The sequence below is a fragment of the Phragmites australis genome, chromosome 7, assembly GCF_958298935.1.
Source record: "Phragmites australis chromosome 7, lpPhrAust1.1, whole genome shotgun sequence".
Taxonomy (NCBI): Eukaryota; Viridiplantae; Streptophyta; class Magnoliopsida; order Poales; family Poaceae; genus Phragmites; species Phragmites australis.
Window position 1 is genome coordinate 37,290,242 of NC_084927.1, and position 128,352 is coordinate 37,418,593.

At 45.4% G+C, this 128,352-nt stretch overlaps 16 protein-coding genes, 1 long non-coding RNA gene and 2 pseudogenes across 24 annotated transcripts; 9 read left to right on the top strand and 10 right to left on the bottom strand.

The window, feature by feature from the left end:
- Positions 1 to 5,101: 5,101 nt before the first annotated feature.
- Positions 5,102 to 19,068, top strand: LOC133925203 (F-box/kelch-repeat protein At5g15710-like). 2 transcript variants are annotated; one of them, XM_062371085.1, is made up of 3 exons: positions 5,102 to 6,630; positions 18,771 to 18,898; positions 19,010 to 19,068. In XM_062371085.1, exon 1 carries the CDS (start codon positions 5,104 to 5,106, stop codon positions 6,349 to 6,351), a length of 1,248 nt encoding a protein of 415 aa, XP_062227069.1. In that variant the 5' UTR covers positions 5,102 to 5,103; the 3' UTR covers positions 6,352 to 6,630; positions 18,771 to 18,898; positions 19,010 to 19,068. The 2 variants fall into 2 exon arrangements, with proteins under 2 accessions (XP_062227069.1, XP_062227070.1); XM_062371086.1 differs by lacking the exons at positions 18,771 to 18,898; positions 19,010 to 19,068 and adding an exon at positions 18,023 to 18,044.
- An 89-nt stretch (positions 19,069 to 19,157) lies between these two features.
- On the bottom strand, positions 19,158 to 21,724 carry LOC133925202 (phosphatidylinositol 4-kinase gamma 7-like). Its single transcript, XM_062371084.1, has 2 exons — positions 21,544 to 21,724; positions 19,158 to 21,366 (listed from the first exon to the last, which is right to left on the bottom strand). The coding sequence occupies exon 2, from the start codon at positions 21,268 to 21,270 to the stop codon at positions 19,423 to 19,425; it is 1,848 nt and encodes a 615-aa protein (XP_062227068.1). The 5' UTR covers positions 21,271 to 21,366; positions 21,544 to 21,724; the 3' UTR covers positions 19,158 to 19,422.
- A 2,028-nt stretch (positions 21,725 to 23,752) lies between these two features.
- LOC133925648 (uncharacterized) lies at positions 23,753 to 30,050 on the top strand. Its single transcript, XM_062371504.1, has 4 exons — positions 23,753 to 23,806; positions 25,846 to 25,969; positions 29,020 to 29,076; positions 29,853 to 30,050. The coding sequence occupies exons 1-4, from the start codon at positions 23,775 to 23,777 to the stop codon at positions 30,048 to 30,050; spliced, it is 411 nt and encodes a 136-aa protein (XP_062227488.1). The 5' UTR covers positions 23,753 to 23,774.
- An 812-nt stretch (positions 30,051 to 30,862) lies between these two features.
- On the bottom strand, positions 30,863 to 33,713 carry LOC133925204 (ubiquinol oxidase 4, chloroplastic/chromoplastic-like). Of its 2 annotated transcripts, none has more exons than XM_062371087.1 (9): positions 33,371 to 33,707; positions 33,111 to 33,291; positions 32,903 to 32,996; positions 32,691 to 32,806; positions 32,339 to 32,447; positions 32,168 to 32,236; positions 31,774 to 31,845; positions 31,634 to 31,681; positions 30,863 to 31,267 (listed from the first exon to the last, which is right to left on the bottom strand). In XM_062371087.1, exons 1-9 carry the CDS (start codon positions 33,502 to 33,504, stop codon positions 31,062 to 31,064), a joined length of 1,029 nt encoding a protein of 342 aa, XP_062227071.1. In that variant the 5' UTR covers positions 33,505 to 33,707; the 3' UTR covers positions 30,863 to 31,061. The 2 variants fall into 2 exon arrangements, with proteins under 2 accessions (XP_062227071.1, XP_062227072.1); XM_062371088.1 differs by lacking the exon at positions 30,863 to 31,267 and adding an exon at positions 31,275 to 31,495 and having other exon boundaries at positions 31,572 to 31,681; positions 33,371 to 33,713.
- Positions 33,714 to 34,631: 918 nt separating this feature from the next.
- LOC133925205 (uncharacterized) lies at positions 34,632 to 37,874 on the bottom strand. The gene is made up of 5 exons (XM_062371089.1): positions 37,435 to 37,874; positions 37,264 to 37,336; positions 36,404 to 36,468; positions 35,674 to 35,783; positions 34,632 to 35,059 (listed from the first exon to the last, which is right to left on the bottom strand). Exons 1-5 carry the CDS (start codon positions 37,546 to 37,548, stop codon positions 34,786 to 34,788), a joined length of 636 nt encoding a protein of 211 aa, XP_062227073.1. The 5' UTR covers positions 37,549 to 37,874; the 3' UTR covers positions 34,632 to 34,785.
- Positions 37,875 to 39,514: 1,640 nt separating this feature from the next.
- LOC133925206 (ethylene-responsive transcription factor 7-like) lies at positions 39,515 to 40,850 on the bottom strand. The gene has a single exon (XM_062371090.1). The coding sequence runs from the start codon at positions 40,515 to 40,517 to the stop codon at positions 39,957 to 39,959; it is 561 nt and encodes a 186-aa protein (XP_062227074.1). The 5' UTR covers positions 40,518 to 40,850; the 3' UTR covers positions 39,515 to 39,956.
- A 2,668-nt stretch (positions 40,851 to 43,518) lies between these two features.
- On the top strand, positions 43,519 to 50,119 carry LOC133925649 (EH domain-containing protein 1-like; annotated as a pseudogene).
- A 393-nt stretch (positions 50,120 to 50,512) lies between these two features.
- Positions 50,513 to 52,063, top strand: LOC133925207 (uncharacterized). The gene has a single exon (XM_062371091.1). It carries the CDS (start codon positions 51,116 to 51,118, stop codon positions 51,740 to 51,742), a length of 627 nt encoding a protein of 208 aa, XP_062227075.1. The 5' UTR covers positions 50,513 to 51,115; the 3' UTR covers positions 51,743 to 52,063.
- An 8,582-nt stretch (positions 52,064 to 60,645) lies between these two features.
- On the bottom strand, positions 60,646 to 62,149 carry LOC133923707 (probable carboxylesterase Os04g0669500; annotated as a pseudogene).
- A 1,051-nt stretch (positions 62,150 to 63,200) lies between these two features.
- Positions 63,201 to 63,883, bottom strand: LOC133925650 (probable carboxylesterase Os04g0669600). The gene is made up of 3 exons (XM_062371506.1): positions 63,785 to 63,883; positions 63,467 to 63,590; positions 63,201 to 63,385 (listed from the first exon to the last, which is right to left on the bottom strand). Exons 1-3 carry the CDS (start codon positions 63,881 to 63,883, stop codon positions 63,201 to 63,203), a joined length of 408 nt encoding a protein of 135 aa, XP_062227490.1.
- Positions 63,884 to 64,986: 1,103 nt separating this feature from the next.
- LOC133925208 (methylthioribose kinase 1-like) lies at positions 64,987 to 67,961 on the bottom strand. Its single transcript, XM_062371092.1, has 6 exons — positions 67,647 to 67,961; positions 67,250 to 67,559; positions 66,982 to 67,156; positions 66,693 to 66,894; positions 65,907 to 66,121; positions 64,987 to 65,456 (listed from the first exon to the last, which is right to left on the bottom strand). The coding sequence occupies exons 1-6, from the start codon at positions 67,839 to 67,841 to the stop codon at positions 65,282 to 65,284; spliced, it is 1,272 nt and encodes a 423-aa protein (XP_062227076.1). The 5' UTR covers positions 67,842 to 67,961; the 3' UTR covers positions 64,987 to 65,281.
- A 1,681-nt stretch (positions 67,962 to 69,642) lies between these two features.
- On the top strand, positions 69,643 to 71,833 carry LOC133925209 (reticulon-like protein B11). Of its 4 annotated transcripts, none has more exons than XR_009910918.1 (6): positions 69,643 to 69,787; positions 69,870 to 70,050; positions 70,639 to 70,780; positions 70,893 to 70,962; positions 71,070 to 71,286; positions 71,544 to 71,833. XR_009910918.1 is itself a non-coding variant. In XM_062371094.1 (6 exons), exons 1-5 carry the CDS (start codon positions 69,739 to 69,741, stop codon positions 71,222 to 71,224), a joined length of 597 nt encoding a protein of 198 aa, XP_062227078.1. In that variant the 5' UTR covers positions 69,643 to 69,738; the 3' UTR covers positions 71,225 to 71,246; positions 71,558 to 71,833. The 4 variants fall into 4 exon arrangements, 2 of the variants coding, with proteins under 2 accessions (XP_062227078.1, XP_062227077.1); XR_009910917.1 differs by having other exon boundaries at positions 71,558 to 71,833; XM_062371094.1 differs by having other exon boundaries at positions 71,070 to 71,246; positions 71,558 to 71,833.
- Positions 71,834 to 73,234: 1,401 nt separating this feature from the next.
- On the top strand, positions 73,235 to 75,543 carry LOC133925211 (uncharacterized protein At4g06744-like). Its single transcript, XM_062371095.1, has one exon. The coding sequence runs from the start codon at positions 73,945 to 73,947 to the stop codon at positions 75,307 to 75,309; it is 1,365 nt and encodes a 454-aa protein (XP_062227079.1). The 5' UTR covers positions 73,235 to 73,944; the 3' UTR covers positions 75,310 to 75,543.
- A 3,524-nt stretch (positions 75,544 to 79,067) lies between these two features.
- On the bottom strand, positions 79,068 to 82,327 carry LOC133925212 (oryzain beta chain-like). Its single transcript, XM_062371096.1, has 5 exons — positions 81,737 to 82,327; positions 80,436 to 80,674; positions 80,213 to 80,353; positions 79,671 to 80,129; positions 79,068 to 79,359 (listed from the first exon to the last, which is right to left on the bottom strand). Exons 1-5 carry the CDS (start codon positions 82,242 to 82,244, stop codon positions 79,294 to 79,296), a joined length of 1,413 nt encoding a protein of 470 aa, XP_062227080.1. The 5' UTR covers positions 82,245 to 82,327; the 3' UTR covers positions 79,068 to 79,293.
- A 10,164-nt stretch (positions 82,328 to 92,491) lies between these two features.
- Positions 92,492 to 100,201, top strand: LOC133925213 (uncharacterized). 2 transcript variants are annotated; one of them, XM_062371098.1, is made up of 13 exons: positions 92,492 to 92,836; positions 93,272 to 93,762; positions 94,133 to 94,210; positions 95,076 to 95,233; positions 96,327 to 96,390; positions 96,506 to 96,573; positions 96,808 to 97,063; positions 97,474 to 97,614; positions 97,745 to 97,851; positions 97,929 to 97,982; positions 98,057 to 98,140; positions 98,833 to 98,996; positions 99,315 to 100,201. In XM_062371098.1, the coding sequence occupies exons 2-13, from the start codon at positions 93,423 to 93,425 to the stop codon at positions 99,457 to 99,459; spliced, it is 1,659 nt and encodes a 552-aa protein (XP_062227082.1). In that variant the 5' UTR covers positions 92,492 to 92,836; positions 93,272 to 93,422; the 3' UTR covers positions 99,460 to 100,201. The 2 variants fall into 2 exon arrangements, with proteins under 2 accessions (XP_062227082.1, XP_062227083.1); XM_062371099.1 differs by having other exon boundaries at positions 93,375 to 93,762.
- Positions 100,202 to 105,273: 5,072 nt separating this feature from the next.
- Positions 105,274 to 106,298, bottom strand: LOC133923708 (uncharacterized). Its single transcript, XR_009910655.1, has 4 exons — positions 106,172 to 106,298; positions 105,959 to 106,065; positions 105,754 to 105,836; positions 105,274 to 105,593 (listed from the first exon to the last, which is right to left on the bottom strand). It is a non-coding gene; the product is annotated as an uncharacterized LOC133923708 (long non-coding RNA).
- A 1,925-nt stretch (positions 106,299 to 108,223) lies between these two features.
- LOC133925214 (probable phytol kinase, chloroplastic) lies at positions 108,224 to 109,942 on the top strand. The gene is made up of 6 exons (XM_062371100.1): positions 108,224 to 108,587; positions 108,877 to 108,944; positions 109,038 to 109,169; positions 109,262 to 109,377; positions 109,480 to 109,594; positions 109,692 to 109,942. Exons 1-6 carry the CDS (start codon positions 108,312 to 108,314, stop codon positions 109,885 to 109,887), a joined length of 903 nt encoding a protein of 300 aa, XP_062227084.1. The 5' UTR covers positions 108,224 to 108,311; the 3' UTR covers positions 109,888 to 109,942.
- Positions 109,943 to 113,015: 3,073 nt separating this feature from the next.
- Positions 113,016 to 115,982, bottom strand: LOC133925651 (probable arabinosyltransferase ARAD1). The gene is made up of 4 exons (XM_062371507.1): positions 115,923 to 115,982; positions 115,465 to 115,824; positions 114,670 to 114,954; positions 113,016 to 113,730 (listed from the first exon to the last, which is right to left on the bottom strand). Exons 1-4 carry the CDS (start codon positions 115,980 to 115,982, stop codon positions 113,179 to 113,181), a joined length of 1,257 nt encoding a protein of 418 aa, XP_062227491.1. The 3' UTR covers positions 113,016 to 113,178.
- Positions 115,983 to 119,207: 3,225 nt separating this feature from the next.
- On the top strand, positions 119,208 to 124,560 carry LOC133925215 (plant UBX domain-containing protein 7-like). Of its 2 annotated transcripts, XM_062371101.1 has the most exons (10): positions 119,208 to 119,472; positions 119,570 to 119,712; positions 119,815 to 119,940; positions 121,704 to 121,866; positions 122,378 to 122,455; positions 122,540 to 122,608; positions 122,804 to 122,947; positions 123,086 to 123,188; positions 123,842 to 124,113; positions 124,186 to 124,560. In XM_062371101.1, the coding sequence occupies exons 1-10, from the start codon at positions 119,368 to 119,370 to the stop codon at positions 124,348 to 124,350; spliced, it is 1,368 nt and encodes a 455-aa protein (XP_062227085.1). In that variant the 5' UTR covers positions 119,208 to 119,367; the 3' UTR covers positions 124,351 to 124,560. The 2 variants fall into 2 exon arrangements, with proteins under 2 accessions (XP_062227085.1, XP_062227086.1); XM_062371102.1 differs by lacking the exon at positions 122,540 to 122,608.
- Positions 124,561 to 128,352: the final 3,792 nt, after the last annotated feature.

Below are 128,352 nucleotides of genomic sequence, written 5' to 3' on the forward strand. Positions count from 1 at the left end.
GGATTGAGATTTGCCTCTACTGAAGTCCTCAAGGGGGTCCTACTTGAAGTCTTGCGCTCCCAACTCCTTCTTCTCTTCCTCGAATGCTCCGGTATCTAAAACACGTCATACAACAAATAAAATAAATACACACAAAAACATAAATGAACTTCAAAAATCATGAAATTGATGAGAAGGGGTAGGGCTTGAATTTAGATGAATATTAGCGAAAGAATAGTTGAAATTAGCACTGGAACAGAGGAGAAATGGGCTTCCAAAATTCAAAGTTCTCTTCATAATTGGGCTGCCCGAAGTTGGGAGCGATGACGATCAACAAGGAAAACATGGAGAGGCGGTCTAGGCAGGATTTTTGGGTGCCGGGAGTGAGCATGGGGTGCAAGAGATGGATCTCCGCGATTTGCTTGGCTAGCAACGCACCATTGGCGGTCGGTGACGGGGACGGAGGCCGGCGACCATGGTGGCTCGGTGGCATCACGAGAGAGAGGGGTAGGGGGTAGGCAGAGGGGCGAGGGAGGTGAAGGGTAGTTGGGTGAAGCTCGTCGCGTGGCCTAATTGGCTGACGATGGTCTCTAGTGATGGATCAACAACGACTGTCATCGGAGGGAAAAACAGCGAGAGGGGGAGAGAGAGAAGGAGGAAGAAGAGCACTGTCTGTGTATAGAATAGGGGGAGTCCCCTATTCCGTGGGCCCAAACCGATCAATTTCAGTTGGCAGAAGATTTTTCCTGGATTGGGGTCCCACCGCGCGACCAGTCTGCGCTCATGTGACGGTATGTGCCTTCGTGACTAGTATCCTTACCACATAAGGAAATCTTGCGACCAGCCTTCACTGGTCGTAGGGCAGGTACTCATCAAACCAATCTATTCTCATTAAATATTTTTCACTCAAGTTTCTTTCCTTCCTTAGGCACTCCACCCAGGCGGATAGGTCTTGATCAGTACATAGGTGCCATGCCCCGCCCGTAGTGTTAAATGCTACAGGACGGGCTCGCATGCGTGTCAAGACGCTTTGCAGGCGCACGTGCGAGACCGGTGAGGGGACAGGGCAGGTCGGCTAAACAGGGTGAGGTGAGCATGGAGATGTCTGACGGATGGGATGAGCTTCTCAATATCATCAGAGTAAAAGGGGTCTACTTGTAAGTTCACCCTTTCTCTTTGGTATATAAAGAGAGGGAGGAGTCGAGAAATATCATTGTAACTGGTTTCGAAACACTGATAACCAAATACACATGATGTAGTGCTATTATCTTCCTGGAGGCCTGAACCTAGATAACCCCTATGTTCTTGAGTTTATAGTATACGCACCTCACAAGCGTTGTTCGGGCTCCCGAAATCATTATCAGGGATTAACCCTTGACAAGCACCTTTGGCTCGGTTTGGCTTTGGTGGAGTGAGACGGGTGTTCAGGCAGGGCCTTTTATAGGCGGAAGGGGGATAGCCATGGCAACGACCGGCAATCATGGCGGATGTTTGGTTGTGGCGTGCGGCTTTGACCATGCGGTTGGGCTGGTGTCAACTTGAACCAGTGGTTGAGGTGTAGGTGAGGTGACATCGTGCATGTGTGCAAGCACAAAGTGAGTGAGAGAAATGCGGAAGGGGAGGCAATGTCGTGGTCGTTGGTGACCTACTGTTGCCCGTACGTGGCTTGGTCCGTGTAGGCATTGTATGATCGTCGCCAGCTCCTATGCGCACAGCGATTAGCCGCGGCGGCTAGCGGAGATAGGGTGGAGGGAGGGGAGACAGGGCGGCGGAGGCGGCACGATGATTTATCGTGCATGTAGCGGTTGTCAGGAACCCAGGCGCGCGGAAGCAGGGGTTAAGCGGGTGGTGAGTCAGAGGGGAAAGAGTGGCAGAAAGGAGAGAGAGGAAAATGTTTTGAAATTTTGTTTGTATTTGTTTATGTCGGAGGATTAACTCCAGTCGCAGGGATCCCGAGAGACCCCTTTTTAGAGATTCGGCCGGGGGGATGATCCTGAGTCTGTTCGTCGGAGAAATAAATGGGAATGAATGCAACGGCCGGTGGTGGTGGTGTGACCTAGTGCAAGAAGAAATAAATACACCAGAATTTAGACAGGTTCGGGTCGCACGGGGGCGTAATACCCTACTCCTGTATGGATACTATAACTGTCCTGAGGAAGTCCCTCAAGGATGTTGCTGATTACAAGAATCTTGATCTATCAAAGAGCATGGGGCTCCTTGTTCTTCAGCCTGTCTCGTGCTGCTCGCCTCTCAGCCGTGTTTCTCTTGTGCTGTGTTCTTCTGAGCTTAAGGATCTATTCCAGATGCATTCAGCTATGTGTTTCGCTCTCTTCTTTCTCTCTTCGGATGCATGCCGCTTCACCTCCTCTTTCCTTTCGTGCCGCCGGCTGCTTTAAGTATCCGCCGGCCGCAACGTGCCCCGAACGGGAGGGGGGCACGAGTTCCGAGATACCATAAATGGAAAGGGCGTCATCATTTCCTCTGGGCGAAGTGACCGAGGGTGGAAAATGCGTCGCACGCCCGGTCATCCGTCACAATAAATGCCCTGATAACGGGCGCCGTGGAGAGGGCCCACCGGGCAGCCGCAGAGCGACCCGGCGTGTCCGCCCTGTCTTGTTCCCCTGCCACAGCAGCGCGGCAGAGGGAACGCCTTGGTCCTTACGACGTTATCCTGAGACAGGCCGGATGGCACGGGACGGGACCCGTGCAATTAATAACCCCACGCCTCTCTGCCAGAACGTGGCAGGAACTGACGCTGAGCGCGGCGGGAGCAGTTGGAGGTGACAGGCCACGCACGCTCTTTAAATGCGGCATCGGGCCTTTGACTGGTTGACACCTCATCAGTGGGCCCCTCGGGGGCCTCCACCAGGGGACTTTCTGGGTCGTCGGGGTACCGAGTGCTCGGGGGTACTGTTCACCTCCCCGAGCACTCTCTCCCGAGAACGCCCTTTCTTGTCCTCGGGGGACCGAGTGCTCGGGGTACTGTTCACCTTCCCGAGCACTCTCTCCCGAGAACGCCCTTTCTTACCCTCGGGGAACCGAGTGCTCGGGGGTACTGTTCACCTCCCCGAGCACTCTCTCCCGGGCACACTTGTACGGATTCTCGGGGAACCGAGTGCTCGGGGGCTGCTGCACGCAGCCCTGAGCACTCTCTCCCGGAACTTCCTTCGGCGAGTCCTCATGATACTTGGGTGCCCAGGGGCCACCGCTGGCGGCTCCGGGCATGTTTCTCCCGGCACTTAGCTCTCCTGGTCGTCGGGGGACTAGGGTGCTCGGGGGCCACCGTACACCTTCCCGAGCACTTTCTTCCCGGTACTTAGATTTCGTGGATCATCGGGGAACTGGGGTATTCGGGGGCCACCGACTGTGGCCCCGAGCGCCTTCTCCCGGGACTTGATCTTTTCTCATCTTGCGGGAGAGACTCCGCGGGATGGCGCCATATGGCGGATGGCTGGCCTGGCCTCGGGATTCGGGAACCCCCGGTTCCTGATACACCGACAGTTTCCTTAAAATAATTTGTTTATTTTAAAATCGTTGAAATTTTGGGAAGTTACACCATCTTTGTTGGTGATGTGCAGCAATAAAAATCTAAAATTAGATAACATACACGACTGTATTTGTTGAAATAGATAATATATCGTCGTATTTATAATTTTAGCATATGTATCCGGCACCTAATTTACCGAAAACTTACTTTCAGTATATCGTACGCTGAAAAAACATGTGCCCGACTATATTCGGTACACGAGGTGCTAAATATGGCATATTCGTCTCCTCATATAGCCTGTACTGGCTGCGAGTATTTGATGTTGTCATTTTATACCGAGAACCTCATATTGGGCCATATTCGGCATCTCATGTGCTGAATACACCTGATTTTCAGCATATGTGATGCCGAATATGAGCTACAGTGCCATATTTGGCACATCGTGTGCCGAATACATTTAATTTTTGGTATATAAGGTGCTGAATATATGCTACCGTGCTATATAGCCTGACCCTCATTTTTTCAGCGTATGGTAATACCGAAAGTCAGTTTTCGGTAAACGAGGTGACAAATACGAATGCTAAAATTGTAAATACGATGATATGTTGGGTCGCATATGTTGTCTAATTTTGAATTTTAACCGCGTAAAATGACAATATCAAAGTGCCCACAACTGGTACAAGCAATATTTGGCACACGAGGTGCCGAATAGGGTACTACAGCCCATATTCCGCACCTTATATACCGAATACACCTAATTTTCGACATATGAGGTGTTAAATATGTATTCGACACCTCATGTGTCGAATATAGTCGGACCTGCATTTTTTCAGCGTATGGTATAACGAAAGCCAGTTTTCGATAAATAAGGTGTCTAATGCAGATGCTCAAATTGTAAATACGATGATATGTTATCTATTTCAATAAATAAAATTACGTATATTGTCTAATTTTAAATTTTAATCGATTTTTATTGTTATAATACATATTTTTATTTGTTGCAGCAATAGTTTCCCTTGTTTCCATATATCTACTTTGTTTGTTGCATCAATAACATATGATTTTTATTTGTGGTGTGATGGGATTCAACAACATTTGATTTTTACTGTGATTTTTCCGTCAGGAAGGCGGGGGACTCTAGTTCTTTGGCACGAGAGCGAGAGTCCAGTCAAGAAAGGGGATTTCGCGTGTGTTGTTACGTGAAATTAATCGGTGACTTTTTCTGTTATAGTATATCACGGTAGAGCCTTTTCTGCTGTGATCAGACGGTGGGGAGAACGTGCGGAACTTTGATGAACGACGGAGGTACGGTTTATGGTTTCTGTTCGCCTGTGAAACAAAATGTCAGGCGGTGCAGCCTAAACCAGCCGAGCGCAACCGGCTAAGCAGCTGCCAGCCGAGCAACCGCACCCGTCCCCTTCCCTGTCCGAACGGCCCAGGAACACCCGAAACCCCGTTTGACCCTACGCCGTCCGACCTCCTCCCCATTCCGCAGCTGAGTCGTGCGCACTGCGCTCCACGCCCCCGCGAGTGGACGCCGACGGAGAGAGAGGAAGACCAAGAATTGAGCAGCAGCTCAGCTCAGGCGCCGCTGTCTCTTCAAAATCCTCCCAGATTTCCCCTCAAATCCGCCCCCGATGGACGCGGCGCCCGCGCGCGCGGCGCGGCCCACGAGCCCGTCGCGGCCGCCCAAGGCGATCCGCAGCACCAAGCCGCGGGGCCTCGACGAGGACACCGCGGCGCCGCCCGCGTTCCCGAAGGGCCTCTCCTCCGCCGCTGCCGGCAGCGGCGCCGCGGCCTCGCTCCTCCTCCACGCGGACGTCCCGATGGACGCCCGCGTCTGGGCGGGGCTCCCCGACGACCTCCTCCTCGAGGTGCTCGCCCGCGTGCCGCCCTTCCTCCTCTTCCGCCTGCGCCCCGTCTCTCGCCGCTGGGACGCCATCCTCCACGACCCCGCCTTCCTCGCCGCGCACGCCGCGGTGCCCTCCCACGGGCCCTGTCTCCTCACCTTCTCAAGGGGCAGCGGCGCCCACTCCCCGCCGCAGTGCAGCGTGTTCAGCCTGCCCCTGCACGCCCGCTACAAGCTCCCCTTCGGGTTCCTCCCCGCCTGGGACCTCTGGCTCGTCGGCTCCTCAGGAGGGCTCGTCTGCTTCTCCGGCTTCGACGGCGCCGGATTCCGCACTGTCGTCTGCAACCCGCTCACGCAGGCCTGGCGGGTGCTCCCGGACATGCATTACAACCAGCAGCGGCAGCTGGTGCTCACGGTCGACAAGAAACGCCGGTCGTTCAAGGTAATCGCCGCTAGTGATGTATATGGGGACAAGACGCTCCCCACTGAAGTGTATGACTCGAAGGAGGATACATGGTCAGTGCACCAAACGATGCCAGCGGCGAACCTGTGCTCGTCGAAGATGGCGTTCTGTGACTCTAGGCTGTACCTGGAGACGCTCTCGCCGCTTGGGCTGATGATGTATAGAGTGGACGCAGGGCATTGGGAGCATATACCTGCCAAGTTCCCACGGTCCCTGTTGGATGGGTATCTGGTGGCTGGAGCTCGCACCAGGTTGTTCTTGGTTGGGCGGATTGGGCTTTACAGCACGCTGCAGAGTATGAGGATCTGGGAGCTGGATCATGGTAGGACTATTTGGGTGGAGATAAGCAGGATGCCACCCAGGTACTTTAGGGCTCTGCTGAGGTTGTCGGCTGAGAGGTTCGAATGCTTTGGGCAGGACAACTTGATCTGTTTCACGTCATGGAACCAGGGCAAAGGTCTTCTGTATGATGTTGATAAGAAGGCTTGGTCGTGGATTGCTGGTTGTTCTAGCCAGTTGTGCAATAGCCAGGTCTGCTTTTACGAGCCAAGATTGGACACATCAATCTATTGAGTATGGCAATATGACCTGCATTGTGAAGAGTTTGAGCTCAAATGTTTCTGGGGTTCAATATCGAGATGCCTGTGTGATGTCCTATTGAATCATGGCTGTCATATTGTCCAGTGCTGAGATGAATAGTGCTTCTTCTTCGAGACACTTCTAGTACTGGACTTGAGCAACCAATCTTCTCAAATCATGCCACTGCAGATTCTTCACTACTCTAGCGATTATGCCATCTTGCAGTTCTGGATTAGAACATACGGAATATCGTGCATTTTGCCACAAATGGAGGTCCGCTTGTTCTATTCCCATTTTGTTAGCAGCGAGTATCTTGTAAATGATTCCATGTCTGAATTGAAAAAGATCATGCAGTTCTTTGTGAATGCAATTTCAATGGGTACTTGGGTAGTGGACTTAATACTAGAGTTCAATTGGATCTGGGATGGTATTCTCCATGCAATTGATACCCATATGGTGTCATTCGAATGACACCATATTATATTTGTTTTCTTTGTTTTGTCCAAAAAGCTCATTTCTCCCCTGTTTTGATACACATTTGTACCATGATTCTTCTCCTAGGTAAAACGAATATCCATAGCTTTTAGCCTCTTAACAGTATTGCTTACCAATATTGACTTTTTATAGTTTATGTTTATGCCATCTTTCTGGTGACATGACATGGTTTAGTTTGGGAATTCAGTTATTTGAGATATGCACAAATGACACAGTATTTTTTGCAGTGTATTATCCTGTTTAGAGAAGCATATTATTCTGTATGGGTTAGTGCATGGTAAATTAGGTTATCCTGAATAGAGGTGTATTAAAGCTAGGTGTTTTGGTTAGTTGTTCACTTGTTTGGGTTAGTGCTGAATGTGCCAAAGTTTGTGTTTGGTTGTCTGAACTATGTTGAGATTTCTGCATTGTTTCCATGAGCAAATTCTAGATGGTGTTGTTAATTAGCTAATAGCTATGCATTTCACCCAACCAATGTACCAAACACACTCACAAGTTCCATGCATCATTCTACGTTAGAACAATGTAATGGAGCAACAAATGAACACCTCAAAGTAAATACTCAACTAATGTCTGATGCATAGAAGCTGTAACTTCCAGGTTCAGTATGATAATCCACTCCCAAGCACAGAGCACAATTCCAATTTATGCAATAGAAAACTGGAGTTGCTTTTGCAGATTTCAGGTGCAGAACAAATACAATGCAACACAATTTCTTATAGAAGAAATGAACAATTATACCAGTGCAGAGTGCCCTTGAGTCCATAAGCACTGTACCACTCAAAACCTAGTAATTTATTCTCTTAAGCTGGTATCTCTTGTGAGGTTGACATGGAAAAAGTATAACAACAACAACAACAACAAAAAGCCTTTGTCCCAAGCAAGTTGGGGTAGGCTAGAGATAAAACCCACAAGATCCAACTAAAAAGGGAAAAAGTATAACAAAAAGATAAAAATAGAAGGCAGTGTCAACTGGGAGATAAAATTGTCTTGGCATGAACTTGATCAATCCTCTGTATTGTTGCTGAGATACTTGGCCATACGTGTTCAGTGAGTGAGATGTTAAACCAAAGGCATCCGGTGATACGAACTGATGTAAATGGTTTGGAGGCTGGATGTTGGGTGTGATTTGCAGTCCTTGCTACATTGCTACACGAGACAGGGTAGTAGTCGAATACTGTAGACTGAGTTTGAACTTCTTATACAAGATACATTATGTTATGGCTGGAGGAGTTTGTGGAGAAGGAGGCAGGTGCTCACGGGAGGAAGAGACTCGGCGTCTCTTCTCCCCGGAGCTGCAGATGGAACCGAGGAAACGAATAGGTAAAAACCAACTTTCTTCTTAATTCAATTTGATGCTGCATCTCCTTTATATAGAGGCGGATGGAGAGTCTAACAAACCAACAACTGAATAATTGAGCTAACTAATTCAATCTTTATCTAACTAATCAAATCCTGATCCTAATCTAAATGACAACCGAATCAACTAATTGAACGGACTGCAATCTTGAGGACGACGACTATGGCATAGCTAGCACTGGAGTCTTGCGACGACGTTCATAGTGGCGCCCCCACATAACATCTCTCCCTCCCTGGAGAAGCGGCTCGTCCTCGAGTTGAAAGGATGGAAAGCGCTGCTGGAACGTGTCGAGGTCCTCCCATGATTGTTACTAATCCCTGCGCATGTGTCTTATTTGTTGGTTTAGATGGACCAGATAGCTTTGATTAGTTCGGTTAGAAGATTTAGTAAGTTTAGATTTTCTATCTATAGTTTTCTTTGTGTGCCGGGCAAGTAAGGCCTGATTTAGTATATACTAGGCTATAAATACTAGCTAATACATACCTGAAAAGCTGCAGCTCCCGCAGCACCAAAATCTTGTTTCTGTTTTCGGTTCCAACAATTGGTAGTCAGAGCTAGGTTCGTAGATCGAATCAAGATGGTAGGAACACCTCCTCCTCCTCCGGCCAAGGGCGTGAACGGCGATGAGACGCCGGTGACGACCCCTCGTCCCTCTCGCTCTCCCACCAGGATGAGGAAAGGGTCGCAATCTCCTTCTCCAAGCAGGCGCAGACGCGGCGGTCGCCGCTCCGTCGTGCAGAGGGTAATCAAGGAGGTTGGCGGCGCCGGAACGTTCCCAATCTTGACCAAGGCGAACTACAGCGACTGGTCTTTGGTGATGAAGGTGAAGCTCCAAGCCCGCGGCTTATGGGAGGCCGTGGAATTCGGTGACTGCGACGACCAGGTGGATCGGATGGCCCTGGAAGCAATTCTGCTCGGGCTCCCGCTGGAGATGCAGGCGCCGATCGCCGTGAAACCAACCGCGCAGGAGGCGTGGGAGGCGATCCGGAAGGTGCGGATCGGAGACGAACGCACGCGCAAATCGAATGCGCAGAACGTGCGGAGGGAGTTCGAGCAGCTCTGCTTCCGCGACGGCGAGGAGGTGGACGACTTCGCTGTCAGGTTGGAGGGGCTCGTGACGAAGCTCGCCGTCCTCGGCGACCCCGAGCCACCAAGCAAGGTAGTGGAGAGGTACCTCCGCGTCGTGCCAAAGAGATTCCGCCAGGTGGCCGTCTCCATTGAGACCCTGCTTGATATCTCTGAGCTCACGGTGGACGACATCACCAGTAGGCTAAAGGCGGCGGAAATTCGTGGCCCCGACGTGCCGGAGGTCGACACCGCCGGCAAGCTGCTCCTCACGGAGGAGCAGTGGCTCGCGCGCTCCAAGGAAAGGCAGGCCGAGGGCTGCTCCAAGTCAAAGCCCAAGAACAGGCGTCGAGGCCCGAAAGGGAAGAAGGGTGGCGACGTGAACGGCGATGCCAGGGACGCGCCGCGTTCGGATCCGGCGCGCGATAAGTGCCGCAACTGCGGCCGCCAGGGCCACTGGGCCAAGGATTGCCGCTCGCCCAAGCGGGAGCAGGCCAACCTGGCGAGGGAGAATGACGACGACGACGAGCCGGCGCTGCACCTTGCGGAGATTCTCGATCTGAATCTTGTCGACGATGCCGCGCCTTTGCACCTCGATGAACCGCGTGCACAGGCGTTCCTCGGTGAGACGGACGATGTTGAGAAGCTGGAGGGGTGGTACCTCGACACGGGCGCGTCGAATCACATGACGGGCCGCCTGGACGCCTTCTCCGACCTCGATCACGCGGTGGTCGGCGATGTGCGCTTCGGCGACGGCTCCGTTGTTGCGATCCGCGGCCGTGATCTTCGCTGGGCGAAACGGGGAGCACAAGGCGTTCACAGGCGTCTACTACATCCCACGCCTGAAGAACTCCATCATCTCCGTCGGGCAGCTTGACGAGGGAGGCTCCAAGGTGGAAATTGAAGATGGCGTCATGCGAATCTGGGATCGGCAGTGCCGCCTCCTGGTCAAGGTTGTGCGCGGGCGCACCCGGCTCTACATCCTGCGACTCGCCATTGTCAAGCCGGTGTGCCTGGCTGCCTGGGCTGGATCGGAAGGAGCCTGGCTCTGGCACGATCGCTACGGGCACCTCAACTTCGATGCTTTGCGGCGACTGATGCGCGACGACATGGTGAGAGGCCTCCCCAAGCTGGACCACGTCGAGCAGCTGTGCGAAACCTGCGTCATCACCAAGCATCGCCGCACCTCCTTCCCCTCCAAAGCTAAGTACCGCGCTAACGTTCCTCTCGAGCTCATCCATGGTGACCTCTGCGGCCCTGTGTCCCCAGCAACTCCAGGCGGCCGGCAGTACTTTCTGCTCCTCGTCGACGACTTCTCACGATTCATGTGGCTCGAGCTCCTCTCTTCCAAGAGTGATGCTGAGGCCGCAATCAAGAAGGTGCAGGCCGGCGCTGAGAACCAGAGCGGCCGCCGCTTTCGCGTTTTACGGACGGACAATGACGGCGAGTTCATATCGAGCGAGTTCGCGCGCTATTGCGCGGAACAGGGAGTTGAACGGCACTTCACCGCGCCGTACACGCCGCAACAGAATGACGTTGTGGAAAGGAGGAATCAGACAGTGCTCGCCACGGCTAGAGCACTGCTGAAGTAGAGGAAGATGCCGGCGCGCTACTGGGGCGAGGCCGTTTCCACGGCCGTCTTCCTCAACCGCGCTCCGACGAAGAGCCTCGCCGGGATGACGCCGTACGAGGCCTGGACCGGTCACAAACCCGCTGTCTCCTTCCTGCGCACGTTCGGCTGCTTGGCTTATGCCAAGGTTGTGAAGCCCGGCGTCTCCAAGCTCGATGACCGCAGTCGAGCAATGGTCTTCATCGGCTATGCTACCGGCACCAAGGCGTACAGGTTGCTGGAACCTGCTACGGGCAAGGTGACGGTGTCCCGCGACGTGATATTCGACGAGTCCGTTGGCTGGGATTGGGAAGGCAAGGGCGAGGCAGCCATGACGGCTCCGTATGATTTCCACGTCGAGCGCGTCGTGCAGCAAGTACTCGAGCCCGCTCCGGTAAACATGAACGGGGGAGCACGATCGTCTTCACCAGCACCTGCTGCGCGCGCTCCTACCCCAGCCCCGGCGACGTCACCGCCAGAGCCTGCTGCAGCGCCGGCGTCCCCTGTTTTCGTCACGCCGCTGCAGAATGATAAGGAGAGGATGGACGCGTGGCACGACAACACTCCCGTGCGCTATCGCACGGTCGACGACGTGCTTGGGGAAACGGGACCAGCTCCAGAGATGGCAGCTCGCGTCTGTGACGCCGAGCTCCACCTCGCCTGCACCGGTGAGCCGTCCACGTTCAAGGAGGCGGAGAAGGACGATGCTTGGCGGGCGGCCATGCGCGAGGAGATGAACGCCGTGGAGGAGAACGGTACTTGGGAGCTCGTCGACTTACCGCGCGGACACCGCCCAATCGGATTGAAGTGGGTGTACAAGCTGAAGCGGAACGAGGCCGGCGACGTCATCAAGCACAAAGCTCGCCTCGTCGCGAAGGGCTACGTCCAGCAGCCGGGGATCGACTATGAGGACGCCTTCGCACCTGTTGCGCGGCTGGAATCAGTGCGGCTGTTGCTCGCGCTGGCTGGGCATAAACACTGGGCCGTGCACCACATGGATGTAAAGTCCGCATTCCTGAACGGAGTGCTCCGCGAGGAGGTGTACGTATCGCAGCCGCCTGGATTCGCCGTCGCCGGGGAGGAAAACAAGGTGCTACGGCTGCGCAAGGCGCTCTACGGACTTCGTCAGGCCCCGCGCGCGTGGAACGCACGGCTCGACAGCACGCTCAAGGAGCTCGGCTTCAAACAGAGTCCGCACGAGGCCGGCATCTACGGCCGCGGCGAGGGTGGCGCACGGACGCTCGTCGGCGTCTACGTAGATGACTTGGTCATCACGGGCGCTTCGGAGAAGGAGGTCCGCCGCTTCAAGCAGGAGATGAAGGCGCAATTCAAGATGAGTGATCTTGGCCTCCTTTCCTTCTACCTTGGAATTGAGGTGCAACAGACCGTCCGCGGTATCACGGCGAGCCAAGGGAGCTACGCGCGGAAGGTCTTGGAGGTGGCGGGGATGGCCAATTGCAATCCGGCGCACACCCCAATGGAGGAGAGGCTCAAATTGAGCCGCAGTAGCGAGGCAGCAGAAGTTGATGCGACTTTGTACCGGCGGATCGTCGGCTGCCTACGCTATTTGGTTCACCCGGCCAGACATTTCGTTCGCGGTTGGGTACGTGAGCAGGTTCTTGCAGCGTCCTACGGAGGAGCACATGGTCGCCATCAAGCGCATCCTCCGCTACATCGCCGGAACCCTAGACTACGGCTGCTTCTACGCGCGCGGTGGCACGGCAAAAGTAAAGCTGCACGGCTACACCAACTCCGACCTCGCCGGCGACATCGACTCGAGCAGGAGTACGTCTGGCGGCATCTTCTTTCTCGGGAGCGGGCCGGTTAGCTGGCACTCCCTGAAGCAGCGCGTGGTTGCTCTGTCTTCGTGCGAGGCAGAGTATGTCACCGCGGCGTCGGCGGCAACTCAGGCTATTTGGTTGGCCCGGCTGCTTAGCGATTTCACTGGAGATCAAGCTGAGACAGTCAGGCTAAACATCGACAACATGTCCGCGCTCGCGCTAATCAAGAACCCTGTCTTCCACGACAAAAGCAAGCACATCAGGATCAAGTATCATTTTGTGCGCGAGGCGTTTGAAGACGGTAGCATCAGTGCCAGTTTCGTCGGGACATCGGACCAGCTCGCTGACATTTTCACAAAGGCACTTGGGCGAGTTAGATTCCAGGAGCTAAGGGCTAGGATTGGAATGGTCCAACTTGATCAATTGCGCAAGGATTAGGGGGAGATTTGTTACTAATCCCTGCGCATGTGTCTTATTTGTTGGTTTAGATGGACCAGATAGCTTTGATTAGTTCGGTTAGAAGATTTAGTAAGTTTAGATTTTCTATCTATAGTTTTCTTTGTGTGCCGGGCAAGTAAGGCCTGATTTAGTATATACTAGGCTATAAATACTAGCTAATACATACCTGAAAAGCTGCAGCTCCCGCAGCACCAAAATCCTGTTTCTGTTTTCGGTTCCAACAATGATGCCCCTAAATCAGGCTGACCTGCCCATTTGATGAGGAGCTGACGCACGTCGCGGTAGAGTCGCGCCTTGAGAGCGTGTTTTGGCACCGGTAGCGTCGTGCCGAAGCGCAGGGGTGGAGGTGCCAGTGGGGACTGTGACGGCGAACCCACAAACTTCTTTAGTAAGCCGACATGGAACACATCATGAATGCGCACTCCCGGCGGCAAGTCCAAGCGGAACGTCACTGGGTTGACTTGGCAGACGATCTTGTAAGGGTCGTAGAAGCGTGGACGGAGCTTCCCAGTGGCGACGGTGACGGAGAGCAGTGCCCGGTGGCGAAGGCGAAGCCACACCTAGTCTCCCACGACAAAGGTGACGTCGTGGTGGTCCCCGTCGTAGGCACGCTTGGTGAGCTGCTGGGCTTGTTCGAGGCGACAGCGAATGTCAGCCAAGAACTCATCCTGTTCCTCCATCGTCTTGGCCACAAGCGCCACCCGAGTGTCGCTGGCTTCATAGGAACAGATGGACGACGGCTTGCGGCCATAAACCACGCGAAACGAGGTGTCGCGCAACGCCGAATGGAAGGAGGTGTTGTAGATGTACTCTGCCCACGGCAGCTAGCGCACCCATTGTCGCGGTTGATCCCCTGTTATACAGCGCAAATACATGGCAATTACTTTGTTCACGGCTTCGGATTGACCATCAGATTGCGGGTGGAACGTTGTGCTCATGTGCAACTTGGACCCCGCCGCGCGGAACAATGCTTGCCAAAAGGCCGACATGAACAGGGGTCTGAGACAATGGATGCCGGAACGCTGTGGAGACGCACAATCTCAACGAAGAATGCGCGGGCGACGGTCTTGGCGGTGTAGGGGTGGCCGAGCGCAATGAAGTGTGCGTATTTTGAGAAGCGGTCCACCACCGTGAGGATCACAGACTTGCCGCTGACCTTGGGAAGGCCCTCAATGAAGTCGATGGAGAAGTCAACCAACACAACGACGGGAACCGGTAGAGGAAGAAGAAGATTCGCGGGGTGGAGATGATCGGTCTTGCTCCGTTGGCACGTGACGTAGGCCCGGATGTAATCTTGCACTCTTGCACCACCGTTCGCTCGCCGAGTGTGTGAAAGTCCCGGCAGAAGCGATGCAGAGTCTTCTGCACACCCTCGTGGTCGTCGTCGTGCGCCGTGGCTAGCACCTGGGGGAGAAGAGGCGATGACGAGGGCACGTACAGACGACACTCGTAAGTGACCAAGCCATCCACCAGTGCCCACGGATCCCCCAGGGTGCCGGCCACCAGCTGATCCCGAAGCGCACGCAGAACCGGGTCGGAGTCGGTCGCCGCCTTGAGGTCCGCCACAATGTCGAAGCTCGGCGCGGATAGAGTGTGAACGATAGCTGTGTCAATGTCGCGCCGGGAGAGCATGTCCGTGACCGTGTTGAGGCGGCCCGCCCTGGACTGCACGATGCAATCGAAGCCCAAAAGCTTGCTTACCCAATGATGCTGTGGGATCGTCACCAGACGCTGATTAAGGAGGAATTTCAAGCTCTGGTGATTCGTCTTGACCACGAACGGACGGCCCCAGAGGCACGGCCTCCAATGGTGGACGGCTTGCATGAAGCCAATCAACTCGCGTTCATAGGCGGCAAGCGACTGGTGGCGAGGCGTGATCGGGCGACTGAAGAACGCGATGGGGCCCGAACCTTGATGCAACACGGCGTCGAATCCAGACCCTAACGTGTCGCACTCAACCGTGAACGGGAGCGCGAAGTCAGGCATGGTGAGGATGGGCGCGTTCGTCAGCGCCTGCTTGAGGTTCTGGAACGCCTCCTCCGCCGATGATGACCACGCGAAGCCGTCTTTTTGCAGCAACTTCGTCAGCGGGGTTGCCACAACGCCGAAGTCGCGGATGAACTTCTATAGTAACCGGTAAGGCCTAGGAAGCCTCGCAACGCACGCGTCGAGCGCGGGTTCAGCCAGTCCACGACTGTCGTGACCTTTGCGTCGTCCATGGCGACTCCCGCCGCTGACACCACATGGCCCAAGTAGGAGACCGAATCGGTGTCGAAGGTACATTTGCTCTGCTTGACGAAGAGATGGTGCATGCGCAGGACGTCCAGGACAACCCGGACATGGCGAAGGTGGTCCGACCACGACGAACTGTAGATCAGAATGTCGTTGAAGAAGACAAGGATGAACCGCTGTAGGAACGAGCGAAGGACGTCGTTCATCAGAGCCTGAAACGTAATTGGCGCGTTGGTGAGGCCGAACGACATGACGACGAATTCATAGAGGTCATCATGGGTGCGAAACGCCGTCTTGCCGATGTCGTCGGGGTGCATGCGCACCTGATGGTAGCCCAACCTGAGATCCAGCTTGGTGAAGAAGGTCATGCCATGCAGTTCGTCGAGGAGCTCATCCACGACGGGGATCGTGAACTTGTCTTTCACCGTTTGGGCATTAAGCACACGGTAATCGACACATAATCGCCAGGATCCATCCGCCTTCTTGATAAGGAGCACTGGCGACAAGAATGCAGACGAGCTGCGGCAGATGAGGCCCTGTGCTTCCATGGCGCGACACTGGCGCTCTATTTCATCCTTCTGGAGGGTCGGATAGCGGTATGGGCGAACAATTATCGGCGCTGAGCAAGGGAGAAAGTGAATACGATGATCACAGGCGCGCGACGGTGGCAGGCCTGACAGCTTGGCAAACACGTCGTCGAATTCGACGAGGAGGGCGTGGAGCAGGTCGCGGCCGTCGCACACTTGCAGTTGAGCGCTTGTTGGTCAAGGAACCCCGTGCCACTGGACGTGGTGATCGACGTGCCAGAACAACATGGATAGGCGACCAAAGTCCCAGAGGATCGGGCCTAAGCTCGCCAGCCACTACGTTCCCAGCACGACGTCGTAGCCACCTAGGGGAAGGACGTAGAGGTCCGCCGTGAAGCTTTCGTTGTTGATGGAGAATGCAACCTGTCGCGGAACACCAGAGCACGACACATGGTCGCCGTTGGCGACAGTGACATGGAGCTCGGTTCGGCGCTGGGTGCGCAGACCCATGTGTGCCGCTGCGCGCTCGAAGACGAAGTTGTTGGTGGAGCTCGAGTCGAGCAGCACATTCAACGTCGCGGCGTTGAGCCGCACCGTCACTTGCATGGTGTCCTCGGTCTTGATGCCCGCCATGGCGTGGAGAGAAATCTTAGGGTTGTCCTCCTCTGTGGCGGTGTCGTCGTTCGGGACGGCATCTTCGTCTAGCTCCAACAAGAACAATTTCTTGCAGGACTAATTGTGGCCGCAAATGTACTTCTCGTCGCAGTTATAACAAAGGTTGAGGCGGCGGCGCTCCTCGATCTCGGATGGTGTGGCTGCCCACCGTGGTGGTGTTGGAGGATGATGGAGCCACGACTGGTGCAGAGCTAGTGTGGGTGCTTGTTGGCGACGCGGTGGTCAGGGTCGTCGATGCAGGGCTGCGGTAGGTGGTGGAGCAGATCCCGCGTGCCGGCGACGCAGCCGCTTGCTTGCGGCGCTCAAACGCATGGGTGAGGCTCATGGCCACCTCCAAAGATTGGGGACCCTGCAGTTGTACATCCAAGCTCATGGGTTTTTGCAGACCCACCGTGAAGAGCTAGACTTGGTAACTCTCGGTGAGAGGACCACCGCGCGCGGGACAAGAGCTCAAGGAAGTGCTCCTAGTAATCTGCCACGGACCCGGTGCGGCGGCACGTGGCGAGCTCACCCAGCAGGTTTGCACGAAGCAGAGAGCTAAAGCGTAAGTTGATGAGCTTGGCGAATTGGGGCTAGGACAACGTGCCTTGGTCACGCTCGACGCACATGTACCATTGTTGTGCGGTGTCGGTGAGGTTGAAGGAGGTGAGTCAGACCTTCTCTTCTTCCATCGTATGCTGGCCGCGGAAGTATTGCTCACATCTGTTGAGGAAGGGTAGCGGATCCCCTTGGCCATTGTACTTTGGGAAGTCGAGCTTGTGCATGCGTGGAGGAGCGCGACTGTCGTTGTGGAAGCCGTCGCGTTGGTGGGGCAAGGCGCCACTGCCGATATCGCCTCGGCCAGCGTCGCGGCCGTGTTCTAGGCGATTGATGGCGAGATGGTGGACATGCTGTTCTTGGTCAAGGTTGCGGAGTTGGCCCTCCATGACCTCGAGACAATCGAGCTTGGCGAGGATGGCTTTCATCGTTGCGAGTGTGTCATCATCTTCGCGGGCGTGTTTGCCAGCCATGGTCGATGGCGCGCGGAGCAGCAATGGAGAGCGACGAGAGGATGGTTGAATCTGATACCAGATGTTATGCCAACTGAATAATTGAGCTAACTAATTCAATCTTCATCTAACTAATCAAATCCTGATGCTAATCTAAATGACAACCAAATCAACTAACTGAACGAACTGCTGAAATGAACTGCAATCTTGAGGACGGCGACTATAGCGCAGCTGGCATTGGAGTCTTGCGACGACGTTCGTAGTGGTGCCCCCACATAACACATTACTTCAGTGGGGTATACCATAAGTTGTGCATTCAGTTCCTGTGTTGTGGTACTGAAATGGAGATGAAAAATATGTTTTAGTAAATGACTAGTTGCATTAGGAAATATAGGCGAAGTTATGTAAATGATTCAAGTATTTGCTGAAATATGAACTCACAACCAATTTGCTCTAAAAGCAACCTTTTACAGGCAGGTAACTGATGCATAAGATTGCGACACTGGTGCCATTGTTCAGATCGTGTCATGTTATCTGCTATTCTGTCATCTGGTAATCACTAATTTTCAGTCCAATTCTGGGAATTTGGTTCTCATATTTCTTTTTGGTAAAAGGTTACAAACTCTGTTGACAAAACTATCTGCAGTTGAGTTTTCTTTTAGAACAGGAGCTTTGGTTTATATTAATGTAGCAGGATTACATTGTTTGAGTAAGCATGAATTGAGCAAAGGTGGAGCATCCTCCAATGCTACAGTGGAGATTTGGAATAGGCATGGAATGCCAAAGAGTACCGAGTTTTTGACAGTAGTGAAGCCGATGACTGGCTTATGGAGTTAACAGGTCAACCATAATGGTTGCACAAATGCAGCAATTCGATTGTTTAAAAAATCAACTTTAGATAAATAGTATTCATGGTCAAAAGTCAATTCATATATCAAAGTCATCCTTTTTTATTGATGGATCTGGGTTATGCTGTGCTCAAAATCTACAGGTTACAGCATTGATGTCGTCCAAAACCTATGTTGGCTATGTTCTCAAAATAGTCAGTGCATATTGTTATGTGTGTGAATCTGTGATGATAGAGTTACTGCCCTCTGCTAAATACTGAATGTTATCTCTCTTGATATTCTGTTTAGTTATTCACCATATATTCATATGATTTGTCTTGCTGCTGATGCACCTGATGACCTGACTAATGACTATTTGTTCTTGCCACAACAGAAGCAGTTGAAACGAATAAAAAAACAGAAGCAGTTGAAGGAATTTTTCCGCCTGGCAGGCAAGGATGGCTTGACATAATACAACTACAGCTAATTTTTGTTTATTCCCTGTTTGTGAAGCTATGTAAGGTAACCGGAGGTGAGAAGAGCTCATGCTATTTGAGTTAAGTACTGTTAAACTATTTTATTACTCCAAAACAGTTTTAACCTTGTCATGTATGGAACATATATGCCTTGAAGAATTTCGGAGACCAGAACCAAGCAAACATGTGCACACCCAAGATATTCAACTAAGGTAAGCATTTACATAAAGTGCAATATTTACACTGCTCACAGCACAAACTACAAAGAATATTCAGCAACAGCTAAGAAATTTCACACTGAAGTATCTAGCATCAACCCAATATACACAGGCTGACAAGCATTTATTATTAAGCATTACCCTTCTTAAACATAGTTAATAAACATGCGTAGCAGTTCTCCACACCCATCACTATCCTTTTGATCCTATCTATCTGATGATCATAACAGTTACATCCCAGATCGTAGCACAAAGTTGAAGGTGTCTCATGATAAATTGATGATATCTTCGCCCCGTACTCACTCTACAAGTAGCAATACATACTTTCTTTTCTGCTGCGCTATTGCCCTACTCAAAATTTGCATGAAGTGCCCAGCCGTTGCTTCATCCTCTGACCTGCAGCTACCCTTGCGCGCTCGTGCAGCGCTTCTTTCAGAAGCTCCTGGAACTTTTTGAGGAAGAGACTCCACTCCTCTGCACTCATGTCTGACAGCCTGACAAAGCCCATACTTGATGGAAGCTGTTCATCCGCACTCCTGTTCATGGCACTTCTTGTAGTATTGCCATTCTGGCCTGTAGTTTTGCTAGGAACACTGGGAGTATTCAATCCAGCATAAAAAACTCTATCACACTCGTATCGATCTTCATGATCGTCATTGCCCTCGTTGACACTTTCCACAAGCTTTGACAGAGGGCTCCTGAAACTAGACCCCTTCATGCCTGAGCCATTGAACCTTGGTGATCGAATTACATCATTGTATTCTCCTAACATGTCCATGGAGAACTGAAAATCAGTGTCCTCTCCTTGTTCAGCTGCGGGAGAGAATGGCTCCCACTCTGCTACTCTCCTCCTGGCCTCCATACAGACAACCTCCAGCTGGCTTGGTTCCTCCTCCATCGCTCGGAACTCCCTGGTCATCATCTCGCCTATCTCTGCCAAGCAAAGCCCGAAAGCTGCAGCCTCCTTAAGGAAGATTGTGCACAGGACCAGGACACGTAGGCAGGCCTCACGTATCATGGGAAGTTCTCTGCGCAGCATCACCACATCCTTCGTTGGATCAAGATTTCTGATGTACTCGAGCTCTTCCTCAGAGAATGGAATCGACGCCTGCGCCCAGTGTATCCACTCAAAATAAGGGTCCTCCAAGTTCTCCGGCAAGCACATGCCATGATCAATTGGGAACAACTCTGTCTGGCAACCGAAGCGGCCTGTGCCACCATTAAACTTCCTCACCAGCACATTACCGGCGTGCCTGTCAGTGTTGAAAATTCTGATATCTAGTATGCCGATCCTATGAACAGCAGCAACAGGGAAGCTCGACGTGCCATGGTCGCTGGCGTCGAAGTCATGGGCGATGAACTGCTGGAACGAAGCAATCTTGCTGTTAACTTGCTGCTTCTGGTCATGAGCTGTTGCCGGATTCCCGCCATTCACCGGACAATTTATATTGAAAACAGTGTGTGTTATCTTCACCAGCGCCGTCGCGGGAACATTGGCAAAATTTTCATGGTCCAACAGGTATGCCGCAACCTCCCTGAACCCTGTCTCTCCTACTCGCACAGATTTCTTCAGTCCCGGCTGTCCAAGCGCTCTACCGACGAACCCCTTCGGGTTGTTTGGAGCAAACGGCTCTTCGTCCGTCGGCTTCACAATGGCAACCCTGTCGCCGACGACATTCCTGAAGTAGTATGAGCCACCAAGGCCACTGTCAATAGGGACCGGATCCACGCCGCTCCTGATGGCATTCACCACGTCGTCCACAAGGCGCTTCACCTGAGCACAGCTGCTCGAGCACCCGAGTATCTCAACCAGGCCACTGCAGTCCTTTTGCTCGAAGTCCTTGGAGACCGGGCAGAGGCACGGGGTGGAGCAGCTCCGGTTGATGATGTTCCGGGTGAGCAGCAGCGGCGAGTCGGGCCGTATGAAGGAGAGGTCGTTCTCCAGGACGCGGTCGCCGAACGTGAGCGAGGTCTCACCAGTGGGCACGTTGAGCGCGAGCTGCAGCCGGCGCTTGACGGTGTGCGCGCTGTCCCCGCGGTCCAGGTCCATGCCGAGCACGCAGCCGGTCTCCGTCTGCACGAACACCCGCCGCCTCCCCACAGGCTGCTTGGCCTCATCCCGCCGCCCCGCGCCGAAGAGGCTCCTCAGGAGCAGCGCCGGCACCTGGGTCTTGATGGCGCTGTCCAGGTTGGGGGACATGGCTTCCTCCTCTTCTTGGTGCGCGCGCCGTGCGGGGTGGACGACGCCGTCAGGGAGAGAGGAAGGCGCGCTCTTGTTGCTATCATCGGATCACGCCTGCAAACCAACAACCTCCCCTAAAAAATCAATCTTTTCACTCAATCCCTCAAACCAAACACCTAAAAATCACAAATTTGCTACGAGCCCATCGTCAATTCAGCCGGCCCAACCTTGAAGAGCAAGGATTCGACTGAAAGATGCAAGGAAAGATGCCAACTAAATTTCAGCTCTCACCATGGGGTGGTACGGTGCCTGTGGAGAAGCAGGTGTGGGGGATAGCCGCAGGGACCGGCCGTGGCGCGGCGATTGACGGCCGGGGCGGGGGCAGGGGCGGGGGCGGCGGGGCGGCAGGCTAACGGCGGAGCAGAGCCCGGTTCCTCCTCATTCCACCTGCCTCTCGCTACCCAAGTCCTGTTCTCTACTGCGGTACTGCCCAACGAATTCCGCTGGGTTTCGGTTGGTTGTCTATCCCATCCAAGAAACAGAAAAAAAAAAGGGATTCTCCTTATTATAAGACCCCCCCCCCCCACCCCTGTGAGATGCGGTATTTGAATGTAGCTTCACCCTGGATGGCTCTAGTTCAGAATCAGCCAATCAGGTGTTTAGCTGGGGGCTGATCTGAAATGAGAAACTTACGAGGGGTTTTCTGCAATAGGTAAATCTGGGGTGCACCGGAGAGGCAATCTGTGCCCGCAACGTGCGCGGCCCGTTGATTTCGGGACGGATGGCTTCGATAAACTGAAGGGTTTTCTTGGACGGTTTCTTCAGGCCGGTGAGAAACTGGGGTCGCATCTTCCACGGCACGGAAAGGTCTAGGAAGTGCTCCCGCCGCCGTCCGATGATGGATAGGGGAGGGGCTGGGCCGTCGAAATCGCGAGGACATAGGTCCTTGTCAACGACGGTGATGTGGATAAGAGCGATTGGCCCACGGCCGGATGACGTGGGCCTGCCATGTGGACCCTGCCCGCGGCCGTCCACATTGCTATGGAGCACTGCTGTTTACGAGACGTTCTGATTGAGAGAGAGAGAGAGGGCGCGCGTACCCGATGCATCAATTATAAATACTATATATATATACATATATATTGTTTTATAGCTATGTATTTATGCGTTACAATAAAAATATAAATACTAAATATGATAGTATCAATTATAAATTTAAGTATAGAGATGCAGATGTTTATGAACAAATATATCGAGTGTGATACTTTAGTTTGATTTCAGATGGGATATGAAAAATAGTAAAATTATTTGCTAATTTTTATTTTAAACCTCTCAAATTTATTTCATTAGTAAAATGGCATGTAAAAGATTTTCATAGCTGGTAACGAGTCAGTGAATCTGGAGGACGATGATAAATAGTAAAATGAGTAAATTATTCAAATTTTAAAGGTTTTTATTAAATGAGAGAAGAGTACAGGGAGAGAGGTGATATGAGAATTAACTTTTATTTTATATAGTAGAGATAATCGTAGACTAAAATCAATTTGGAATCGTATAAAAGATTTTGGGACCCTCCGCTATTGTAATGTATTAATCATGTTAGTCTATTCCAATAGATTTTGATGTGAGGTGTGCAGCGGTGTTTGTGCGTCTTTTGGCAGAAAAAACTTTAGATACTTCAACATACAGAGACGCCTGTATGATCTCGGTCTAAAAGAAAAAGAAAACACTTGGAAGCGTCGGTTTGGAAGAGAAGAATCAGTCCAGAAATTTTTAGTATTTAGTTTATATTTATACTAAATCCTAGAGATTTGGATCTAAAGCTACCATTCCAGACGGGCCTAAGAGTTATCAAGACACAAACAAATTTGGTCTTGACAGGCATGTTTCAACAAACAATCATTAAGACAAGTTATACTGATCAGTACTAATGTTTATATCAATTGATCTTTTTCTTTTTGCTAACAAAGCAAAATGGTATTCTGGCTATTTAGAAAGATTCTTGGCTTTATCGTTGGGGTATTCCTGGTCGCAAAAGCTACCTTGCATCATTTAGAAGTTTTACGTTTAAATTTCTAACTATCGCTATTGTTAAGATAATGGTAACTTATATTATAACGTGAAAATATTTAACTACCGCACAGACACGTAACTAGTAATTATTAAATCCTCATTGGTAGCATCCACTTAATTTTACACCGCCCCTCGGTGGTGGTTCCCACTTTGTTGCCGTTGCAGATTGCCCGGTGTGTCCTCCAATAGCAATGTATTCGGTCACACCCTCCACTATTTTCCAATTCCCTCTAGTATCAGCAGCCTCAAAACCTGTCTGTTGTCAGATTTCAGCATAGTATCTCTGTAATTCCATATGAACTGAACTAAACACGTGATAGTGCATTTTCCTTTGGAATGAACGATATCGTTGCTCAGATGCCACGATCTCCAAAGCAGTAAAAGAATGCTTGTTCTTTCTTGTTTTGATGCTGCCGCCAGGAGGACCAGGAGCGAATCGGGGCCTGTATATGCAGAAGCTGATTCAGGTGGAAGCTGCCAGGTTTCTCTCATTGCCAATCTGAGTGCAGCTGCTTTTGTGCATCTAACAACTGCATGATGCCCATTTTCTTCCTCCATCCCGCAAATTTGACAAGTGTTGTCCGGGGTCAGAGTTCTAGAAATTTTTTTGACAACGTCTGTGCAAATTCTTAAACTAATAGCGTTAAAAAAAAACTTCTAGAAAAAAAAAATCCATTTCACATCTTGAAGTTTTTAGGATGTCTGGATAACCTCTATACTTTTATGCGTCTCACTTTATCCTCTCCCCCCAATAAGTTCATGTCAGTTCACTCCTTCCTTGGCATTTGTCTTTGTTTCATCATCATCTTATAAGTGCCCTGCTTAAAATTAAAATTTGTTCGATAATAGATGACATTATACTCTATCTATGAAATGATTTTGTAGTTTTTATTACTATTTGCATTCATTTTCCTAACTCAAGGGATAAACCGGTATCAGATGCTCCCAACACAAGCAAGTAGTAACGGAAAAATTTCAGTGTAGCACCAGATATGATGTAATATATCATTAAAAAATTAACTTAAAACAAGGCTTGTATAAAAGAAAAGTAAAGGAATCAATATCATTAGCAAGTAAAGTGACTTTTTTTGGTAGTTTAGGCGAAAAATATGACGAATAAACTTTATAGGTTATTCAAACAATTGTAAACTTCATATCAGGATCCGCGAGGGCCCTTAACGGCAGTTAATTGATTCCATTGCCACGGTGGAAGCAATCACAGGGGAGAGTGGACGCCTACTGATGGAGCAGACATCCCATTAGGTGTTTTATACTTCGACCAAACTTATGGAGACGAGCGCTTGAGCAAAGGTTAAAAATAGTTAGAATGTGTCGCGTGTGCATTGGACAGATAATCGCTTAAACGAGCTCCTAATTTCATTTAGACATTTAAGCATCTATACTGTAGTTGTTTTCGTGGTAGTTTGAGGATCTTGTACAACTGCTTAATGATTCTCTCTCTTTAAGCAGTTATGTAAACTTCTTTGCTTAACAAGGCCGGAGGAGAAAGTATGGGAAATTGGCGGTGCGGAGAGAGTTTTTTTTTTTAAATCGTCGGGCATTTTCTTGAAAGTTTTTTTTTTAGCTTTTGACGAGACGTGCATCCCACGCAGCCCTAAGTAGCTTGAACGCGGATGACTCGGGAGGGGAGCTCCTGACTCTCCTGGCTCCCTCCGTCACTGCCAGCCGAGCTAAGACTCCGATGCAGGTGCGGAGAGAGTTGGGGATGTCATTCCATCGCGGATTGAATTTTTTTATTTTATATGGTGAAATTAGAGAGAAATAGTAAAAATATAAGATGATAAATAATATCATAACTTTAAATACTATAGCATAAAATTTAATTCATCCATCTACAATTCAACAGTCCACGTACATTTGAAATCACCTGTCAGATGATCCCCTTCCGTCGCGGTGCAGCGAGGCCGACCAGGAGCGGACCTATTTGAATCGGAGGCCACCGCTGTGCCCCCGAAGCCTCCTCGCTCACCACGCGCTCACAGAGACATCCCGAGAGAGAGAGAGACAGAGAGATCGATGGCGAGCTCGCTGGCCCGCCTGGGAGCGGCGGCGCGGATTCTGCTGCTGGGGAGGTCGGACGCCGCGGCGCTCAGCGCCTCTCGTCGTGCTGCGCTGAATGGTGAGCGGGCTAGCCATTTCGTGGTCCTCCATTCGTCGTTAGAGAGAGGGGGGGGGGGGCGGGATTGGAGGGTCGTGCTTACTCATGGTACTTCGATCGGAACTAGTTGGTTGATGTTGTTGGCGTGGAGAAGTGGTAGCCTCATAGCCTGTGATGTTGCGTGGTTTGATCTCTCACTCTCTGCTGCATTGTCTGGTCATTGGGAAATCATGCGTGCAAAGTGATTTAGATAAGAACTCAAATGAGTAGCATTTTGAGGCTTGAGGACGCCCACGAAACTATTTCGATTTTATTCCGCTTATACCAAAAATGTATTGTTAGGTCTGTGCTTTTATACAGTGGGTCCGGTTATTAATTGCGAATTGAACTTCAACTTGCAGATGCCAAGTTCATTCCGACGTGAAAGTAGCCCCTACATCGGACTTGAAGGATGGGGAGAATTCTTCTAAAAAGTGGAGGATCAAGATACTCTATGATGGTGATTGCCCGCTCTGTATGCGTGAGGTATATATGTTGCACAACAATCCTGGGATTTGTTATATTCGGCCACTGGACAATCACTGTTGTGCTAGAACTCTACGATGCAGCTTAGGAAGAACACAGCTTCGTTTCCCAATGAGGCAATGATTACTTGAACATGTTAAACTAATGGCAATATATAACTAAAAGATGGCATTGCTGATTGTATTATGTAGCTGTACGAGTAATTTACGCTGTGTTACTGTGTTCGCTAGTTGTTTTGTCTTGGCCCAATTACAGAAACAAGATTTGCTGCATTTATTTAATATCCCAGTGGCACCATTCAATTACCTAAAATATTCTAAATGTGATGATATGTCCGTTCCTCTTTTCCTTAGTTTTTTTAATCCTCTTTCCAGTTAGATGATCTTTGATGCCTAATTAACTGCTGAGAGTAGTTATCTATGAGCCTATGATAAATGGAGAAAACAAATTATTGTCCGGATCCTGAACCAACTCATGCAGTAGATAAATTCTTGTTGAATTCATGTGACATTTGTGTTGTAAAAATAATGCCTTCTGCTTTCAGTTCGTATACCTTGGTAGAAATTCTCTGATAAACTTTTCCCATGATGTTTAATTTTTTTCTCTCAGAAATACTCACCAGCTATATACTTTACCTTACATATAAGAACTTCAGTTGAGATATCTGAACCCCATGTCTTCAGGGACAGTCAGTACAGACTACGGAATTCTCCACCATGAACCTTAATATTTCAGGATGCGCTCACCAGATTTAGCCATGCTACGAGCTCAATGTGCAGTACTATCTCATGGAAGTAGCATACTTTGACTTGTATTTGAATTTGAATGGATTTTCTTCACTGATAATGTTGGTTATGGCCGAAACAATAGACACCCATTGTATTGATATCACAGGATGTGATGAACCGTAGTAGATGGCCCTGGACCCAAGCAGCGCGGCCTCGCCGGAAGGCAGCAGCCGCACCACAAGGGCAGGGATAGGAGAAGGGACCGGAAAGATAGATTGATATTCTTCTTGTTGCCAAATCAAAGACTGCTAGCTGCTCTTTATAGAGCTACGCACGGCTCCTAACAAACCTCCACTAATTTATCTCTAATCGATATCTATCTCTAACTGCTTCTCTTATCTAAACAACCCAACTAACTAATAGATATAAGGATGCTTATCAGCACGTGCTACAGGGCACGCGGGTACTGTTCACGCCAACTCCATTGGACCTGCACATGACACAGGAACTAAATTTGCTTGTACTAACTCATGTACAGGTAAACATGCTGAGAGAGAAACGAATCATATGGAGCTATAAAATTTGTTGACATAAGCTCCAAAGATTACTCTCCAGAGGACAATCAGGGCCTTGATTACGAAACTGTGCGTATTACTTCAATTTACAGATTCACTTGTTTGTTTCCTCTGTTCATGCTTTCTCATGAATGAAATTGGTCATGTCATGTTTGGTTTCTTAAAGGCTATGGTATAAGTTACTTTGCAATAGTAGTGGCATAGACATTCAATTTTTGGCATGCACAGAATACTGCAATGAATTTCTCCATGTCCACTGAAAAATGTTCAATTATGACCTTTCTTTTCCTTGCTTAAGCACTTGATTTTGAATCTTTTATGGCTTCCGTTTGGTATTAGGCACTGTTGTTCTGATACTCCAGGTACTTATGTTTGTAAATTCTTGATGGTGCTTAGCTCGTTAGTATTCATGCTTCTATGCTCTCTCAGAAAGTGAAAAGCAAATTGTAAAGCATGTCAAGGGTCTGATTTATAACCACCTACTACTCACTGCTAATATATACTACTTGGTTCCTACAATTCAGTTTTTGAGAGAGCATTTTTTTTTAACACGGGGAAACCCCATTTCCAATACCAGGTAACGGAACCATAGAACCGTTTAGCGTCTTACATCCAACACCGAAAGGATAGAATGAGAAAAGGCAGTTTAGACATACTACGATTACAAATGTGAGCAAGCAAAGCAAAATGAGTCTAGTAAGAGTATCTGGTAACGAGCTGGAACTTCTCAAAACGTTAAAAAAATCTGGAAGCAGACAAGTAAGCAATTCTTCAGTGAGCCTCCTACTCCTCCGAAGGTCGCTGCTCATCCTCCTCAGTCTGATCTTCAGAGATTGACACCTGATTGCTTGGGAGAGATCTTGAACAGGAGGTCTGTGGTTGGGCAGCAATAACACTCGTCACAGTGTTCAGCAGGCCTTGTGCCCCTTGCATCAGCTCCTCTTTACTCATGCCCTTCAGGAGATCTGCCCAGATTTTTAAGAAAGAACAAGCATGAAAGATTATCTCACTAGGATGACGAATGAACGTCTTCTCAAAACATGCTTTATTATGAGTTTTCCAGTATGCCCAACATATTGCAGCTAAGCCTATCACATGAAACATTTTCCCCTGAGGGAGGAAAGATTTAATCCAACCGTAGTACTGAAGATTGGAGCTAGGAATTGAGTCAGCTCAACGAAAAGAGCCACAAAACCCCAAACTGCTTTAGCTACAGGGCAAAGGAATAAAAGATGAGTACAAGACTCTTGTTGAGTACATAAGTAATAGGTACCATCACCAGCCCAATTGCGCCTTATCATATTGTCCTTAGTTAGAAGAGCTTTTTTGTTCTAGCAACCAAAGAAACACCTTGATTTTCAAAGGAATCTTTGCTTTCCAGAGATGCTCAAAAGAGATGCTAGGAGAGCCTCTCACTAACCATCTATGCATTGATCTGACAGTAAAAGTCACACTCTTCTCAAAGGCCCAAGTAATCACATCTTCAGAATCACTCAGTTGAACTGGTGTTATCAAATCCTTAATAAAGTTCCACTGGGACTGCAGTTCACTAGTCAACCATCTTTTAAACGGCAAATTTGTTAGTAATTTGGGAGAGCATAGGAGCACTAGTCGTTAGTAATTTTTTACTGGAATCAGACTACATGTTAGCATTATGTTTTGTGGCCAAATAGGCAATTACATCAGGAACTAAAGCATCGTGTGCATTTGTTTATCTTTTCTAAATAAATTTATTTTCTGCTTTCAGACCATGGGGAGGATACATGCCATTCTATCAGATGGAACTGTCATCACAGATGTTGAGGTATGACACTCACATCATGTCCTATTGAAATTTTCCAGAATTGTCCTTTTCAAAAGGCAGAGGCTACTGTCTTTCTGCCAGATAAACTGTTGGATGTAAAAACAGACTAGTTTGAACATATTTTGCAGCTAACGAAAGGCATAGTTAGACATAGAATTAATGAATGATTAGATGATTCACTACCACAAACCTGTAATACATTTTTTTCTCCTGTGGTCACTTAAATAATCTGCGGTGCATAAATGCATGCTTCGGTTCTGGTGGGGATGCGGTTCTACAAGGTTCAAAAATCAAGATTGTTCTCTTTTGATCCTACGCAAGCTCAAATACTAATGTTTTCTTGATGGCGTCCAAGACACTATTACACGCAGAGCTTATAGTCATTAGACTGTTATATTAATTGTGTTAACTTTCTTATGGCTTGTTGAACTTTAAAACTCTGGAATAATTAAGGCTGTGTGCATCTCACGATGCAGAGGCCAGGAGACATCTTTCATCATCTAAATAATAATAATTGTCTTAACCATAGTGAATCATATACTAAAGAACTTGTTGTTGAAGCTCCTTATCGTCAACAAAAAGTTTGACCCTAGCTACGAAAGAATCATTCCAAACTGTAGTGCCAACCTAACAAAGTATGAGTGTAATACCAAGACAAATGAGATGCTTTTATGGGCCTATGCAGAATTTACTTATGTTTAGTCTATGCATAAGGTATGTTTAGTGTTAATATTTGTGGTTTTCCTGAAAGGTAGTAACTGTTGTTATAATTGCAGGCATTTAGAAGACTGTATGAGGAAGTAGGACTTGGATGGGTGTATGCTGTTACTAAGTCTGAACCTGTAAGTCCACACTTACAAAGAGCAAAACATAGGATCAGCTTGTTTCATACATTACAGAGGGTTACCATTCAGCTGCATGTGTTTTTTTATCTTCTTACGACATTTTTACTTCTTTTATTCATCTTCTTCTGATACTCTGCAGGTGGCTACCATAGCAAATGCAGTATATGGTGTATGGGCCAAATACCGTATGCAAATTACAGGTTAACCACTAAGAACCTTGCACATGGTTGACTCTTGACACTATTGTTCCATTTGTTGTGGTAGTCGGATTAAGACCATTTTAATGAAACTTACCCATAAATGAAGTATTGATAGTTTTGCATTAGAGTGAACAAATTTGATCTTTTTTTTCCTACCATCGAGGTCGACCTCCACTGGAAGAGACTATGGCAACCAAAAACGGTAAGTTGGCTGAAACTTTCTGCATAAATCATACTGTTTGCGAGTGAATGAACATATCAGTAGCTTCCGTTTACTGACTGCTTTGTCCTTCCGCAGGGCGAATGTAAAGACGACAGAGTATGCAAGATGTGAGCATGAAAATGTTAGTCTACTCTGCTGCACACCTCACCTCTACATATGCTTAGATAGGCACATACTAGTCTTAACGTTAAAATTATCGCAGTGACATGGAAAAAAATTCGGTGAATAGCTGATATAACGGTTTGTGAAGTAAATAATTTTATCATCTGTACACTGCTTCGGTGGGAAAGACATTTTATGGTGACCGTCTCCATGAATTGTTCTCATTTTTATCTTGAGCTATGGTAAGGGATGGCGCCGTGCCTTCTGATCATGGTAGTCGTCTATATTGTGTTCGTGAGTTCACAAAGCAACGAGATTTCAATGGATCATAAATCACATTCAGCTTTCGCGCTGATCTCCTACATGTTCTCGGAAACCACACACACATTTAGAACACAGCAGGAAAATCCGCAATGTTTCAAAGCCTGAATTGGCATCTCTTCACAAATAAGATATTCGATTGTGTTACATCTACAGCGACTTATGTAATATATGACCCGGACTAAAAAAAGTACAGGCACGACTATTCCTAATTTTAAGGGAAAAAAAAGGAAAACAAACAGAATATCATCAAAATTTTATATTCTATCATGCCTGAACACAAAGATACAGATCTCAGTCTTTACTTTTAAGAGACTTTTTGACACAATCCACGATACCTTCACAATCATTTTCGGGTATTACACATTCCGTATCAGTTTCTAAGCAGTTCTGCATGGAGTGAGGAGAACGAAGATTTCCATGTGTTTGACAGGCTTTCATTGTCTTGCAGTGCTCTGCCTCATCATCTCGTATGTTGACAAACACATCATATAAGTTATCTGCAGTAGAACATGGGAAACAATGTAACACTTCCATACAACAATGTTATGGCAGAAAAATAGAAGGGTGAATTCAATTTCTTGTTCACGTCAGCATAACAGTTCAACCCAGAAAGCAAGAAGCCAATAAACAAGGAATCAAAACGATGATTTGATTTATCCTATATTTCATTAGGCAGATCAGTGAAACTAATTTCACAAACTATAGCTAACTTGTTTAGTCCCAACCTTCTGAAAAAATATTTCGTTAGGCAGATCAGTGAAACTAATTTCACAAACTATAGCTAACTTGTTTAGTCCCAACCTTCTGAAAAAATAACGTAGAAGAAGGCATACAGCTGAAGAAAGAGAGAATGGCAAGTTTACCGATTTTAGGCCTCCTAGAACATGGGACTCTCGCTGTCTGAAACTCATCTGAGAGGGGAAAAAGGCCATGTAAGCAATAAGCATAGATATTAATGATTAATATATAGCATTAGGAAATACAGGCCAATGAAAGGGCTTACCAAACATGTAAAGATCCTCATTCAGGTAATAGTTTATAGCTGCCTCAGGAGCTGGTAGTCTTTTCAACTCCTCTGTTAAAAAAGAAACAAATAGCTTACATCATCAAATCGGAAGTGTAGTAAGAATGATTCAGCACCCCATCTAATTACCAGGTGGATTTCAAAACTATGTAAGACATAAGAATGATTGAATAAGAGAAATTAATGGCTTGAAATGATTTAAGCCTTCCGGACGATTGGTATGAATGAGAGATTCAAAAACAGGTTGAAGAATGAAGGCATAAAATTAAACGATTTAACCCTCACTGCCTCACATTGATAAAAACACTAAATCATGATAAAATGCTGCGGAACCAGAAGATTATATAAAAAACGAACATTGAGGCTGTCTTACCCTCATGGAGCTTGAGAAACTTGTCATAAGTTGAGTATGCATGCCTCTCCACACATTCAGAAAAGTGATCTGCATATAAGATTAGCAAGTGCAAGCATTATCATCATGAATGAAAAGCATGGTAATAGAAAACAAGCATTTACTTCATAATTGGCAAGTGAGCGTACTTACAAGCCATTCTTGGGCTCAGCATGTACATTGCAACAGTCATGAAGTAGTAAAAAAATGCCATAAACCGTGCAAGAAAACGATCAAGCCATAAAGAGTTGCCACCCAATTCCTGATATGAGTCAAGAGGCGAAAGGAAGTAAGCAATATGCAATATGATAATCAGGTCAGGAGCTGAATGAGAAGTAGATTGAATTAATTTAGAGAATCGACCTGATAATTTATAAAGAAAACAGAATATGCAAAGTTGCAAACTAACATTACGAAAGCAAGGCACAGTAGCACTTTCACATGACACTGAAAGGAAGGTCTTACACACATGAATTTACTATGGTGAGGAAATATGGAGACATACTTCCATGATTAAGAGGTGATGAAACTCGTTCCAGCTTTCAGCAAAGTGAACCTTTATGTAATCAGCTCTTCTCCACCAGCCAAATGTCTCATACATATGAAGCACCGATATAAATGCTGTTCAATAACCAAGCAGACCTTAAAACAAGCACCAAAATGATGTGCCAGAAACCAGCACTGCAAAATTTATAGGGACCTTCAGGCTGCCCTCACCGAAATACGGCACCCTAGCAATTGTCTCCAATACGAAAAATCTGGCATAATTGCGGTCACGGTAGAAACCATCAAGTATCATTATCACCGACTCCTGCAGAAAGAACATGTAAAACCATCGAGATATGGATACAACAACCAGACAACGGCAGCAAGATTTTGAGTAAATTTGAGCTCTATGCTGAAAATTTGGTGTTATTTGTATTACCGTGAGGAAAATGTTCACGGACTGCTCGAGCTTCACCACCCAGCTCTCGTCCGTGGGAACCATCGTGTCGTCCGCTCCGTCCAGAGGCGTCGTCTTCTTCACGGGGAAGGACTCCTCGACGGCCACCTCCGTCTGCTGCTTCTCTCGCTGCGTTTTCACCGCCTCCGTGCGAAACCTCCTCCTGCGCAAGCCGAACGAATACTGGTGTGAAGAGGGGAACTCGGGGGTGCGAGCATACGGACTAGGGTTGGCTAGCGTACCATGTGGCGACGGGGCCGAGGCGCGGGGCGCGGGCGCGGTGGGCGAGGAGAGGGAGGAAGCCGGGAGGGGGCCGCGGCGGCGACCGCGCGGTGGTGGGCTTGGCGTGAAGGGGGGAGGTGGAGGCCACCGCCATGGTGAGGGTGCGATTTCGTGGGGCTCTGGCTCTGCGGCTTCGGGGGAGTGGAAATGGGCAGCGAGCGGCGGAGCGCGGGAGGGAAGGAAGGGTTGGCGAGGGGAACGATGGTATATTCGCGGTGCCGGCCGCTGTGTTCCCGTGCTTGTCGCGGCTTTTCCGGAGTGGGAAGCCCACGGAGCACGAATTAGCGACGTGCGAACGAGCCCAGGCCTCGTTGGTGACGTGCCATGTGGCTGTTGGTGGGGGTGTTTTTGGCGCCGTCCCATGCGGATTTTCTCTTAGACCATTTTTAATAGATTTTCTTCGTAACTTAGAATTTTTTTTGAAAGGATTTTCATTACTTTTATCGCTACAACAATTTTTTTTTTATATTTTTCTTCATAAAAAGATTCTCAAATCACTCCCACTAGAACGGTATTATTTCTATTTTTACTTTACGAATTATTTTGAAAAGAAATCGTTGAAGATGGGGAAAATAAAATGAATGATAATAGAAAAGTAAATCAAAATGAAATGAAAGAAAAATGGTTAGAGATGATCTTAATAGGTATAGTAGAGTAATCTTGTGTGTATTGTATTAAAAAGAATGGATGTCACTGTGGTTTCGTTATCAAGCCGAGCCTCCCAGTTGAAGGGCGACATGCCAATGAGCGGCATGCGTATATATTTGTAAAATTTTAAATCGGACACATATATTTATAATTTTTAAATTTAAAAAATATAAAAAAAATATGTTGCTAGGTGGGCGGCAGCCCCCCCGGCTCGGCACGGCAGAGCCCACGAGACGGAAAACAAGAGGATTGATGGTTGTGGGCTCCGGGGGGCAACGAGATCTGTGGGATGCCAGCGCGAAGCACGTGAGGCACGAGCGGCATGACCAATCACTGCCACAGGCCTGCGGCAAAGCTAGACCCTTCAGATGAAATGTGCCAAGTTGTCAACGCGCGATAATATATTAGGGCTTGTATTACCTTAAACATAGCAATCTGATGCGCAGATTAAAAAAGGTTAAGAGAAAAATCTGCTGCACTGTTTCGATCATAACTTAGCTCCACGAGACTGTCTCAGTTCTGAAAATAACCTGGCAGAAAGGAAGTATAATCTGAACTGACAAATGGTAAATCAGTACTAGACAGGTTCCCCGTCTAAAATCACTCGGTTAAAACTTTCCATGTCACGGCTGCATCCGCATAATGCATTATGACCTTAATGCTACAAAATGATCCACCAGTCATATGGTCTGTTCTAAAGCGCATAGACCATGTTCACTTCTATTAGTCATGATGTACATCCTGCTGCCTGAGCATTACTGCTAACATTCGCAGAAGCCCCGCTACTTGAGGGGGCATCGGTGCTATGACCCAACAATAGATGCGCGTCCGCACTCTTGGTCTTGGACGCTAATCTGCTGTTTCTGAGTCTGTTTTTGAGTTTATTGAAGGGCCGCCAATGCCATCTATTGTGCGACTTTATTTGACCCATCAGCTTTTGTTGCTCTCTTCGGAAGGCCCTTCGAGCGTACCAAGCTCCACCTCGCCACCCTAGCGCATACCTGACCATTCCACAAGATAACACATTAATTTAGGTTTATGCAAACGAACAGATAGCGTGTGCACGATTTGTTACTTGCGTAACATTGTCATCAGATGGTAGGATCCAAGACTTTACATAAACAAAATGAATTTGCCTGCCTTGCAAGATGCTATAGCAAAAATTGAAGTTGCAGTCAGCAGTACATGTGGAAACAGGTCCTAAACCGAGAGCATTTGGGTGCAACACTGATTCATAAGTAAAAGGAGCTGAAGCATGGCATATGCAATTTAACGTCAGAGCAGTGAATTTCAAGTTTGGGCTATATACATTCCAACATCACAGCTAAAATATGACCTTTAAGTACAACCTGGTGCAGTCAAGTGATGCTATAAATGGAAATGGTCGGCAGAGAGTATAAAAACAAGTTATAATAATTAATACTATGCCACACTCTTTGGTGGGAAAAAGGGTTCAAAACTCAAAAGGTAGTGTTAGTTATAGAAAACAGTAACTATAGAGACCAATGTGTCAAGCTCCATTTCCGTGTGCCAAGTACTGAACATATTGATACAATCCAACTGGATAATAGTGAAATAAAAGAGTAAATTTTATATATTAACAGCACAAACATACCCAACAACCGTTGTTGTCAATGCAGTGGCTATACAGGCTGGAGTGCTAACATTGCTGGTAGTGACAATCTTTTTTATCTCTTCATGTTTGACTTTGTGATTATCCTTCAACTGTTTACAGAACCAAAAAAAAAGTAAGGTGCACATCAGTAAAATTAAGCAACTAACGGTACTCAAAACATTGCCGGCAGTCAACCAGCAATGAAAAATGAAAAGGAAAAAAGAAAGCAGATGATGTAATTACTGCCACAGAACCAAGGCAAAAGGTCAATTAGCGGGTAACATAGTACAAGATAAAAATATAAGCATCATTTTCTTTGTTGGGGGGCGGAAGTGCATGGTCTATGGGCTCGCCAGCAAGATCAGAGTGCACAAAAATTAAAACTACAGATCCAGTGTCACAAAGTCACCATGGCTCATTTCAGTAACTAAAAAAAGGCCACAACACATAATAGATACAGATGCAATGAGCAGAAAGAAAGCATCTTAACCTTATCATCAACAAAACAGCAAGTATGTTACAATGGAATAACAACTGGGCACATATGCGCATGGTTTTAATATAGTATGGCCTGAATTTAATGCATACTACGAAACAATCTGAAACTTGATATCGGTGCTACAAATGAAAGTTGCACTAAGAAAAGCACATGAACAGGAGAGAAAAATGCAGTGGTGCATTCAAAGAATAACCAAAAAAGTTTTAACTGTGTTCCTTCTAAATTCCTTACAGATTCTTCAATTGACTGAAGCCTCCTGTCAATCCTTGATTGCTGTACATGACGAAGTGAATAACCTGCAAGGAGTAACTCACATTATTTATCAGAATATTGTGAATCCTTCCAACGAAGATACTCCAAGAAACTTAAGCAACTATGAAACATATACGCCAAAGGGCATACGCTACAATGACAGAAAAAAATTGGCCATTGATAAGCAATTAATTGATTACCATGTGATAACCAGAGGATGGAAGGCGACATTCGGCGAGCTTACAGGATTGCAAAAGGATCTTCAGAAAAGAATTTGCTCTCGTTGTTCATCGAGCAAACCCAACAGTCTCTCTAGCAGCTCAAACATGGCTACACAATTTTTTATACCTTTTTTCCATTCTTATTCTTTTTTTTTTTGTAAATACTCTGTTTTGCTAAAAAACGTGGAAGGCAATTTTAAATCTCAATCAAGAAGAGTTATTTCGTACAAATTAAACTGAGGATTTGGCAACAAATCCAACAGACCAACACCAAAGGTGCATAACCTACAGTCACCAGAAATATGGGGGAAAACGGAGTCCAACTCCAACCACACCGCGGAAACCATTGCTCTACTGCAGCTTTGGTTCTAATTGAGACGTTCGCCAATCCCTATCAAAGTGAGGTCTTATGCTAAACAAAGATTTAGCAGCATATCAGCTGCGCGATTTCAGAACTCGCTCCCTCAACTACATCCTACCGCGATTGAGAAACCCAGCCTAATCAATCAAACTGAACCTCCACGCACTTAATTTCACACATCGCCCACCAACCAATGAGCAATACTGAAACCTAAAACGACAGCCGAACTGCGAGGGCAGGGACTAGAAGGGGCGTACCGGCCCATGCCGTGAGGATGGAGGCGACGGAGGTGCCGACGGTGAACACGACGCGGTGGCTCTCGAACACTTGCTGCGGCCATCGGACGACCGACCACACGCGTCAGTGAATCAATCACAGGAGAGACGGAGGCAATAGGGAGGGACGGGTGGAGGGGGTTAGGTCATCACCTTGGTGGAGAAGAAGGTGTCGCGGACGGCGGCCCAGGAGTTGGACGCCCGCCTCCGGATGTTGGGGAGCGCGAGCAGCGCGCGACCCGCGCCGCCTAGCTGCCGCACCACCATCTCCTACTCCCACGATCTCGGCGCTACTCGCCTTTTCGGGGGGGATTTGGGAAGCGAGCGGCCGAGTCGGCTTAACCGTTTGGCTCCTCTTCCTCCTTCCCACGGCGACAGTGCGACCAGCTTGCGCAGTACGAAACGAACGGGCGCCGCGCCGGTGATGAGGGTCGAAACGAACGCGGGGGCGGAGTTGCCTTTCCCAGGGGATCATTTTTTTTTTCCACACTCCCGAGTGAGTGATTAACCATTTACCTTTTTAGCCCATAGCAGTTACTCATAGGAGCCCATGTCATTAACAGGGGGACATTGCCACTTATAAAAGTATCAAAAAAAAATGATCCCTTCTCTAAGAAGTTAGAAAAGTGAAAATTCCACTAGTCATACTTACATTTGTACTGAGATTCGTATTTAAAAATAGATAAAAATAAATAAATAAAATAGGTGAAAAATTAATAGATAGATACGTAAGATGAATAAATAAGATAACATTTGTATCCACGTCTCATACAAAATTATTTGTCTCGTACAAAATTACTTTTTCCGAGACGGAGCCTCAGAAATGGTATCCATCTAGCGGTCCCGTACTACTGTTACTGCTAGCTTAAAAGAGAGAGAATTTGACAGCTCTCGTTGTTTAAAAAGGAAAAAGAATTTATATTTGCCAAGCTCGTGATGTATGATAAAAAAAATGCGTCATTCGTGTCATGAATATTCGCGAATGTCTCTGAATATGCATGTGTAACCGATCCGAGCACACAGCTTACGAATTTGGAATAAATAGACTTACTTGCTCAAGGGACTGACGCAGAAATCGCCCAAACTCAATCGGTTAGAGGTACAAGTAACAACACGTTTATACACACACCATTGTTGTTCTGCAGATTTTCAAATTCATTCGTAGTCTCGTAGACGTCCATGGTACTCGCTTAAGTCTAACTAGAGTTCCTCTTTGAAACGCATGGTGTTTGCAGCAAAATTCACCTTAATACTACTACTCCTAATCAATCGAAATCCTAAACATGGCCTAAACGATGATGGAGCATCCGCCCGGTTATGTTGAAGCGCTGAATATTCGGTTCAGTACACGAAACAAGCAAGCATGGCGCGAGAAGGACACGAAACACGTGGCTTCTACCCTTCACATGGCAATCAGCAAAATGCCCCAAAAGTTGTAGCAAGAAGATTCATGCTAGATGCTGTTGGTTGGCAAATACAAACAAACTTAAATGATATTAGAAGATGTTAGGAATGGTAATAATATAACAGAATATAAACTTTGTTTGGTTCATATCGGTAATGCAAACATAAACGGCATTCAAACCCTAAGAATCACTGGAACACACACCTCAAGAAGAAACTGCTCATGGTGGTAGTGGTGGTGAGCCGCCGCTGCCGTCGTTAGCCCTGCGTGAGGCTCTCTTTGTGGATGTCGCCAGCTCGACAAGGAGAACCATGAGCTAGCTGACAAGCCGGCGAGCCTCTCCCCTCTCCGCCCTGTGTCAATCCAGTAGCGCCCTCACCTGCGCCGATCTGGACGGCCTCGATGCCGCCAACAGCCAGCTCCAGTGGCAACGGCTCCGACCCATCATCCCCGCCGCGAGGGGCTATAGTGGTGAGCCCTCTTCCCTTTTCTCGCACAAATCCTGACGGTGGCCACTGCACCCTTATCGGTCCACGTCGTCGTGCCCTTTGCATACTCGTCGATCCATGCTACCATAGCTCCATTGATCCATTCTGCATCCTAGCTCTAGCGGCGGGAGCTCGTGGGATCTTCATCCATCAGCGGCAGCATGGAGACCGGATTCAGAGGAGGAAGGGGGTGGGGGGACCGGATCTGGAGAAAGAGAGAAGGCAGCGGCAACTTTGAAGGGCAAATTGGGCAAGTAGGAGGTGGTAGGGACGGGTGGCTGTCAAGGAGGTGGCGGTGATAAACGTGTACGAGCGGAGAAGGTTGGTATGAAGACGATAATGCTCGCGTGGAAACGGTATCAAATTTCTTTAGTGCTCTACCCGATTACGAGGAATTGATTACAGAGATGACTGAAACAAACAGGAAAAAATGGGACATGCTACCCACTGTAATCAAATCGCGTGACAATAGCCCCAACCAAACACTACCCTGGTTCGAGAGCTTCAGATGCTCTATGGTGTACATACAGAATGGCAGGAAGATCGCAGCCGATGCAAGTACAAGATGCCAGAAAAAAGAAAACTTTCGTGGATCTGACCTGAAGCTGCACGCACGGCTTTGCGCAAATCATCCATCCCATCTATTGTCATTCTTATCGCGTACAGAATAGTGAGTGGTACAGGCTCTCTTGAGCACAAGAAGTCAAGCATCTGGTCAAGAACAGAAGACCAAAGTAAAATCGCCTTCTCCTTTTGCTGTTGATGATCGTGGATCCGATCATTCAGAGCCGTAGGTCCGTGCACGGTTGGTGCTCCCCGTCCAGCGGCGGCGGGAGGTTGAGGTCGAACGGGGCGCGCGACCGGACCGTGGAGGCGTCGTCGCCGTCATCCACGACGGAGGCCGATGAGGCGCAGTCGCTGTGGCAGTCTGCGACGGGTGCCGCCGGCCGCGGGGGGCGCGGCACCGCCCGCCTGCGGGGCACTGCCGTCGTCCGTGCCGCCGCCCTGGGCCCGCGGGGGGCACTAGATGACTCGACGGTGGAGCTGCTGCTGCACGTGGGGGCGGCCGGAGCCAGAGCCGGAGACGGCGCCGTTGCGACGAGGCCGCTGAGGTGGGAAGTGAGCGTGAGGGTGGAGATGGGGAAGTTGGTCCTGGCGAGCGGCCCGCGCAGGTTCCGCGCGGCGACGTCGTACGCGCGCGCCGCGGCCTCGGCGGAGTCGTAGGTGCCGAGCCAGACGCGCGCGCGCTTCGCCGGGTCGCGGATCTCCGCCGCGAACCGGCCCCACGGCCGCTTCCGTACTCCCCTGTACCGCGGGGCCGCCACGGCCGCCGTGCCGCACATCGTGTCTTAATCCTATCTCTCACGGACCGACCGCCACGCGCTCGCTTAGCAAAACTCCTCGACGCGCTGCTGTTTTTAGCTGGAACGCGCAGAGGATAAGCTATGACGCGCGGGATTCGGCAACGGGGGAGAGAGAGAGAGGGCGGTGTGTGGCCGTGGAGGGAGAAGATGTGGAGGTGGGTGGTAGAAGAAGGCGTGGCGTGGTGGGAGGAGACGCGGATAGCATGCTTTGCGCAGCCGCTTCCCACCTCCCCGACGGCGTCCTCGTCTTGCCATTACTTTTCTTTTCCGATTTGATTTTCTCTTGGGTCGCCGAGTTCACTTTGTTCTCCCGCTTTCAGTTGCGGGGCATCAACAACACGTTTCGCTTTGGTTTTGCCTTGCTCGGTCTCATCTACTGGCGTCGCTGTTCTGTCCACTACGTGGAACAGACTCCGGCCGCACGTAGTGTAGCTAAGCAAAGATTGCTCTAAAGATTTGGCCGCATTTAAACTCGCCTGGTACATTCTGGTGAGATGGGATTCGAATCCCATCGTCCGTGGCGCAATCCAGACGGGTGGAATCAAATCAGCAGCCTAAAATTAGGGATGGCAATAGATCGGATCGGATGTGGGTGAAAATCTTCGGATGTGGGTGAAAATCTGATCCGAGCCTTGAACCGGACTACCTTATCTACGTCTGCAAGAGTGACGTGTAAAATATTATGTCTGTGCATATGCCCGCTAGGTACTGAGATACCCACAATCATTTTCTAAAGAAATGAACACAATTTGAGCTAATAGAGAGATAATACCTTGAAATTCATTAGTTTTATACATAGAAGCTACATGTTCTTTCTCGTAGTCATTCATGTACAGAACCTCAATCAAGTGTGCCATCGTAAGCTTACTCTCAACAATTTGGTAAGCAAAAGGACAATATGAAACAATATTGATGGTTCTGAATGGTGAGTTATTTTAAGTTTATAGTCCGATAAAATGGAGGCAAAATCATAATACAACCTTAGATCAGATAAACATTAGAATTAGAACTTCCTCTATAAAAAATTAGGCAGTTATACAAGTAAAAAAAATAAAGAGAAAAATTAGGTTTTTTCATACCTACTTTGGGCAGATTTGGGGACACACATTGCTAGCCTTAGACCTACTCTTAATTCGTAATGCCCTGTGTGGGTTTAGAAAGCCGTTTTGAATTCATCACTAGGGCTGAGGTGTATTTGATGATAGCCAGCTCTCAGATCTAACTTGGAGAACCAACAAGCACCGGATAGCTCATCTAGAAACTCATCAATAATGGGAATTGGGTATTTAGGAGTAACTGACAGAGTGTTCAGATGGCGGTAATCAACACAAAACCGTCATATGCCGTCTTTTTTCTTGACTAAGAGGACCGAAGAGGAGAATTCACTAAAACTTGGTTGAATAGTGCCTTGTTGAAGAAAATTATGTACCTTTTGCTCAATTTCATTCTACATTGTCGGATGACTACAAGCTAAGCACCTGGCAGGAGAGGGCTCTTGTGATCACAAGGGCGACTAGGTGGTAAGCCTTCTGGCTCTGCAAAGATGTTAGGAAATTGATCCAATATTGACTAAATAGCTGCTGGTAAGAGTGACTGAGATGTGGTGGAAGACTCTGTTGTGACTGCCAACAGTTGTATTGTTGAGCAGTGTGTGTTCAGGTAGCAGGCCTTGTAACTACACCCAACTGCCTTTGTAAGGAATAGACATCGTTTTGGTGCCCCAATGGATCTTCATAGGACTGAAAATATTGAGTCAATCCATTCCTATGATAGCTCTGTAACAGTGCAGAGGAATAATCTTGAAAGGGGTGTGAAATTCAGTTCCCCGAACAAACCATAATGGCTGCTGAATTTCTTCAGTGCAGTAGAGAATACCACCATTGGCCGCTTGAACTAGCAAGGGATGTTGCACTGCTGTGACTCCTTGTAGGTGTTGTGCAATGGTTGTGCTCAGAAACGTGTGGGAACTCCTCGAGTCAATCAACATCAGTATTTCAATGCCCTAAATGACTCCATATAACTTCATTGTGCGCGGGGTTTCTTTGTCAGACAAAGCAGCACAAGATAGAGAGAAGAGTTCACTGTCGCTCGAATGAACTTGCTCATCTTCCCATTGCTCTAAGTGGAATAATTCCCAGAGTTCCTGGACTGCGTGGAGTTGAACCGATGGGTTGTAGCGGTGATCACGACTCCATTTTTCTGCACATCTGTGATAGAGACCTCGAGCACGCCTGTAGGCGCGAAGAGCGATCATTTTGCCTTCCTCTTGACTACGTGATACATCGATTATTTGACATCCACAGATTCAGAGATTGCAGGCTTGGTGGCTGGGGGTGGAGGGAGTGGTAGCGCTCCATGTGGTACTGCTCGAGGGATCGCAGACCCATCGGACTTGCGGAATTCGCAATGGCGTCCTAGATCACTAACTTCTTCCTGCAATGAGGCCAAGACACAAGCAGTATCCAGATCGGGGGGTCGTTGAACCAAGACGATCGACTTAATATCATCACGCAAACCATCAATGAATCGGGTGGTGTAATATAGTGGATCTGATTTGGAATCATAGGCGGCTAATTGGTCAACGAGTTCAGTGAATTGATCGATATAATATAGTGGATCTGATCGTGGTGGACGCGATGCCCGATTGGACCGATGGCAATGTCGCCGACAGGTGGGCATGCGGCCGCCATCTCGAGACTCGCCCAGATGCCAGGGTTGGTGTAGGTGGTGTTGGGGACCGTTTGCTCTATGTGCTTGCGCAGAACGCCAACCTCCGTGCACATGCCTTCCATGGGCGCTCGATCTGCGGTTTTCACTCTTGGATCTCGCTGGTGAGGTTGTTGAGCGCCTTGGCCTTCTCCTCCAGCATGGATTCGACTCCATCAATGCGTTTCGCTACAGAGTCAAAGCGATCGCCGAGGTTTTCATCTCGGTGAGCAGAGCTACCATCTGCTTGCTGAGCAGCTTGGTTTGAGGGTCCATGGCGTTGAGCTGCTTTTGGAAGCGGGTGAAATGGGGGTGTGGTTCTGGATGTGCAAGGATAAATGCCTCTGATACCAGATTTGTTAGCAGCAGGAGATGTGGAGAAGAAGAAGAAGCAAGGTAGAGGAGGAGGAAGTGTTCTGGGTTTAGGAAGTAAGTTCACAGCATGCTTGCCTTGGTCTGTTACATCTTGGTTTCCTCAGATAGCAATCCTCCAGTATATAACCATCACACGAAAAATGGACCAGCCCAAACATCATGTTGTCACCCACTCCGGCCCGGACACATGCGTGTTCACTTGCGTCACTCGCTTGGAACGCCTGAGCGTGTGCTTTCGGCGCGCTTAGCCTCCTGGTCTTGCCATGCCTCCTCATGACACACTTTGACATATAGACGTATAGTTCATGGGAGTGCGAAGGACTCGGCGTCTGCAACACAGATCTGTAAAAGGGCGAGCTTCGATCAAAGAAAAAAAGAAACAGGGGCCGACAGAGCGGAGTGGAGTACATGGCATGGGTGGATGTTCAAGTTTATGCTTAGAAATAGAAAATGTTGTGTCCCGTGCTTACTTTTGTAATTCTGGGCTTAATTGAAAAAGATCAGGGCAACAATGAACCAAACACTGTCTACCCCTTCCATCCACTCGGTTATGAATCCAAAGGTTAAACCAAACAATGTCCAAGAAATCAGGTTTGCCTAACTAGCAGTGACGAACGCAGAGCAGCCGGACAAAATGGCTCCTCCACCTCTTTCTCCCCCTAAAAGAATGATAGGAGGCTCCGGAGAGCCTTTATGGTCCGCACGCAGGGGGCTCTAGCTGCGTGACGGCCTGCGCACGCGGGTGAAGAATTATTTTGTTTATATATTTTTTAACTAGTATGCTGCACGTGCTTTAAACGATAGGCGTGGGAGCGTACCGGACCCATATTAGAGGGTGTGTGAAGCTGCAAGAGCGCGTGTGACTTAGAGCAAAGCATGTGGGAGGCTGTGTGACCCACACGGGAGGACGCGGGAGAGGAGGAAATCGAGTATTTATCGAGTGGTATGAGGTGTATAATTTCTGTGAAATTTAAGATTAGTTTGCAGGATGTGAAAGTAGAACGCGACAAGGAAGCACTACGTATTTTTTCAGTAGACGAGATATTGATCTCACCTACTAAACGGACGAGATTTTGCGCCAGTAGGCCTACCAAAATATATCGTCCATCAGGCGAGTACTTTTCATATGCACTGTTCATCTAACCATGTCTCATGTGTACTTTTGTGTGTTTTCATATTTTTTATTTAAATCTCGATTTTATCTGAGTACATGAGTGGTCTAAATTTTTTAAATATTTTTATGAGCCAACAAGAGCTAATTAGCAATTCATTTTAATTGGTTTGATAAAAAAAACCTAAGCTAATATTTAATTAAAATTCTCTAAAGCAACCTATTTTTATAGTTTATAGAAATTTTAAATGCCTTGAATAAATTCCAAAAATCATGAAAAATTCACTAATATTCTTATCGTACGATGTACTAATTTATAAAATATTTTTAACCTTCGGTTGTTTGTGAAAAAGTGAATTACTTTGTAATACTCTATTTATTTGTATTTTTATATTCTTTTTTTAATTCAATTTGAATTCAAACATATTCGAGATACGCAATCAACTTTTTCATACATGTGTGTATTATTAAAAATATATATAAAAAAATTCAGCGGGTGAAATCCGATGGTTGGGCCGCTCAGTTCGGGCCTAATGCGTCGAATTCTTTTGGGCTAGCCTCGGCCGGCCCTTCCAGAAACTCGACCTGATGTGTGTGATGCGCGCCACTTGCCAACGCATGGCGCGGTCGATGGGCAACGCCGCGCGGGGAAGACGCTCCCCCGTGCAACTAGAATTAGCTACTAATAAAATTACCTGAAGAAAAAAAATTGGCTCATTGTTTTCTTTTCCTTCAGATTTGGAGAGCTTACAGCCCCCACAATGGAAGGTCTGGATAAAAAACCAGTATGTCTACGTTAATCTTTTAGTTTCACTTGCATCAAACTGCAGAGATAGCACACATACTTATTTATTTCTTTGTCTTTTTTTCTTCTTTGCGATCCTGGAAAAAAAAGAGCTCTGCGAGCAAGGGCAACTCTGCTATTGTCGGTACGTGTTGTTACCTCACTACCTAATGGAAGAGCAATTTAACATTGTCTGTAGATTGTTTCTGACTGGTATTCTTGCCAATTATGCAGCATGTCATCCAGCAGAATTACTTATATCAGCCAGCTGGTTTAATTCCAAGTCAGGAAAGAAGGTACATCAATAACTATATGCATATTACAAATTTGAGTTTTAATGTTCAAAGTTTTGACATTTTTTTGGAATAAGTAAATATGTTACTTTTACAGATTCCTTTAAAGTCGGTTACTTCCGTCATCGATGGGCTGAAGAAATCATACATCGAGAAGTTGAGGCCTTTGGAAAAAAACTTATCAGTTCCATGACTTCCGTTCTCCTTTGCTGGTAATTGTAACACCTTTGATTTATCTTTGGCATTGTTTTATAGCCAAGCTATATCTGTCATAAAGTATTCCGTCATGTTCTTTAGGTTTCAGAACCACAGATATCATCTCTGGCCAAAAATTTAACAGCTCCCAAATCAAATATATGCATAACTATATAATGTCTGGTAAACAAAATACTGGCAGAAAATGATACCAGATATTACCCAAACTCTCTCTTGGTATGTGCGATGTCAAAGGAGGGACTGCACAACTATGTATTTTCTCTCATGTTATTAAAACAACTAATTGCAAATGATGCTTGCGTTATCCATTTCTATCTTTGGTAAGACTATTCCGTAATTGAGTTGCTAAAATAAAAGATGGTATTTATTTTGTTCCTCCCAATTTACACTCTTGACTTAGTATTGAGGTTTCTACATCATATTTTTAAAGATATCTTATTTGTAGACTAGCAGTGATTTTGATGCAAAGCCAATGGTCATGCTGTTGGGTCAATACTCCACGGGGAAAACCACATTCATAAAGCATTTACTAAAGACAAGTTACCCAGGTGAGTAAGATGGATTGTTGTTCCTTCCCTTTCCTCCCCCCCCCCCCCCCCAAATATTTCACTGTTCATTTAACATGTCTCAAAGGAATCCATCTCGGTGAGAATGCGCTCTAGCATGGACGCCAAGTCGGCGGTCGTTGGCGCCTGAGGTTGATCCTCGGGTCCAGCCATGGAACTTGTAGCAGACGGAGGTGGGGATGGTGTCGGAAGTGGGTCGGCAACATGCAGCAGGGTAAGGTCTGTCTCTGATACCAAATTGATTTGGCGTGGCCGATCCGAGAATTCTAGGGGTGAGACAAGGACAGTGTAGGCTAGAGGGTGTGAATGGAGAGTACAGAGAATGGGTAGTGGCGACTTGCCGGCTCTCATCGTCGGGCGGTGGTACTTCCGCAGCCACTGCAAGAGACTCTGTCTTAACCAATTTAGGAGGAGTTTATTCTTGCTTCCTTCATCCTAATGACAATCTATTGCCTTTATAGATCAAGCTTCTTACGTGATAAGGAAATAGTTAACAAATCTTTAACTAAAAGGAAACCAACTAATATATTTCCTAACAAATGATATCTCCTCCTGGTTCCTTCCTTTGCTACCGATCCTAGCCACTTTGATCCGCCGACGGTTGCTGCCTACGTTGCATGTAGGTCTGACCGACAAAGGCGTCGACAACACAAGGGGGCAGAAACATAGTAGCAAAGTTGACTGAAAGGTTTTGGCTGTAGCTAAGCAATTGGTAGTTTTCTCTTGCAAAAATATTTTCAGCTCATGAGACATGAGTGTATGGAGTACTATTGTGGTCACTGGGGAAAGTCCTGAACACACCAGAAGTTATACGTGTCTACATAGGCCCATTTTATTTTAGCTTATTACTGGCTTCTGCTTCTTAGAAGCTAAAAACTAAAACAAACAGGCTGGCTTATCGTTGACTTTTGAAAAGCTAGTTTCTGATGAAATAAACTAAAAGTTGATAAGCTGCCTGATATTGACTTTTCTATTTTTTGGTGTGTTAAAAATCTAAAAATTTCTTATAAAAACCAACAACCAAAAGCCACAAGCATTTTTAAGCAAATGCCAATTTTTAGGAAAAGCCTATAAATTTTAGTTGTGTCAAATAGTGCCTTAGGGTATGGGCATCCTCGCTCGAGACCATACATATGGCAATTTATGGATCAGGTATTACTAATACTGCACCGTTGTCATTGAAAAATACTACTAAACTAATGAACTCTTGTAGTGAACATGGTCCTCTTAGCATATGTATATGATTTTGGTGATTAATGATAATATAGTCAATGTGACTAATATATTTATCAAGTATATGCTTTAATATGTCTCATAGATGCAATACATAAAGAAGCTACTGCAACTGGGATAAATATTGATTGAATTGGAGTAGCCCTAGGAAAAATGACCTCGTCGGATGGTCTAGTGTTCAATATAGTGCACACACCGGAGTATTCTTAGCTCAGAAGGAGCTTTTCAGAAACAACACATCGTATGATCCAATGTTAGAGTGGTATGAACATTAGAGTGTTTTACAGAAGAAGGGTAGTTTTCAGAAGAAGAAAGATGAACTCACCAGATAGTCCGGTGCTCTGAAAGTTATACACATCGGAGTATTTTTCAGCTCAAATGAGAAAATGAAGATCACACCAGATGGTCTGGTGTCCAGCAATATGTTCTCACCGAAGCATTTTCCAGGAAAAATATTTTGGTGCTCAAAGAGGATACACACACCGGAGCATTTCTCTAGAAGAATATGAAGATTTACACGTCGGATGGTCCGATGTTCTTAAGATCTACACACTGGATAATGAACAGTATAAAAGAAGTGGCTTGGTCGGCTCAAGTATACACACCAGATAGTCCAGTGATGGGGTTTAAGGTTACACCGAAATTCTAGTGTTCATAATGGTTGTGAGTGGGTTTTCAATGGCTAGTTTTCTACTATTGTACACACCGGATGGTTCGGTGTTTGTACCGACGTTAACACTGGATCATCTGATATTCCCTATTTTTGTAACCATTAGGGCAATGGCTAGTGTGCGGGTTTGAGACTATAAATACTCCCCACTCGACCATTTGAGTGCGCTGGAGTTTAGAGAAGCTCATAGACACTTGAAAAAATATGCAAACCACCAAAGTGCTAAAAGTGATCATCCAAGATAATTAAGCATATGATTAAATTGTGATTAGTGCTGATAGGCATAGAAAGAGTTGTTGCGAGGTGTTATTGCATAAAGAAAGGATTAAGAAGTGATCCTAACTTATACCAAGTGGTACGTCAATATTTTGAAGTCTTGGTGACTCGCCGGCACCCTGGACTTTGGTGGCTCAAGTTTGTTGACCCTTCGACTTAGTGTGGAGTGGCGACAAGACTCTTGTACGGAGACGCAGAGACTATTGCCTTGATGGCTCAAGCTCTGAAGTGAAGACAGCGACAAGTGATCACAAGAGAAGCTTGTGGTGAGGTCTTACTTTGGTGGCGTGTGACTCAACCTACTTGAGGCTTTGGTGGCTCAAGGACCGTGACCGGGTGCTGTCCGATAGCTATAGCCTACGTGACTTCTCCAATGTAAACTAGGATGGTGTTTATTCCATTGATACCATAGAATAAAAGTCACCTGTGCTAATTTGCTCTCTCTATCCTGTGCTTCTCTAATATTCCTGTATTTACTTCTTGTAATCTATCATTTACATGTTTACATTCTTAGAGTAGTTTGCTACGTTTGTCTATAAATTACAAATCTTTTTAAATGATAGAATATACACACTAAGTAAATTTAGAGCACGTTTAAATACAAATTAATATAAATTTATTTTATAAAAATTTATAGCCAATTAATTTTAAATATACTAATTCCATCCTCTTAAAACGTCACGTATGGTTTCAACTCCTCTAGCTCATTCAACAACAAGCCGATCAATGAGACAGCAGCTGGCCCACTGGGTATGGAGCTGTTTCAGAAAGAACAAGATGACTTGCTCTCCGACCTGAATGACATCCCTAAGAAGGATTATGACCGTCGGGTGAGACACATCCCCATATTCAGTAGAATATTCTCCATTTTAATCTCAGTATTGCTAAACCATATCATAATCTTTGGATCTTTGGAATCTTAGATCAATGAATTTGTGAAGCGTGCAAGGTCTGCCAAAGTTCATGCGCATATAATCAGCTACCTGAAGAATGAAATGTCTGCACTGATGGGCAAGGCCAAGGCTCAGCAGAAGCTGCTCGACACTCTCGACGAACAGTTCGCCAAGGTTACTGTACATTGCTTGTTACAAAGATGCACAGTCATCTGTACTGCCTCTGAAGCTGAACTGGCGGTTCTTTTCTTGGCGTACCATGCAGGTTCAGAAGGAACTGCGCTTGCCGGCAGGGGACTTCCCCAGCGTGGAGGAGTTCAGGGAGATCCTAAGCGCTTACAACTTCGATAAGTTGGAGAAGCTGAGGCCTAAGAACTAAGATGGTGCAAGGCGTCGATGGCATGCTGGCCTATGACATTCCAGAACTCCCGAAGAAGTTCAGGAACCCCTACGACTGAACGATGGATCCTCCGAGTCTGAGGCGTCAAGGCTGCAATGGTTGGACTTGGCGACAGTTCGGCCAGTAACGCGAGATGGCTGATCAGGGAAGGCTGCACGTTGCGATTTGAGAATGTGCACCCTTCTCTCTCTGGCCGTTCCAAACTGCGATGATCTGGGAAGGTTGAAGCCTTTTGAACGTGGGGTTGATCGGGCTTGGGCCTCCAAGATCTCACTCCTATCTACATTGGGCTCGGCCCAGCATCTCTTCTTCGTCTCCGGCATCTCTTCTTCAACCATCGTTAGTTTTCGCCGCCTGCCAAGCTCTCATTGCCATCGTCCGACGTGGCACCCAAATCGGCTCTTCACGACTACGGCCGCTGGTGAACCCTAATGCTGAACCTCGCCGCCGGAAGAGGACACTAGCTCAGAAGAGGCCTATTGCTCGAAACCGACGTCCTCTCCTTGAAAAAGAAGAGAACCACGAGGTCCACTCCGTGCATACGGTACACCACAGCCGTGCCGCTGTCTGTCCTCCTCACCTGAGAGGACGACTCCGCTTCCGTCCGTCGCCGTTGCGACCACGCAGGCCAACACCCACCCACACATTCCGCAGTTGGACCGCAGGGCGGCAAAGCGGAGAGCGTCTCAGATACACATGAGATTCCCATCCCGTCATCCCCTTCCCTTCTCTCCCAGCACAAGCATAGAGGGCCAGAGGCTAGTAGTTGTTCCCACCCAAAGCCCAACTCCACACCGCGACGCCTCCCCTTCTTTTCTCCCCGTCGCTTCTCATCCCCCTCCCTTGTTGTCAAGCCCCGACGGAGACGCTGCCATCCCGCAGCTGCTCCAAACAGCAACGTCTTAGCCGACGAGAGCCCTCGCCACCCACCCAGCATCCCAGCAAGGCCCCCTCCCGTCGCCTCCCCTTGGCTTTTCGTCGAGCAGTTGGTGGGCACCCAACCCAGCTGGGAGATTCTAAGGCGGGAGTGAGTGAGCCGGCGGCGGTGGGAGAGATGAAGAAGCTGTACCAGGGGAAGGGCCGGAGGGTGCACCCGGCGCCGGTGGATGCTGCTGTGGCGGCGGCTGTGGCGCTGCCGGCTGCCGTGCTGGCCCTGGCGTCTGCGCTGACCGCGGAAGAGCAGGAGGTGCTGGCCTACATGCTGTCCGGCGCCGCCGCGGCCCGCCGCCGCGGGCTCCACCCGCCGGAGATGGGCTGCGGGTGCTTCGGCTGCTACAAGAGCTTCTGGGCGCGCTGGGACGCGTCCCCCAACCGCTACCTCATCCACCGCATCATCGACGCCGTCGAGGAGAGCGGAGGAGGAGGTGGCCCTCCGCGCCGCCCTTCCCGCCGCCGGCGCCGCGGCCGCCGCAGCAGCGACGCCGCCGATGAGGATGCCGCGGACACCGGGGAGGCGGACGCCAGCGTGGAGCACCTCCCAGGATGCGACGGTGAGTACGAGGGCGACGGAGACGAGGAGGAGGAGGAAGAGGGGGACAGCAGCATGGACGGCGACGAGGACGACGAGTCGATGACCGGCGACAGCGACTGCAACAACGGCAGCTGCGGCAACGCCGAGAAGAGCACCGTGGGGAGGCTGGTGCGCTTCATCGGGGAGAAGGTGTGGGGCGCCTGGAACTGATCGAGCTCACCACCCTGAGCCGGTGCTCCAGCTCACTTGTTCTTGTAGATTAAGGTAAGCAAGGAGACCACCAAGAAGGTCATGTCAAGGTCAGTACCAGAAGTAGCTGTTTTGATCAAGAGCACCTCTGCTCTATGCCCTTTTCCTCTTCTTTCTTTTCGTTAATTTCTTGCACTCTGGTGAGCTTGTGAGGCTTGGAGGGGAAAATCCGCATTATCTGATTCAATTTCAGTCCTTCGCTTCATCCTCCTCTGTACCATATTTTTGCTCCTTTGGTTCAACAATGAACTTCTTGCAAGAGAACATGATCCTTTCCCTTTCTGTTTGTGTCTACTGTTTCGGCATCGACTCTTAGCAGCTGCGATTGTTGTTTTGTACTCATGATCCATGTGTGTCGATTGATTCCTCCTACCACGAGGAGGAAGATGTTTGTTTAGCTTTGCATATAGCTTGGTATGTCTGCAATTGGTGGTGGTATCAAGTTATGCTTGCCCCGTTGTCCATTTCTCCTCTACTAAGGAAAGGGAAGCATTGTGCAAAGCTCTGGTTTTTTCCAAGTTCGTTAAACTTGTTGCCTGCACTAGTGGGGTTCATCTCCCTGAATAATGGAAGGAAAAATTAGGTAGCATCTCTTGACCTAGTCAGCTTGTGCAGCTCTCTTCTCCCCGACCAACAAACTTTCTGTTTTAAAAACATGATATTCATTGCGGGGGGGGGGGGGGGGGGGGTAAAAGACCAGCCATTTTGATCAAGATGTGTTTCTTCATGGTGAAGAAGAACAGCATGTTCCATGCTGTGAGTTTCTTCTTCACAAGAGAAGTTTTTTTCAAGTCATTTTCCCCTTCCCTTTTGAACAGTAGTGTCTTTCGTTGGAGAGCCTTTTGTATCAATCGATTGTTCTATTGGACGTCGCAGCGCAAACAGAAGGGACCATTGAAGCTTTCCTCTTGCAGTGCATTGGCACTCCTGTTTTTTAGTAGTCAAGTGAAAGAACTGCCATGCTTGCAAAGTGAAAGTTAGCCGTAACCATACCAGTTTTCACTCTACTTGGCCAGGACGTGTACTCCACAAACTCGCACTATCCTTTCGCAAATTTGATACGGGATTTTGCTCTCTGAAGTCTTTTTCTCCCTCCCACTGATCAATATTTACAGAAGTGCAGAACGAGTAGCAAACTGCAATTGCATAGCACTGTAGGAGTAGTACCTAGTACTGTAGTACGTAAGCAGCTGCACCTCCATTGGCCAGAATTGAATCGATGTCACTGTAGCAGAGCTCAAGAAGAGCAAAGTCACTGCAGTTGTTAGGCTTGGAAAGCGAAACTTGATCTCTCAAGGAGTCAAGGACAAGAAGCAGGTCGCTTGATGACACACAATTTATGGGCACATCCAATGCTCTGCACTGGCCTCTGCCTTCCCTGCTCCACTCCAGCTCCAGTGCAGGGAAAGGACGACGAGTACTGCAAAGGCGATAAGGAACGCAGCGCAGCGCTTGAATTCTGCTGCTGCCTGGTGATACCTATTTCTTTTGATTTGGCGGCAGCGCTGCAAAGGCGATAAAGAACGAGGTGCCGCTCGCTTTATGACGCCTGCAATGCGACGCAAATCGATCCAGGCATCGGTACCGCTCTCCATTATTGATCGCTCGCTCATTTGCTGCAGCTCCAATTGTTGTTGTTTACTGCGAATTGATTTGGTCTCAGATCTCATTCGGTTTCGAGGATATTTGAGGTCTCCCGTCAACTCGATTACTTCCTTGAAAAAAAAACTCGATTACTATTTCGATGGGCAGTCCGTTTGCAAGAGTGTGGACCCTATGGGCCCCGGGAGTGATTCGAGCAGTCGCTCTCGCTGTGCCGTGGCCCCAGCAGGTTCATGGAGTGTACATGCATGGTGGCCTATCTCATCTAGTACCTGCCAATGCCCATGCCCATGCCCATGCCCAGTCAGCAGCAACAGCGACACTACTGAGTACAAACGCAGTGAAAAAGCCGCCGAACCGGTCGAGAGAGACAAGAAACGCATCGTAGAGTACAGAGAGACTCACTGTAAAATCTGCCATTTACTCGCAGTTAAGTACTCCTGTAGTACAAGTAGTAAAAATTCAAAATAGATAACATATCAAATTAATTTAAAAAATAAATAATATAATGTTGTATTTACAAATATAGTACGTGTATTTCATATCTCATTTATCAAAAATAAGTTTTGATATACCGTGTACCGGAAAAGGACGGGTCCAGATGTATTCGGTAACTCATGTGTTGAATATGGCACTGTACACTGTATTAGACACATAAGGTGTTAAATACGGTGCATAATGTCATATTCGGCACCTCATTCATCAAATATAGCTGAACCTCCCTTTGTCGGTGCTTTCGGCATCAGTCTCGTTAGTGTGCTGCTGCCTCGCGTGATGTTGTCCCCACGTGCTATTGCTGTCTTACGATTTCATTGCTTTTAGCTGATGCTATAAAATGAGAGCGCCATCAGTTGAGGGAGCAAACAACAACACAAGAAGAGAGCATCAAAGTAAGGAGAAGAGCAACAACACGAGAGAAGAGGAGGAGCAGCGGCGCGAGAAGACGAACAACAACGTAAGAAGAGGAGGACCGACAGGTGGAGCAACACGAGGAGCAGCAGCACGAGTTGAACACTTCGAGAGTACTCCCTTCGGTTATAGTAAGTACTTATATTACGCATTTCATTAATACTTAAATTAATAGTAGTAATTAGAGTAAGTAGATCATTTAATCTATTCAATTACATTTATTTAATTATATTAAGTTAATAAATTAGAGCACTTATATTATTTGCTTACTTTGATTACATGAATTTGATTAGTCAATGTATTTAGAATATTTACTTAGTTTAATAACATAAATTTAATTAATCAGTGTAATTAGATTATTTTCTTAGTATAATTATATGAATGTCATTAAAAATTATAATTCGCATAATTTTATCAGAGTTATTAGAGTTACATGATTAATCAGATTAATTAGTTTAATTCAACTGATTTGATTAGTTAGCTTAATCGCATAGGTTAAGTAAAGCAAAATGATTAATCGAATTATTTAAATAGGGTACTGTGAATTTATTTAATAGTTGTTAAATAATTATGACACGCAACTGTAAATATTAATTGTGATTTTTAATAGTTATTCAGTAAATATTTATTTAATCAAAAATTTATTTAATGTTTATGTAATAGTTATTTAGTAAATATTTATTATTACTTTTAATGTTTATCAAATATTTAATCACAATAGTTGTATATTAATACTTAGTTAATGTTTATGAAATATTTTAATTTAAGGTTAAACGTTAATTATTTCATTTGAATTTAATATTGATGATTTAATTAGAATGGTTAATTAATTAAATATTTAGCATCGTTAAGTAATACACTATTTAATTTATATTATTAATTTACTTATTATTTATCGATGGACGTAATTAGTTGCGTATCATATATATACCTAAGTAATTATTTTATTAAATGTGTATTTATTTAGCAGATACGGTATGACTATCCATATTTATTATGAAGAACGTCCTATTATTTTACACGAGAAGCTTGTAATAATTCAGAACTGCATACATATAGATAGTACGGTTGAGCTATCTATTGACCTAGATGGCCGGAAATCACACGTTATGAGTCTTTTGCGTGTGAACCATCAGTCCCATATTGTTATTCTAGAGGATGCACAGCTACAGCTTGTTCTAAATAGCTCGGTTATTGTCCATACATTGTCCAAGATGAGAAGGAACAACATATCAGGAGCGAGAAGGATCCTAACTACAACTAAGACTTTGAAAAAAATATCAGAGAAGGCAAGTTCTATCTCTTTGATCATATTGAGCATATGTTTTTAAATAATCTACATGATCAACTAAAAACTAAACTTATTATCGTATATACTATGTATTTATGCTTTTCAACTGTTTATACTAATTAATCCAATCAAACAATTGTCATGCTTAGGATTGAACATGTCTCCCCAAAGACGTCACTTTCAAAATACGTCTCTTCGGAGATATTGCTTGATCGTTATCAATGTTAAACTCATATCATGCGAATTCGGTGATGGTGGTTAGATCTTTGATATCATGTGGGATATGGCGGGTGGTGTGTAAAAATAGGTGAAAATTGTTTTGGCGAGGGCAGATAGAGTAGTACTCTGGTCGAGAATGCTCTTGTGGGCTTAAGTTACTTTTGTGATATTCATTGCCAAAAAATGCCTATCCTGATCACTTAAGGACCGAGTCATTTCGTCGTCATGCTTAAGCCACCTTAGTGCAACTATGTGTCATGCTTAAGTTGACTTTTCTTTGAATGGACTAGGTTGAGCATCATACTAGGAGGTAAGGGAGCAGCGAGGGGGTCAAATGACCGTCTGTCCCTCTGTTTGAATGTTTCGGGAATCGACCAACAACTTAAAAAGAAGGTTGGCATTCAGTACAAGGCCTTTGGTACTTGAAGTATCTCGTAGAAAAGCTCAGCAAGAAAGGTGATTGAAGTGTCTTAGTATGATTCACTTCTCCGCTTGCAACTATTGGAGGTTGAGCATATTAAGTGGGTACAGTGTACAACCTCTATGGGGTGTAAATCTATTTGAATAGCCATGTTCACGGTCAGAGACATGTGAAGGCAGAACATTTTTGACTAGGCTCTGGGTGCATGTGTCTTGATGAGTGAGTGTGTGAATAAAATGTCCGTATGATGAGGTTGCTAGCTCAATTCGTCAAGAGTTGTGTGATACTAGAGGTATATTAGATGTGATTCTAGGGACTACGGAGCGAGGTGTAGCCTCTCCTAGGATCGAAAAACCTCCAGATATGACTTGTTACATGGTTTTGAATTACTTCAAACTGTTTTAAAGCTATTGGTAGAGAATACAACTGAATGACTGTATAAAACTGTTTTACACTTAAAAATAAACCATAAAGCTTTATCCATGAAATACACATTATACATCTATCAACCATTTGAAGTAGTTTAGAGCTTGCTAAGTACCTTTCTCACTCACTCTTGTTATCATTCGGATGAGGAAGCCACTGCCGACTACATCAAGGATGGAGGAGTGGATGAAGAGTAGAGTTAGAAGTCGCGTCCGCATCCTTGTTGCCTGTGTATTGGGTAGTTAGTTTCTGTTGTGCTTTTGTTGGTCATTAGGCCAAGTTTGTAATATAGTGTATGGTTTATAAACCTTTTGTACTCTGAACATTAATATCTTATGTATGAAGTTTGACTATGATATCATAATTGTTATACTATGTATATTAGCTACTTGATCCAGTGACCGATACATGAGGTATATGAGATCCTGGAAAGTTAGGGTCTTACACCTACAACAATCGCTATAGCACTTAATGCCTCCTTACATGTTGTGCGTGAAGGTGATGATGATACCTTCGAGAAGAACAACCTGATCCAAGCCGTGTCCAAATTGTATGCAAAACTCTTCAGTTCTGCGTTAACCGTTCCACTCCAACATGTAACCACCGACGAACTTAATGCCATCTTACACGAGCGACGTCAAAGGTATCTCAGGGTGTGCGAACTAGCCAATCATCCTTCTGTGTTATGTTTATTTAGGAGGCAAAGAAGGATAATGATGTTGCCCGACCAATATGTATCTCACATTCAGGTTTGTCATTTTCTATTTTTGTCACCCTACTTATCTTTTTTCATTGATTTGAATTCTCCTCTTTTGTGCTAGGCATTCTCGAAAGACGCAGAACTCATCACCAAATACATCTCAAACTTTTTGGTGATGTATATGCTCTTCAGTGGGGGTGTGATGCCTAGTTTGCGTAGAAGACGATGAAGACCAGAGAATCTAAGGGGTATGTGGGCACCCTCTACTATTCAACCAGAAAATGACGAGGATGATGATTTCATATCACAAATGCCTTGATGTTCCAGCAGCAATATAGGAGAAGGTTCAATGAACATTGCAAGAGGACGTGCTCCTACCGTGATAGCTCAAGATGAAGGCGACGACAACAATTTCATACCACAATGACCCCTCCCTCCGAGACCTCCATCTCCTGAGGACACTAATGAAAATGAAAATGACGATGGATTTACTAGTACCATCTTTACAACTTCTCATCACCACCTCAGAGACGATAATCATCTAACCCTGATAGCATTGGCTAGCACAGCTGTCATTCTTTCGCTAATTTGCATCACTCCATGCTTCAGCAACAGGGATAAGGTCACGGGCCTCAGCAACAATAATTGATTCGTACATGTTCACATCTGCCAATTTATTGCCTGCGGACGATAAGAGTTTGTAAGCGGTTGTCGAACGCATCTCTGCTTGGATCATTTGGTAGATGATCTTTAAATAGTTGCATGGACCTTCTCCATCTACCACACATATGATTTTTAGGAAGAATACTACACCTCGTGAGACATGTTCATATTTATGTCCTAACTCAGACTTTAGACACGAAGTGACCATGCAACAGAGTTTTAAGCATAAAATGATAACATCTCTATCCTGAAATGACAACACAGCTCTTTCTCTCTCTGTCGGTGGATGCAACAGGATTCCCTGAGACCCACTCTAACATCGCAATAACTCTCCCTCGAACGTACATTGTCTTTGAGCAACACAAACTTAACTCGCATGCAACTCGCTAGCTGCAGGTGATAGGTATGTAAACCTCGCATGCAACCGGATTGATTGTGGAACCCTTGTATCTCACGCGACAGAGACGATAAGAGACAACACGTGGCAAAAGCGACAACGCCACAGGGCACAGCTGTATTCAACATATGAGGTACCGAATACGTCCTATGCACCGTATTCGCCATCTCATGTAACAAATACAGTGGGTTTTTGGCACCTCATGTGCTAAAAATGATGCGCAGTGTCATATTCGGCACATGAGGTGCGAAAACACCTGGACCTCCTATTTTTCGGTACATGATGTACTGAAAATCTGTATTCGGTGAATGAGACACCAAATATATATGCTATAGTAAATACAACACCATGTTATTTTTTTAAATATGGTTTGATATATTGTTTATTTTTAAATTTTTGCCTAGTACTAGCGGTATAATCCTATGTAAGAAAATACGTAGTATATTACTTTTGCGAATATACGTAGTATAGTACCTGTGGTCGTACTCAAGTAAACCTCCAACCAAACCGTCAATGTTCGAACAGAAGATTCTCCATCTTGTTGGATTAGAATACGAGAGCATTTCGCACACAAGGATGGATGATGCGCCGTCTAGGCCTTGCAGCCCTTTTAGTCTCAGTCTTGACTAACGTTGATTTGTCTAGCACGCTTCCCACTATGTGAATGTGCTAGTGTGGGCGAGTTTAAGAGAGGCGCTAAGGTTTGAAGTTTTAGGATTTACTTCTAATTTGGATTAGAAGTAAGATAGGGTGATAGTCCGATTGACGTATAGATTATGATATGGTGGTATAGAAAGGTGATGTTGTCAGTATTGTCACCACGGGTGACCAGAGAGTGGTGGATGGGGTTGGTGATAGGGACGATAAAAATGATGCGATTAGCGTGGTGTGAATGGTGAGTATGGATTTAACGGTAAGAACACCGTTAGAGACAGGAGGAGATGGATGACATGGAGAAACGACGTTTGTTAACGCAATGGCGAAGATAGTGTGTTAGGTTAAAAAAGAAGAAACAATCTAGCGCATTCGATTTTGATCTAACTGCTGAGCTGCATCGACTCATCACAGTCGCATGAGATTTAGCATCTCCCTTCGTCTAGAGATAGATTGAGAAGGTAGAGCAGTGAATGGTAAAAAAAATGGAAATAAAAAAACCGTAGACGTGGCGATGGACGACGTGGCGGCAAGCACGAGGAGCGGGAGTTGGGGTCTTTGGCTTTTGTTCGCGTCGGTATCCACGAAAGGCTGGGAGAATGCGTCGCGTTTTCTGCTGCCACTTCTCGTTTGTTTTCCGTGCTGGGGCGTTGGCGTCTCCCAAGCTTCATCATCCTTTCCCTCCGCCCCTAGAACCGAGCAGAGCTTTCTTTCCTGCCTTGAACCGCACAGAGTTTTCTAGGGCAGCGCCCAGCCCAGCGCAACGCAGGCAGTAGCACAAATATCGTCAGCTAGCTGGTGGAACCGGTGGCCTAATTTGCCCGACAGATTGTGGTCAGCAGCAGCACTACTGCTAACCTGAATCTCGAGGGACAGGCGATGGTGCTTGTGGAATCTCTAGCATCCCCGTTTAGAATGAACGAATGAATCCTGCACTGTTAACCTGATCTGCTCGACTCGTGTGAATTTCACGTGAATCTCGTAGAAATTTTATAAGAAACGGTTCGAACATGTGGTTTAGCTTTTCACAACATTTGCATCTGTTTGTAAGCCGGTGGCACCCGCATGAGAGGTTCAAACTGGACCTTGCATTCTCGCGCGTACAAGGGACGAAAAGTTCAGCATGATAAACCTATGGAAGTCGTTTTTTTCTGGAAAGTGCAGAAGGAAACACACACGAAATCAGGTCGCGACAACTCGATCAAGAACAGCCGAGTCCAAGTGTCCAGCAACCATGAGTCACTTGCTCGTGCCCCTTGAAAATGGTCAGTGCTCAGCACCAGGAAATGGTCACCTGGACTTTCGTGGTTACCGGTAAAGACAGTTTAGTTGACCAGGCGCTTTAGGCTTATAGAATCTGTGGAAAGTGAAATATCTTCTGGCCGAGAGAAACATAGCCGTATGTCACATCAGAACTTGGAAGCTGGAACCAAGAAACGAAGTACATGCAGAGCAAACTAGAGCTGCGGTCCTTGTATGTGGAATGCCAGGCATAGCAAAAGTATCTTCAGAACATCCATGTCCGGCAAAAAAAAAAAAAAAAAAAAAAACCGAATCCAAGTATCTTGCTTGCTTATGTGTTCTAGGTGATGTTAACACAGTGTATGACACTATACTCTGGAAACATACGGAAGTGGCCCAAATATGGGAGGCCATGACAGATGGTATTGAACTATTGTAGACAGAGTCAATTAGAGGTATAGCGTATTTATTTCACTTCTTTAACGCCAGGTGCAGTTGGGCATACCTAAACAAATTCCAGGACCAGTAGCTGAGTAGTCCATCATATGTCCTTCGACGCATTGATCTATATAAGAAGTCTCATATAATAAGTTCCATGGGGCCAAGTCAGAAAAAATCAAATACAACTTAAACATGACGGCATCCGCCAAGTTGCTATACTGGGGAAGTGATCACGGCCTAGACTAAAAATGTTAACTGTCCTTCTCTTGAGAGGCCCTTAGACGACTCTTGATCCATGAGACCGTGACTCAAGAGAATGCAGCTCTTCATTGAAAATCGAGTGACCAAGATCTGGATATGCCTGTAAAATGCAAATGATAACTTGATAAGTTGGATGCTCAAAGCTCACATAGACATTGATGATTCTCTGAAGCGGGAGATATAAGGACCATGTAGAAATCTACCTTAAATTCACAGCTAACATATGCAATTTGCAAAAATGGTGGACCAGCTTGACCAGCTTCAAATAATACAATTCTGTCAGCCATTCCATGCAACCAAAGAATTTGTGTCTGAAAAGATAAGAGAATGCGAGTATATTAGTCAAATGAACTAATCAAAATTTTAAGAATTCAAATTTATTTTCAAGCTTATCTTTCTATAGGCTACAACAAAGAGTTCATCTAACTTTCTTCAAAGTTGGATGAATGCAAGGTAAGTGCTTCCCTCGATGGCTCAATACTTGGTGTGATAGTTGAAGACAGACACCGTATCATTCACAGGTTTATGAATGTTATGATTTATGACGGAACATATTAAGATTCAAATTTCTGAAGACATCCTTCGAGGATATATGCTATCATCATTATTGTAAAAATGAGCATAAAACATGAGCTGTTGACATATAAAATTAGGCGTGTAATCTAATTGCCATTGTACAACGTTCAATCTTTTTTTTACGGGACAGTAGGAAAGGACCCTACTGAATATCGAACCACGACGGCATCACAGCACCATCTGCAAGAGGAAAAAAAATGCTCTTGGGATTAGCTGGTTTTAATTCGATGCAGTTGCGGTGGAGATAGAGACGAGGTGGGATGGATGCTCACGGTTGCAGGAGACGGGAGAGCGGGGGCGAAGGGGAACGCCCACTTGGTGAGGCGGAACTCCGGGGCGGAGAGGAAGGTGCGGATGGGCTCGTTGGCCGAGCCGGAGTCGCCGAGGCCGTGCAGCCACAGCACGAAGGTCCGGTTGCGGCCCACCATGTGGGAGGATGGGGCGAGCTGGGCAGGGAGGCCGGACGGCGTCGCGCGGCGGCGGAGGGAGGCGACGAGGAGGGAGGCTGCGGCGATGGCCGCGGCGAGGGTGAAGACCAGGCTACTCATGGGTCATGGGCCGACCCGGGCCGAAACGCGTTGTTTTTATTTTTTAAATAAAAAATTGCAAATACATATGCCATTAAGGGGCGTTTGGTAGAGCTCTGATTCTGTGGTGAAAGTGATTATATGGTGTAAGTAGTGTGAAAGTGATTCTATGTTAGAAGTGATTTTATTTGTAAAATCGTTTAGTATGCTAGTGGTGGAAGTGATTAATGAGATAATATTATGTTAAAATCGAGGAGAATCAGCTGGAAATCAGGTGTAAGCTAGATTTTTCAGTTCCCACTTCGCAATATAAATCGTGAATAATTTTTGCGCAGAATACGCTCCCAGGCAGAGCGTTTGACAGCGCGGGAGCTGATTTCCGCATGAAATCACTCCACAGAGCGCTACCAAACGGGGCCTAAATGGCCGACCTTCCAACGAGCGACAGGTTTAAAAATAAAGATTACATTTCAATGTTCTCAAAATTCAAACTCTATCGAATATTTTGAATTTTGAGAGCATTGAAATGATTTTTTAAAAAAATATGTCACCCCTCTAATAAGTGATTTATTATTTTTCAAAACGAATGCATATCTTTGCAAAATTTTATTAAAAAATTAAAATGTTCTTGCTGAGCTTGCTTGGTTAGGGGGCGCTGGCTGGTAGTTGGTACTGTACCAGATTTTCCCACTGTCGTCCTGGCTTTTGTAGTTCGCATAGAATTGTCACTGTTAGTTTAAGTATCAAACCAAGAGAATCCCGTTACAACTCATGAGGCATTCGATTCCTTCCTTTGGCATCTTATAAAAAATCGTTCGTGTGGCGATACAAATTGAAATTCAGAACTGATGTGACACCTAAAAATAGTAGCCATGAATCGGACTATAAACTAAGGAATATTCATCACAAGCAACTGCTGCTACTGGAGCCCTCGTCGTGGGATGACGATGAAGGCCTTGCGGTTTCAGCTACTCCAGAGGTCCCTAGACGATGCGTGATCCATTGATGAAAATACTGGAGCTCTTCATCTACCTTGAATTCGCAGGTCATGCCAAGCTCTTCTAAAAATGTACACCCAGCATGCCCCGCTTCAAATAGGAGAAGAAGATGCAGTTCTGAAATATTCAGCATAAGGATAGCTGTTGGGTATTACCTTTCTAGCTTCAGACAACACCTTTTCAGCGAATGATTTACTCAGCTGAACTGAACCGCTGAAGACGAGACAACCACCTAAAATTTTTGGGTAGAGTAGAACACTTGCTATGGCTAGGGCACCTGTGAACATAAACAAAAAAAATGTATTAGTACTATCTTTTGACCTCGAACGATGAATGCAGATTATGCTCAGAGATTTACCTCCTTGGCTCATCCCACAAACAAATATGTCCGAGGCACTCGTTCCGGCAGCTACTTCTTTGTCTAACAACTCATGCACATGCTCAACAGCTCTAAGGACTTCTTTCTCATCTCTGGCAGTTTTCTAAGAAAACATTGGATTTATGAAATGAATAATTAAATCCGCCGTGTTAGTAATAGCAAAAGAAAGCCATTAGCTGGACAGAATGTTGATAGAAAATGTGGTTCTTTGTCTGTTTTTCATTTTAAAGCATAGCCTATGAAACGACAGAGTGTAACAGCAATCCACTGTGTTCAGTATATCCAAGCTCCAGGCACTGCCGCGGAGAAGTGGTCGGCGATGAACTCGTTGGCGCGGCCGTAGTCGCCGAGGCCGTGCAGCCACACCGCGAACCTCGCGGCGCCGGGCTCCTCCATCTGAAGTTGGGAGCCGACGCCCCGTCTCGGCGAGGCCACTGTTGGACCCGGTGCGATACGAGGACGCGGCGGTCAAGGCGCGGGAAAGCGCTGCTCGCGACCCGGGTTAGATCCGCGCCGTGAGCGAAGGGTTAAAACACCCATGCCGACGGTCTGGTTCCATCTTCTGAGGCTTATGAGTCTACATCCTCTCATCCTACAGGAAGATATGGAATTGGTAGATCGGTGGCTTCTTACGCGTAAGCGATTTTTAAAGACGTAGTTTTGATTTTCTTTTTATTCTGGTATGCTGGTGTCTTTAGAAGGAGAGGAATCACCGAGTGTTCAATTAATCTGCAGTTTTGGCGGCAGATTTGAGCGGGGTGATTTTGGAGGAAGCTCGGTGTTAGATGATGGTCGGCAACAAGAGACTGCTAGACGTCCTTCAGCCACCTTAGTGCTTCTAGAGTTACGGTTAATCCTTATATGCTTGTTGTCTCGACGTTTTAATCTGTAGATCTGATTTATTTGTATCATATAAACCCCTAAAACCCCCTAATAACGTGATTCACCGCTCCAATTCACTTTAGGTGCGTTGGTGCCGTCGTTTGTACATTTCTCTCTTCTTCTTAATGAAAAAACGTGTCCAGACGTGTTTAAAAAACACCCATTCGGAAGAAGAAAAAAAACACGAGGTGAGGAGAAGAAGGCCGTCGAGAAAAGGCGAGGTGACGAGAAAAAGCGAGATCAGCAAGGGAGCTAACTACTTCACTCGGTCTACTCTTCTCCCATGTAACAACGCCATCGATCGTCTGATCGCCTCCATTGATATTTGATCGCCATGTTCTACTGAATTTCCGTGGCGCGTGTTGACCAACGACAATGAGTTGACTTTGACGAGATAACTGGAATGCAGTTTCATGTCCTCGTCGCATCTGATACCTCGCCTGTGAAAGTACTGAAGCTGTTCTACAATAGCATCAGCTAGTGACATGAAGTTCTGAGCAACAGACAGATGTATCCTCCACACTTGCCACATGAACATCAACTGGTCTTATTACCAAGATCTAGATGGTGAAAAAAAAGGGAATGCGTCTCTTCGACAGAAAACGGTCACAAGGTACTTCCCAAAAACTATCAGATCAAATTTATTGTATATATCTTTTGAGATAAACGTGGAGATATCTCGTACATTTCATTATTCAGCTCTTTGTCATGCTGGAAAATCTTACCCTATTGTACACAGCTAAAACTAAAAGCGGACCAGACACCGAGGTTTTTCATCATAATCGCAATACTGAAAGCACAAACAAACGGTGCTTTAGAACAAACAATTCATCAATACTCAAGTGTGCATAGTGCAACATGGTCACTGACGAAAATATGAATCCTAAAACGCCAAATAGATGTCTGGTCTTCTCAGTCCTGACCGAACGATTGAATATGCACAATGACTTGCTCGATGTTCTCAAATTGGCGTCTTCCCTTCAGGATCGTCTTTGCACAATTGAGGGCCCCACGCTCACACTGTGCTCTCTTGCTAGCATCCTGAATTGACTCAAGATCCTCGACATGAGCGATTCCAACTATTCTCCTACATACGGAAGATCCAGGTTTAGGAAACAATTCAAGTGGGAAGCATGCATTAGACAAAATAATATGCGTAGAATTTGTGATTGATGTTAAAATATGACTTATAGTTTTTTTGAGCAAACATTTTGTAAGTCCTATATATTTTCTTTCACTGCACAGCATTTCTGAACTGCCCGAATTCTAACCATTGTTTTACTTCTCAGCTGCACTCACCAAAGCTATCTTCAAAAACTTTTGTTTTATGATGAACCGTTGTTAAAAAGAGATGCTACATCAATGCTGAAATCCAGTCTTTTTATTAGCTGACCTTAGTATGGTTTTGAGTCATTTCTGTTTAAAAAGGTAGCTTTGATATATCATTGTAGTCCACAAGTAAATAAGAGACAGTGAATTAATTCAGAAATCTTCTCTTTCAAGAAAAATCTTATTTAGAAATTTATTTTGTAGTTACCTGATCATTTTGGCTGCACCAAATCCAAGGCTATCATGAAATAGATTTGTCATGTATTTCTTCTGAGCAAGGCTTAACAGTTCTGGGTTGTTGTATATATTGGGCAGGTATGCCTCCCCATTCCCTTCTTTGTGTTTATTCCATAGTTCAACAAACTTCTTATGGAACAAATTCCATGACTCTTCAATTGTCTTCAAGATCCATTTCTTATAAGCCTGCAAAAAATAGGAAACACTTAGTTCATGCCTGGAACATCATGAAAGTAGCTTTTGAATGTTACATATTGCACATGCATTGTGCTCTATAATAAACTGACACTTCTGCCATTGCCATTAAGTAATACTGACAGTGCCATAAAAGTTTATTCAATGGATGGCATATTTTGGAGGTGGTAAACTTTTTGTCTGTCAAGCACCCTCCTCTTTATGCTAAACATGACAGCTTGATTATCCCGTGGTATCGAAAAATCAATTATTTATTCTCATACAAGACGTAAGCATCATATTCCAAACATCTATGCTACCGAACATCTGAATAAAAAGTAGGCCGGAAGAGGTGGCTGTCATTACCTTAGTAGCGTTGAAAGTTGAAACAAGCTAAACCACACAAATAACCCAACTATGTTTGACACCAATAAAGCACCAAAGAAAATTTTGATGGATCAGGTACCCAAAAAAGGCGTTAAAAAACTGAAATGGCCTATGTGGTATGAGAACATCACATACCGATACTACTATTGGAGTTATAGAGGGTGCAAAAGTAACAAGCTAACAGATTCATACGTACTATACGATCATTTGCTTGATCAGCATGTCCATCCTGTGCAAAGTATGCCAAAATCAGGTTTCCTAGGAAGGCTCCAATGTCAAAACCCATTGGCCCGTAGAACCCAAACTCCGGATCAATGACTTGAGTCGAATCTATGGTCACCATGATAGAACCAGTGTGGAGATCTCCATGAATCAGAGCCTGAGCTCTCTCGATAAACCTGCAGTTTGAATCAAATAAGTCACATTTCCCAATGTAAAGAATCAAAACAGACATAACATTGCTTTGTATTTACTGAGCTAATTACATTGACTTCAGTTCAGCTACTTCCAACTTCAGTGCATCATCCTCTCGAACCGCCTCAGCATCTTTGTCAAGATGAGGCGAGGTCCACCGATTAAATTTGGAAACCCTGTATGGGTCCGAGAACACAACTTGCTCAGTGAGCCTACACATCTCCACATTAGCACTGTATAGAGCAACTGCAATTCACAGCGCATCCCATGCCATCAGGTTGATTTTATTTTCCCCCTTTTTACAGGCATAACCATGCAAGTGAACGTTCAGCAACTCACCTCCTCTTTTATGATCCGTGGTGGAGTTATAGATCATAGAAGTGAAGAAGAGCGTCTTGGCCATGTAATCGGACATGTGCTCGGCAAGCAGCGGATACTCGACGCCGGCGATGAGGCCCTTGCGGAGGATGATGTGCGGTGGCTCGATGTAGTGCATCCCGATGAGCGACATGGCGCGGTCGAAGTGGTAGACCTCCGGGACGTGGTCCGGGCACAGACGGCCGAGCTCCCGCAGCGCCGAGGCCTCGAAGTAGGCGCGCTCCCTCGTCATCGGCCACGAGTCCCCCACGCAGCGCACGTACGGGAGCGCCTGCGTTCCATTTTGCCCGCGCCGACGCCATCAGGTGAAGATTAGGACAACCGTTGTGGTGACGTTGAGCTGAGGTGACTGCAAGACCTGCTTGACGACGATGGCGCCGGCGTCGGAGAGCACGATGTAGACGAAGTTGAGGTTGCCGTCGCCGACCTCCTTGATGGTGATGGAGTCGAGGCTGCCGCCGAGGCGGGAGGCGAGGGCGGGCATGGCCCTGATGTAGGCAACCAGGGACTCCTCGTCGAGCGGGCGGAAGCCCCGGTCCGCCTCCGCGGACATGGCTGACTGTTGCGGACGCCGGCCGAGAGAAGGAGAGGGGGCAGGAGGAGAGTGGACAGGGGCGGGGAGATTTGAGCGGCGGGGTGAGGGAATCTGCGGACGGTTCTTTGAACCTGGACGTGTTTGGGACCCTGATTCTCGCCTGTATTCGAACAGTCCAACTGAATGTAACTTTAAACTACTATTTGACTTAGCTTTTGTACTGCTACCGGATCAAGATTATCTGTAAGCGAAAATGATTCGTAAAAACAATAAACTTGTTAGTGCATGTTTGTTTTAATTTTATATTGTAAGAATATAGTTTAATTTGTAAAATTTGTATAACCTCATTTCCATCAGATTTTGTATTGTGTGATTTTATAGTATAATTTGTCTTATAAATTATGAGAATCAGTTTTTATATTATATCTATTTATTTTTTATTTGTATTTTTTAAGACTATAATCTATAATCAAAATAGAAAACAAATAAGATTTTAGTCCAATAAATTATAGCGCAGTTGGTCAGGGCTGTCGGTGGGCACCCTATTCGTCCGTGTTTGAGCTTTACTCATTGGGGTCTTTTTTCAAATAGTTCTGGTGTCTCTTCTGTGCATGTGTCACAAGAGTTAGCGCAACATATCTATTGCTAGTCTCTCATAGTATATGCATATAGTTTGTAGATCTACTGTGTTGTAGGGATGTAAGCTGGTGTAACTGGATGAGAATGGTGTAAGTTTATACATGAACAGCACATTTGGTACGCCATTTCGTGAACAGCACGGAAGCATTTCGTACCCAAAATCGGCACGAACCAGGTTGCTTCTGGAAAGAAAGCAGCATGAAACCAAGGTGACACTGGCAAGAAAATATGCCAACAGAGCTAGAAAATATGAAAACAAGTAGATGGTTAATAATGTGAACAATGAGACTAGCCTCGCTATACAAATGTCTTAAATGGAGTAAGGAACAATCTGATTTGCATCCTCAGTGTGCCAAGAGAGAGCATGCGCACCTGCGTGTGGTGTAGGTGAGCACGTGTCTAGATGTTATCAGTAGCGGATCTTCTAGGAGGCTTAAGCTTTTATCTCGGGACGTACATCTTAGGTCCTTGAAAGAGGAAGAAAATGAAAGAAAATAAGAAAAAAGAGAAGATAGATGGAAAAGAATAAGAGAGCTCTGAATCCGTCACTACGTGTTGTATTGGGGTTAAAGAAATGAGAGCAGCCGCTTTCTGTTATTTAATCGTGAGGAATTTGATTAGACCTTGAATTAAAATATTTTTATTTTTAAGCACGATTGTGCAAGTCGGAGAGCCGGAGTACAATTTCAAGTCTTTTGAGGTCATGTCTGCTTTACCCATACTCCTGGCCCGCATGTCAACGATTAAGAGGCTGTTTAGTTATTTTTTTAAGGAAGGTTAGTTACAATTTAGTCACATCTAAAAAATTTAACTTATGTTTGCTTCAAGATCAAAATTTGACCGTGCTACGATAAATTTGGCCGCTAAATTTTTTTAAGCAAAGATAGACAAGATTTTGAAGTCTAAAATGCTCACTGATTTTTGACCCGTCGAAATTTTAGTTTAGTCTCAAATCAAATATTATGGCTAAATTTTTTATAGTAAAAATAGATAAGATTTTAATGTCTAAAATGCCCACGGATTTTTAACCGGCTAAAATTTTAGTTTGATATTAAATCAAATACTATTTGATATAATTAAATTTTAGTATGACTTTAGTTTTACTACAATCAAATTTTGGCCAAACGGCAGATCTCATCTCGTCTCGTGTGCTCCTCCCACAGTATTCTTCCCTTTTCTTTTTTTTTATAAGAACTTCCCCATTTCAAAACAGCCAAACCCAAAAGATTCCCCTCCCCGTCCACGCCTCGCCGAACCCTAAACCCCGGCGATCCCCATGGCCACCCACCCCCGATCTCCCCACGACCTCCTCGGCGGTGGCGCAGGTACGCGCGCGCACTCCTCTCCCTCCCTCAGTGTGGCCTTATCGACTCCCAATTCGGTCGATCTCTGACTGTACCCGCGCAGTCGCCGACGTGCTGCTGTGGCGGCGGAGGAACGCCTCGGCGGCGGCCGTGGTGGGTGCCACGGTGGTGTGGTTTGTCTTCGAGCGCGCGGGCTACAGCTTCCCGTCCGTCCTGGCCAACGCACTGCTCCTCCTCGTCGCCATCCTCTTCTTATGGGCCAAGTCCGCATCGCTGCTCAACAGGCGAGTTAATCAGCTACTCTGATTTAGCTGATGGTTTGTTCGAACTAGAGTTCTTAGATTACTGCATGGTTTGTTCGAACTAGAGTTCTTAGATTACTGCATGGTTTGTTCGAACTAGAGTTCTTAGATTACGATTGGTACATTCTTAGTTCACTAGTTGATCTCCGGTAGATGTTGATCTGTAGGACTTTGGGATTGCTGGAGTTAGTCCTTAAGATCTGGTAAAGAGTAATAAAGGCTTGATCTATCTGCTAATTAGGCAAGGGATCCTCTTCTTTACCCTTTTTTTTGTGAAAAGGGGCAGGAGCTCTGCCATTCATTAATAGGAGGAAAAGTGCTTTACAATAAAACGGCCGGTTGTTTAAAAGTTTAAACCATATGATCAGATACTTGTATTGCCCATAATTGCTGTTTACTTCATTTATGCAACACACTGGTTGTATGGCCAAAATGCAAAATAAGTAGTTCAATTTAGATTTATGTGACTTTATGTGTTGTGCTGTGATTGACAATGTACTTCCATCGTAACTAAGTTGCTTGTGGTGTCCATTCGAAGATGATATATTAACAAGTGGTGCTTTTTTTCAGGCCTCTTCCACCTCTTCCTAATCTGGAGGTTTCAGATGTGGTTGTCGAGAAAGCTGCAGATCACGCTCTTGTATGGATCAACATGGTGTTGGTTGTTGGCCATGATATTGCCATCAAGAGAGATAGGAAAGTTTTTATACAGGTCTCTCTCTCGCCCGTGTGATCCCCAATTTTGACACACAGACACTCTCTACTGCACCTGACTTTGTATGCACCCTCTTTTGTTATGTCCCCTGTTCTTCTCGGTGCAAAAGGGGATATTGATTTTGTGGGTGGTTTCATACATTGGAATGCTCTTCAACTTCCTTACGCTCATTTACATTGGTGAGTTGTTAATTATGGCTTCATGTACGTTTGCAATGTCTGGATATACTGCTCTCTTATGATAGCTCATGTGCACACTAAGCTTGTGTTCTTTTGGCTTCCTCCAGGGGTAATGCTTTCTCTGTTGGTTCCACCACTGTATGAGAAGTACCAAGATCAGGTTGATGAAAAGTTTGGTGCAGCATACAGTGTACTATCAAGGCACTTAGATACCATCATTAGCAAGACTGGGCAATCAACCAAGCAAAAGAAGACCGAGTAAAAGAAATATTTTTCTGTATTTGGTAAGTCTCAACGGGACATGGAATATGTTACTTCTTCATGGTATACCGTAAATCCAATCCAATAGCTTCTTGTCTAGTGTGTTATATATCTGGTCAACATGATAGTTTTGGGTGATCTTGAGTTTAATCAGGTTTTTTATGTGTATATATTCCTTAAACTATCATATTAGGATGTAGTAATTGGTTATAATCTGATTTGTGAGGATAGGATTGAGTTGTTGTGCTTGGAATTTACAGACATTCTGAAATATCATTGCTATTTTCCTGATGATTGCTGCTTTTGTTGTTCATGAGTAGTTTTGTCTTATCAGGAACATCTCCGGTTGTCCAGAGCAGTTGGCCATGGGTCTTTCATCCTTGACTCTCCATACTTGTGTGAACCTCCACTAAAATTAGTTTTCAATATGCAAGATTAAAAATACCATGTTTGACTTCTGATATGATGTTTTGATGCATGCTGTTCAGTCTGAGAAATGGAATTATCTGTGTATTTTTTTCCTAAGAACCTGAAACACGCAGAGGTTTACAATAGGTACTTATCTTATTGGCGATGGCATATGTCAATGTGAGATATTGCAGCTTGCACATACGAATGTTTCAGATACTTGTGCACTTAGTCGTATGATCTTGCTGTCACTGGATTTATTTTGTGCTGTCTCCGAGGAACTTTGGAGAGCTTGTTTGATGCCAAACTGCTGACAGCCCTTTTTTGAAATAACAAATAAAATGTATTTTATATACTAGTCAATTTCATCATATGAATGATGGGGTATTCTGTCTATGGTTCTGATTTTGCTCTGTATCTACTAAGCAGTAAGCACGTGCATAATTTTACTTCGAGATATTTGTATTCTACTGGAATAGAATGTTGAGAATGGTGTCATATTAACAGACCAATTTCTCAAAAATCCGCCTGTACCACAGGGCAGAGCACAGAAGAGAGGACAATGTGCTCTCAAGGCTCCATGGGATTCTGGAACTCAGATAAGGTGCTGTGTACTGTGGAAACATATCATGCACAATTGGGGAATTCTATTTTCTTGGAAACGTCACATGCATGTTTGGGGAATTTCTATGCAATGTGATACGCATGTCCCCGTGGTCTGAAGTTAACATCTTATGAACAGCTTATGAATGTCCATTATATAAGTCCCGAGCCTCAGCTGTAAGCCACTCGATTGAAACTTTTTCACTCGGACATACAAGTTTCTGTAGAGGGCAATCGTAGGTATCGATGGCCTAGCCATGTACACCAGTTGGCAATATTTATTTGCAAGCATTATGATATCCATGCATAAAACCTTGATGCTACCTGTTTTGTCAGCTAAATTTTAGGGCCACTGGGTCCAGTAGACATAATGTAACAAAGATTCTGGGGTACCTTGATGCTACCTTGATGCATAAAACCTTGTTTGCAATTTTGAATGCACTGGTCCTCTGAACTAACAAATATCTTTGGACTTAAAATCAGAAGAGCTTATTTCTTATGTGGTTTATCGGATAAAGTTTGTTTCTTATGCGGATTATCGGATAAAGTTTGCAATGTGGAACAGTAACTTTCTTTTGCCAAAGGTGTCGATGGGATAAGCATCAATCAAACAAAGTACACGTACCAGAAATCCTTCTTTTAATACTGCACACTCGTCTGTGTCGAACAGTTTAATCATTCTTTCAGAAACACATAGAAAAAGTAAGCTTCCTAAAGCTAAGGCGGACTGGCTTCTCTACTCTACAGTACGCATATTTTTGCTTTAATGTGAGATCATATCTTCATTTTGCCAAAGGTGTCTGGTAAATGTCAATCAGGCAAAGAGGACGCACTCCAGGATCCGTCTTTAGTCGGTGCACACTCACAGTTCGATGATCCGAGGCTGAACCAATCAACAGAGTGGCATCTCAGAATTATCCCAGTAGACGCATGGATGCTAGAATCGTAGAACTATGAAGAAAAAGCTTCCCAGGATCGAGTTGTTTGTGCACTGCCGCCTGATACGTCTTCCAGTAGACGGCCGGGAGTGCTCGTCGTCCCTGGATCACATCGAGTCCATGGCTGTCGTCGAAGGCTCGAAGCACGAATACTATACACTTTCTGTCAGCGACCCCAACTGTGTAGAGCGAGCGGGGCACAACAAACAAATCATCATGTACCTGCCCTTCTGTCGAGCGAAACATGCACCCACAACGCTGTTTCGGTCGCCATTCCATTGTCTTCCCCGCTGGCCCATGAACTCATCAGCGCTACCGAAAACCCTGACCGAAATAGCACGAGCAGCTCGCTAGCCATTGCGCCCAAACGCCCAGCGGTGGTGCACTCTGCACTGCACGCCGCAGCTGCTGCTTCTCCTTCGTCTTCTACCTACCGCCGATGGAGACTAACTAACTGTCAACCCCACTACACTGTGCTCGTGCTCTGCGTACTGCGTGCCATCTCATCACTTCCCTTCCCGCCCCAACAACTTCTCCAATTCCCACCTCTTTTGGCTGCTAAAGCATCTCCGCTTGTGTCGGTGTGTCGTTGCTGCTTCCGTCTCCATGGAATGGAAGCATGGACCCCTCTCATCGTCGTCTCCTCCTTATATAAAAGCATCTCGATCCCCACCATAGCCGCCACCCTTCTCTGCTATAATCCCATTGCTCCAAGACAGGGAGAAACGCCTTTGCAAGTGTGGCCACCTGGTGCTACGGCAACGTGCAGAAAATGGCGGGTGCAGCGCCGGCCCCGGTTGTAAACCATGCAGTGGTAGTTGTGCTTGTGCTCGCCGCGGTGCACGGGGTTCTCTGCGGCTCGAACCACGCCGAGTTGGCCAGGGCCCCGCGCGGCGGCAATGCGCCGTCGTGGCCGCGGCCCGGCGTGAACGGCACGGACGCCGGTGGTCCGGCCCCGGCGCCGTCGGGCGCGCTGGCAGGGTGCGGGTGCGCGCCGGCGCCGGCGCCGTGGAAGTTCTTGAATCAGAAGCTGGCGGCGCTGTACCCGGTGATCCAGGCGTTCAAGCGGACCATCACGTGCGACCCACTCGGAGTGACGGCGACGTGGGTGGGCACCAAGCTCTGCGACAGCTTCAGAGGCGGCGGCATGTACAAGGGCTTCTACTGCGACTACCCGCCGGATGCGCCGACGACGCTCACTGTCGCGTCGATCGACTTCAACGGCTTCGGCCTGTGCGCACCGACGCTGGCCGGGTTCATCGACAAGTTCCCGGACCTCGCCCTGTTCCACGCCAACTCCAACAACTTCTCCGGCGACGTCCCGGACCTCACCGGCCTTCCCTACTTCTACGAGCTCGACCTCTCCAACAACAACTTCTCCAGCGCGTTCCCAGACACCGTCGTGCCCCTCGGCAACCTCCTCTTCCTCGACCTCCGCTTCAACCGCTTTGTCGGCACGGTCCCGCCCCCGGTGTTCGGCCTCACCGTGGAGGCGCTGTTCCTGAACAACAACGGCTTCTCCGGCCGCATCCCGGACAGCTTCGGCAGCACGACGGCCGAGTACCTCGTCGTGGCCAACAACCAGTTCACCGGGCCGATCCCGCGTTCCATCTACAACACCTCGGCGACGCTGTCGGAGGTGCTGTTCCTCAACAACAAGCTCTGCGGGTGCCTCCCCTACGAGATCGGGCTGGTGGAGGGGCTGGTGGTGTTCGACGCCGGCGGGAACGAGATCACAGGGCCTATCCCACTGTCGTTCGGGTGCCTGGGCAGAGTGGAGGAGCTCAACCTGGCTGGGAACCAGCTGTACGGGAACGTCCCCGACGTGGTGTGCCTGCTCGCCAAGACCGGGAAGCTGCAGAACCTGTCGCTGTCGGACAACTTCTTCCATTCCGTGGGGCCCCACTGCATGGAGCTCGTGAGGAGCCGGGTGCTGGACGTGCGCCGCAACTGCATCCCCGGGTTCCCCGACCAGCGGCCCGCGCTGGAGTGCTCGTGGTTCTACGCCGACCCGACAAAGCACTGCCCCTTCGTGCCGCACATCCCCTGCGACCTGCCCGGGTACAGGCCACCTGCCACGACCGCCGCTGCGCTGCCGGCCGCGCATGGCGGCCATCCCCAAGAGGGTGGCAACTGAATCGCTGGAATTTGTCCGCATTTCGCCGTTCAAATCGCATGATTGTGTTGTGTCCAACGTTGTAACATTGGGGTTAAATAACTGTCTACTAAAGCACCAAGAATTAGTGTCCTCAGTTTGTGACCGACCGCCATGTATTGCTGATATGATCTCATCAATATCAAAATAAAAAGATTCTCGTACGCATGGCTGAGTCCGTAGTTGCTATTAGAGTAGTATCGATAGAGATTGTACTCAAGAATGAGATTGAGAATAGAATGAATTTGTTGTATCATTTCATTGATCTATTGTGATTATAGAGATTTAGTCTAATAACCGAGCGAATCCAATTCTTATTCGTCTGGATCGATGGGGATTTCATCAACACCCAATGGGGTCAGCTGCTCTTCAACTCTACTTGAGCTCTATAGTTCGGACCACCTCCAACCATGTCCCCTTGTTGGTGACGGCCACCTCCACTGCCCATGTCTCTCACGTCTTCAGGGTATGAGTGTATCCGGTCTACGAGTGAAGACTACAAGGAATTGGTGCACCAAGTCTGGGGTGCAGAGGTCAACCAAATCTTAGGTGCCCCCAACACCTCTCCAAAAAGCTCAAATGGGTCTGAGATGGATCCAAAAAGTGGGCAAGATGTCGTAAACGCCCTGGTGGCATCGTCTGCGCTTGCAAACAAGTAATCAACTTTCTAGACGTGGTGGAAGAATTGCGGTCCCTCAACCAGGCTAAATCGCTTCTTAGGGATATGGTCAAGGAACAATTGTCGACACATAACAAGAATCTCTCCATCTACTGGCGCCAACGCTATCACCTCAAGCTTTGCAAGTTTGGCGATGATAATACAGGCTTTTTCCACGCCAGTGCCTTGGCCCGACTGCGGAAAACCATATCAAAGTTATCCATGACCCGGGTGTGTCGGTCTACAGCCATGTCAGGAAGGAAAAGATCCTAGGTGACTTTTACTCTTCGCTTCTGGGGACCTCATCGCAAACCCACTGGGACTTCGGTCTCTTCAAGCTTTACCCAGAAATTAGCTCCCTCGCCCATCTTCATGCCCCTTTCTCATCTCCTAGGCCTTGTGGCATATGCGGGTGGACAACAACCTCGGCCTGGATGGCTTCAAGGCACCCGTTCTAGGCACCCATTCGATGAATTCCAAGCAAGGACCAATCTAGAAAGCGTCAATCAGTCTTACGTGGTTCTCCTACTGAAGAAAAATGATGTGACCACTGCCGATGGATTCCATCCTATCTCGTTGTAGAACTTCACCCCAAAGCTTCTGAGTAAGGCTCTCACAACTCGCCTTCAATCAACAATCACGTCCCTCCTGCCTGACTCCGAGACTGGATTTATCAAGGGACACAATATCGCTGAGAGCTTCATCCTTGCTACGGAGCTTGTCCAATGCTGTAAGAAATGAAAGGTACCCACAATAGCCCTCAAGCTGGACTTCAGAAAGGCCTTTGACTCTATCGAATGGTCCAAAATTGATCCGATTCTCAAAACTCGTGGCTTTAGCGACCAATGGTGCTGGTGGGTCTGTCACATGTTGGAAACATGTCGAACTGTCGTCCTCTTTAATGGTGTACCTGGGAGGTGGATCCAATGTAAACAGGGGGCTACTACAGCGCAACCCCCTTTCTCCATACCTCTTCCTCATTGTCATTAATGTGTTGCAGTGACTGATCACAACAAATGGCTCCATTCGGCACCCTCTCTTGCCCGAACATCCTTGCCCCATCATCCAATATGCGGATGACACTTTGATCCTGCTTCCAGCTGACCTTAAGCAAATGCAAACCCTAAAGACGATTCTGACCCGCTTCAGTGCAATCACTGGACTGCAGATAAACTACCAAAAGAGTACCTTTGCTACAATGCACGTACCAGAAGATGAGAATGCGGGACTCGCTGCTCTTCTTGAATGCATTGTATCGAGCTCCCCGCAAACCTACATGGGATTACCTTTCTCTAAGAAGAAATTGCCTGCTATGGCCCTTGACTACCTGGCTATCAAGGTATAACATCATATCCCTGCATAGCACACGCAATTTCTAACGTCTGGGGGGTTGACCTCGACAGAAGTTGTCCTCTCAACCCTTCCTACCGATGCTATGGCTGTCTTCGAGCTCGCTAAATCAATTGTGGAGAAGATCGATCAACCGTGTTGGGCTATGTTCTGGAAGGGAGCGAGTGAATGCAACGGTGGTGATTGCCAGGTGGCTTGGGCCATAGCTTACTGCCCAAAAGAAAACGGTGGCCTGTGCCTCAAGGATTTACACTCTCGGGACCTTAGTTTGCTACTCAAGTTCCTATATAAGCTCTGCACCAGGGAGGACATGCCCTGGAATCAGTGGGTCAACCAACACTACAAGCATTTCCAAATCAGGTCATGTGCGTCGCCGACATACATGTCTAGCTGGAACACCCTTGCGCACCTCATGCCTCTCTACATGGCAATCACTTCTGCGGAGGTGGGGGACAACAAAACCACCTTCTTCTAGTATGATGACTGCACTGCTAAAGACATCCTGGTAGTTGAGGCACTAGCAGGTGACACTCTCAACCTAGAACTCCAGCCATGCCTCACGACTCTGCCAAGGCGGACCTCAAAATGCAAAATGGTAATTTGGTCACCCTGTCTCTAGGAGACAACCCTGACGTCTGATGGATGAGAGGTGCAAGAGCGTCAATTTTCAAGACAGCGCTAACCTACAAGATGATATGACCCCCCCCCCCCCTCGGCGGACAAGACACGCGCCTCCAGGAGTATAATTGGAACAACTTCTTCTCCAAGAAGGTCCAAATCTTTTTCTGGATTCTCTGACATGGTAATACCCGAACCAGGGCTTTCCTCTACTCGGTTGGCACCGTCACGAGTCCTTATTGCCCCTATTGCCCCTCTGCCTCAGAAACAATTGGCCACCTCTTAGTTTCCTACCCTAGGATTACCGAACTGTGAAGTCACGTGATACCTGGTGCTGGGCCTGTAAGCTCACTGGACGCCCTCTGCCCGTGGTGTACTTTGCTTTCAATCAATGGTACGTGCCTCTCTGTGACATGGTCATCCTCTTGCTGCTCTAGATCACTCGAAAATGATGAAATCACATGATTTTAGATGGGATCAACATGAACCTCATGAACACCTTGCAGCTGCTTCGAGACCATCTCCATCTTTGGGTCGTTCGGACCCCTTCTTCGGTCAACACAGAGACCACGTAGGATTGGTGTACTAATTTGATAGATGTAATTACTTGAGGAAGCATCCCAACCCCCTCTTTCTCTTACTCTTCCTGTCCTTGCTGTAACTCCGCCCACCAAAAATTGACTTCTCCATTTTTGCAATGAGAAAAATTCAGTGAATAACCCCACTATTATTTTCCTCAACATATAGAAGATGAACAGATGCGTATCCGTTGGGTAGACATCCTTCCCCAACCGACAAGCATAACCGTGGTTGGTGATTATTGATCACATTTTGGTTTACGGTTGCAAAGCGTTCGAGGCTTCGTTCCCTTGTGGGCTTTGTATGGGCTGGGGTTGAGACTGGGCCAGGCATATATATATTGATGGGAGCAGGGAACGCATGGCTATTTTGTTGCACTATAGAACACAATTCAACGCTGAAATCAACCAATCATGCACGCATAAACTTTAGTTAGCGGCTTGCCCGATCCAATCGAATGAGTCAGGAACTTCCCTGTTACCTAATCCACTTCCATCCGATCAAATCCCTCACCAGCCAAATAAAATTCCCCAGCTGAAGTAAATAGAGAACTTGGATTATAAAACACTCCATTCATGACGAAAATCCTTGAGAACATAATCGGGGTACAAATAATAACTAGTTATTTACAGAGGATTCATTAGAGATAAATAGTACTAGAACGTATACGCCATGTCTTGATCAAATTTTGAACAAGATCTAGAAGCACGGAATCAGAAAAGGTCCGGGCAGTCCCATGCCTCTCTAGACCGATACTGACGTCATGCGGAGTTCAGCTTAGCGAGGGTGCGCTTCAGGGCCTTAACGCTCAGTGGGCTGTTTTTGCTCTGCTCAATTCAAACAAAGGAGATAGTTATGTCAGTCCTGCTATGGTCACTCGTATGGGCACAAGAAACACGCCAAGCTATGTCAATCCTGCTATGGTCAATCGTATAGGCACAAGGAACACACCAGCGCCTAAGGTCTACCTCTTTCAGTAACGTGTACTGAAAGGGATTCTTCGGTTAGCTCATGCATGTTGCGTAGCAGTGTGATACTATCTAACTTGCATAAGCTAATGAAGAAAAGAACAAGCTAAACAAGGTTGTAGATATCACAGTGTTGCAGTGAATAAAATCAAGAAAAGCGAAGAGATTACCGCTGAGCAAGTTCCAGCCCTGGTGTTGCAGATAGGGTAGTCTGGCGGGCAGCAGCTGGCATGATCCTTGCAGCAGGTGGCGCCTTCTACCGGGCAGCAACCCCAGACCAAGCAGACATTCCTGAAGCCAAACGCACAGCAGCAGGTGCTGCCTGCTGAGCAGGAAAAGTTCTCGTCACAGACATTGTCGGGGGTGGTGGGGGGAGGCGGTGTCGGAGGGGTTGGAGATGGCTTGGGAGGGTTCGCGCCGTTCTTGGTGGGGTAGGATGCCATCATGGCAATCCCGCACTTCCCAGTGGTGCTGTTGATGTTGCGCTCCATGCGGACGTACCCAGCCTCACCCCACTTCGGACCCCATGAGTTGCGAACAATCCAGTAGTCCTTGCCGTTCTCAGTTCCATAGCCGACCGCGACGACACCATGGTCAAGGTTTGTGGTGCACCTTCCACTGAAGACACCCTGTAATAAGAAGGATAAGTCAAGACCCACAACCTATTTATTGGATAATATGATAGGCTCCTTGCTGCAGCAAGTTTGTTTACCGATTTGTAGAGTTGAAACTCGCGGCCACCAGCCTCAATGGCAACACTGATGGGCTGGTGAGCAACCGCCTTCTGCAATGATTTCTCATCATTTTGAGGAACGTCCTCAAAGCCATCAATGCTTACAACCTTTGCATTTTCCTGCAGCGATCAATGTACAATCTGAACATGAGTAACTAATATCGTATGGAAGAGTCCCATATGAAGGAATACGGAGATGTACCCTGTTGATGTCGCATCTGCCATCCACGGCTTTGTAAGGGTAGTCATCTTCAGTGTCAACGCCTCCGTTCTTTATGATGAAGTCAAAGGCGGCATCCATAAGCCCACCATTGCAACCACTGTTCCCTCCGTTGGTCGAGCACTCCACGAGCTCCTGCTCGGACAATTCGATCATCTCGCCAGTGACAAGCTGGTTAATGCTTTCTACTGTGCTGACTGCAGAGAAAGCCCAGCAACTACCTGCAAACCACCATTCAATAAACAACTATTCACAAACATTGGAAATTATCTCTTCTCAAGACTGCATGAGTTACAATTGTAAAAACTTATATACATGTACTGGTAGCAAAAAGTGAAAAGAGTGTCACACGCTCAATGGAATCCGAATCACATCATTTTTTGTCAGGATAATATGAATAAGCAGTGATTTGCAGTTAAATTGTTTGTTTGTGGAGTTTGCATTTCTTTCCTCATGAGACAATTTCAACAGCAAATATAGTTGGTTGCTTTTGCCTCTTGCAATAGCCTATTCATACAAAGTTTTGATAGGCTAACTATGGTACCAGACTACCAGAAACCCCAAAATAGTTGTGATGCAACATCTGGTAAACGTATCCCTCCAAAGAATCTGGCTAACGTCTTAGCTGGTTGATGGTTCAAGTCATGAAGGACACATGTTCTCAGAATCTGACGGGTAGATGGACCAATAGGATCTTGAATTGAAGGACCACAACAAAAGACACCGCAAAAGCGGCGCCAGAAAAACAGTTTGGAAGCGACCTAAACTACAGAACTTAAAAAAAGGAAACCACGACACGCAGGGAAAGTCCAATGAAAGGAGGGGATAATTCCGTTCAAAGTCCATACCGCACGACTCACGATCTTTGCTTCCACCAGAAGCAAGCCCCTTGTGTACAATAATAATACATCTAAAACCATGCAAAAAAAGCGAGCTGGCTTAATCTTCTTCCAAAATCCTAATCATCATGTTCCAAACTATTATTATGCTGATCAAAATCATATATGTCCACTCAGAGAAATCCAGCTTTACGAGTTTTTCAGGCTTACTTCTTGACGTGATAGAAAAATCCATCTTTTTCAACAAAAATAATTGTGCTTAGAAAATAATTTAACTTTGCAAGGATAAAAGGCCAACACCAAGTACAATACTTGCCAGATTTGTATGGATCCTAAACAGATCTAATGCGGAATTGGCGTGTATAGATCCGAGGTTAGCGTTAAAGAAGTAAGGAATCGCGTAGAATCGATCGGCAAAAGTAAGGAAGATGTGAAATTTCTCACCGCATTGTCCCTGGTTCTTGACGGGAGCAACGGCCCCCTTCTCCCTCCAGTCGACGGCCTCGGGCAGCTCCTCCACGCCGTTGTGGCGGTACCTCACCCCGGCGGCGCGGTTCCTCGGGACGGGCTTGGCGCCGAGGTACGCCGCGCGGAACTCCTCGTTGGTCAGATCGGCGAAGCTGTTCATGCCGAGGCGGAAGCCGTGCTCGCCGGCGCGGGCGTTGTGCGCGTCGACGAACCTGAGGTTGTCCCAGAACACCCGGAACCGGCGGTCGTACTCGCCGAGCGCGTTGTAGGCGCGGCCGTGCTCCGCCAGCCAGAGCTCGTACATCGCGCGCGCCTCGGACTCCGTCCGCTCCAGCCCCCGCGCGCCGTGCTCCTCGTTGTAGGAGATGATGGACATGTCGGGCGCCGCGGAGGCCGCGCTGGCGAGGAGGAGGACGAGGAGGAAGGCCGCCGCGGAGGCGGCGAGTCCCCTGCCGTGAGCCATGGTGGCGGCGGTGGGGGACATGCCGAGACAGGCGTCTCTATCTAACCTCTTCGCTTTTATTTTTCTTCTCTTTTTGATTTGAGTGCTGCTGCTTTCGGTGCGGGTCTGGGTTGGACGAGGGGTCGATTATATTTATAGGCACGGGCCGGAGAGTTCCGGTCGGTTTGGCTTATCGGTTAGGGACTATAAGTAAGGTAGGATTGGTTTCTTAGCGAGGCGCATGTTTGGTTTGCTGCCAAACATTCCCATCCCACGTGTTTCACAGGACTAGGGATAGATGTGCAGGAACTATTTTAATTTAATTTATTTAATTAATTAAGTTGTATTAGTGTGGATTTATGGACATGTATGGATGCTCTAAAACTATACCTAGATAAGATATAGTTTTTTAATTTATATATAGTTCAATGTCTCTCGTGTCATAAACTCAATTTCTAACCAAATTTTGTTATAGTTGTGGTGCCCAAATTATTCATCACATTTTACCTAGGTTAGATATAGCAAACTTAATTAGCTGTAAACCAAATAAACCCTTGGTTTTGATTTTTTTTTCTTTGTTTTTTCAAACGGGTATTTTTACTTAGCGAGGATGCCCTCTCCGGATGGAACTAATCTGCACGAGGATTGATCGGATAAGAACTCTAATCATCTTCTATTCTATTGTAGTCCTGTATGACACCCTATCATAACGAACACGTGCCGTTCGATAAACAATGGACACACGAGGTCCATCAACTGTATCAGATATTTTGATGCGGATTAACCGGCACTGAATTTGATCCTGGCAAAGGGTGGGTGTTGTATCCTGCTTTCGTAGGACAATGGTGGCTTTGCCCTTTTCGAGTTGCGATCGATTAAAACTGCTAGAGTACTCAGAACAGAAAACAATAACTATTACGAGAAAAAGGCTTGCTTGTTATATACATAATAATACGCAGAAAGCGCTGGCTCAGCGGTATTCTAACTTTTCTTTTCGAGCAACAGCAGCGTCCTAGCTAACTCATCGCCGATCGTATTGAGTGTGGACCAATATATAGCTGATCTAAGGTGCATAATTCACAATCACACCTTGTAAGCATCACCGTTCATCATGAGATAGAAATAAACATTCCGGTCTTTACATAGTGAGATACACACATCCATCCATCGGTCCTCACAACGTTTCAGCACATAGCTAGCTGCGTAACTGGAAGTTTTTTTTTTCTGAAAAAAAATGCATCGCTATTATTCACCCATGGCTGTCTCTGACAGGTAGCGCCAACATCTTGACCGACGAGCGGACATTGGCATGTCGCCATACGTGCCGAGAGAGGCGTCAACGATCGACCGCTGCCGCTCTAGGTAACAATCAGCTCGGTTCGGTTCGTTCCGTGCCGGCATGCATGCCGCTACGGCGTGGCGTCGTCGTGTCACGACTTGGGCGCCCCTAATCAAAGTCGTTTCCTTATTTATCTTCAGTAGATATTTTAAAATTTCATCCGTCTATAATACTATTATAGCATCTTTTATTTTTTTTCATATTCAATAGCTACTCTATTTTCTACCTTCTACTACTCTTCTCCTCCCTTCGAACCCACTGTCAGCTCTGCAAACAGTACATCTACAGTAATTCAACAAATTTAGAGTCAAGGTTCCCTCTCCGCAGTGCTGTAGCACTGAATAGTTGGTCTAATGAAAATGGGAAAAATGCACAAACCCCCCCATAAGTCACTCCATTTTTGAGATTCACCCTCATAAGCCTTTTTGTTGCAAAAACCCCCCCAACAGTAATTTAGATTTGCAAAAGCCCCCCCAGCAATTGTTTAATGCAGAAAATAGGTTTTCTTTAATATAAAAAATATGTAAATTCTTTAATAATTTAGATAAAGGTTTTAAAAATGATTCCTTTGGTGAAATAAATAAAATGAAATATTTTTAATTCTATTAATCTTATATATATGTTTTTCAATGATAAAATAAATGTTTTAATTATGTCCCTTAGAGGAATAAGGATATAATTTTATTTATTATTTGTGTTCATAAATAACGACAAATCAATGGAGACTGATGCTAAATCTTGCCGAACTCTTTGCATCTACGGAAGAGAGGCCGAGCGCTGGAATGCGGACAAGTGCCATGCCAATGGGTAGGCCAGCCGGACAAATTAGAGAAGATTCTCTTTATACCATTGTAACTTATACGTTTGCCTTATGTGTTATCTAAAATTAAAAACATAGAAAACCTAGAAAAATTAAAAATTCCCTTTATTTTCTAATTATTTACCATTTTTCCATAATTAAAAATATAGAAAACCTATTAAAACATTATTCTAGATTTTCTAATTTTTTCTCATAATTAAAACATTTATTTTATCATTGAAAAACACATATATAAGATTGATAGAATTAAAAACATTTCATTTTATTTATTTCACCAAAGGAATCATTTTTAAAACCTTTATCTAAATTATTAACGAATTTACATATTTTTTATATTAAAAAAACCTATTTTCTGGATTAAACAATTGCTGGGGGGGGTTTTGCAAATCTAAATTACTGTTGGGGGGGGGGTTTGCAACAAAATTGCTTATGAGGGTGAATCTAAAAAATGGAGTGACTTATGGGGGGGTTTGTGCATTTTTCCCAATGAAAATTTACAATGCTACAGCACTTTTGGATAGTATAGCAGTGGATAAGGAATCTGCTGAAGATGCCCTTACCCGGGAAGAAAAAAGGGAGCCAGAGCATCACCACGCGACTGGTCCGGTCCGACTCGATCGGTTGGGAGATCACCGATCGCGGCGGCTGACGCCCGCGAGAGACCCCGAGCGAAGCTCGCCGCGGCGCGGCGCACGCCCATGTCCTCGGCGAATGAACGTGCGGTGGTGGAGACAAGCAGACCAACTTGGCGGCGGCGGCGAGCCCGCCCGCCCGATCTCATCGGGAACCGGAGCCTGTGCGCGAACATGGACGGGAACATGCATGCATGGGCGCGAGCGGAACCGTGGAACATGCGGCAGTAACTCACGGAGGAATAAACAAAACGCACGAGAGATCACATGCGAAGCTTTCCCCGGTACCCTCCTCGATGGGCGAAGGGCGGGCGGTGTAGTGACGTTTCGTTTGGGACTTTAAATCTGTTTGGTTCGTCTAATCATGTCTAAAGTTAATTAAATATATTTTTTATAAAAAATATGACTAATAAATTTTTAGCTATAAGTATAATAAAATTAGTTAAAAAATTAAATATATGATGTGTGAATCATGATGAAAAAATAAGGTGATAACTATTATGATAATTAAATAGTTATTTAAAATTTATGACAACTAATTTTAGACGTGATAAGAACTGAAGCCTAGGCCGAACACCCACTGCCGTGCCACGCCAGCGCCGCACATGCGCCCCCATCTTCTTGGGAGCGGCGTTGCCGTTCCCCACCTCGGGAGGGTAGGGGCAACCACCGCCGGCCTAAGCCATCGGCGGTTCGGGAGTTCCCATCCAATCCCACGGCGTGTCGTCTCTGATTTCGCTTCCGGCCGGGCACTGTGCGGCTCCGGCACACGCGTTTGTTGCGTGCACCCATCACCCTACCATCAAGTACCTTACCGGCTAATGCTCCGGCATGCCATTTCCGTGTATTGCCGACCAAATCATTACTGCCATGCCATCCATACGATAGCAGTTGGGAATACCTTTCTGATGAGAGCAGGTGAGGTCCGAGTGTCCGACTACTCCACTAGGCAATGCTTTGCTCCCGTCCTGTTACCGGTGGGCGAGAGCCGAGAGCCAGTCCATACGTGCATGCTCTAGCAAAAGGAACATCCAATAGCGTCGGGACGCTTCACGGGTCCACTGCGGCGGTGCTAGCTAGAAGCCAACGCGCCGATTCACGGCCATTCAAGTAGATACTATATAAATTCTATAAGATCAAATCCTATAGAAGATCTTTTTTTATATATAATGATACGTGTTTTTTCAGTTTAGTTGTTGATTATAAGATATGTGATTAGATCAGAGTCTCGTAGAGATTTTTTTTAGAAAATTTTTATAAAATTTGCTTCCGTACGAATCAGAATTTAGTCACGTCCCAAGCTGAACTTTTTGCTATGCACTGTGGGCTGAGCTACATAGCAAAATATCATCCCGGGCTGAGCTTTTCCTACCATATCCCTTAGCGAATTTTCTAAGCCCCGGGCTCAAGCCCATTTTGCCATGGGCTTGAGTCCGCCCCTACCTACGATGACCAAGATTCGGGAATTGAAATATCAAATATTGATGTCGATTATTCGTCGTGGCGGAACAAGAATTAAATAAGGGGGCGTTGATCTAGTTCAGATTTACAGTTCACAATGAAAAAAATCACCTGCGTGCGCTGCTGGCCTGCCGCTCGCCTGGCCGGCGCCGGCCACTGCTGCACACGGGCACTAGTTGGCATCTGCCTGCACCTGCTGTCAGCCCATCGTCGCTGCAGAAAGCTCGCCCTTCGAGCTCCCGTCGCCGCCCACGCACGCGTTGTTAGGGCTAGTCATCCCCGTGCGTCTTCGTGAGATCGTGAGAGGAGCGCAATAGACGTGATCGTCAAACTACGAGATTGTTTGGTAAAACTCTTTTATCTAAATTTTTAAGAGGCACCGAGTCTTTGGCGGAAAGTAATTTTCTACGATAAATTATAGGATGAAAGTAATTTTGTGAGAAAAAAAAATTAGAAAAAACTTATTTTTTCAGTTCCTAGCATCTAGTTTATTTCGAATAATTACTCCTACAAAATCATACTGAAAGTTAAAAACTATAAACTATTATTTAACAGAGCTCTCACTAATTTTACTTTAAAAATTAATATTAAAAACTCTGCAAAATAAACACTAAGTGATATGCTTTCCCTGACAAGAAATGTTTCAGCCCTTTAAGCAACACCGTCGTAGCTTCATATTCTGGATTTAATTGCCTCTCTCAAGTCACATGCGGTGAAGCTAACTAACATGCCCATGCCAGTTTGAAACTGTCTAGGATTAATTTATAATAATATTTTCTAGACATACCAAACGACGAGCATGTAATCAACATTTTCGATGAATGTGTATCATGAAGGAAACTCAAGAATTAAAAAAATTATTCAAGTTCGAACCTCCTATAAGATAACAGCTCAATGTTCTGTATATTTTTTTATGGTTTGGAACAACTTGTTACGGAAAAATAAGTCATCTCTTTTATATAGTAAGAAGAGAGGGATATATACAAACAGATTGTATCAAATCCTAAGATCGGTCTAATACTAACGAAGTCACCTACTCCTAGCCTATAATAATGAAGGGTAGATAGATTCGTCCTACTTTGATCGACTGGTACACCTTGTCTTGTCATCGCGCGCCACATGCTCACATGTAAGGTTGTCCCATCACTACTTATCACACGCTCGTTTGCAAGTCCACCCCGTAGCATTTAAAAGCTATATTGTATAATCTGTAGAAATTTAGTAAAAGACATATTGCTATATTATTATAATCTAAGAGCTAGATTATATAATACAGCTTTTATAATCTAGCATGTTTATTTCAATTTATATATTATAATCATAATCTACAATTTACAAGCTAAAACAAACGTTCCCTTAATACCAGCAAATAGCACTTAAAACATTGTAGAAAAACATGCAGCTCCATTGTTTTTGTTACTCAATTGTTACTATCTGCTAATCGTCCACTGTGTTTACAAACTACTCTATCCGGTAATTAGTTCAGTGTTTAAACGGGTGTCCATACAATTAATATATGAGGTGTGATTCCTTCTTGTCCCCTTCATTCATACAAGCAGGTCTTTGATTCAAAAATAATCTGCACGTATAATTACAAAAGAGCCAATAACAATACAGCAGCCAGGCATCATGCAAGGGCATGACATTAGTGTTTTTTATTCTTTCACCAAGAAGGCAAGTACTCATTGCGCAAAACGAACGATGAAACTGAAGCTCACTTGCAACATAGAAATAGGGACAAGTCCAATTCACCACATGAACTTGTTGTAGAGTCTGAATCCCCCTTTCAACTTGAATATCAGGAATTTTACACCCTCATCTTTTAATACCGGTCAAAACACCATGTAGCACATTCAGGGCGGTTTTCTTCTAACATGGCGCTGACGTGGAAGGTTTTGGCACGTGGAGTGGGGACGTGGCACACATGCAACAGCACACTTTCTTATATTAAAAAAACAGCACACTTTAGCCAGGTTCACGCCCTTCTGCTTGGGCTCGTACTGGTTGTGGATGATTGGTAAAATTAATTATACGAATATTTGTATAAAGTAATTATGCTTGCTAATCTTAATATGTGTATAAAAAATAGAGATGCGATTTTTTATATAGATTTATATCTCCATTAAGATAATAACTTCACATCTTATTTTACCTTAATTAATTAAAAAAAACAATTATAATTAGAGCTTGTCTGGATCTAGTCTTAAAGCTCTGGTTGAGTTCTGTTGTGTTCTATGGACGTATTTGAAAGAGCTCTATCTTCTAGAATTTTAGAACTAGCCATTCCTAACTTAGAAAATCTTAGAGCTAGGGCTATAGACAGATTAAGAGTTTTTTTAAAACATCTTGCTCTTATTTTGTACTAAAAATAAATATTTAAACTATTCTATTTTATTGTACAAACTCTAAATCCTATATAAATCTCAAAAATCTACTAAATAGGGTAAAGTCATGAAACCCTTGTCGAATGAATTCGTTGTAGTATGACTCTGTTGTAGATCTCGACGAGTGTTCTCTGGTCCTACTTGACTGGGCTTGCTCGATATTGTTTATCTGGCTTCTTACTAGGAATTTGATCTGGCTTCTCGTAGAGTCCCACCTTGACATATGCCTCCTCTCCTTATATAGCTGGGTCAGAGGAGTCTTATCATATCCCCAAAACTTCGAAGGTAACTGTCGGAGGGTGAACTCCTGTCGCAGGGATCCCGAGAGACCCTTTTTTAGAGATTCGGCCGGGGGGATGATCCTGGAAAAGCTTGTTTGGGAAATAAGCGGGAACGGAAACAAATGCGATGGCTGGCGAGAGATGATTGCCCTAATACGAGGAAAAGATGGGTGCACCGGGGTTTAGACAGGTTCGGGCCGTACAGAGGCGTAACACCCTACTCCTGTGTGAGCGCTATATTTATCCTTGAAGGGAATTCTTCAAGGATGTATCTGGTTCTAAGGGGAGAGCCGTTTACAAAGAGCTTGAGGCTCTCGTGTTCTAGCTTGGCTTGAGCTGGTTCGAGCGTCTGCGTCCTCTTCTTCACACACTTTCGGTTCCTTCGGTCTTGTTCGTCGGGGGGTCCTCTCTTACGTGTTCTCCATCCTTTCTTTTTATAGGCGCGCCGCCCTCAACATATCCTGAATGGGAAAGAGGGGATGCGAATGCCAAGGTGCCACGGAGAAAGGCGCGATCATTTCGTCTTGGCGAAGTGACAGGGGCGGTGGAGAAATGCGGCGCGCATCCGACCACCCGCCACTGTGGAAGCCCTCGGGCGCCATAAAGGGGGCCCACCGGGCAGCCTCAGAGGTGCCCGGTGCGCCCACCCTGTCTTGTTCTTCTGCCAGGGCAGGGTGGCAGGCGGAGCGCTTCGATTCTGGCAACGTTATCCCGAGGCACCTGAATAAAGCGGGACGGGACCCGTGCATTTAATGGACCCACGCCCCCCTGCCAGTGCATGGCAGGGTCTGACACTGGGGCGTGGGCAGCTGAGAATGTCAGGATATCAGGATGTCAGACCGCGCGTGCCTATTAAATGCGGCATTGGGCCTTTGACTGGATGACACCCTGACGACGGGACCCTTCGGGTCGTCGAATGATCTTGCGCGAACCTTCGGGGAACCGAGTCCTCGGGGGCTGCTACGTGCAGCCCCGAGCACTCTCCCCCGAGTACTTGAGTGAGACCTTCGGGGAACCGAGTCCTCGGGGGCTGCCACGTGCAGCCCCGAGCACTCTCTCCCGAGCACTTCGGTGGGACCTTCGGGGCACCGAGTCCTCGGGGGCTGCCACGTGCAACCCCGAGCACTCTCTCCCGAGCACTTCGGTGGGACCTTCGGGGAACCGAGTCCTCGGGGGCTGCCACGTGCAGCCCCGAGCACTCTCTCCCGAGCACTTCGATGGGACCTTCGGGGCACCGAGTCCTCGGGGGCGGCCACGTGCAGCCCCGAGCACTTCGGTGGGACCTTCGGGGCACCGAGTCCTCGGGGGCTGCCACGTGCAGCCCCGAGTACTCTCTCCCGAGCACTTCCTTCTTGGTATTTGGGCTCTGCGGATCATCGGGGAACTAGGGTGCTCGGGAACCAGAGGCGGCGGCCCCGAGCACCTTCTCCCGGGACTTAGCTTCTTCTTACCTTGCAGGGTGGTGACATGTGGTGGATGGCCAGCCTGGCCTCGGGACTTAGGGACCCCTGGTTCTGAATACACCGACAGTAACATTTTTTATTCTAGTTCTCTTGGATATTTGGAAGATTCATTTCTAATATGGGGATAATTTTTGTAAAACACGGTGAATTGTTTGTAATTTCAATACATGCCTTATTTATCCTATGACGGTTGTGAAACATAATGTATCAGGTTAAGGATATATGTACGGTAGATACCGTTACAAGGATATATCATATTTATAGTAAATATATATATCTATTAATTACATATTTCTTATCAGCTAGTCTCTCAACTCTACAAAAGAGTTTAACTAGATTATGTCAGAAATTTGACTGTCCTAGAATTCACCTAGTTGATAAATATTTCTAAAAAAAATGTTATTTCTATTCGGGATTTTTTCTGACTCAATAGAATTCCGGGGCTACATAATTGGGAAATTACTTTCTCTTTTTTCTGCATCATCAAGGAATATTTCATTAAACATGCATGACTTCCGAGGAAAAATTCAGAGTTGGTGAACCTAAAGTGTGATATGAGCTGGTATAGTGGTATTCATCTAGATCTTTGGAAGATGGAAGAAAGACAACCTTTTAAGGAAGCACTGATGAGAGGCGAGGGAAAGGTGTTGGCATGCTGCTGCCAGAGTCGTGTGATACACTGATACCCCTCAAATCGCAGGTGAAGATGTAGTTTGGATGAAGCCAATGATCCACAGCTGGGGGCCGATGATGACATGGAGAAGGCTCAGTCAGTATCTAGGGTTCACAAATTCTATAGACCCTCGAAAACCGTTTGAGGTTAATAACTGTGGTAACCGCGGTAATTGCACAGTAATTCGATGGAATTTAGTAAAAAATAGTCGAATTTTGTTATTTTTTAATTTTTAATTTTGAATTTGAGTTTAATCAGTAACCTCTCAGTTTCTAAATAAGGTGCGGACCGAAATGACCGGTAACAATGATAACTGATCTGTTACCATCGTATTTTCGAACCCTACCAGTGGCTCAGTGATAGAAGATGAGCTAAAAATGAAGAAAACATATGACATTTCTGATACATTGACAATTTCTCGGTGAAGGTGTTAAGAAACAATACATTTGATAATAGTTCTTTGTGAAGAGAGTGCTAAACAATGCTGGAACATTTTTTAGTCTATTTAGTTTTGTTATCGTTGGTGTTGATGGCACAAAAGGGCTGTAATGATTTTCTGGTACATTGGTCGTTTTTTAATGAGACCGGAGCATTAAAGCTCTTGAACTCTAAAAAAAGAACGGAAACACAAAGAATATTTGAAAAAAAAAAAAGTGGATGCTAAAAAATATATGTATGTTTTTCAAAAAATTCCAGTGACGACCGTAAGCCGTTGGATACCCACGTTGATCTTCAATCTCCGACCATAGCCTCGCTCACGCTATAGCTTCGGTGTCGTAGCTTGATCTCGCATGTTGACCTCCTCCACCGGTCTATGGCGGTGCTCCCATCGTCGAATCTGCTTGCGACGTCTATTACCATGCTAACCCGATGTCCTTGCTTCCCCCGCCAGCACTAGCCCATCGGCCGGGCGTTCTTTGCCACCTCGCCGCTTCCATGCCCGTCTCCTCTGTCGGGCTAACTTATTTTATCGAGCATCCTCTAAACCAGAGAAGTACATGGATGACTTAAAAACCCCCTCTTTAAACTCTAAATCTCACCGACTGCTGTCGTTTGAAATTTATGAAGCGTGACAAAACATAGAAATTCACAGGAACTTTACATGGAACGGTAAAAAAAGAGTTTTGATAAATTTCATAGAAACTTTCTTTTTCGCTCCAGGAGGCCCCACACGTCAGCCAAATGTCACTCTTTCGCCTTCTTTATCTCCATCTCTCGAACAGAAATTCCACCCGCGTCCCCGCCCGTCGGCAGCCGCTCTCCCTGTCACCCTTCCCCCCCCCCCCCCCTCACCGTCGTTACCCTCCGAGGCTCGGACCCTCTTCCTCACCTCCCGCTGCCCCCAACCCCGAGAACCTGCCGCATCCCATCACCCCGCTGGCTCTCTTCCTTGTCCTCACCGCCGGCCCCAATCGTCGTTGAGGCCTGATTTGCCTCGCCAAGGCTGAGATCCGGACGGAACCGTCGTGGATCGGCCGTTACGATCGATCCCGTCCGCCACCGTCGTCTTCGCTTGCTCGGTCACCACGGAGCCCCGAACCGTTGGGCGCACAAAACGCATCCGGGACGGACGGCCGCCAGGTACGTTGTCTCCTGATCACCCCCTATTGTATTGGTTCGTGCGGGAGAAGTAGTTTCCTGCACGTGGGAAGGGATCCCTTCCCGCACTATCTCCCCTCCACCTTAGCGTGCGCGAGATCAGTGGCGTCATGTGGCGCCATACCCCTGGAACTAGACGAATGCTCAGTTAACTCGGGGGTTTATGTTATGTGGTATACATTGTGCTATTGTGGTTGTGATCGGATTGACTAGCATTTTGCTTGCTGGGCATTCACGATATAAATGCGAGCAATATATATTCGTGCAGAAGTTTAATTTTAGTTGTTAGATAAGATTGCAGTTTTGGTGGTGTCATTTTCTGTTTTGTCGCGTCCTGTAAGCTCTATGATACCGTTCCAAATTGCTAATAAGTTTTTTAGGGGGGAAATTACTAATAAGTTTATCATGAATATTCAGGTGGAATTGTATCATCGGTGTTTAGTCACAACTTTAGAAGACAACAGGTCTTTAGTTCTGACTTGGCCAACAATTTCCTGTGGGTTATTCTCTTCTGATGCAGTGGCAGAAATTTGTTGAGTTCGAGCTACCGCTCTGATACTCTGATGAGATGTCACTGAAACTTCCACTTCCGCAAGGGCTTTCCTTCTTAAGAAGTGTTGGATGGTTTGAAGACAGGAAGGTTGATTCAGCCGCCAAGCAGCAGTTATCCCCAACATTGAAGCTCCAGACAGACAAGGAGGTGTACAGACCCGGTGATTCAGTCACCGTGACTGTAGAAATCTGTAGCCCCGCTAGTTTGAAGGATGATGCGGGGCAGACAGTGTCGGGCGAAGATGCCCCCTCTCTATTGTTAGATGTGCTTTCCTTCGAACTTAAAGGGATTGAGAAGCTGGATAGCCAGTGGTTCTCTGTTCCAAAGCCCTTACCAGGGTCTAAACAAAGGAGAGGTACACTCTAGCTATCATGTTATTTTGTAAATGAAACATTTTCTTGGCAATCTTGACTCCTATGCAGCATTGCTTTTGTCATCCGCCATAAGTACTTCGTCTCTTAATTATCTTTTCAAGTGTTTTTTATGCTGCATTTGCTAGTTTTGGTAGCCTAATGGTTGCTCAGTCATCATTTATGCCTGTTCTTTATTCACTGTATGTTTCCACAACTGAATTTTTATCTTGCTCTTTTTATTTCATGGTTGTGCATTTGTCCTTTCATCTAGTCAAGTTTGGTGTCCCTTTATCGTGACATGGAACTAATTGACATTTGTACCTTTTGTTTTTTTCCTGATAATCCTCTTATGTACTGTGATTGAAACCATAGGTGAACATATGTTCCTGGATTGTTCGGCACCTTTGCTGGTCTCTAAAGTAATAATTGCTTCAGGGCAAACAAAAACATGTAAGGAATATCTTGTTCTCTATCTTGTTTTGGAGTGGCCATTCAGTTTTATAATGCACTTAGTCCTGCAATGTTACATATTCTATATTGCTTGAAACCTACACTGGTTTCCATTTACTTTTATGTGTTATTTCCTTCTCTTTTTTGTGTTTTATGAGATGCTGCTGCACTAGTAAATTGTCTTTATACTTCATAAGTTCTGCTAATTATTTTTCTTCATCCTTCACCACTTGTCTAGTTCAACTCACCTGTTATCTTAATAGATAGTTCTTGCTGTTCCTCCATTGATCCACCTGTCCGCCTGGTAATATGAAGTGATTAAAGTTCTTCATTTTCTACCTCACCTCAAAGTAAAACATCAAGTATATGTTAGTCTATCATTTATATTTCTGGAGTCAAATACTACTCTGTTAAAGATTTGTTTTGGCTGTATTTGGTTTTTGGTGTGTGTGTGTGGAGGGGGGGGGGGGTAATCAGGTGCTGAAGAGGGACATAACTCTGTCAGAGAGGGTCATGAGGGCATATGACACATACATGTTTCTCAGACTACTTATGATTGTTGGCTCCCTTCTAGCCTGGTACCTTAAGTGGACTATGTTTATTTTTGCTGTTTTATTATGCATGCTAACATAGTTAATAATAAAGACTCAAAGCAGCTCCTTCCCTATTATTACCCAACCGCTTGTTTTTACTTTTTAGGCCCTGGTACATTTTATTATTAAACTGAACATTTTTTCTCCAATTGGCATTGAACTGCTGGTGTGTATCTGATGTGTTTAGTTTTGATAGACTTTCTTATTGATGTGTGAATTTTATGACCTACACTATTTTAAGAATTTTAACTCAGCAGAAAAATTATATGCAGACATTGTACGTGTGGAACTCCCAAAGATTTTGCCGCCATCTTATAGGGGTATCAGTATCCGCTATATTTATTATGTTAGGAGTGCGTTGTTTGGAAGGTCGATTGTGTTGGGTAATGGAGACCAAAATAAAGCCCCCATGAATAGTGCAATTCAACTGGTGAGTTCCTGCTTATTTTTCTGCTTCCGATTCTGAAATAAATGGCACTTTTAAAATTTGCATGATGTATGCTAAAAGTTTGGAAATGCTGACCTGGTGACCGGCATTTAGCAACTTGTATTATGCTTCAAATTGACTATTTGAGCCTATAACTTGCATTGAAGAGCTTTTCAAGGGCATTCTTAGTTGATTTGGTTGTTGAACGTCAATACAGACCTAAAATTCTGCCGTACACAGAAAGAAGAAACGACACACGTTACAAAACACACTGTGTCAAGACATCTAATTAATATAGAGCAAACTAACTAAATCTCATGCACAACTGCAGGAATAGCATTTGTCTCTCTAATTGCCTTCCTTTTGATCTAGAATGACAGGTATACAAACTAACACTAGACACTAGTAGGTCTTCTTTCTGAAATAATCGAAACTTTAGGGTCAGTGACATAGCCACTTTATCTGCTGGTGGGATCTACAGGCTCCATGGCTATTTTGCAAAAGCAAACATCATTAGCAGGCATTCAAGAAGAGGGAGCTGCCCACACACACACACAGGTGGAGGGCATCAGAATTTTACAAGGATAGACCTCACATTCCCACAAAATATGCAATTTATATTAGACCCAACTAGTATGATGTGCTGGCTCCAGCGATGTTTACCATCAAAAGTAGGACATGCGAAATTATATTTTTACAATTGTATGTTTCGCTATCTTTAGCTAGTGATGGAGGTGATTGCAAGCTTCATTGTACACTGTTAAATTTCTTTAGGAGACAAGAAACACTAACTCTAATTTTAATTTCTTTAGCTCCGTCAAGGATGCTTGCTCTTTAATGCTAAGTCATTGCTTACGATAGGCACTTCCCTGTGGTTCTTATTCTGGCCTTAAGCTGATGAACTTGTTCATAAATCATCATCAGAGCTTAGCCACTGCATTGGAAGTCATTTGATTCCATGGTTCCACCTCATTTCATGTTTCTAGCATCATGCTCTACTTCAAACTGAATGTGTTATCAGTTTATCCAAGTTTCTGCAATTCATCCAAGTACCATTTGTCAGAATAATAGACCAAAATTCACTTGGTTTCTGTAGGAAGCTCGAGTCCCATTACAGATACGTGTTTCCCAGAAAAGTACCAACCTACTAAATGAAGAAGGTTAGTCAATCTGCCAATTTAAGGTGTCTGCACATCAATTATTATTATGTTAACCCTCTGTTGGATTTTTAATGAATGTTGTCAATTAAACTGTTTGACTATTAAACTATTTCAGGGACTTTACCATTCCCAGTTGATCAACTGGGCATATTTTGGAGGGAAAAAGATGAAGATTCAGACTGGGTGAGTTATTATATAAGCTTGTGAGCGGCTCCCAGATTTCATCACTCAATTATTCTACACATTTTCCTGCATGTGTAGGCAAAATGTTATTTTACTAATTACGTGAAATCATATGAACTGAAACAGTTTTCTATCAAAAGGTATTTTGCATGTAGATGTAGACAGTAACTTAACTAAATCATATGACTCAAAAATATGCATGTATTTACTTGATTGCTCTTACTCTTATTGCAGGCCAAAGCAAATGATAATACTGATCTAGAAGAAGGATATGATAGTTCAAAAGATGAAATTTCATCTGTTTCTTCATGCAACCCTTCCAAAGCAAATCCTGAATTCTCCCTCAGGAACTCGTTGTCAATGCAGTCCTTGTCATCACACCTCTCCACAGGTGAGCCATTGTATAATCAAGTAGGACGGCCCAGTTTCCCATCATACAGTCCAATTCCTCGATTGTCAGTGTCAGAGATTTCAGATGATCATGACAGAGGTAAAGACCTGAACCTTACAGTTAAATACTTAGATTCAAGTTGTATAAGAATTTTGGTACTCAACTCTTAAGGAAATATCAAGCTCACAGTACTCTATTATTTTTGGTTTGCTACAGTTTTTTTTTTTTCCCCCTGATGATTAATGACACTAATTTTTTTTTGTCTATGCTTTGCTTTTTGAATGTTCTTGGCACCTATCCATTTTCTCTTAGTGTGCAAGCCTGCAAGTTTTTTCATCTTAACTTTTGTTGAATTCTCCTTTTTGCAAATTTCAACATGTCTGGTGCAATATCCTCTACCACAAAATCAGATGCAGATGTGTTACTAGTTTCTTTACTTCTATTATCAGTAGATATTATATCATTATACTTTCATGGCGGGTGTTTAACTAAATAAATGACGCAAACAGGTTTAGTGTCACCTCAAAGGAACGTAAACCATTTGCTGTTGGATCATTCATCGAACGGGCAAATGTTTTCTCCAGATGCTGATCGCTCAAAAGATGATGTTGCACTCCCCCTTACGCCAAAACATGTTGAACCAGCTGGATGTAAGCCATCATGTTCCTGTTCTAGATCTATTATATTTCATCATTTTACTTCATTGTTATATAGTTACATGCCACGCGGCCGAAATTGATTTTCAATACTGAGTGGTCCTTGCCCTTTTTTTCTTGGCAGCTGAAGGCTTTACGAGAGGAAGATCTTATAATATAAGAATAGATGACCAAGTCTTGCTTCGTTTCTCACCAAAGAATTCTGACGCAACTTATTATTTTGGTGATATGGTACTCTAATTTGTTTTATTGCACTTGTTACTGCTTTTTTGTTGTTAGAATTGGTTATCTCAGTTCTTCAATTGCAGATTGGTGGAGCACTCACCTTTTTCCATGGAACTAGAACGCGGAGGTGCCTTGAGGTAAAAGGCTGAGTTAAGTATGTAAATACGTATGAAATGGAATTTCAAATTTATAATATTTTGATACTTCACAGGTATCTATAACCCTGGAAACATCAGAAACAATTAATCCTCGCGCATTACATCCTTCAAGAAGGAGCTCGCCCACAATAACCAAGGTATCTTTTTGTGCATTTAGGATTTAGTTTAAATTTGAACTAAATCCTAAGGATTTGGATCCCAACCCACCCTTTCCAATTTGGCCCGTAGTGTTGTGGACTATTATGATGCTTTTTCCTAACAACGGTGCAATTGTTTACTTGTGTGGCTTTAGCAATTCTTTAGTTTGAAATTCCTCTACTGTTGCTAACGGTTTCACAGAACATTTTGTACAAGAAGTCTATTTTGCACATGTTTCAGTTCAAACCTTTGTATTTGACCTACAAAATGAAATTTACTTCAATTTCGAATAAAAGGCCATCTAACCTATTTTTGAGTCTTCATGAGCTCATGAAGTTAGTACAGACTTATATTGGATGGTTTAGCTACAAGGATATGTCCATGACATCGGTGCATTCTGTGCATATGACATCATACTTGGCCAATTGGCCTTATTTTTTTATAAGAAAAGGAAATGTGCTGTTGCCCTCAAATATATCACATGACAAGTCAGAATCATCAAGAAGCAACCTAAGAGACACCTTGTCTATATTACCTCTTAATGGCATTGTGCAGGAATTCAGCAATATCAGATGTCATATGCTCTAGTTCTATTCAAACATCCAGCCTATTGTGTCAACTTATTAATTGTTAATTTTATGAGTTGGTTTTGACAGTTCACTCTTTTCTTCATTTTGGACTCCATGGGCAGCTGCACAGTGAACATCATGAGGTTGTTGCGGATCTTCACCAGACAAGCTTTCTCTTTTCCATTCCCATTGATGGTCCTATGTCATTTTCTACCTCAAAGGTCTCTGTACAGTGGTCTCTTCGATTTGAGTTCTTCACAACTCCCGAAGGAACAGACACAGCTAGGTATGTCTTAGTGTTAACTGTTTTGTGTGCAGGAACACTGTCTTGTCTTCCATACCTTTGGTACCTTTTTCATGAAGATTTTAATTGAATTTATTTTTGTCAATTGCCCTTAGATGTGAATGTGCATGCCACAGATCTCTGAATGTCTGAAGCACCAGGCACCACTATCATAATTAGTTTCATTCATGAGAGCTATGTTACTTATTTGAGTTGAGCTATTATATTTAATATATTATCTGGTGCTAAGAACTTGTGAATCTCTTCCTAGTCTGCTGCTGCTAGTTTTGCTAGTGTAATTCTTGCTTCTCTCTTTGCCAGGTACGAGCACCCACTTCTTGTGGAGAAAAGAGAAAAGGGCGAATGGATCCTCCCAATAACTGTTTACGCACCTCCATTGCGTAGACGAGCTACTCATGGGAGAAACGATAGATCTGTCTTACTTGGAAACATCTTCAACTCTTGAAGTGTGCTGTTGCTATCTACACCTGATTTCATCCTTTGCTTGTCGAAGTATAGTTTCTTTTTTCTTTTTCTTGACCCAAGAATTATAGTTTCATGAAGCTGGAAAGGAATGCCACATTTTTCTGATTGTTGTGATACCATCAAAAGAAGTTCCTCACAGTCTGTTAAAGGATCTGCAATTTGCTATCTATTCGTACAAAAGCACATCGGAAACAGAAATTAAATGGAGCGAGGAGAAACTTGTGTTGCATCAAGTGGACTGCATTTGTTTCGTGGATTTCAGTTCATCCCCTGGGAGCAGGCATTTGAAATTAGTACTTAATTTACTTGATGCAACATCAATAGTATACAAGATACTGATCATGAGTGCACCACAGTTACCCTATACCTTCGACACAAACGGCGCACATCTGCGCTCATCAGGTTTCGGCGTTGTGTCAGGGTTGTACCTGGCTTGTGAGCCCCAATCTTTCTTTTCCAGCTGTTTTTCTGATTGTAACCCTGTTTCCGATCAATAAACCCTGATCTCTGTTGGGTCTCCAAAAAAAAGGGACATACCTTTGACAGATGGACTGGACTCTTGGGCATTCGGGGTGCCTATCTAATAGCTATTACACCTTTCTTTAGTACACGTGAAATAGCTGCCCTGTAATTCCATTGTTGTGGAAACTAAACATGATTGTACAGGCTGTTGCGGAGTTTCTGTAATCTCCCGTGTTGATTGTTAGAATTACTTTCGGAAAGAGATTCTTTTTAATTGAGGTTCAGTGACTGTCCTATCCTTAGCGTTAATAATGAATTAGTGCAGAAGATCACTATTTTTATAGTAAAATGAGTCTAGTGCTACTGTATCCTACATTAACTAACATCAAGTACTGTTGCTACACTATTTCAATACATTGTAAGGAGAACTTTGTACTGTAGCGATTAATCCAGAACGTTCTGTCGATCTGACGGTTGAGATTTATTACTACTACAGATTATAGTAGATCCTATGTAGTGGCTACTAAATAGGATCCCAGTCCGACTATCAGAGTCTAGATGATGTACAAATCTGCAAGTACAAGCAATTTTTTATGTTGCTCGTCTGTAGACTGAATGATAGTGATCAACAAGATTGCATGCCGTGGGGCCATATCTTTTTCTTTTCAAGTGCAAACCTCGACATGTTTAACTTTAGCCGTCCAATCAATCATGTTCTGTCACTTTGGTTGTAAGGCATTGCTCTTTTATTTTCAGAAAATCAACGATTTTGCTAGTTGCATGAACTTGCAGGCAGGCCCGCGTCACTTGTACTCCTAAATACGATGCATGTACTTGCATCTTCTGTGTTCAATACAACATGCACAAAAATATCAACAATTTTGCTAGTTAAAAGATCTCTTAGACCCCTAAAAAAAACCTATCAGACTATTATCAATAGGTGGCAAGGTGGCCGGGCACCCGTGACCTAACAAGCCTAGTGTACCTTATACCCCTGAGCCTAAGAGCAACTCCAACAACACATCCATATTTTACCATCCATATCCCTATATGGATTACCATATATAAAGATTTCTTCTCCATAATACTCCACCACTCCAACAGCACATCCATATTTTACCATCTATATTCTCTCTCCTATTTTTTAATAGTATTCTATAACTAACAATATATTCGTAACGACTATATTTTTGTAACGGTTATATTTCCAACGGCTATGTAGTCAGCTATATTTCTAACGGCTATGTAGTCGGAACCTATCAAGTAGTGTTTTTATTATAGAGGGGTGTAGTATTTTTAAATTATGTATGATGATATATGCAGTTCTTTATGAATTAATGTATCATATTTTTTGACACAACTTATAATTTCAACAACAAATAGCTCGTACAACAAATAGTTCACATAACAATCATCAGTTACAAGGGGCACCGATTCATATACCCATATCCTTACACAAAAGCCTGATCAGTATCAATTCTACAAATTTCACACTATTGAATTAGGAACATATCAAAAGTAGAACTCAGCGAACATATCATATACATTCCGAGTATAACCTTTTCTAAAGAAAATTACAGCACAGTAGCCTAAATCCCAAGAAAATTCCGAGTATAACTCTCCTATATTTTATTAAATTTTTTAACTAACCATACCCAATCTAATCCAACCAAATCTGTGCACACAGGAACCTTCATGCATCATCAAGAACTAGGGACCAACACAAAAAAATGAACAATTCTACACGACAAGCTTGACGAGGTGCTCTCATTTCTTTGGAAACCTGAAGACAAGCACATGGGGTATTCAGAGATAGTATGCAGGCAGCTTGTTTCTTTTTTGTTTTTTTGGATGCAGCTATCATTGACACTACTACTTTAGAAATCAAAATGTACAGCAAGAAATCCAATACAAAACAACTAAATTGGGCAAATTAATTGTAGTGCGACTTTTGCTGGGGTTTCTGATCATGGAAGACCAAGCTGCTCCATAAACTTTGGTCTACTGTAGAGAGCTGTCCATGCAAAATCAATTGTACAGAGCATGCAAGGACTTATCGTTATCGGTGTCACAGCATTACCGGAGAGATAAAACTAGCGGCACTATCTTGTAAAGATAACATTTGGTCAATTTTAGGGAAACAGCTTTTGGGAAATCATATATTTGACTGTTGCTGCAGAGATCAACTAGGTGATTTCACAAAGCAGGGCAACACTACAGAGATCAAGCTTTTGGGAAATCATTCAGACATCTGAATACCAGATTATGTTATGATGTCGAAGCACAAGCAGCTTTTGGGAAATCACTCAGACATCTGAATACCAGATCATTGTTCAAATTTATCCAGCATTATAAATTAACTTGAATTGAGAACCATCAATTAACTTGCATCATAGTTTGTTCTTCACTTGTTTTTCCATAACTCCTGCAAATCAACAGATCTGACTTCTGAGCATATATACCTCATACATACCAGAGGAAGTAATATGAAGCAGTCCTCAGCATACGCGACCGTCGACGCAGAGCGCTCGAGGCAGCACACGAACCTGCGTCGTCCCGTGACAAGGTTGAGCATGGCGAGCGCGACGCGGCCTGACGGGTGCACGGTGGGCCCCTCGGCGGCCTCTCGGCGCGGGAACGTGCGGAGCGTGGCGAGGAGCGCGAAGCCGTCGGCGTCGTAGAGGTGGAGCGCGGAGGCCGCGGCGGAGGGGTCCAGGAGCGGGCAGAGGTCGACGACAGTGGGGAGGTCGTAGAGGCGGATGGAGTCGTCGACGCCACCGGAGGCCGCAGGCGGGGGCGGCGCCCAGGGCCACAGGCGACGAGGGCGGCGGGGGCGGAGCGCAGGGCCGCAGAAGCTATCCCGTCGTCTCCTCTCCCTCATCTTCCTCGGAGGCGGCAGTGGAAGGTGATTTGGGGGAGGAAATGGAATGGAGGAGTGGGTGTGGGCGGCCCCAAGCCCCTTCTCTGTCCTGCTCCTGCTCTCCGGCCAGATCTGGGAAGACGGAGAGGGAAGAAAAGGCCGGATGTGGCGACGCGGCTCCGTCCTAGTCCCGAGCTGGTCGGGGTGGTGGCGGGAAGACACGGGGCGGAGCGGCGGTTGGGGGATGGCGTGGGGAGAGAGACACGCCAGATATGGCATGTGGGAAGGACGGCAATGGAGTGTGCGCCAAAGTAGCGGGGATGACAGCGTTTATGTTGGAGACCGGTTTTTGACCTTTTTAGCTAAAAATCAGGATAGCATGGATGATAACGGTTCTCTTGGGGCGTGTTTGGTTTAGCTGCTCCACTCATGCAGGATGCGCGCGTGCAGCCAGACAGAGAGAGACTGACGTTTGGATGGCTGCACCCGCTGGTGCAAATGCATCCGCCCAGCCAGACCGGCGGGAAACGCCGGATTCGGTCGTTTCTCCCGGGCCTGGCCGGCGGGATGCAGCAGATTAGCACTAATGACGAATAATTAGTAAATATTAGCTTATATTAATATTTTTTAAATTAGATTAAAGTTTAATATGATAAATTAATTATTATAGAATGTATTTATGTTAAATAAACATCATATTAATACTTGTTTTTTATTTCAATCTAATGTAACGTATACTCGTGCGGGCAACCAAACACAATCTCTTCTCAGCCAGACTGAACACATGCAGCCAACCAAACAGACCCTACTGCATCTCCTCAGCCTGTCTCAACTCAGCCTGCATGAGCCATACGAGCCAGGCTGAGGACGTTCGGGCAACCAAACACACCCTTGGAGATGCTCTAATGTACCTTATATCTATGTTTTATCCTGATATTTCAGTGACCCAGAGCGAGATTAAAAATAAGATCTTATTATTAAATATAAATCGTTCAGAGCTAATTTTTTCAATTTGCTACTGAACCGATATACACAGTATACATATATATATATATGGGGCCTTTAAATTTTGAGGACCCAAAGCGGTCGCACCGCTCGACCCCTCGGAACCGGCCCTGTTTATACCCGTGACATAACAAGCCTAGTGTACCTTATACCCCTGATCAAGGCCAGAAAGACACCAGCCTATTGTAGCTATGGATTTACTGCAGCCTCAAGAGCTTAGTTGGAATTTTTAGAACTTGGTCCTTTTAAAAAAAAAAAATCTACATATGGATCCATAAAAATTAATACCGAAAAATAGACTTTTTACGGCGCCATAATATTTAGCGTGTGGTTAAATAGCACAGCACAATTAACGCCATCTGTCACTCAGTAGGCACTCAACAGATCGCATTCGCGCGAACTGAGCAAGAGAAATCCCAACAACCTGAACGCAGCAGAGTCGGTGCACACCATCAGAATAGAGCAGGCCACTCCCCAGGAGTGATGCCTGCTGTATTAGCGACTTCTGGGTGGCTACAGTGGACTATACTGTACATAACATCCATGGTTCAGTCAGTGTTCAGATGCAAAGAGCTCCTTGGTCTGGTGCAGCTATAGGCTCTCGGACCGGTGCTGCTTCGGTTTGTTCTTTCTTCTTTTGCTTCTTTCCTTTTTGGCCTTTCCCTTGGCCACCTTTGGTCCTGAGGAGGTGGAGCATATAAATTTATTGTGATTCAACATTGTTCCAAAACACTAGTTCTTTTTTAGTAACTTGATCGTAACCAACTAATAATCACCCAGGTGATATCAGTAAAATTATAGTACATGAGACATCTCAATTCTTTATAAGATTATTATCCGCCAGTACAATATGCTGGGATTTGAGGGGATTTTCTTTTTAAAATTCAAATTTGAAAATGAAGTCAAAATTGAATTTGAGCAAATTCCATGAGAAAAAAAAAAGAGGAGAAGACCTTGGACCGGTGGGCCGCTTTCAGGCTCGGAGCCCACCCAGCCTGGTCGTCCTCGATGACCTCACGGGACGTTCCAGAGAGGGGGCCGCCGCCACTTTGGGCACTGAGGCTTGTTCGCCTTAGGCGGCAACCCGTTCATGCTCTATCAAAATTGGATGGGGGCGTCATGCGCTCACCTTTGGCTCGGGTGGATAAAACCGGAGTGATTACTCTCCTCTGAATCCAACTTCTTCGAGCTCTCCACTTTCTCCTCATCCTTTACTACTCTCCACCTTTCTTTAGGGATGAAAACAGCTCAGAATCGGTCTAAACAAGCCTTCACTGTATTTGAACCTTTTTTTTTTTGCTAGAAACAAATTTGAATACAGATGGTTCGGACACACATTTTTGACGGCCAGAAAAGTTGTTTATGTACCATCGTTGTGGGTTAAGCTGCAAATCAAACAGTAGTTCAATAATGTACAGCTGTTAATAAATAGTTACAATATATAATTGAGGTTGAGGTTAACCAAATACACAAAGCATGCAAGTGAATATAGTAACATAACCCATACTAGCCAGTAGCCACGGAGGTTTAAGCCTTTAAGGTAACGGATCGCTCCACTGTATAATGTGTACAGCACGATCTATAAATCAAATAATTCAGAAAGGTGGGTTTGTATTGCAGACTCACCATGTGAATGCATGTTTCTTCTTGTGACAAGAGAAGCTGCTTGCAACTCCATATGGCCAGCCCAAGTCCCATTCTTTAGCATAGAAGCGCAATCGCAATATTCTTCAAAGTTCGAACGGAACTTCATCCTCGATAAATGGCTCGAACTCCTCCCGGTGTTTCTGTAGAATCACATAATAAGGATCAGAGAGTTTAGATAGTCCAACGCCTACATACACCACCAGCAATTTGGCATGTTCTACTAAACCCTGACCCTCCTATAATTTGTGAAATCCTGACTATAATTACAGGCCACCGATTATGAAAAGTTGCTGTGCATACCACAATGTATTCCACAGCCATTGCTCGGTACTTCGTGTGTTCTTGCTCACTGCCGTCAAGCTGGTCACCCATTGCCCTGCAGACTACAATGAGCAGTCATATAACTCAAAAGAAGCACTAGTATTCTGTTTAAAATCAATTAGCATCTTCTTCTTAGGATGATAATGACATGCACAGTAGAATCTAAAAGAAGTCAATCCTAAACCTGAAGAAGCAGTTCCCATCTGCGGTCACTTCGACTATCTTTAGCCCAAGGGAGTCCAGCTGCGCCCTGAACTCCGCTATGTCAGCCTTCTTCCTGAACTTCTTCTCCTGCGACGGCATCAGGAACGAACGAACGAAAGAAAACAAGTCAAATCCTCCTGATCAGGAGAGGATCCAAGCGCGAAGATTAGTACATTCAAGCGTAGTTTGCTACCGCGTCGCGCTTCGGCTTGTGGAGTTTGGGCGCCACGGCTGCTTTTTTCTTCTTCTGAACCATCCTGCTATCCTTTTGTGGGTCTTCTTCAAGAACTCGGCGGGCGGCGGGCGGCGGGCGGCGGGCGGCGGCCGACGGCGAGGTGGGAGCGCAACTACAGAATTCCGCCGCTGTTGCTCATCGATGGGCTGAACGGGCCCGGTTGGGATACTGTTTCGAGCCGATCAGGCTCCTCTGGGCCGTGCGATCTGACTCGTGCCGGGGTTCGGATCGTGGCCTGGAACAGTTAGTTAATTCGATTTTTCAAATTTATTTTAGGCGTTGCTTTTTTCTAATATTCATTGTACATAAACACTGTGTTATAATTTATTTTCATATGTGTGGTTTGAGCAATTACAGTAGTGTTTGCTAATTTTCTTCGTAGCTAGCTATTCCGGTAGTACGAATCTTTTCTATGTACCACAAATTATCAGTCAGACGTCACAAAAGATTTCTAAACACACAAAGTTGTGACTCTAGGCCCGTCTGGTAGGGTTCTGAGTTTTTTTAGGAACATTTCGGTTCTGAATTCTTTTTAAAATGGTTTTCTAGTGAATTAAAATTACTTTTGGAAATCGTTTGGTTTGCTAGCTAATTCGGTTTCCTGAGAGAGATGATGGTTGTGTAATTAACCAAATTACCCTTTTTTGTCCTGATTTGATATGTTTTTAATAACAATATCGAAAATGAGTGCTATTAAAATATATGGTTTTAAGAAGACGTTACAAAATACATACCAAGTACTTTGTGTAGTCGTCGCTAAAAATTGATTTTTTTAAGTACAAATATATGGATCCTACCACTATGCTCCCTGCTTGCAATTCACCCTTGCAGCCATCGATTTTAACCCCAAGCCTGCCCATAAACCTAAGACCACCGTACAAATTTCCATCACATCCCTTCGGACTCAGGGGAGATTGACAGACACGGCGACGGCCAACAAGATCCAAACAGCCTTTCGTGGGCACCTGATTTGTAGGCACGTCAGCATCATCCGTGTCGGGATACCGAGGCTGACCTTAACATGCCCGACTACATGATCTTTGTGCCCTGCAACTTCACGGAGGTACAGATCTGAAGATGCGGAGGAGCTTGGCGCGAACGAGTCCATGGAGGAGGGGGGGGGGGGGGGCAAGTAAGGAATAGGTCGTCGATTCTACGAGAAACTATTTAGGGGCCGATTCGGTAGTGATTTGGCTGTACAGTTCAAAAGAGTGAATCGTTTTTAAGACCATCTCTAACTATATTTATTTTATTTTGTTTTTTTTTTATTTTATTTTTTCTTATCTTTAACAGTTTCTTTTTGAAGGGATCGTGAAAAGAAAGAAGAGAGAATCTCGTTCTAAAATGAATGATTCTAAGAATCTATTTATGATAGAAACTGTGAAAAAAAATCGTTAAAACATAAAAAAAATAAAAAAACTCTTTGGAAAGAAATTTTAATCCCTAACGAGAATTCAACAGTATAACCGTTTCACTAGTAAATCAGGGGGGCTCGGGTCCGTTTGGAACGGATTCCACGATTCGGCCAAACGGCCCCTTGATTACGATGACGATACACACGGGACACGGCACGTTCCCCGTTTCCGAAATCAGAACAAAATAATATTGAACCGCATGGCCCACATGGACAACAGATGAAGAGAAGGGCACGCCACGGGGCCCACGTGGCAGAGTACACGACAGATCGGTAGCGAGCTAGCGAGGAACGAGTGGCGCCAGTGTCCAAAGCAAATTCTATCAGAACTCTTAGAGAAAGACCCTGTGAAACTTTTATCTGCGTCACACTTTGGGCTCACACGTGTACGAAAAAAAATTATATGAGACCCTTCGCAGAAAGATCTTCGTAAGATCCTAATCTACACCGTTCGTTCTGAATTCAACGGTCTGATTGAATATATATGAGAGAAATACAGAATACGTGTCACACAGAGATAAAGATCTTTCTGTAAGATCGGGTCTCACAGAATTTCCTTCCCACGCGTACGCACAGACGTGATGAAAAATGTGTCACACGGAGACATAAATCTACCCGTGAGTTCCGATCTCACATAATTTGCTTCCCAGCGTCCCCGCTCTCCTGTCCTGTCTATTGAAGCACATGGCCGCGGCGGCGTGGTCCGGCACCGCCTGCGCCTCCTTCCCCAACTCCCTGCTGCTCTCGCGCTCCCTTCCCTACGCAGCCTCCTCGCTGGCGCCTTCTTCAGGGAGCTTCATGCAGCGGCGACTTCTCCAAGGCGTCGGCACCCCTGCCATGGCGGCGCTGGCGCCGCCGGCGGTGCTACAGGATGTAGCGGCCACGCTGTTCGTCACCGCCGGCGCCTACTCTCTTGTGCGCACCTTCGATGTGCTCACCGAGCGGCGGCTCGTCGAACAGGTCTCGGCCTTCACTAATCCCCCGCATTTCTTGTCTCAGTCTGTCGTGTTTTTGAGAGAAAAATGTGGATGTATCTAGAGATATGGTGTCATTTTGATATAAATTACTGGAGGAAAGATGATCCTATCAAGTCTAGACTAATACTCGTCGTGAACTGGTTGCTGCCCAAATTAACCCAACGATTTCAAGATCCATAACAAAGGGGGTCGAGGTTTTGATTGATCAAAGAAACATAGATGCCATCTGGTGTTTCTTGTTCGCTTCTTATCCTTGCTATCAATGACGGCAGAGTTTGAGCAGGAAGATTGTTCATGTGCTATCCGGCGTTCTGTTCATGTCATCCTGGCCACTGTTCAGGTATTCCGTGCCACGGCATCAAGCCTCAGAATGTTCACAGGCACCACAATAGGCATGACATAGTTTAAGAAAAACATGTTTTATTGTTTGCAGTAATTCGACAGAAGCACGGTACTTCGCGGCGGTTGTTCCATTCTTGAACTCCATAAGGCTTCTGACATACGGACTCCGTCTCTACACCGATGAAGCTTTAGTAAAATCTGTGACCCGTGAAGGAAAACCAGAGTAATCATATTGTTGAAGCAATTATCCTTGACTGTTCTATTGTGTTCTTTTAGTACGCCACTCCCTGACAAGAACTTTGGTTATTTCTACAGGGAATTGCTGAGAGGTCCTCTCTATTATGTCCTGGTTCTGCTGTTCAGTGTTTTAGTCTTCTGGCGCGAGTCCCCCATTGGGATTGTTTCCTTGTCGATGATGAGTGGTAGCGATGGTATTCCCCAGCATCAAGCATAATTGCCGTTATATTGTAGACCGCCGTGCATTTGATTGATTCTGCTAAGTATCTGTATCTGCATGGTCCTTAATTTTGCAGGTTTTGCTGACATTATCGGTAGAAGGTATGGCTCACTGAAGTTGCCATTCAATAAGAAGAAGAGCTGGATCGGGAGCATCTCTATGTTCATTTTCGGTTTCCTGCTATCAGCTATGTAGGTTTTTGCCTCAAATGCATTGCTGATTCTTATGATGTGTCTTGAGAGTTTTTTTTTTTTTTGGTTAATAACGCATTGATCTGTTTCATTTCAGAATGCTCTTCTACTTCTCAAACCTTGGTTACGTTCATGTTAGCTGGGAGGAGGCACTTGGTAAGCTGGTCCTTGTTGCATTGGCAGCCACCGTAGTGGAGTGCATTCCTGTCACAGATGTTGTAGATGACAATATCTCTGTTCCTTCGGCCACCATGTTGGTAGCTTTTCTGCTGTTTGGCTCCGGCGCACAATGACTAAATACTAGTAGTATTAAGTAGATGCTTTGAGTTCCCCCTGGAATCTCTCCTACCCCTTCTGCCTTGCTGTGAGCCTGTGATTGGCTAGCTCTCTGGCTGCCCTTTGTCTTTTGATCCGTGATTGGCTGGAGAGGAATGGGGAGCTTCTATTGGCTGGCTGCAATACATTATGAGCGCGTTTGGCTGCACGAGCGCCGGCCTGGCTCCGCGCGTGCAGGCCCGGTGCGTTTGGTTGTTCGCGCGCGTGGGCTGGCCAGGCTCCCCGTGCAAAACCGTTGTGCCGGCCGAGCTCGCGGGAAACGGATTATGATAGTATTTCTCGTGAGGTTGGCTCGCTCAGTGTAGTCGGTGTAGGTGTATGTATATATTTTTTTCATTTAATTCCTAATTTTAATTAGATATATCTAAAAATTCTAAATATTTTTATGAGAAAATTAGAGCTTCTAACACTTTATTTTAATTGGTTTGATCCAAAAAGCCTAAGCTAATATTTAATTAAAATTCTCCAAAAAAACCTACTTTTATAACTTTTAGTAATTTTTTATACTCAAATAAATTTCCAAAAAATAGGAAAATTCACTAATACTCTTATCATGTGATATACTAATTTATAAAAATATTTTCAACCATGTATTATTTGGTGAAAAAATGAGTTCGTATGTAATACAATATATATTCATACGAGCAACCAAACACAATCTCTTTTTAATCAGATTGATCACATATAGTCAAACAAATAGATCATATTATATCTCTTTAGTTTGACTTAACTCGGACTGGCTCATCAGATACGAGACAGCCTGAGCCATACTGGCAACCAAACGAGCCCTATCTGATTATTCTGTACGGTTCGTTTGTTCTTCGAAGAAATTAAGGTTGTGACCTTTCTCATGTCAGAGCAGCAGCTGACCTCCACGCTTGAGAAAAAGTGGTGCTTGGAGGAGATTAAATGATTTTTTTACCTGACGAGGCATGAGTGAGTTTTGGTGTTTGGTTGAAACTATTTGCCTGAGAAAAAGCGTATGGCTCAGAATAGTACTTTGTAAGACAAAAAAAAACGTAAAAGCAAAAGAGTATGTGTTCACTGGGTCTTCTTCACAGCAACACGCTTGATCCATGGAGCTCCCCGGCAGCGAGGTTCGGATGGAGTGGCCCCGGAGACCACCAAAACAGAACGAGGGAAGGCTAGTGAGTCCACATATGGTGTGATTTTTTTTTCCAGTTTTGCGCGGTGGAGCCCCTGCGGCGGCGCACGGTGGCAGGGGCATAGCGATGGCGGCCATGATCCATCACTAGGCAATCAAGGAAGGGATAGGCGAATTAGTGCAGATAGAAGGGGCGGAGGTGCTTTAGGATGGGCTTTTCATGGGCTTTTTATGGATGACCAGTGACGGAGAAGAAGACGTGTGAGGCAACGGATCTCTGGCGAGTATCTCAGGTGAGACGGGCTCAGATGAAGAGGAATCGGAAATAGGCTCGTCGTGGGCATCGAATCGAGCGGCGACAGTCAACATCATTGCCTTCGTTTGTTGAGAACGACTCAGGCAGAGATGCTTTCGTTGCTGGCTCACTCAGGCGTCCGTTTTTTGGTTGCCTGAGCCTAATGGAGCTGCCCAAGTCAGGCTTCGTTTGGTTAGCAACCAGGCAAACATCCTGCTTGCTCCTCCTCGTAGGGTATGTTTGGTTCCCTGAACAAGTCTCAAACTGCATGAGCGGATACGTATAATTATATAAAGATACGTATTTGGTTATTTGTATCTATTGTTTCTACCTGCATCTATTTGATTTGAGCTTCACTCATCCTGGATAAGCAGATGCAAGCTCTGCATCCATTCATGCAGCCGAGCTTACTTATCAGTATCAAAAAAAGATCTTCATACGAGTAACTAATCATAATCTCAACTCTTGTATTCGCTTATGCGATCTCAGATTCAGTAAAATAAACAGAAAAACAGCTCATTACATCCACTCATACGGTCTCAGTACAACCAACTAAACACTTTTCTATTCAACATATATGACTTCACTCAGACTGCTTCTCCTCATTCAGAATATACGATGCAGCCTTACAAAACCTCATTGATCAACCGACCACATCCTTAAGTACCAACCAAACAGCCCCCAAATGGTTGATTGTGGACTGCGATCATGATGAATTTGCTGCCTCGAAATATGACCTTGGTGTAACGTAATGTCTTATGCTGGTTTTGGGTTGCCTAATTACGGCTTGACGTGGGTTTGCCTGTGATTAGTCGGATGATAAACCCGGCTAACACTGAGAGGTGCCTGACGGCTCTAGTCGATTCTGCTATCTTAGTGACCTTTAATGAACTTGTTGCAAAATCACAGTGTTAGTATGGGGTATTTGCAATTTCCCCAACTAATGATGATGTATTTATGTTTACTGCTTGCTATATAACTGGACACTGTTTCTTTGTAACTAGTATATTGTTGTAATCGTTTGTTTTTGTAAGAATTTTATAGTTGCTGATTTATTTAATTAGCAATGTGCGGCCACTTAGTCATTTGTGGGTCGTATCATCTTAGGAAACCAAGTGATCTTCTCGGTGACAAGCTAGATATTAGCCGAAATTTCATTCCAGTGCAGGGTAACAGGCTAACAGCTCTGAGTTCTGTTTGGTAGAATTCGACGCATTTACTATTTACTCTCCAAGCCTCATCACGAACCCAACCATCTCTTCATTTGGACCTAGGTTTCAAAATTCGATTCAAGACCGAATACCGAGCCCCGGCGATTTCTTCGATATTCATGGTTTTCGACAATAATTTGGTGAAATTCAGTAGAAACATGTTGAATTTCATCTTCTTCTTTTTTGAATTTTGAATTTGAACTTAACTGAAAACCGGTCGATTTCTAAATACAAACCGCAACCAATTGGTCGGTAACCGTGAATATCAAGCTGTTACTGATGCATTTTGAAACCCTGGTTTGGACAATGCAGCAAATTTTTGTTCAAGAGTGGACTATATTCTGTTTGAATCCTTATTGCAGCAAACAAACAAATTCTACTTTTTAAATTCAAATGGCCAATTTCCTGTATGAATTCTCATTGCTGAACACAGAAACCCACTCTAATAATATTTAGAGCGACGTGGAAAACCACTTCTGAAGAGTCTCGAAATCTTGATTAGGAAAATACTCATATTGTTACATGCTCGTATTTGCAAGAAACTATTTGCAACTACCAACAAAAAAAAGAGAATGAACTTGGAGTAACTGCTCATTCTCGCAAGTCTTCCCACAGGGTATCGGCAGCTAAGAAAAGTTCATGTACAATGACACCGGAGTGGGATTGATGCACCATCAGGCTTCCGCTTCTCCCGGATAACTGCTTCCTGAATCATCGGTAATTTCTGATGAATCTTCTTCCATATGTAGTTCACAGCACCGTCTGGGGGAGCAGGGCCTGTGCTACTAGAGAAACTAGTGTCATACTCAAAGATAGGTTGAACGTGAGCCAAGTTTCTTCGGAACTCATCCTTCTGCTGCCTGGAAATATTCCTTAAGTAGTTCGTTAGCCATTCTGGTCTCAAAGCGTTACTAACTGAGACAAAAATGGAGAATCCTGTGTAGTCTATCATCCCTTCGAAAGGAAGCTCAACCTCATCGCTAACAATGACTGGTATGCAAAGACTGGCAATAGCATCAAAGAGGCGACATGAAGTTGGGGTGTCACCAGCTGGGTGCAAGCAAAACTCTGATGTCGGCATCCCTTTTATTGATTGTTCACGCCCAATGGCATTAGGAAAGCCTTCTTCCATGACAATATCAGGCTCGTTACCTAGCAAATCCCATAGTTTCTCTCGCACCAAACCACCCTGAAAGATATCAAAATCACAATGATTAATGACAACTTTAGTATGATTGCTCAATAATGCATTGCTCGTTTTGTCACTACTAGTCATTAGCGAACACAAATCTTTTGAAACAATTATATATGGAAACCAATAAAGGTATAAAAAACTATGTCATAGAGTTATACCAATGTACGCTGCAAGAAGTTCTCACACTCAACACGATGGATTGTCCTAAGTAGAATGTGATGGAGAAAGCAGCATACATAGAGCTCATTTGTAAATATTCACTACATATCCTCCTAGCAAACTAAATGGCCGTTGAGATCAAGTCTTGTCGAAAGCATGTTGCTCAAATGATAGGGCTAGAAGGGCCTGGAAGAAAATTTAAAAGTAGAATGAATCATATGTTTATTCTTCTCATTTTCAGTTGCTCAACTTCAGATAATGAAAGCAGATAAACATAAAAAAGGCGCAAGTCATATTTTTCTCAATAAGGAAATTTAAAAAAAAATCCTACATGTACAGGTTCTTACATTTTTTAATAAAATTGATTACGAAATGTGAAGAGTGGCAGGAGTCGATCAAACCTAACATGGGAGGATTCTATAAAGAGAAATTTGAAGGAATGTAATATCCTCAAAGAACTATCTATAGAAGCGCGTGTAAGTTAGCAATCCACGTGGCAGAACCATAACTTATGCATTAATCTCCTTGTACCGTTATTTCTTTTACTAGTACCTTTATTTATTATTGTTTTATCATCATCTTTTTAGTTGGGTCTCGTGGGTTTCATATCTAGCCTACCCCAACTTGCTTGGGACAAAGGCTTTGTTGTTGTTGTAAATTGATTACGAAATGTAAGTGAATAGTTAGGTACAATTTGGAATCCAAATTGCAGATTAACGATACCAAATAGACTGCATGTACTAAATGCTAAATGGCATGATGAAAAGTACAAACCCGGTGCCTCTGCTTTGCTCCCTTGAAGTACAAAAGGGTGGGACGATCTTTATTTTTTGATAAGCGCAGTGTCGGAAGCAAATGTGTGTAAGGCACAATGACATCCTTAAGTAATGACACTTGAGTATGTTGTATCATATGAGATGAGTTTCTGCTTGCAGACTTTGAATCAAGTTTGTACCATCCGCCAAAATCAACCACCAAAAGAATTGCAGGAGCAATCTCAGCCTGGACGTGCCACATTGCCACCGGGTCAGTCAAAGAATGCTTCAGTTTTAGCATGACCTGAGCATTCAAAAGAACGATAAGCTGCTACGCAGATCAATCTTCAGCCACACAAACAATACATAGTACATCATAATCAAACATATTTTGCATTATTGCAGGAAAGCTACAGCATTTTCTCTGCCACTATAACACATGGTAATAGTTGGATTAACACAAGTGTTAAGCGACGACACGTATACACAGCTGCAGGCATTGCAAGTTGTAAACATTCAATATCGACCATCAGGTCAACAATTGGTTTCTCAATTCTCAGGTGATGATGACATTTCAAGGTATCTCACTTCCTAGGCTGAAAGCCTGATATAACTGTAAAGGGCACAGCACACTGAAGAAACCAAAACAGCTATTGGTATCTTGAATAAGGGTCTGTGCCATGCGAAACCAAAATCTAGCTCGTGTGTTAATGTATTGCAAAGCTTCTGCATGATGACAATTCCTTGACCGGCTAGCAATTGCAGAGTCAATTAGCTAACTCTTTTCAATAACATCAGGATTACCTGTCAGGACAAAGATGTGATCCCGGCCGCCGGACCTCCGCCACGCGGGGTGGGTAGTGACGCGGTCGACGACCTCCCGCTGCCGCCGATAGTCTTCGTTCCCGTCCTTCTTGCGGAAAGCGCCCTTGGCGCCCCACCCGAGCTTCATCTCCGCAGATAGCGTCGCGAAGAAGGGCACGAACACGACATCGGCATCCCTCCAGTCCGCCACGACCCTTACGGCCGCCGCCGATGCGGAGCGCGAGGCCGCTGCCGTGTGGAGGGAAGCGAGCAGCCAGTACTCGGCGCTGTACTGCTTGATGAGCGGGTTGTCGGGGTAGGGCGGGTGGTTGCGCGGTGCCGGATGGTCAGGGTCGGAGGGTGCTCTAGTCTTACAAGCACCGGCCCCAACCTCGTAGGCGCATACACAACAAAAGTCGCCTCCGAAAACGCCTCAGCAAGTGAATCCGAAGGCGGAGGCAACTCTACCTCCACCGAGTTATCCAACATCATCGACCCCTCTTGCGATGATGAAAGGGAGTACGTCATGGCCTAAGGATCTGCCTACACTACGGAGCGGAGCGCAAGATAGGATAGAGACAGATGTGCTCTAGGCACTGGAAGACCTGAAGGGAGGAGGATCGGAAGGAAAGGGGTGGATCAGAAGTCCATCAAACACTCATCTTGTAAAAACCCTCAGCGGCACCCTAACCGGCGCAACATTCAAAACACTCGAAACCCGAGGGGGCACGCTGATGGAACCAAGAGTCCTTCAGGTCCAGCGGCAATCAATATCTCTCCTCTCATCCCTTGTTTTTCACTCTCAGGACACTTAAGACTCCCCACATGACATGAAATTCGAAGTCGAGCTTTGCAAACTAACGACATCGAACGACCACTCCCTGGACAGACTACGTTTACCCGGGACCCAAGTGGCACAACCAGGTCAAACCACGATCATGGGGAGGCTTGTGGGATACTATCAGCGTATTAAGTAAAGGGATACCCTGGCTAACAGGCTTCGCAGGGAACCTAACAACTAGAGTAGCATACTCCCCGAGGTCTGATTGATTGTGCGACCACAACGACCAGTCTAACGCCCGCACGACCAGTCTCCATATACCATCGCTTACACCCGTGACTAGCCCCACTGGTCGCGGGGCCAGATTTGACGCAGCCTGTCTAGAGCGCAGATGCTAATATCCACTCAAGTGTTTTTTCCCAGTCGTCAGCACCAAAGGACGAAGTTATGGACAGTGCAATTGAGCATTGTCCCATCTCGTAGCATTAAATGCTGCAGGGTAGAACTTTGTAGGCCGACATGGTGGCGCACGACAGATGGGACGTTGTCAGTAGCCCGACCAGGCAAGTGAACGGGGTCGGCGCAGGGGGCATTGTCTCGTTCCATAGCATTAAATGTTGCAGGGTAGAACTTTGCAGGTTAACACGGTGGCGCACAGCGAATGGTACGCCATCAACAGCCCGACCAGGCAAGTGGATGGGGTCTGCGCAAAAGTATTTTGTCCCGTCATGCAGTATTAAATGCCACGGGGTGGAACTTTGTAGGCCAGCACGGCGGCGTACAACAACAAGATGCATGGTACACTTAGAGCAAGTGGGCACGTGTCGGTGTATCAGGAACCAGGGGTCCCTAAGTCCCGAGACCGGGCCGGCCATCCGTCACGCGTCACCATCCCGCGAGGTCCGCCCTGCAAGATAAGAAGAAGCTAAGTCTCGGGAGAAGGTGCTCGGGGCCGGCGCTTCTGGTTCCCGAGCACCCCAGTTCCCCGATGATCCGCAGAGTCCAAGTACCGGGAAGGAAGTGCTCGGAAGGGTCCTCGCCTACCCCCGAGTACTGTAGTCCCCCGACGATCCAAACAGCCAGGTGCTCGGGAGAGAGTACTCGGGGCCGCACGTGGCAGCCCCCGAGGACTCGGTTCCCCGAAGGTCTCACCGGAGTACTCGGGAGAGAGTGCTCCGGGCTGCACGTGGCGGCCCCCGAGGACTCGGTTCCCCGAAGGTCTCACCGGAGTGCTCGGGAGAGAGTGCTTGGGGCTGCACGTGGCAGCCCCCGAGGACTCGGTTCCCCGAAGGTCTCACCGGAGTGCTCGGGAGAGAGTGCTCGGGGCTGCACGTGGCAGCCCCCGAGGACTCGGTTCCCCGAAGGTTCGCGCAAGATCGTCCGATGACCCGAAGGGTCCCATCGTCGGGGTGTCAGCCAGTCAAAGGCCCAAGCCGCATTTAATAAGCACGCGCGGCCTGACATCCTGACATTCTCAGCTGCCCACGCCCTAGTGTAAGACCCTGCCATGCTCTGGCAGGGGGGCGTGGGTCCATTAAATGCACGGGTCCCGTCCCGTTTCACCCGGGTGCCTCGGGATAACGTTGCCAAAATCGAAGCGCTCCGCCTGCCACCCTGCCCTGGCAGAAGAACAAGACAGGGTGGGTGCACCGGGCACCTCTGTGGCTGCCCGGTGGGCCCTCTTAATGGCGCCGGAGAACCTCCACAGTGGCGGGTGGTCGGATGCACGCCGCAATTTTCCACCGCCCCTGTCACTTCGCCAAAACGGAATGATGACGCCTTTCTCCGTGGCGCCTTGGCACTCGCGCCCCCTCTTTCCCATTCAGGATAAGTCGAGGTCGGCGCGCCTATAAAAGGAAAGGATGGAGAATACATAAAGATATTCCGCCTCAGATCCCGAAGCTCTCAATAGACTCCTCAGGCCCCTCGAAGCTCTCAAGAGACAACCCGGAAGCACCCGAAGCCCAGATCAAAAGACGAAGAACATCACAAACAAACTCAAGCCAAGCTAAAACACGAGAGCCTCAAGCTCTCTGTAGACAGCTCACCCCTGTAGCCAGATACATCCTTGAAGAATTCCCTTCAAGGAGAGATATAACACTCACACAGGAGTAGGGTGTTACGCCTCCGTGCGGCTCGAACCTGTCTAAACTCCGGTGCACCCATCTTTCTTGCACTAGGTCGATCATCTCCCACCACCAGCCACTGCATTTATTTCTATTCCCGTTTATTTCCCAGACAAGCTCGTTCAGGATCATCCCCCCGGCCGAATCTCTAAAAAGGGGTCTCTCGGGATCCCTGCGACAGGAGTTCATCCTCCGACAGCACGTCTAGTCCTCCGTAATGATGGTTTGGATTAGATATTAGGATGAACAGAGATCTTCTATTTAGATCCACATGTAAGTTCTCCTCCTTCATACTATATAAAGAGACGAGAACCTTGTTACTAAAGATAGACGAAGAAAAGATCTAGGAACTAGTAAGAACATCATCTGTAATCAATTAAGATCTTTCATAACACACATGATGTAAGGCTATTATTCTCCAGGAGATCCGAACCTGTATAACTCTTTGTGTCCACTAGTTCACCGAACACACACCTATTTTCTGAAACTCCGTCCACACGTTCACTATCCAGCATACTTCGGAATCATTGGTAGAGATTTACCCTCGACAACAAAGATGCTGTGAGGAAATCATGGTGGGGCGTCATGCAGTCTGCGAGGAAGGCAGGGGAAGGAGGACGCATACGGATGGAAAGATACAGAGAGAATACAGTTCACACGTAGGGGGGCGAGGATTCAGGGGTGGGCGCGGGATTCATTACGTTCCTAGTTGGTTTGGTGAATCCGCGTCATGGGCTGCATGCAGCCCACATGATAAAATCGTGAGGCCCACCACGATGCGAACCCACTGAGATGGTGGACTCTTTCTTCCCGTCCAAGCCGGACAGGCGATCCAGCCCCCAGAAGACGCGCACACACTACTCAATTTCACTCGTCTTCGTCGTCCCGCACGTTTCCACTTCCCTTGCCCTTCTCTTCCCAACTCAGAGAGTCTCCTTTCCACCGAACCCTGCTCGCCCAGCAGACCAAGGGGAAAAAGAAATCTCGTAGAGGCGACTTCGCTGCCATGGCCGGCGATTCCACGACGGTCGCGGAGAAGGAGACCCTCATCTCCTCCTTCCTCGAAATCGCCGCCGGCCAGACCCCCGAGACTGCCGCCCAGTTTCTCCAAGTTCCTCCTCCGCCCTCTAACCACACCGCCTAGCTTCCGGGCGATTCGATCCGGGTACGGACCGTTTGATGTGATCCGTTGGGTTTCCATGCCGCAGATGACGAGCTGGCACCTGGAGGAGGCGCTGCAGCTGTTCTACATCGACGGCGAGTCCGCCCTCGCGGCGCATCCGGCTGCCGCACCGGCTGCTGCGGCGGCGGCGGCGGCCGCGGTGGCGGCGGGGGTAGAGGAGGCGTTGAGGTAGGCGGGGCGAGATCTCTAGGATTTAGGTTTTAGTTTCGGGTGGATCGTGGAGGGCTTTCTGGTGGGATGTGTATGTGTATCATGTGCTACGATTGGCAGGTTCGCTCCGCCGCCAGCGGCTGCACTGGGCGATGGAATGTTGCAGGGACTTGGGGAGGAGGAGGACGTCCGTGCCCCGCTGCCTGTGAAGCGGGAGACCCTCTACGGCGATGGCCCCGTGGCTGTGTAAGTGACGGTGCTTGGCCAGCTACTTTGCATGTTACCATGAGATCCTGGGATTAGGTTTCTCCACCAATTATTTGATATGGTGCGGGAGTGAAGTTTTTATGAAACTGAATTGATGTGCTGCATTTATCATTCACTCATTTGCATGCTCTATTGCTCCATGAAAGCTGGGTGTTTTCTGTTTCGTTGCATAACTGACTCGAGCGTCACGTTCATCCTACTAGAAGTCAAAGATAAATCCTCTTCAATGCCAAGTCTTAGACTATGGCTGGGGTGGCTTAAGCTTCTGCTGGCTTTGGGCTGAAGCTAAAGCTCTCCAAACAAGGCCTAAGACTGTGTGCGACTGATGTACAATGAATGCTGTACCTATTTTTCTTACCACCAATAGAATTTAACATCTTATTTGGTGGCCATGTTTGGCATTCTAATGGAATCTATGCCATGTAGCCAAATCTTGTCCCTTTGGCTATGCTTATTGTTAGCACCATTTTCTAGCTGCATCAATTGGCAACTAAGTCTCCCGCTATATCTATTTTTATGCCAAGTGGACACCCATCTGTCCGTCTAATAGTTTGTAACCAGTGAAATTATGGGTGTTTGGTTTTGTCACCAATGAATTTCTCTCATGCTTAAACTTAAACATGACTGCAACAGTGGTAATTTCACTGGCGAACCAAATGTTGGACATCATCCAAGCTAGTTAATTTTGTTATTTGTGATCAAAATTGGTATGAATTCTGTTGACGACATATATCTATTCGACACCCAATTAAACCCACCCTTACTCTTGCAGACAGGTTATTTGTTGTTTGTTTATGCCTATTGTGTCAAGAACCTTAGATTATTTTACCATAGTCGATGTCTTATGAGGCTTATGCACAAACTAAAGACCTACCAAACAGGGACGAAATTGAATTGCCCAATTTATTATAATAGCGATTTATTTATATGTTGGCTGTGCTTGTTTTGGTAAAACCACCATGCTTCTATAATTATGCCTCCTTATTAAGTAAGGCCTTGAAGATAAACATAACCATCGTATTATAGTACAAAAATATTACTGCTCCGTTGATACATTATAAAAACTTATGTCGCTGAATGCTGCACATTCCTGGATAAATATTGCTGGCATCCTATTTGTCTAGTTTAACAGCCTATATCTTCCACATCCATGTTTTTCCCCTTCACTTTGACAACATTTGAACTAAGGCACACAAACTTGGAACTTCGGTTTAGCTGACTTCTTCAGATGTCGGGGCCTAATAAAAGCCCTTTTTTCCAACAAAAAAAAAAACAGTTAAACAACTGAGAGTGACCAACTGACCTCTTGCTTTTATGCCATTGCAAAATAAAAAGAAATGCATTTGAATATTATTGATTCTTTGTGGCCGGTATTTATCTTAAATGGGCACCTTTAGCGATGTAAAACCTAGTTATTTCTTAGAGAATTGTTCTTCGTCTTGTTAGCCAGATATGGGAGTATTCTACGTTTTTTCCTTTGTAGTTATCTTGGGCATGGCTGCATATAAGTTTGTAATTTTGTGATGCAAGTTCTATCGTAATTTTTGTTTTGGACTGACATGTCTTAAGCAAGCACTCGTTGCTTTAAATATGGCAATATGTAAGATATTTGCTTTTTCCGGACTATCGTGTTGTCTTTGAACTTTTGTTATTATCTTTGTTGCTTTTTTTTAACTGAAATGTCACTGTTGCTTTTCTAAAACCAATTTGTTCCATAAAATTGTTGTGCCTTTTCCCCCCAGCCTTCGGCCTAATTCTACAGTTGCATTTCGTAACTTTGAAGAGGAGGCAAGACAATCCGCTGTTTGGGATTCTGATCAGAATGCTACATCTAGTTCTCATGATAACCTTGCTTCTTTATACCGTCCACCTTTTTCTTTGATGTTCAATGGACCATTTGATAAGGTAAGCTGTATATCTTTTATATTATATATTTTATATCCTGTTTGTTTTTTGTCTCTACGATGGCCATATGCAGCCTATGATGGCGAAACCGTATAGACACCATTTTGGTCTTTGCATGTGTGACCAATGACACATATGACTACCATGGAACGGTACCACATATAATTGGCAAAACCTTGTGTTGTATCTCAGTTGTCTGGTGAATTTCTCCAGCAGCGCAGCTGTAGAGCAATTAGTTTATTTTGGTTAATTACTCATGAAAGCGTTGCTTGTCCTTTTATAACAAGAAGTAATGTCATATATGTTTTAGGATGTGTTTTGTTGTCAGTATTTATTGCTGAAAGCAATTTGATGTCCAATTATCTATATTAGTGTTATTTTGAATTTATTGCTCAATGACTTATGTATATAAACTACTTTTGAGTTGAAACTCCAGAATATTATAATGCTAATCCTTTAATCTTGTTGATATTTTGTGTGATGCTTCTAAAAATATAAATTTCAAATGTAGGCAAAATTAGAGGCTTCTGTTCTGGACAAATGGCTGCTAATCAATTTGCAATCGACAGAGGAATTCAGCTCTCACATGGTAAGCTCAGTTTTGTTGCATCTTTATGTTGGTCCTTCAGTTTATTACTTCAAGTTTTGACTTTTGAGCCGGCCTTTGTGGAAGCTTAATCGAGACACTTGGGGAAATGAAGCGGTGGCTCAGTTAATTCGGTCAAACTTTATTTTCTGGCAGGTTGGTCCTCCCTTTCTACTTCCATATCCGAGCCGGGGCTCTGACTCAAGTCCCACTTGTAACATGTTAGGATATATATATTGACAACATAAAGTTCTCGATTAAATGGTTAACTTTTCCCCCTAGATGGACCCATGTCGGTACACTTCTCATCTCTCACTTGTCTATTAATATCTTTTGATGTGTTAAAAATAGGTTTATCATGACACCAGTGAGGGGAGGAAGGTACTCACCTACTACAATTTGGTGTCCATTCCTGCTATTCTCCTAATTGACCCCATCACTGGACAAAAAATGTGCGGTTGGAATGGAATGGTTCACCCAGAACGTTTGCTTGAGGTATTTCGGTACCCTTCTTTCATTTCTCATACTTCACTGTAGTTGTAGCTTGTAGGGTTATATGAAAACTCAAATTATTAGCTGTAATATGATGAAGCTGTTCCTTGTTAGTTCTTTCTGAATGTGTACTGTACATAGGATTTGCTGCCTTACCTGGATAAAGGTCCAAAGGAGCACCATGCTGCTCAACCTCAGAAGCGCCCTAGGAAAGTTGATCAGGGAACTTCTATGGGCAAACAAGGTAGGAGTTGTATTGATTTTAAAATCAGTGCTACTACTTTTCGTTCTTGTTTTACAACGTACTAAGTAGGAAGATTCGGTTTTGCAGAACTATGTCTATATGAGCTAAGCATATCCGACGCATGGACAGCCATATAATTTATCATCTCCTAACTTTTTTTTAGAGTTTTAGGAACTGAGCCTGTCACCATTGCATCATATCCTAAGATTTATCGTTTTCCAAATTTTATGGATATCCGATGCTGGGAAAACTAGCAAAACGGCTGCATGTTTTTTCCTCATTTATTTGGGTGGTTGGGTGTATTTCCCTTGTATCGTGTGGCCTCCTTTGGAGTGATCTTATGCTATGTTTACATGATTTCCTGGACAGTTTTCCCATGGGGGACTGCTTTGTGATTATGGTAATGTAAATATTGTTGTGGGAGATGTGCGGTGTTCTGGTTGGCCTTGGTACTTTCAAATTCAGAAAAACGAATTCAATTTTAGCGAAAGAATACCCATCCAATCATTGACATTTTTTGTATTTAGGGACTGATAATATGATTTTCCTCTTATTAAATACCTGTTATCATCTGGTTACCTGCAAGACATTTCTTACCTTGCCATTGTGGAAAGATGTTCAGTTGTTCACATTGTTTTTTGTTTTCATTTTAGGCAAAACAACTGTAGAGGATGAAGATGAAGAACTAGCACGGGCAGTAGCAGCTTCCCTGGAGGAGAGTAAAGGAGTTGTTGGAGAATCAGATGCTACCGATGACATGGCTGAACCTGAGGAAGAAAACGAGCCCAGCTTAAATATTAAGCTGGATTACCCTCCTCTTCCTGAAGAACCTACAGGAAGTAGGGATCTTCTCTGCAGGGTTGCAATTCGGCTACCTAACGGTCGGAGGATCCAGAGAAATTTTCTTCACACAGATCCTATTAAGGTTACACCACCAAATCAATTTCCTCTTGTCTCGTTTCTTCTCTTACTGATGCTCTCTCTGTCCCCACTGCAGCTCCTGTGGTCATTCTGCTGGCCTCAGGTTGAGGACGGGAAGAAGAGGGCTTTCCACTTTGTACAGCCCATTCCTGGAGCATCCAAGAACCTGGGGTTCGCAAGTGATCTAACTTTCAAAGAAGCTGGGTTGGCGAACTCAATGATCAACTTTTTCTGGGACTAAGCCCACTTCCATATTTTGCGTTTTGAAGCCGTCGTATTCCTGCATGGGCTTGAATATGGTTCAGCTAAATTTTTTCCCTCGAGGATTAACTTATCTTTTGCTTTCCTGGAGCTTGGATCCGAGGACATATCTGTGGAAATGTTCTTTTGCCTATCGTTCTTTTGTCTATAAACATTAGTCAAGGACTATTTAATGCACATATTTATCATAGCCCGGTACTGGGCGAGTGCTGCCGCTGCATGCAAGGCCTAAATGCTTGCTTTCCTTTGGGCTCTATCAAATGCTGAAGCGTCGCGTTTGAGACCTATCCACGTCGCCTTTGGTTGGCCACCGTTCGATCCGTTCACAAGGTTAGGACCATCCGATTGTCAAGTCCCCCAATCCCCGGCTTCATGAGAGTTCGGGATTCCTCTTAAGCCTTCGCGCGACTCCGGCCACTGCAGCCGCACCTCAACCCCATCGCAGGCTCCGCTCCACGTGCCCTCACCGTCACCATCGCCTTTGGCATCGCCACCTTGCCTCTACCGGCGCCTCCGCTCTGCGCGTCCAGACCATGCGACGGGGAAGGCACACATTCCTCTCCTGATACTGTAGCGCCCGTTTCATGAGAGTTCGAGGATCTTCTTCGGCCGCTCGTTTGCTTCGCCAATTCACCGAAGACAATTAACACAGGATTATGGAGTAATTAATGTTATTAGGTTTAGAGAGCTGTTGCTAGGTACGCTGATGGGAGGAAATTAAAGAGTAATTCTATGTACGCTGATATCTTAAGTCTTGGTGACTTATTATTATCATAAGTCTTAGTGGTTTAAGTTTGTTGACTATCTGTCGTGTGAAGCCGCGGTAAGAAATTTGTACGAAGACACGGATACTCTTGTCTTGGTGGTATAAACTCTGAAGTGAAGATGACGACAAGTGACTGAAAGATATATTTGTGATGAGTCTTTCCTTTGTGGTTTGGTGGCTTAATCTACTTGAGGTCTAAGTGGCTCATTGGTCGTGATCGGTGGTCGACCGCAAGCAATAGTCTAAGTGGTTGCTCTCATGTGAATTAGGGGTGACGTTTATATCATCGATACCACGAGATAAAAATCTTTTATGTTGAGTTTGCTCTATGTATTTTCTTTACGTTTCCGTATTTACATACTTGCAAGTTTTTTTTTCTTATTTTGAGTAATTTATTAGAATTAGCTATAGGTTGTAAATCTTTTTTAACGATAAAATGGATACACTATATAAATCTAGAATTTTTTGATAAAAATTAATGTAAATTTATTTTATAAAGTTTTTGAAGACAACCAGTTTTAAATATTTTAATTCATCTTCATTTGACGTCACCAAACCCTTTCAGTGCCTTGAGGCATCACTTTCCAAATTGTTGAGGTCACATAAGGGCCACAGAAAATAGGCCATATGTTTTTTTCTCCTACAAGTAGGATCGTTGAGACCTGAGGGTACATTTTGAAGAATCCTGTGGTGTTGTAGTCTATGAAACAGTGCAAAATATACATGTTATACCATGCAAGCATTTACATGAGTAATATGCATGTAAGTTTAGCTTTAAGATATTGTAGCATCTTTTAACTCAATACTAAAAATTGTTACATTGATCAATGATCATCTGTGTTTGCCGGCGTCTTTAAGGTTTTCCGTTCTGCCTTTGCAGTTACTCATGGTTGATGGAAATGGATTACTCCATCCACTAGGTAAAGTAGTTAACCTGTTGCACATAGCTAGTTTGACAATTCAGTGCATCATGTTATAGGGTTTTGGGAGGTCAGCGGCATTACATATCTGGAACAATTTTACAATTATCACACCAAATGTCTACTACCTGCTTGTTTCACTCAAATGACACTGTGTGATCCAGGGTTTTGTCACAGCTCAACCTGAACTCAACCCGAATCAACACCAAGGGTTATGAGACCTTGTCACAACTTGTAAGTATTGGATGGCATGGTCTTCTCCATTCTTCAGAGCTTATGAACTGATTACAGAACCCGTGAACCGATACAGTATATTGAGAATGTAATGATTTCATTGACACTGATTGAAAGGGAGAAATATTTTCTTAAAAAAGGCAAAAGATTGCTAAAATAATTCATTTGGTACATCATGGCAATGGTTGAAAGGGGGAAAGATGGCTAAAAAAGGCAAAAGACTGCTAAAAAAAGGCAAAAGATTTCTAAAAATTCATTTGATACATCGTGGCAATGATTGAAAGGGGGAAAGATTTGCTTGAAAAAAGGAATGTAGGTTAACATGAATTTACATTGTCTGTAGTTAGAAGGCAAAATATTTGATTTAAAAACAGGAAAAAAATCTGAAATGGACTAAAACCAAAATGACAGCCACATCTCTTGCGATGTTCAAAGTTTGAACTCCAACATTTCCACTGCCAAAGAAAAACTTAAAATTACAATATTGCAGCGTTGGGTGGCAAGATTGAGAACATAATGATTTCATTGACACTGTATCAGAAACAAGAAAATGCAAATCGAATATTTAACATTGTACTGGCAACATTAAATTTGTCAAGTGACAAAATCTGTAGTGCAGATAAAAAGTTTGGTACGTAATGTATCAAATGAATTTCACCTAGCCTTTATACTATTGGGACACCTAATAAAATGTTCAGTATGTCTTCCAAGAAAAACCGGTAATGTAGCATCTAGGCCCCTAGGTAAGTGGTAAGTGTTTCGATGATTAATGACAACTACATTACTGTGACTAACAATTTGTTTCGAAGGGAATCAAAAATTCAGTATACAATAACATTTGGTTAATCTTGGTCCCTAAAGTGCTTATATGGACAATCAAAGGACATATGCTTTAAGACTAAGGATCTTCTAGTTCTAAGTGTCACAAAGGAGATGGAGGATACTTAGAGTAGTATAGGTCTCCTTTTCTTTTTGTCTTTTGACCGTACTATAAAGGGGGGCTAAAAGTAGTAGCTTGACTTAGTGAGTCTAGACGTAGATGATGCACACTTGTTAAATTCTAGCACTAGGTAGAGCATACAAGTCCATGGTGAAGCTGTCAAGGAATTAGAGCTCAAAGAGAGTTGAATTGGACAAGCTCACAAAACATTTATTCACCGGATTATCCTCTGATGGATGTCTAATACTCACCGGATAAACACTAATTGAGGCATCCGAATTATATGAAAAATTTCAGAAGTGTTACACCGGAATATCCGGTGATGAAAGTCCGGTGACCACCGGAGCTTTTCCAGCAGAGAAAATTTTCGGAGAAAAACAATTTTGTACCCACCGGATTATCCGGTGAATGCATAATATGAACACCGGACTATTTCTTGCAGAGAGCATTGCTTCGGGCCACAGTGAAAAATTACGTTCACAGGATTATCCGGTGACTTAGCTGGCAGACCACCGGAGAAATGTTGTGAAGAAACTCAGACAAATTGAACTCACCGGATTATCCGGTGGTAGCAAAAATATCACCGGAGTATTTCTTGCAGAAGGTTCTGAAATTCGAAGGGTCGGGTGAGTTGTACTCACCGGATTATCCGGTGTTGACTGTTGTTCACCGGAGTTTATCACCGGACAAATGTTGCCGTGCAACGGCTAGTGACAGCTGGCTCTAGGTTTGAACCCACCGGACTATCCGGTGATCTTAAGGATATAGCCAGCGGATTATCCGGTGATTACAGTAAAATGAGAGTGGTTAGCCAACGGCTAATTTTTGATCTCTAGACTATAAATACCCACTCAGTTGGTTTCAACAGTCGCTCTTGCGACCCTGTAGCAGCTCATACACTTGGTGTGTCATTTAGAGGCAAGAGAGGGAGCACTTGTGTCCATTTTAAGTTCTTAGTTGAGGATTAAGGACTTCTTTGAGTGCTTGGAGAGTAACAAGTGTGCATCTAGCTGTTGTCTAGGCTTGGTCTTTGTCAAGTGAAGCTTGAGGCTTGTTACTCTTGGTGGTTGGCAACACCTAGACGGTCTTGGTGATCGGAGGATTTCTCGGTGAGCTCTTGGA

Excerpts from the sequence above, each read along its gene's own strand:
- LOC133925203 (XM_062371085.1), top strand. The coding sequence starts at position 5,104 with ATGGACGCGGCGCCCGCGCGCGCGGCGCGGCCCACGAGCCCGTCGCGG.
- LOC133925202 (XM_062371084.1), bottom strand. The coding sequence starts at position 21,270 with ATGTCCCCCAACCTGGACAGCGCCATCAAGACCCAGGTGCCGGCGCTG.
- LOC133925648 (XM_062371504.1), top strand. The coding sequence starts at position 23,775 with ATGCAGAAGCTGATTCAGGTGGAAGCTGCCAG. Across the intron at positions 23,807-25,845 it reads ATTCAGGTGGAAGCTGCCAG|ATGCCAAGTTCATTCCGACG; the intron begins GTTTCTCTCATT and ends TTCAACTTGCAG. Across the intron at positions 29,077-29,852 it reads CTGTCATCACAGATGTTGAG|GCATTTAGAAGACTGTATGA; the intron begins GTATGACACTCA and ends TTATAATTGCAG.
- LOC133925204 (XM_062371087.1), bottom strand. The coding sequence starts at position 33,504 with ATGGCGGTGGCCTCCACCTCCCCCCTTCACGCCAAGCCCACCACCGCG. Across the intron at positions 33,292-33,370 it reads CTCGGCCCCGTCGCCACATG|GAGGAGGTTTCGCACGGAGG; the intron begins GTACGCTAGCCA and ends CGGCTTGCGCAG. Across the intron at positions 32,237-32,338 it reads GCTGAGCCCAAGAATGGCTT|ATCACTTTTCTGAATGTGTG; the intron begins GTAAGTACGCTC and ends TCTTATATGCAG.
- LOC133925205 (XM_062371089.1), bottom strand. The coding sequence starts at position 37,548 with ATGGTGGTGCGGCAGCTAGGCGGCGCGGGTCGCGCGCTGCTCGCGCTC. Across the intron at positions 37,337-37,434 it reads ACACCTTCTTCTCCACCAAG|CAAGTGTTCGAGAGCCACCG; the intron begins GTGATGACCTAA and ends CGATGGCCGCAG. Across the intron at positions 35,060-35,673 it reads TTGACAACAACGGTTGTTGG|GTATGCGCTAGGGTGGCGAG; the intron begins GTATGTTTGTGC and ends TGGAATGGTCAG.
- LOC133925206 (XM_062371090.1), bottom strand. The coding sequence starts at position 40,517 with ATGTGCGGCACGGCGGCCGTGGCGGCCCCGCGGTACAGGGGAGTACGG.
- LOC133925207 (XM_062371091.1), top strand. The coding sequence starts at position 51,116 with ATGAAGAAGCTGTACCAGGGGAAGGGCCGGAGGGTGCACCCGGCGCCG.
- LOC133925650 (XM_062371506.1), bottom strand. The coding sequence starts at position 63,883 with ATGGAGGAGCCCGGCGCCGCGAGGTTCGCGGTGTGGCTGCACGGCCTC. Across the intron at positions 63,591-63,784 it reads CCGACCACTTCTCCGCGGCA|AAAACTGCCAGAGATGAGAA; the intron begins GTGCCTGGAGCT and ends ATGTTTTCTTAG. Across the intron at positions 63,386-63,466 it reads TTGTGGGATGAGCCAAGGAG|GTGCCCTAGCCATAGCAAGT; the intron begins GTAAATCTCTGA and ends TTATGTTCACAG.
- LOC133925208 (XM_062371092.1), bottom strand. The coding sequence starts at position 67,841 with ATGTCCGCGGAGGCGGACCGGGGCTTCCGCCCGCTCGACGAGGAGTCC. Across the intron at positions 66,895-66,981 it reads GTAGCTGAACTGAAGTCAAT|GTTTATCGAGAGAGCTCAGG; the intron begins GTAATTAGCTCA and ends TTCAAACTGCAG. Across the intron at positions 65,457-65,906 it reads GGTGCAGCCAAAATGATCAG|GAGAATAGTTGGAATCGCTC; the intron begins GTAACTACAAAA and ends TTCCGTATGTAG.
- LOC133925209 (XM_062371094.1), top strand. The coding sequence starts at position 69,739 with ATGGCCACCCACCCCCGATCTCCCCACGACCTCCTCGGCGGTGGCGCA. Across the intron at positions 69,788-69,869 it reads CCTCCTCGGCGGTGGCGCAG|TCGCCGACGTGCTGCTGTGG; the intron begins GTACGCGCGCGC and ends GTACCCGCGCAG. Across the intron at positions 70,051-70,638 it reads TCCGCATCGCTGCTCAACAG|GCCTCTTCCACCTCTTCCTA; the intron begins GCGAGTTAATCA and ends GCTTTTTTTCAG.
- LOC133925211 (XM_062371095.1), top strand. The coding sequence starts at position 73,945 with ATGGCGGGTGCAGCGCCGGCCCCGGTTGTAAACCATGCAGTGGTAGTT.
- LOC133925212 (XM_062371096.1), bottom strand. The coding sequence starts at position 82,244 with ATGTCCCCCACCGCCGCCACCATGGCTCACGGCAGGGGACTCGCCGCC. Across the intron at positions 80,130-80,212 it reads AGTTTCAACTCTACAAATCG|GGTGTCTTCAGTGGAAGGTG; the intron begins GTAAACAAACTT and ends TTCTTATTACAG. Across the intron at positions 79,360-79,670 it reads GGGCTGGAACTTGCTCAGCG|AGCAAAAACAGCCCACTGAG; the intron begins GTAATCTCTTCG and ends TGAATTGAGCAG.
- LOC133925213 (XM_062371098.1), top strand. The coding sequence starts at position 93,423 with ATGTCACTGAAACTTCCACTTCCGCAAGGGCTTTCCTTCTTAAGAAGT. Across the intron at positions 93,763-94,132 it reads AGGGTCTAAACAAAGGAGAG|GTGAACATATGTTCCTGGAT; the intron begins GTACACTCTAGC and ends TTGAAACCATAG. Across the intron at positions 97,064-97,473 it reads TTCAGATGATCATGACAGAG|GTTTAGTGTCACCTCAAAGG; the intron begins GTAAAGACCTGA and ends TGACGCAAACAG.
- LOC133925214 (XM_062371100.1), top strand. The coding sequence starts at position 108,312 with ATGGCCGCGGCGGCGTGGTCCGGCACCGCCTGCGCCTCCTTCCCCAAC. Across the intron at positions 109,170-109,261 it reads ACCCGTGAAGGAAAACCAGA|GGAATTGCTGAGAGGTCCTC; the intron begins GTAATCATATTG and ends TTATTTCTACAG. Across the intron at positions 109,595-109,691 it reads GGTTTCCTGCTATCAGCTAT|AATGCTCTTCTACTTCTCAA; the intron begins GTAGGTTTTTGC and ends GTTTCATTTCAG.
- LOC133925651 (XM_062371507.1), bottom strand. The coding sequence starts at position 115,982 with ATGACGTACTCCCTTTCATCATCGCAAGAGGGGTCGATGATGTTGGAT. Across the intron at positions 115,825-115,922 it reads TGTTGGATAACTCGGTGGAG|ACTAGAGCACCCTCCGACCC; the intron begins GTAGAGTTGCCT and ends GGTGCTTGTAAG. Across the intron at positions 113,731-114,669 it reads GAGCAAAGCAGAGGCACCGG|GGTGGTTTGGTGCGAGAGAA; the intron begins GTTTGTACTTTT and ends GATATCTTTCAG.
- LOC133925215 (XM_062371101.1), top strand. The coding sequence starts at position 119,368 with ATGGCCGGCGATTCCACGACGGTCGCGGAGAAGGAGACCCTCATCTCC. Across the intron at positions 119,473-119,569 it reads CTGCCGCCCAGTTTCTCCAA|ATGACGAGCTGGCACCTGGA; the intron begins GTTCCTCCTCCG and ends TCCATGCCGCAG. Across the intron at positions 122,609-122,803 it reads CAAACTTTATTTTCTGGCAG|GTTTATCATGACACCAGTGA; the intron begins GTTGGTCCTCCC and ends TGTTAAAAATAG.